Source organism: Poromitra crassiceps (assembly GCF_964638095.1).
Source record: "Poromitra crassiceps genome assembly, chromosome: 16".
Classification (NCBI taxonomy): Eukaryota; Metazoa; Chordata; class Actinopteri; order Beryciformes; family Melamphaidae; genus Poromitra; species Poromitra crassiceps.
In genome coordinates, this window is record NC_139645.1 from 12,250,293 (window position 1) to 12,394,471 (window position 144,179).

Consider the following 144,179-nt stretch of genomic DNA (forward strand, 5'->3'; position numbering starts at 1 on the left):
TTGAGTCCAGCTCCATGCAGGAGAGCGAGGATAGATGTCTAAGTCCAGATGACAGCACCATGAAACTGGCGTCGCCCACGCGCTCTGTAACAACCAGCAGTGGTTACTCTCCGACGGAAGAAAAGCCCTATAAGACAGAGGACAAAGACGACACAGTGAACAAGATGAAGGCCGACACCCAGAAAACAGAAAAATCAGTCAACATTTTAGACAAAGTCGCCTTTATTGGCGGCTTGCCTAGCGACCCGGCACCCATTGAAGGTTCAGAAGAATCTGATGAAGATGACGAGGAAGATGATGACGACTATTATGTCAAAAAGGATCTGGTGCCCACTGTTAATGCTAAGTTTATGGAGGAGAAAGAGGGGAGGTTCCTCGATGAGGACTACAACGGCGAGCCCAAGTCGCAGAAGACAGAAAAAGACAAAGGACCCTCAGAGAAGGAAGACATTGGATCCAAGTTTGTTCAGGAGACTCATGATGCCAAGGCCTCAGACAAGACGCACGTCTCTGGTGGCACGGATGAAAAGCCCAAACCGCAAGTGATGTATTCAGATGAAGACGACGAAGATGAAGATGAAGAAGATGATTTCCCCAGTGCGGTCGGGTCTAAGCCCTTACCAGCGGAGCAAAGCAAAACAGAGCATGTGCCATTGAAAGAGCCTGAGAAAAGTGTTCAATTCAGTCTGTATAACTTCCCAGAAAGAGAGAACAAAGAAAGAGAAATAAGGCAAGACACGCCCTACGTGCACGGCAAAACATTTTCTTATAGTGACATTTATGAGAGCAAAACAAGCCCAGTGGACTCATATCAACACGAGTCCTCAGAGAAGATGGAGAAGGACAGTGCAAAGAGCGAGATGGATACGCAGAAGCAGAAGCCTTCCTCCCCGTCCACTGCTACCGGCAAGATGTCAGAGAAGGAGGGCTTTACCGGCGCCTCTTATGGGAAAGATCTCTCCACTTCCTCATGGCTCGATTCCAAGAGCACTTCTGCTACATCTCCGTTTGGAAGAGACGACCAAGAGAAGGAGACGTTTGGATACAGCAGAGAGACGCGATTCCCTTCCATGGCTGATCGACCCGAGGCTTCATCCACCACCTTATCGTCGGAAAGAGACTTTAAAGACTCCTTTAAAGCCCAAAGCGACAGCACAAAGTCGCCCACGTGTCCCTCGATGGCGGCTTTCGGCGCCGACAAACCCGGTGCCGCGAGCTACCACGACAAGGGAGCGTCTCTGGAGATTGACATGCGCAAGCTAACGGCAAGGGATGAGGAGGACTATGACGACGATGAAGTTGTCGTTGATGACGACGACGACGATGATGATGATGAGGATGAAGATGAAGAAGAGGAGGAGGACTACGAAGGTGCCGGCGATTCGGATATTGAGAAAGGGGCCAAAGAGAAATCTGAGAAGGAAGTAAAAAGTCCCATCAGTGAAATGTTTGGCTCAAATAGGCCCGAATTTATGGTTTCTATGGCCGGCTATGGCTATGACAGCCAGGGGAAGCCGGGTACCAAAGACAGCAGCCCAGGCCCACTCACAAAGGTTGCAGGAGAGGCTAAAGTCGACTCCTCGTCCCTCAGTGGGAAGCCTATGGATATAGGGGCTACAGGTTTCTCTGGCTACTCCTCTGGTTTTGAATACTCATATGGAGGTGAGGAGAAAGACTCGTTCATCTCAAGCCAGACCACAGGCAAAGGCAAAGAGGATTCCTCTCTGAAATCAACAGAGGACAGTTATTTCCAGAGTGAGAGAGCCGACGCCGATTCGGAGAAACAGAAGACGCCAGACCTTCTGAGTAAGAGATCGCTGGACACGAGCTTCCAGTACACCACCACTGCTACTCCTGCTTACTCCTCCTCCTCTGCCTACAGCTACTCCTCCTCCACCTCGGGCTCTCTCTCCACCAGCCGTCAGTTCGGAGAGGAGCTGGAGACGCCCGCCACTGCCGAGCCTCTCTTTGAGTACTCCTCCTTCAAAGACGAACACTCGCTGGTCATGGACTCTCCCTTCTCCAGCGGCGCCGGCGGTGCGAAAGACGAGTATCTGGAAGTCTCTGAGAAGCCGATCACCACCGCCGCCACGGCCGAGTCCACCACCGGCCTAGCTCGCTTCTCGCCCCTCAGCCCCTTCGAGGAGGTCAAGTCCTTCCCCTCGCTCTCGTCTACCGCGTTGACCGAGGACAAGAAGGAGCTTACGACTTCCTTAGGTGGCGTCGCGGATAAAGGCCCTCAGGCGGACTGCTTCTATAAACCCGAGTGGTCCACAGGGTCCAAGCTGGACACGGCCGGTGGGTTCGGGGCCTCCTCAGCGGGACCGTTCTCTCAGCCCTCCGAGGCGTCCAGGCAGAAAGAGTCGGCCAGCGCAGCTCTGTTTGGCATCACCTCCTCGCCGCGCCCGGAGGTGGCGGGCAAACATTACTTCGAGGAGACCGACAGCAGTGAGGAAGAGGAGGATGAGGAAGGTTACATGCGCGAGATGACCAAGCGGTCACCGTCCAGCAACCTGATGGCCGAGAGCCTTTCTTTCTCTGTGAAACCTAGCGCTCCTGCAACCGGTGTCGCGACAGGTGCCGCGCCGCCTGCTGCGGTTGTGAGCTCTTACACGCCTTCACCTCTCCAGACCAGCAAGCCGGACACAGCCAACGGCCCCACCGAGGTCAACGTGATGAACCCCCCTGTCGCTGCTGGAGCGGCGACCACCGGTGCCGCCTCGGGCCCGGCGAAGGCCGAGCCCAGAGAGGGGCCCGGCTACAGGAGCGCGTACGAGTGGGAGATGGCAAAGCCCCAGACGGGCATGGTCCCCGGAGACTCCCCTCCCCATTACCGCCACGAGGACGAATTCGAAGAGGAGCGCGAGACGGAACCCGAGCGCCCGGCCCGCCCCCTCTCGCTCTCCTCAACCGACCAGTCGTTCCGCTCTCCGTTCTACACGGAGGAGTGTAGCCAAGGAGGGAGGGACGACGACGACGACGACGACAACGACAGCGACCGGGACCCCGCCCCCGATGCACACATGGGAGCCGCCTCCTCTTATAAGAGCCGCACCTCCCCGGGGTACTCCTCCTCCGAGTACCGGCTGCGCAAAGGGGACCTCTCGCCCTCCTTCATCAACCCCTGCATGCAGCACCTGTCCAGCGAGGAGGACGAGGAGGAGCAAGGACGCAGGAGCGACCAGTCGCAGGAGGGCGACGAGCACGACCTGTCGGTCAAGAGGAGGGCCCACAAACAGCCCCATCAGCACCAGGCCCAGAGCAAGGAGAGCGGCCCTCTGCACCAGCCTGGCGGGATGCCAGCAGGGCTCGGTCTGGCTACTGAGGACACGCCGCCGACCTCCGTCAGCGAGTCTCTAGGCTCTCAGTCAGACTCGGATGTGCCTCCGGGCACCGAGGAATGCCCCTCCGCCACCGCAGACGGCAACATGGACTCGGATGAAGATGCGGACTACATACCTGTGGATAAGTCCTCCGCTGTGGGAGCAGGCGGCCGTCACTCTGCCGCGAGGAGCCGCGACCCTCTCCCCGCACCCCTCATGGACCCCCACCCTCACCCCCCCCACCCAGACGTTTGCATGGTCGATCCTGAATCTCTGGACAACGACCAGACTCGGCCTCAAGAGGGCTCTGTTAAGAAAGAGCCCAAGCCCAAAGGCTTAAAGAAGGCTTCGGGGAAAACCAAATCCTCGTCTCCAGCCAGGCGCAAGAGGTCTCCCATGCCTGTGAAACAGACATCGTCTCCTCGCAGCGCCTCGCTGAAGAAGAAGGAAGCGGACAAGAGCTCCAGGATGTCTCGTCTGTCAGACGGACAAGGCTCCAGAGACGAGGACCTCTCCAGGTCCAGTTACAACCCAGGCAGGGGCCTGACTAACGGTGTCAAGAGCACTTCTGGTGAGTAGAATTCACGGAAATCCTGAAAGCAGTGACGTTTAACTCTCATTTGCTAACATACGTTTTACGACAAATATTTACAACATACGGACTCTTATTTCCTGTCTTCCAGGTTCTCAGAAGTCCAGCTCAGCGGTCGCCCCTGGCCTTCCTATTTATGTGGATTTGGCCTACATTCCCAACCACTGCAGTGCCAAGAACGTGGACCAGGAGTTCTTCAAACGGATTCGTTCTGCGTACTACGTCGTGAGCGGGAATGACGCGGGGAGCGGTGAACCTAGCCGAGGAGTCCTGGACTCACTGCTGGAGGGCAAGGCTCAGTGGGGATCCAACTTACAGGTAACATTTCAGATCCTACATCATTTTACATATACATTATTTTGCCAGTAAAAATAATTCATTTGCAGGTATTTTTTTTTATTTAAAGACCCTGGAAACCCAACATAAATCATATAAACATCGCATCACAGAAACCTATGTTAATAAGCCACCAGCCTAATTATTTTAGTTATTGAAAATGAACATGAATCCACATGTAGGTGGAACATTATGTGCCTGCCCTTGCACGAAATTGAATAATATCATGGTATTAATTACAGTAGCTATCAATATCTTCTGTCAGTCAATTATTAGGGTTGATTACAAAAAACCTTCCAAAAAACAAAACAGTCTTTATCAATTAACAAGTCTGAGTGAGTCTCCAGCTTCTGAGTCCGATCTGCATGAGTGCTCGAGTCCAAGTCCAAGTCATCAGTGCTCAAGTCCAAGTCGAGTGAGTCACACAAGTCCTAAAAATGAGTCCAGGACTCGGACTTGAGTACTGCAACAGTGTTGCAGTACTCAAGTCCGAGTCCAGTGTTGGGGGTAACTCATTACAAAAGTAACATATTACATGTAATATATTACTTTTAGCAGTAACTCAGTAATATAACTTATTACTCATAGGATTTCAGTAATATTATACCAGTTACTTTGTCAAGTAACTCAAGTTACAAATTGAGTTACATTTTATTCAATCAAAGCACATATTTTAAAAAGATACAATCATTTCCTTATCAAACTGTGTGTTTTTATGCAAATAACCACTATAGATGACAATAACAAAGGAAAAGAATAACATTTTGAATTTTTGATTGTTTACACTGACTTCAAGGCGGTTGGAAAAAAAATCGGGATGGTTCCGGCGCAGCGATGTCATTCTGCTGCTGTTGTTGTTTTGGTAAAAGTAATGCAAAAGTAGTGTAATAAGTAACGAGTTACTCTACACAGAAAGTAATATTGTAAAGTAACTTATTACTTTCAAATGAAAGTAACTAGTAATATGTAGTATATTACATTTTGAAAGTAACTTGCCCAACACTGTGCAACACTGCTTCCAGGTGTATCAGACTTGACATTTCCTGAACTCTTGTCGGCACACTGTCTTTCTCTTTCCCTCCCCCCACCCGCCCTCCAGGTGACGTTGATCCCCACCCATGACACGGAGGTGACCCGTGAGTGGTACCAGCAGACACACGAGAGGCAGCAGGAGCTCAACATCATGGTCCTGGCCTCCAGCAGCACCGTGGTCATGCAGGACGAGTCGTTCCCCGCCTGCAAGATCGAGTTTTAACACCCCCCCCCCCTCTCTCTCTCTCTCTCTATGATGCTACACCCGGCACTCCCCAGTGTACATCTGTTAGATCGAGTTTTAACACCCCCCCCCCCCCCCCTCTCTCTCTCTCTCTCTCTACGATGCTACACCTGGCCTCCCCAGTGTACATCTGTTTTTAATTGATCTTTTCTATAGGCTGATACGCAAATCTGCCTCTGCTTTGGGGCACCTGCTTGTCCGTTTGGCCTAAAGCCGAAGCAGATCTGGCTACCAGTCTACTCTATTTTTTCTAGATTCTTATTTATTCCTAAGCTCGTCTCGGCTATCATCACCATTTTTATTACAAAGGTGCTTTTCTGACAACCATGTCCATGATTACGACTCGATCCTGGGAAAGGGAGAATGCAGTTTTACTGTCCTTTAACACGTTTTTCCTAAACCTTTGAGACGAATGACTTCTCTTATCTACTGGCCGAGACAATACTTGCTCACGGTGTTACAGTTAGTTAACAGAGGTAAACAGCCAGTTGCTGTAAAAAGTCACTTATATGTGGGAAACAATATCAAAAGGTGATGCTTGGTTGCTTGACTTCTAATTGGCGTAAATCAAAGCACAAATTTGCCCTTTGTAACCTTAAAGCCAGCAATATATGGATTTTTCCCCGCTACGGAAGCCCAGGTGTCAAGTTTGTCACAATACAACGGATGAAAATGAAGACCTTTGCTGATTAAAATGATCAGTATCTAGACCCGCTAATTGTGGCCATATTCTTACTTACTTGTCTCCATCTGTCATCTAAAAATAATGATAGTCCTGTTGTTGAACTTTGTGCCTACTATCGACATAGTGACTGACATAGAAAATGTTCCAAGTAGACTCCAGCAGTCTTTTCAATATGTCTTTTGAATATATTGGCTGTAGCATAGGGTGCATCATATTCAAAAGTTGTATTCGTGAATCATGATTATTTCCACGATTTATCTCCAAGTGAAAAAAAAAAATCTATTGTTACAGTACGATCTTCTCAGTGGCTGTTATTTCTTACGGTGAATTCTACTAACGCGTTCTCTCTAATTGTTTCCGTAGTCTTAGCTGTATTCTTTCAGTGTACCTCAACTCACCATATATCATTGCAGTGCATTTTGTTTCGGTGGTGAAGGGCAGGAGGATGCAGGATAAGCATACAAGTTCAGACGAGAAGAGGTGTTGTTGACAGATGTCAGATCTTTTGGATTATCATTTATACCTATTTATATCATTTCCTCCTTGCGTTCAGAGCTCATTGTGAGGAAAGCGGACTGTTGCGAGCCGTTACATGAGACCTCTTCTCGGTTGCTGCGTCAATATGACCTTCATGAAGAATGTATCCCACCACAGCAATAGGGACATGTGGCTGTGAGGAGAATTGACTGAATTTCTGCTTGCCTGATGAACATGATGTGTGGGTTGGTTTGGTGGATGGTAGAGGTTAGATGATCAACACGATGTGAGCTGGTTTTGGTGGATGGTAGAGGTTAGACTGTCACCCACATGTGCCTTTCTGTCCTGGTGTGCTGGAAGGTGATGTCATGTCATGTGTCTTTGTTTGGCAGATCTTTTGCGCCAGAGTCCTAGAAACTTCACGTATATCCATGTGTAGTATATCGGTAGATGCTTTGGCCAGCTGGTCTCCACTGTTGTTGTTAAGATCATCAGTACACACACAAAAAAGCAAAGGTCCAATTTGTACATATCTCGCGGCGGTTCCGCGGCACACAATTGCTCAGCGGCGCATGCGCGAAGCACATGCCAGTTGAGCAGGCGAGGCCACCCAGCGGCCGAGCTGCGTCTGCGACCTCGAGGGCAAACCAACGAGACACCGCACAAATGAGCCAGTTCAGCGGGCGAGCCAGCGAGGGGCGCTAGAAAAGAGCACTCAATTTAATTAAGCATAAAATTACACTTTTTTGGCATCAATTCCGTTACAGCGTCTTCGACTCCCTGGAGTCACTATTCACCAAGAAGCACAAACTATTCCAGACAAAGCAAGCCGTGTGCAATTAGTCTGAATTAGTTGTAATCCTAAAAGTTAAAACTGCTCAAATCTACAGTAGGATCAGTGTTTGCTGTTGGCTAATTTATTTAGTGACCTAAAATTGCACTGAAAAGTTGCGCTATTTTATTCTTTTATCTTTTTTTTTGTAGTGATTCATTTTTAATTACTGGAAAAGATAAGTGTTGTCCTGATTTAACGGTTTGCGGGTGTTTATCTGTGACCTGTGGGACCAGACCCCACCTCAGCTCATTGTCTCATTGTTTGCAATCGGATCATTTAAGTTGGTATTTCCAGTATCATTTTTGATTTCAGTGGTAATTCAGTGGATGATTTTCACTAACAATTTACTCTACTAACTTACTCTTATGTGTAAATGTGTTCTAATTTGATATTGATGATTTTTATATATTTTCTTGGTTTTTGCGTAATTTAATAGATTTTTAACAAGGTTTCAAAATCAACTTTCTAACGAATTACAGGACCAACAAGCCGCAACTCGCTGGCGCACATTGGTGCAATTTTACGATCCGCAAATGGAAATCCAAATATTCTGCTGATAATAATAATAATAATAAAATATGATTGCATTTCTTCAACACAAAATGCATGTAAATAATGGCTCGTTAATAAGACAGCAGCAGATTCCAGTGAATGCTGAGCAGAGGGAGCAGAGGTTCTGCGGGTTCCGGGTGATTTGAATGTGAAGAAGCAGATTACCTTTACGTTCTCCATGGAGGACTTTGATCTCTCAGTTGCCTTGGTTACTGTGCGCATCATAATGGTAGACCTACATCTCGATCCCACTGACTCGTCAGTTACGCACTGGCATTAACAGCATCATCCTTACTGTAGCCTGCAACGTATATTTCAACTCTGTGCCGGGCAGAAAAAAGTCAAAACTTTTCTTCTTCCTTTGCCATCTGTGTCGACGAAGCCACATCTCCTTTATTTGACACATGAAGGACAAGTCATACCACTTCCACACCAAAAACTAGGGCTGGACCAGGGTTACTTGACCCCATGTTCAACCCGTCTTTTGTCAATTCACACCAGGTCAGTCGCGGGTTAATCCTTGGTCATGACCGTTCACACAGGACCTGGGTCACAACCCGTGAGAGATGCATAACTATTAGCATAAATAATAGCAACCTGGGCGGTGCCATTCACACTGAAATAAACCCTGGTCCAATTTAGCTCTCGAGGTGGGTCGCCAACCCGGGTCGGGCAACCCAGATTAACCCTAAAATCAACCTGGGAATAACCCACGTTGGAGCCTTGGTGTGAACGGGGTATCAATGTAATCAGTGCATTCCTATTAAATAGCCTACCGCACCATTCTCAAGGCTAATCATATTAACACATCTCACATATGAGCAGATCACTCCAAAAACCAGACTGCCAGACAGACTCTGCACTCTGTCACTACATTTTTATCTAGAGCATTTCCTATTATTGACACAGACTCCGCCCCCCCCAGATAAAAATAAATACATACAGCGGTTACATTTTCGTATTGTGAGAAAAACAAATTGGCATTCGGACTCCTCTGAAACCTGGTGTAAACAAATCACAAAGACTGTTGGTTTCCACTGAGCCCTGCTTGTATGTGCATGTGTAACTCTGAGTTTTCCTGTATTGTAATGGCTAAAGAAAACCGACTTACATAGAAATGCTATTTTAAAAGATGTCTATTTAAAGCTGTCTGGTACCGAGGAGGAGGCACATGTAACCTGGCGGTGATGATGTGCTGTAAAGAAAGCGTTGTGATATCGTTTTCCTCCTTTTTGCTTCATGGTTCTACTTTCATCTCTTGTTTTAAGTGCAATATTCTTCTCTATCTCTCTTTAAACACTTAAAGGAATAAAAAAATATAGAACTTCAACAGATTTATTGTAAAAGGGAAAAGTGTGGTGAACACCAATAAAACATCGTTTATTGAGGGAAAACGACTCCCTTCTTGTTGTCTTTTTTTTGTATAGCATTAAAATTACATCAGCGTTAGAAAAGAGACAGAAAATGCATTTTATGGCATTTAAAGAGTAAAAAGGGAGAACAGCAGGAAAGCAATTTGATCATGTAGCTGAAATGTTTGCGCCATAGTGCTTTTGTACATGTATTATAATATAGATTCTTTTTTCACTTACACGTTTGTGTAAGCATTTGAGCATTTATTCAATAAATTAAAAAAAAAGGTTCCATCCTTTTATTCACATTATTTCCTGATTTTTCTAGTTTTTATTTGGATTGTTGCACCTGTGTTACCTTCATCTGAGCGCAACAAGAATCTTTTGTTTCGTCTCAGAGTAAAAAGAATAGTAACATAAGATCAATGATTCTTAAAAGATAAAAATATCAGGAAGTGCAAAGGCAACAATACCAGAAACAACCCCCAAAACACACAACCAGGGGGCGTAGTGGAGGGTAAACGCAAGTAAATGCAGTTTACCCCCCGGTTTGAAATGAGACAAAGATTCCATTTACACCTGGCGTTAACATGCATTTTCTGCAATCTGATTGCAGAAATGGTTGTCCTCTCAATCCGCATACAATTGCTGTATCCAGATTGAGAGGACACATTGCATTTACACTTGTGTTCAATGTGTACACAATGCATCCCTGACCACCTCCGGAGGTGGTTTGGCCGATCAGATTGCAATCCTTCCTCAATGCGTTTTGGGGGTGTTTACACCTGGCATTTCAAGTGATAAAACACAATCTGCTTGCAATCTGATCACAGAAAACCCATGTTAGCGCCAGGTGTAAATGGCCTCAAATAGTTGAATCGCCTATTTTCAGATCAACTGTATCAACCAATGAGAAAAAACAAGGTGGGTAGACTACTCACCTTGGCTTGGATAGTTTACCCACCTCTGAATGTACCACTACACCCCATGCACACAACATACAGGTACACATATAAAACTTCAAGTATAATTGTATCAATGTGTCAGTGTGAGAAAAATGATTTAAATCCTTTGTTTTAGTTTCTAGATAATCCCCATCCCATGTGGGTCTTCAGTCTCTCTCACCACTCTACAGACTGCTGTTCCCCTCCAGAACCCTCTGAGGTCATGGCATGCTGATGACGATGATGTCATGCTGTGGGGTTGGAGGGCGTCGGACAGTAGAACAGTGTGTGCTTTTGTTCTGCCGGGTTCTAAACGCTTCCGCAGTTTGAAAGTCCACAGAGTGGAAGCTTCAGAAGTGAAGCATCTATAAAGCCCTGCTGCTGCAGCCATGTCAGATATTGATCACGCAAAACCACAGGAAGAGAGGCGGGGCATCAGTGTCTGTGGTGTCTTTGTAAAGCAGCTAGTGTGCTGGAAGCCGGGGACTGTCCCGAGGCATGCTGGGAGTACAATCCCCGCATTGAGACCGAGGCTGCTGAAGAGCACTGCTGGCACCGACATCACCTCCAGCATCACATGGGTGGAGTAAAGCAACAGATGTTGCCAATGCTACCAACACAGGGCCCGACATAAGGGTTGCCATTGGCAACCATTTTGTCAACCAATTCTCGGCCTTTGGTTGCCATCGGTGGCAACCACCTTCGAACATAAAAACTAGGGATAGCAAACAGCAAAATGTGCCACCTAAAAATAAATATTTTTTTGTTGCATTTACTGAGATTTAAATTGCAACCCACCTCCGCTCCACCCCAGCTCCTCCTTTTCATGCTGTGTCTGACTTCAACAATGCCATTTCTGTTGTCTGTTGGTTGCTTGCTCTGTTCTGTACCTGGGGGTCTTTGCTGCTGCTCTTCCTGCTTCAGGCTCCCAGAAGCTGCTGCTGCTCTCCCTGCCTTAGGCTTTCCATATAAGCAGAGAGCTCCCAGAACAGAGCAATACCACCAAATAAAAATATTGCATATGATAGATACAGTTTATCTTTGACTAATAGTGGTCCTGACAGAAATGCTCTGTATGGATCAAAATCATGAACTCATCTGTCATCTCACGTCTCGAGCTTCCTGTACGCTCAGGTTGACCTTCACAGGAACAGCAGCTCAGCGTGACGATGCTGAGTCCAGGCTGTAAGGGTCACTGGACAGTATAATGTTATCCAGTGCTGGACAAGTTACTTTCAAAATGTAATATACTACATATTACTAGTTACTTTCATTTGAAAGTAATAAGTTACTTTACAATATTACTTTCTGTGTAGAGTAACTCGTTACTTATTACACTACTTTTGCATTACTTTTTACCAAAACAACAGCAGCAGCAGAATGACATCGCCGCCCCGGAACCACCACGAAGAATAATTTCAACCGCCTTGAAGTCAGTGCAAACATTCCAAAATTCTAAAATGTTATTTTTCTTTGTTATTGTCATCTATAGTGGTTATTTGCATAAAAACACACAGTTTGATTAGGAAATGATTGTATCTTTTTTAAATATGTGCTTTGATTTAATCAAATGTAACTCAATTTGTAACTTGTTACTTGACAAAGTAACTGGTATAATATTACTGAAATTCTATAAGTAATACGTTATATTACTGAGTTACTGCTAAAAGTAATATATTACATGTAATATGTTATTTTTGTAATGACAACACTGATGTTATCTGACCTCGGTGAACATGCTTGCTTGTGTACCGTTAGTTATTAACCTGTCGGAGTCTGATGTTTGAGTCATATAATCAGTGGGAAATAAATAAGACACCTTCAGCCTCATGTGCTGTTCGTCACTTTGCTGGATCCTTCTCAGTTGATGTCAAAAATGATCCCTTCAATAATTTCCCCTTTCATGATCTTCGTAAAACCGAAACTAGGGATGTCACAATATATCGTCCCACGATATATCGCGATATCAAAACGTGACAATATGTGTCGTTGAGATGAAATCTCATATAGCGAGAAAAAGAAGCTGAACATGGTGCCACTGATCTGCATCTGATTGCATGCTCGCTCTCCTTTTCATTGCTTTGTTTGAACAGACGAGGGACGTTACAGACACGGAGGAAGAAAATGGTGAAATTACTCAAATTAGCGTGGAGGATGCCCCCCCAACTTCCAAATCGATCGCAAAAAAATATTGTTAAAATATCATATCGTGTATCGTATCGTGAACTGAGTGTATCGTGACACCCCTAACCGAAACCAAAAGATTGATTACACACAGATGATTCTAATGATTCCAGAAGGACATTTTATTCACAACATCGTTATTGTTAGAAAGAAAACTGCATTTGTGGAAATGGCAAAGCCCAGGAGTCGTGGGAAGCTTTTGTTGAGTAGTGCATCTGAACGTGTGTTTTCGGCCAGGTTGAAATATCAGACCTTTCAAATCTAAGTGCATTTACAATTCCCAACTCCAGTTGATTCGTCCTCGCTGATTAAAAGTTGGATCTCCCAAACCAAAATGAAGCAGGTTTTAAAGGATAAGTTCACCCAAAAATGAAAATTCTGTCATTATCTACTCACCCCCCATGCCGATGGAAGGTCGGGTGATGTTTCAATCTCAGTCCACAAAACGTTTGTGGCATTTTCCAGGAAATCAAGTTACAGCATTCTCCTAAATAATAATAATAATACAGTAACAACAAAAACATAAATGCCTCCATACTGCTCGTCTGGCGTAATCCAAGTCTTCAGAAGCCCCGAGATGCAGAGTAAGTTGATGTCATTTACACCCTGTTTTTAGCTGAAATGATAATGACTGAATTTTCATTTTTGGGTGAACTTCTCCTTTAAGCAGAAGCAGTTAATTGCCCACAAAGCAAACCCAAGACGCTACAGACACAGTATCAGACTGACGTTAAGTCTACAGACACAGGATCAGACTGACGTTAAGTCTACAGACACAGGATCAGACTGACGTTAAAGGAACACTCCGCCGATTTTCAACCAGCTTTGTATCATTAGAACATCAGTAGTACAGTATATCAGAAAACTGTAAACGGTTTTGAAGTCTGTCATTTAATTTGACAGTTATTGAGTGTTAAAGTGTGGACCAGTGACATCACTGGTCCACACTAACTCAAATGAATAACTCATTAACTCAAATCAACTCTCAATAACTGTCAAACTATTCATCATTCATCTAGTTTGACAGTTATTGAGAGTTGATTTGACTTAATGAGTTATTAATTTGAGTTAGTGTGGACCAGTGATGTCACTGGTCCACACTTTAACACTCAATAACTGTCAAATTAAATGACAGACTTCAAAACAGTTTACAGTTTTCTGATATACTACTGATGTTCTAATGATACAAAGCTGGTTGAAAATGGGCAGAGTGTTCCTTTAAGTCTACAGACACAGGATCAGACTGACGATAAGTCTACAGACACAGGATCAGACTGACGTTAAGTCTACAGACACAGGTTCAGACTGACTGACGTTAAGTTGGTACACTTTGTCCATCACTACTGTCATGATCGGGTACATCGTGATGAAAACTACAAATCCCAGCAAATTAAATACAGTATCAGACTGACGTTAAGTCTACAGAGTACAGACACAGTATCAGACTGACGTTAAGTCTACAGACACAGGATCAGACTGACGTTAAGTCTACAGACACAGGATCAGACTGACGTTAAGTCTACAGACACAGGATCAGACTGACTGATGTTAAGTCGGTACACTTTGTCCATCACTACTGTCATGATCGGGTACATCGTGATGAAAACTACAAATCCCAGAAACTTGAATACAGAATCTCCTTTCAGCTTAGTCTATCTGTACAGCCTCATCCTAAGCATGTGCCTCCCCCCGCCTTGCCCCGCCCCCCCCCCACACACACACACACCTTGCTACATAATTGCAGTATTGTGGTTGCCACAATAAAAGCACAGAAAACCTTCTTTAAAACACCCCAGCTGTTTTGTTCAGTGATAAAATGACAGATTAAGCTTTCAGATATTCCTACATAATGAGGTGATTTTACAAAAATATACAACAGCTATGGTACAATTTAAACCTGTTTATCTGACGCACCGCCGGCATTAAAAAATACCAAATATTTCCAAGATGCAATTTCAAAATAAATATACTTTTCTCTCTCTCTCTCTCTCTCGTGCTACAATTTCCTAATGATTATATTAAATCTTAGATGAGGCTTAAGGACTTTGGCAGTAAGCATGCACATATGGTTGACCTGGTATTTTAACACTTCTATATTTTACTGGCAGTAATGGAGCTCGGGCTGCTGTCGTTCCAACAGCTGTAACTCTCTGCGTTTCAGCTTCTTAGTTAAAATCAATTCAATTCATTGGTCGGCTTTTTCCATTAAAATCACCACGCAGCTTCTGAACATGCAGCAGCACCACAGAAGCACAGTAGAGGGCGAACGTCGGCATTTCCTAAAAAACAAAAGAACAGAAAAGGGCGATCGGCCTCCGAGCTACCGACTGTCATTTCTCCGACACGTTCAAAATGGGAAGATCTCGGTTCGTACAGCTGGAAGTATTTTAAGACGGAACACCCGATGGACACCAGATGCGTTGCGGCTGCGTTGCGGATCCGGTAACCACTGCCGGATCAGACTCTCGCCCATGTCAATAGATTCAATTAAAGATTAAAATTACGCACCGGTTCTATTTCGGTCGGATCCGGCATGCGTCTGACGGATGACATGAGTGTGGGTCTGTTCGCAGCCGTTACCGGAGCCGTACCGCATCCGTTCCCCGAGCTGGTGGACATTTAGCCCTAAAGGTCCTTACACACCGAGCACGTTTTTTTCGTGCGATTAATTCGCACGTCAATAATATTTTCCGAACCTATATCAGTCAATGCAACCGTGCATACCAACGGCGAAGTTTCGCCCAGCGTTATTGCGGTGTTTATTTTTTCGAACCACGGTCGATTTTTCAGAAATTCGCTTTCCGACGTGTACACATCTGTGGCTGTGATTGACAGGTGGGTCAAAACTCGCATCGCAATTTCGTGCCGTATATTCGCATCGCTCTTGATGTGTAAGGACCTTAAGACTCCATGCCAAAAAAACAAATCCCAACTCTGCCACCTACTTGGTGTCAGTAGATCTGAAAAGAAACTTGATGCAAACAAGGTTTAAGGCGTCACCTACGGTACGGTAGCTTTTCAGGGGGCGTACATCTGTGATTCAAAGAAAGGGACGTGTGCAACAGCGCGGAAGCAACGGCAACACAGAGGCTTTCAAGTTAAACACGACTTTCAAGCTTCACTTTAAAAGTGGCTTTCTACAGCCTAACAGACACACAGACGGTCAAGAGGAGGCTTTAGTGGTGTCACCGGAGTGTCACCAAACATCGGTGACGGTCACCAGTGTTTTTCAGAGGCATTGGACACTATGACTCTGAGCCTTTGTATATAAAGGTGCTCGCACGTAACACACGTGGCTTCAAGCCTCGGGATCAGCTGCCAACATTCAGTCAACAACACCAAGCCAGAGGAAGAGGAGAGGCTCAGTCTGCGGTGCTGTAGCTCACTACGATGCCCCCCGCTGGTCTAACCTCGCAACGCAGGCGGATTCGTAGGATCACGATCGTGCAGGAGATCCATCATGCCGCGCTCCACGCTATTGGTTTAACTCCATCCCGGGCAGAGCGGGGGTCCGACCAATCAGCGTCCAGAGGCAGCTACGGGCGGGATTTAAGTGTCATGACAGCGAGAGGCGAGCCTGTGATAGAAGGTGGTGATAGACAAGATGATTCATCCAATCACCTGCCAGGTTATTTTTTTAACGTGCCTTCCCTTTTCCAAAGTTACCCAAGACACCGAGGTCCCAGACGGTTCTGTGTAACAAACCATCGAGCAGCGTCAGGTTTACCGCTGCTCATGATGGGAAAACGAACGCGCTCTAAAAGATACAGTAGTTGTAAGCAGTCACTTTTCTGAGTTTCTGACAGGCGCGTAGGCCTTGTGAAGCAATGTATGCTTTTATCCTGTAGCTGTCGACGCCACAGGAGACCACCTAAGGCTCTGCTGCTGCTGCTGTGTGAGTGGCGCCGACCTCGCACAGCGGCGTCCCAGGATGGGAGAGGGCGCCCGGGCCGTCCCGCCACAGCTCCACCGACTCCTGGGTGTGGAAGAACTGGCCGGGCCCCTCGGGAGACTGTGGCGTCTGGGAGCTGGAGCCGGCCTCGCTGCCGCTCTCTCTGAGCTCCAGCAGCACCGGGAGAGGACCGGGCAGGCCGCCGCAGTAGCCGTCCATCCGGCCCAGAGAGAGGTCACCGAGCGGGGAGCAGGGCGGTCCGAGCGGCCCGGGGTCCGGAGCCCCGTGGCCGGAGGCTTCCACTGCCGCCTCGTCCGCCTCGTCCTCCCGCGTGTGTTCGGGACTCGAGGGCCGGCGAGTGGTATCGGTATCGGCGCCGCGCTCGGCAGCGCCCTCCGGTGCGTCGCCGGGAGGTGGCGGCTCGTCTGCGGGGCTAGTCGGAGTAGAAAGCTCGGGGGAGGCGGGGTCGAGAGGTCGCGAGCCGACGGCGGCGGGCGCAGCCTGGGAGGAGGAGACGTGCTGAGAGGAGTGAGCTTCCTCACTGCTCTGAGGGGTCAGGGTCACCTTGTCGCTGAAGCTGAAGCGAGGGGAGGTGTCCGCCGTGGTGGGAGAAGACGGCCCCGCACTGGACATGGTGCTGGACGGACCGCTGCTGTCTGCAGGGACAGAAACCAACAGAGCCATAGTGCCAAGAGAAATGAACGAGAAGAGAGAGACCAGACGGAACTACAGAACAAAACTTACACTAACAATCACGTTTGGGCACTGGCATTTGTCTTTGTTCTTTACTACTGTATTTTACACATTTTTAGAATAATAATAAACACATCAAAACTATGAAGTAACACAAATGGAATCATGCAGTGACCAAAACAAGTGTTAAACAAATCAAAACTATCTTATATTTTACATTCTCTAAGGCAGCCGCCCTTTAATAATAATAATAATTATTATTATTATCATTATTATTATATATAGGATCAACTTAACTATTTACATTTGTCAAAGAAACAACACCTAGACGTGTCCAATCGGGGCGTTAATGAGGAGATGTGGTGATAGTGATACTCACACCAAGGAGGTCTGTCAGAACCACGAGACCTGAGGGAGGACGACAGGACTCTCTGGGGCATCATGTACGAGTCCACTGACGGCTGGTTCTGGGTGTCGAACATGGCCGACAGAGCTGCGGGGATAAAGAAAGGACCACGGATCAAGTGTGCTTTTTGGATTTTTCCCCCCCGTTTTCTCCCCAGTTGTACTCGGCCAATTTCCCCTAGCTGTCCCCGGTCGTGGTTACACCCCCTCTGCCGATCTGGGGAGAGTCGTAGACTAGCACCATGCTTCCTCCGATACATGTGAAGTCACAAGCTGCTTCTTCTCACCTGACAGCGAGGAGTTTTACCGGCAGGGCGTAACGCGTGGGAGGATCACGCTATTCCCCCCAGTTCCCCTCTCCCCCGAACAGGTGCCCCCGACTGACAAGAGGAGGCACTAGTGCAGTGACAAGGACACATACTCTTAACCGACTTCCCACCCTGCACACGGCCAATTGTGCCTGTACGGATGCCTGTCCAACACGGGGGAGGGGGCTTGAACCTGTGACCCTCGTCTTGGTCTACCGCTGCACTAGTACCCGGGTGACCCTGAATGACACATTTTGGACATCCGGTGTCGTTTGCTTCTTACCTCTGCTCCTGGACTGCGCGTCCCCTGCGTTCTCACAAGTGGTGGTGAGGAACTCGTTGACCTGTTTGAGGGAGAGCGAGTTGTGCAGCGTCTCCAGGGGATAGATAGAGGGCACCATCGAGCAGCCCTCGAAACCTGCGGGACAGAGAGACGGCGGCCGGGGGCCCACAGGAGCAGGTCAGCCTTGGTTAGCCTGCAGCCAGCAGAGGGGAGAGGGGAGCAGGCAGAACCACTTCCACCCAACCCACCACCCCGATGCCACCCAGAAGCCTCCACACAGCACTCTAAAATCCAGGTCCTGTTGATCTGGACCTTTTTGGCTCCAGTCTAGAATCTCAGCTGATCTCGATCGGTGAAATCAGGGTCGGTTCGGAACCGCTAAGAAGTGCTAGACCTCACTGTGAATCTCTGCCAGCCGCTCTAGTCGGTCCATTTCAAGATGCAAAAAAGCCCATGCTACATGTCCACACACAACAGAACAAAAACTGATAAGTCTATTACCGGTAAGTGTTTTAACGCCTCACTCCCATTTTTACAAAAGCAAGCAGATCTCAAAATAAAAACATACCGTTGTGGTCTTTTGTCAAGCAGTCCTTTTCTAGCCAGTCCAAACACCTGCAGCTCTAACAGCACCGTACAGCAGTCAAAGCTGGCCAAGTCCCACAGGTTTATTGAGAGGCAGTTCATCCGCTGTTAGTTTACAATCAGTGTGGTTTCACATCAATCACAGACACCAAACCAGGCTTCGTCTAGGTTATCTAATCAATCACAGAGAGCCCTTTACAGTCACACAGCACCAAACCAGGCTTCGTCTAGGTTATCTAATGATCAATCACAGAGAGCTCTTTACAGTCACACAGCACCAAACCAGGCCTCGTCGTCTAGGTTATCTAATTAATCACAGACAGTCACAGCACCAAACCAGGCCTTCATCTAGGTTATCTAATCAATCACAGAGAGCCCTTTACAGTCACACAGCACCAAACCAGGCCTCGTCTAGGTTATCTAATCAATCACAGAGAGCTCTTTACAGTCACACAGCACCAAACCAGGCTTCGTCTAGGTTATCTAATCAATCACAGAGAGCTCTTTACAGTCACACAGCACCAAACCAGGCCTCGTCATCTTGGTTATCTAATTAATCACAGACAGTCACAGCACCAAACCAGGCCTTCGTCTAGGTTATCTAATCAATCACAGAGAGCCCTTTACAGTCACACAGCACCAAACCAGGCCTCGTCTAGGTTATCTAATCAATCACAGAGAGCTCTTTACAGTCACACAGCACCAAACCAGGCCTCGTCTAGGTTATCTAATCAATCACAGACAGTCACAGCACCAAACCAGGCCTTGTCTAGGTTATCTAATCAATCACAGAGAGCTCTTTACAGTCACACAGCACCAAACCAGGCCTCGTCTAGGTTATCTAATCAATCACAGACAGTCACAGCACCAAACCAGGCCTTGTCTAGGTTATCTAATCAATCACAGAGAGCTCTTTACAGTCACACAGCACCAAACCAGGCCTCATCTAGGTTATCTAATCAATCACAGAGAGCTCTTTACAGTCACACAGCACCAAACCAGGCCTCGTCGTCTAGGTTATCTAATTAATCACAGACAGTCACAGCACCAAACCAGGCCTTCATCTAGGTTATCTAATCAATCACAGAGAGCCCTTTACAGTCACACAGCACCAAACCAGGCCTCGTCTAGGTTATCTAATCAATCACAGAGAGCTCTTTACAGTCACACAGCACCAAACCAGGCCTCGTCTAGGTTATCTAATCAATCACAGAGAGCTCTTTACAGTCACACAGCACCAAACCAGGCCTCGTCTAGGTTATCTAATCAATCACAGAGAGCTCTTTACAGTCACACAGCACCAAACCAGGCCTCGTCGTCTAGGTTATCTAATCAATCACAGAGAGCTCTTTACAGTCACACAGCACCAAACCAGGCCTCGTCTAGGTTCTAATCAATCACAGAGAGCTCTTTACAGTCACACAGCACCAAACCAGGCCTCGTCGTCTAGGTTATCTAATCAATCACAGAGAGCTCTTTACAGTCACACAGCACCAAACCAGGCCTCGTCTAGGTTCTAATCAATCACAGAGAGCTCTTTACAGTCACACAGCACCAAACCAGGCCTAGGTTATCTAAACCTCTCAAGGTGTTGTTTTACCATGTCCAACCGCAAAGCCACTCAGGGTGCGAGTATAACACAGATGTACAGGCAAACTCACATGCTGGTTAGAGTTCAAATTAAACTCTTAACTGAACTGTTGGGGGCACCGATTACCAGAGTTGGGGGTAACTCCTTAGAAGAGTAACATATTACATGTAATATATTAGCAGTAACTCAGTAATATAACTTAGTATTACCAATAGGATTTCAGTACTATTATTCCAGTTACTTTGTCAAGTAACACAAGTTACAAATTGAGGTACACTTCTTTTTTAATCAAAGCACATTTAAATAAAGATACAATAATTTCCTAATCTAATTGTTCCATTGTTTTTATGCAAATAACCACTATAGGTGACAATAACAAAGGAAAAGGATAACATTTAGAATTGTGGATGGTTTACACGGGCTTCAAGATGGTTTAGATTCTTTTTTGGGATGGTTCCGGGGCGGCGATGTCATTCTGCTGCTGCTGTTGTTTTGGTGAAAGTAATGCAAAAGTAGTGTCATAAGCCTCAGACTTTGAAAAGCCCTGCTTTGCCCTAACTGGGAGGAGGAACGGGCCTCGCTTGAGCATATTCCTCATACCTACTCGGGTTAATTATGGCTTCACTTGACTCAACATAAAATGGAAATATTTTGTTGTTGTCGCTGTCTCGCTTGTGTGCATACATGTAATTACTACCTGCTACTGCGAGGGTGGCAGACTGCCTTCTATTGGAAGAGGTTGCAGTAAACACAGGGGGCAGCAGCGCGTGTTATTCTGAGAAAGCAAAAGACCACTTACACAGGGTCTGAAGTTCACTTTGAAAATACGCTTCAAAATGTTCCCTGACCCCATGTGAACTCTCCCGCACTCCACCGCACTCCACCATGAATTACAAACTTTATTGGTGCTATACTGTGACTGAGCAAGTTCTACATTAACATTCTACTCACAGCATAGTAGTGAAAACAGGCAGGCTGACATATTTCTAATCTGTTTTGGACAGTAAAATGTATTCTTCGCAGGTCATTTTTTGTAGTTTACCATAGGGCTGGGCGATCATTTAATATTATTGTTGATCGTCTTTCAGTGGAATCCTATTGTGATGATATGAAGATTTTCTTTTTTTAATATCGGGACACATTTCTGCCGTCGAAATTGATGAGGACAAGCACATTTTGTGATAAAATGAGGTATGTACATTGGTAGGAATAGTATTTGAATATTTCTGTTTTGTTTGACATCACACCCAACCTTACCATTCGGTTCGATGAAATGAACATTAGTTTTATTATGTAATGTGATTTCACACATGAGCCATATTGTGAAATATATTGATATCGATATATATCCCTGTGATTATTACCAGCCCTTGGGAATGACATCACTTACCAGTAACTTGCTTTCTAGATACATGTAGAAATCGATGAATCGCTGTTAAGAATTGAATCGATCAAACGTAGGCTATATTAACTGATTAATCCACAATGTATGATATTTCTCATATTTTGCTGAAATCATTTACCACAAACGGGGTGCAATTTAACGTTCACTGCGCAGGTGAAAAGTCCAGTGTAGAATTACACCAGAAAAGACAAACAGAATTCATTGTATACAGTACATTGTAATACAATGTTGAAATACAGCACGCCTACAAGCAGTAATGAGGGTTTCCAACTTCCAATCATGGAAGTTGGAAACCCTCATTAGGGTTTTGCTTGCACCTGTGTTTACCCTGCCTTTTCGACACAAAATGGCCCCCGTGAAAAGGGTCTATAACAGGGAACGCAGGAAGGTCTTTTAAGATTTGCTTAGTTTATTAAATTGTTGAGTAGGCCTAACAAACCAGGTGCAAAAACACGTTTTGTATTTTCTATGTCAAAAGCTGTGTTTTTACCGATTACTCGATTAATTGATCGTTAACCTGACTGATGGTAGATTGAGGCAATTGATTGAAATGTGCATCCCTAGTTACAGGAAATCTAAGAGTGGTTTCACATCTCACTAGCTGTGACGAGCTCCATCCGACGAGCCAAAATGACAAACTCTGTGCCGAGGGTTTACAGATTAGTGCAGAGGGAGAAGCTCAGCGGTTGCCGTAGCGACACAAATGCCTCGAAAATCCAACGAGGAAACGACTCGCACACCACTCCACTCCGGCGTTGCAATCTGCGTAACCACAGCATCAGGCAAGCATGCAGAAAACACCAAGGAGGCAAAGCACAAGAGCCAACCGCAGAACAAGCACAGGCCCAACTAAACCGTGAGCGGGCGCCGAGGTAAGGAGGAGGGTGGGGGGACGGGGGGCCAAGGGCTGACCGTAGAGGTACTCTAGGGGGTCCTGGCCGGAGATGAGCCAGTTTCGGAAGAGGCGGAGGTGGTAGGAGCACTGGTGGAGGTGGTGGGCCAGCGCCCCGTCCAGAGGGAGATGCCGGCCCAGGCTGAGGTCGGTGGAGAAACTCCTCAACACCTGGGCCACGTGGTGCTCCTCCAGAGGCTCTGGGGAAGAAGAGGGAGAGCGAGGAAGGACAGAGCAGTGGAGGAGTGGAGGAGTGGGGGGGGGGGAGACAATGCAGAGGAGATGAAACGATAGAATGCAAACTGGGAGGAAGGGACGGACAAGAAGGACAGACGAGAGGACAGAAGGACGAGACGGAGAGGATGAGAAGGTGGGAGGCAAAGTGATGAAAGGAGACGTGAGGAGAGAGGGAGGGGAGGACAGAGCAGGGGGTGTGGTGTATGTGTGTTTGGGGGGGAGGGGGTGAGAGCAGGGGGTGTGGTGTATGTGTGTTTGGGGGGGAGGGGGTGAGAGCAGGGGGTGTGGTGTATGTGTGTTTGGGGGGGAAGGGGGTGAGAGCAGGGGGTGTGGTGGTGTATGTGTGTTTGGGGGGGAGGGGGTGAGAGCAGGGGGTGTGGTGGTGTATGTGTGTTTGGGGGGGGGAGGGGGTGATAGATGCAGCCGATAGGTCATCCTGGCCACAGGACAGAGAGAGAGCAGCAAATCACGTTCAAGCAATATTTCACGCTAAAAACCATCCGACACAACGCTGACACACGACTCCTGCAGAAAACACCTCGACCGTTCCAACAACGCCCCAAGCAGCACCTTGCTCCTCTGCAGAGTCTCTATGAATCCCTTTGAAGGCATTCTATGCAGGAGTTTCCTTAAACAATCTATAGAATTAGACTCATTCAAAAGTAATCTCTCTCAATCATCACTTATGTAAGGGATCTTGCACAGCGAGCGGATAATGTACAGCGGTTTATTTATTTTTTTGCCACCGGGTGTCGCGAATGAGCTAAATTTACCGTTAAATTTACCGGACTTGCTTCTGTGGATTGATATGACTTGATGTGGTCCTAGCCCCGGTTTGTAGAGAGCCAAAGTTGACCTGCTTCAGCATGCGTACCAGAGACCTTTCTTCCACCATTTATTTTCCCATATACATTTCGTAAAATGCTTATAAAAATAGTTTTACTCAGTTAAACCAAATGATTCCAATAAATTTAGAATCAGGAGAGACCATAGAACATTGCACTAGGACCAAAACAAAAAATATACTGTATATATATGAAAAAATAGCGGATTAAAAATAATTTACGATGTTTTTTGTAAGTATGCAGCGACAGTCTCAAGGGGCTTTCCTGAAGGTCACATCGTATATCGCAAACATATATGTGTATTGGAATGATCTGATGAGACGAAGTTGAAAAATGAGCACTGCTTCGCTTAACCAGCCGACCAGCCAATCAGAGCGCTTTCTCTCACCGACGGCCTGACGCTGATCGTCCGGAAAAAAAGCCGCCGACTACTAGTGCCACACCGCAAAGGCTAGGACTAAAGACGCTCACCGACGGCACAGACAATGCCGATGGCCGACCCGGTGTGTTCGGGGCTTTAGAATGTAACCGCTGTGAAACAATAAAAAAGAGATAACGTTTTATTCCTCTGATTCACCGGTTTTGTTGTCCCAGCACCGCTCTCTCTCTCTCCATTCACTCTCTGTTCTCGCTCGACCACAGCTCTCTCTCTCTCGTGGAACAAAGTTGCAAAGTTGGCTCAACTTTGAAAGCTGTGTGTTTACAAAACAGCAAATGACGACAATCCTGCATAGTACGCCTTTAATATCTGTATAAGAAAGCTGCTACTAAGAATAAAAAACAATCCATTTAATGCTGAGTGAGAACCCACGGAGGAGCAACTGTGATGTGACAATCATCTGCTACATTTTACAACAAGCAATAAAGACCCCAAAGTGTTGATCAAAATGACAATTCAAAGTCTTGCAGCCACCCATTCAGTTTTGCTAGCCAAAATTAGAATATAACACCACAATGTGGAAGCTGTTACGCATGCAGAGAAAGATCGTTGCCACATTCAAATCGATGAAGAGAACTGATTTACCGTAAATTCCGGACTATAAGCCGCACCTTTTTTCCCGTTTTTTGGCCTTTTTTGGCCCCTGCGGCTTATATAACGGTGCGGCTTATCTATGGATTTTTTCCCAAAAAAAAAAAAAATCTCTCTTTTTTAGCACTCTTTCTAACTATAAATCCACTTCTGTTTTAATTTCCTCTCTTGCCCTCTTTTCACCACACTGTATGACACTGTATGACACCGTGTGCACTGTAAATAACAACACAGGTGGTGTTGTGTTATGTTGTTTTGTTGAAATGTTAATAAATGGGAGCTTCCTCAAACAGCCATCTCTTTCCCGACAATCCCCTCTGTGCATGAACCCTTACATATGGTAATTAAACATTAAAACACAAAAAAAAAAAAAAAAAAAATACCATTAAAACACCCGCGGCTTATAGTCCGGTGCGGCTTATATAAGAAAAAAATAGTCAACTTTGCAGGTGCGGCTTATACACCGGTGCGGCTTATAGTCCGGAATTTACGGTAGTTAGAGAATCCATGTTCTTTCCATGAAGCTGTTAAACACAGGCAGCTGCAGCACCAGGCTGTCGTACCTGTCGCCGCCCACCACAGAGACGGAAACACGGCTATGGCCGACGTGTCATCCTGCGTCCCTAAAGTGAATGATACATACAGGAAAAAAACATACTGAGCTTAAAGTCGAGCTGAACCCAAAAATGACTTTTCTTTTTCTTTTAGTTCAAATACCTGGGTATGCAGTGCACCTATTTAATAATGTATGCAAAAAAAATCACTTTTTCACATCAAAAGTTCATTTTTCAAGATTTCATTGATAACAGTAATGTACAGTTTGCTGACGTCACCTAGTACTATCAAATTTCTACCCCATTTCAACCAATCATATCACGACATGCAGCTGTCAATCAAATCTTCATTTCTGGATAATTTTCTCTTCCAAATGAAGTAGAAAATGGCGCCTAGTGCCTGTCATATGGCAGAATTCCTATCCCATAAACTAACTACTAACTTGTTAGAAACATGAACAAAAAACTATAATGAATGCAAAGAAATGTAACTGGCTCGTTAAAACGCGCATTCCAGGGATATCGTAGCGATAATGGCGCGCGCATCCGAGAGCTTGGTTGTCAGGGGTCGCACTTCGGAGATTCCAGGCCGACGTGCTGCACTCTCCGCTCGGCAACACGAAGGCAGCTGGTTGCCTGCGGGTCGCTGACATCCACTCCTCCCGTCAAAAGGCTCTTCCCAAGGGGAGCGCTGCAACACACTGAATACCACTCGATTTGGAGGCGGAACACGCCAGGATTGGCCAAAGCCCAATCCAGTCCCCAGAATCGTCAAATAAAATCATCGACATGATACTATGACCCGCTCTCAACCTGTCATCTTAGACAAACTATGTTTTCAGTCTGAAACGGACTCATTATGCACGTGACGAACAGGTTCAGTTCGACTTTAAAGGCACTATATGCATTTTTTTAGCCCACTAGATGTTGCACTAGAGCATCAGCATCAGACATAAACAAATCAGGCGATGAAACACATGGGCACGTCTTCCCAACTAGGGATGTCAACAATTAATGGAAGATCGATTAATGTGTGTCATTTGGCATGATGACAGAATTTTAATTTTTTGGTGAACTATTCCTTTAATACAGTGTAGTGTGTAGAATTCCAATTAGGACTAGACTGAATGAGTTTTTGCATGGTGTTATATTTAAAGAGGAACTAAACCCCAAATCCAAATCAAGGTCAAGCCTGACATCTCACGGTAAAAACTGCCATAGTGAAATGGCCATCTGCTATTGGCTGATCTTCAGTGCCAAATTATGTCACCACCTGTCCTCTGCAGAAGGAGACACCACCTGGAACCAAACATCAGCCAATAGCAGAGGGCAATCTCACGCACTTCACCACTCTCCCTATTAACAGACAGCTTTCACAGCCATTTTCCACCGGGACACTGCATCAACACAACTATAGTATAGTCAGCAGTATTGTAGCAAGTGTAATGCCCATAAGACAGATAACTTTCCATATCTACAGGCAAACCATTGATGTCTTGGTTATGGAATATGGATTGGATTCAACCCAGAGACCGTGACGTGATTCAACACGCAGATTCTTGACTGAGCATCACTTGGAACCATTCAAAGCAGTCTGTTTTCTAGTGAAATAGGGTGTTGCTTTAAGTTCAGAGTCAGACCATAGAGCTGAGTGATTCACACTGACAATGTAAAGACCTGCTGCTATAGTAACTGTTTCCCTCTGATCATCCATACTTGAGTGATCAAACATGTATCAAACTAGGCATCTCGCGCTCTACGTGGTGCGGGCGCTCGATTCCTAGGCTCGCCCACCCTGCAGCTCGCATACGCAGCTCGGCCTCGCCCTGGCTGCTCCTTGATGGCATATGCAGCTCGGCCTCGCCCTGGCTGCTCCTTGATGGCATATGCAGCTCGGCCTCGCCCTGGCTGCTCCTTGATGGCATATGCAGCTCGGCCTCGCCCTGGCTGCTCCTTGATGGCCTACTTCAGCGATGCTGGATCACCTGTCCTGGAGCTGTTGAAGATGGGGGTCTGAAGCCAGACTCTCACTTCTTTCAGTGCCCCTTGATTTTGCTCTTATGACATCACTGATGACATCATCAGTGGGACTCTTATGACATCACTGATGATGTCACAATGCCTCTGACATCACTGATGATGTCACAATTTATGACATCCCTGATGACATCATCACTGCGACTTTGTGTGTGTGTGTGCGCGTGTGCGTGTGTGTGTGTGTCGGTCTCTTGTTCTGTGTGTGTGTGATGTCACAATGCCTCTGAAATCACCGATGTCATAATTTATGACATCACTGATGATGTCATCAGTGGGACAGACAGACAGACTGCTTTATAAACGTCATCTCCGCCTTGTACTGCACCACACTGAGGAAGGCCGTAGGGCCGAAACATGTATGTGCTGTATTCCTGACTGAGGTAAATTAAATATTGAAAAGGACTTTTTGAGTGCTGGCTTTTTCTGCTTGTTTAATCTGTACTTGTGCCGTGCACCGGACCTCTTTGTTCACTCTCCGAGTGTGCTCGCATTTTTCTACTTCTGGACAGACAGACAGACAAACATAGCCCTAGCTCCCTTTTATAGATATAGATAGATAGATGTATAGATAGATAGATAGATATAGATAACCAATGTGCAGAGTAGGAGATACTCAGAGGCAAATAAAAAAACAAGTTGAACATTTGTACTAGTCTTGAACGTGCAACCACCCAACCAACACACCCACCCACACCCACTTGTGCACTGAAAACATTGGGAAGTATTTGAGGCTTCAAAAAAGACAGATCAGTCAAACGTCATGACGGACGTACAGTACATACAGTAGGAGATGGGATGAGCAATCCTTGAACCCTTTCCCAGTTCAATAGTATGGATTCTTCTTACGAATCATTACAGAGTGAGAATCCAGAGGGCTGAGGTCAGAGGTCAGACAAACGGGGGAAGGGTCAAACATCATCGGTGTGCTGTTGGTGGGTTCAATCAATCCCCATCCTCAAAGATGGTCACATGTGCACATTTCAAGTAATTCATTACTTGACACACACACACACAGACACAGACACAGACACACACACACACACACACACACACACACACACACATACGCACACGCACACGCACACACAATCTATCCACTGTCCACTGAAAAAATACTCATCATTGGGTGATGGTGATAAATACTTGATGCAGGATGTTACACAGGGTTCCCACCCTTGGCTCAGTGTCAAATTCTATGGTTTTAGTTCCCGGTATGGTATGCTTATGCTGCCTTATTTATTTATTTATTTATTTATTTAGGTACCGGTATTTATTTATTTATTTATTTAGGTATTTATTTATTTATTTATTTATTTAAATAGTTTGAAAAAGGACCTTTTTCCTAAGAGTTTTTCCTTTCTTTCTTTAAAAAAGGACTGCAACTAATGTTTCTTTTCATTGTCGATTAATCCGTCCATTACTTTCTCGATTAGTTGATTCGTTGTTTCATCTATGAAATGTCAGAAAACGGTGAAAAACGTCAATCCGTGTTTCCCCAAAGCCCAAGGTGACGTCCTCAAATCTCTTGTTTTGTCCACAAAAGATAAGTTTACTAGTAAAGAAAGCAAACACATTTAAGAAGTTGGAATCAGATTTAAGAAAAATAAAAAATAAAACAATTATACAAACTGATTAATCGATTATCAAAATAGATTGCGATTAATTTAATAGTTGAGAACTAATCGATTAATGGTCGCAGCTCTACCTAAAAAGGGACGATGGTCTGGTTGCTAGTACAGGACCAATCAGTTTAATTACCGTAGTAAGGTTATTCAGTTTCTCCACTTACAAAAAAACGGTGCGACGCGTTCAACATCTCGTTACCTACAGAGATTATTTTTCAGACGACCTGCAGCTTTGAATAAGTAAACGGTGTTCTCAATCCAAGATTTTAAACATTTTGAGTGCGCTGTGAACGTGACGTGTTAAGAATGATAAAGGCCAAGCCAATATCCAATGTAACCGTGTGTGAAAGAAGCTGAAGTTTAGTTTCTGGTGTACTCCTATGTTTGGAAAATCCCCCCGCCCCCGATATTCCCTGGCATTCTCTGTCTGGAAAACACAAAAATTCTCAAAATGATATTCCTCATATTCCATGACCAGTGGGAACCCTGGTTAGAAGGAGAATGTGAGGTAGTGTTAGAAAAGTAAGAGTCCAAGCATAATGGGTAGACGAAGAAAAATAAATAAGGTGAACAGAAACAGACTGAAAACCTGGAATGCTGGAGGGCCATGGCCATGTAATAACCATGAGAAATTAAACCAAAAGAAAAAGGGTCAGAAACCAAAGTTTGAAGACATGCAAGACAAAGGGGAGGTGAGGAAGTGGAAATATACTTGAAAGAAGCAGACGTACCATTAGTCGGATGCTTTGCAAACGACACAGAAAATCGTTTTACTGCCGGCATAGACAACAACTCTGAAATAAAAAAAAAAGTTCACTAGTGTTACCATGGGGCCACAGCAACGGACAGCATCATTGCATCATCAATGCCTAACTCTCTTCTCTGATATGAACGCCAACAGTGGGAAGAAGAATCAAATGCTACCAAAAAATGAGGAGAAGAACGAAAATAGCGGTTGCAGTTTATGAGGAAACTCTGACTTAAGCAGCCAGGAGGAAGTTAATGCTGAAATACAGGAGTTTAGGGAAAATATCTTCTGGTGGCAAAATGAGACGAGATGATTTCAATTTAGGAGATGAAGACAAAACGGTGAGACGAAGAGAAGAAAAAAAGATGTTTGATGTCCAGATCTACTCTCCACGTTCCATTTTTTTCTAACTAGTTCTAACTTCTAACCATCCAGCGCAGCGGCAAAGTGCACAATACTATAGTCCCAGTGAATAGGTTCATAAATGCAATTCAGCCCCTCTGCAATGTACTCGTCTGTGACAGAGGCAACAACGAGGAGTCGTTTCAACCCGGTGGACAAGACTAGGTTTTAGACTGGAGCTTCCCTAAGCTTAACAAGAAGACTAGGTTTTAGACTGGAGCTTCCCTAAGCTTAACAAGAAGACTAGGTTTTAGACTGGAGCTTCCCTAAGCTTAACAAGCTCCAGGAAAAGACAGAAGACGACACAGAAAAGACACTCACAGTCACATGTCACCAGACGGGCCTATGGCAGCGGAACATAATGGAATGCTCGACTCTTGCAAAATGAGGTGTGTAACAAGATGGATGACAGAGACCGACAACACGACTACATGTGAGACACACTGCTGGACGGCCAGGAGGAGGATGGTGGGCAGCTGAACGAGGGGGGACGAGGCGTGCATGAAACCACGGTGACACCTAGTGGACAACAGACGTCACGTCGGCTAGAAATCGCCAAACATGAACAAGGTGATGATTCGATGCGTCATTAGGCCCTGAATTTAATACTGACGTTACACTATTTCTCTGGACGTTATCGAGGTTCTCTCACATACAGTGCTGTAGAAAAAAAAAACAGCCTTCCAAATGCAATCCATGTAGACTAATATACACACAGACGTAGATGTATGTGCAAAAATGAATACAGTTGGATGACAGGAATGTGAAATTGCTGTATGACTTCTGCAATTAGGTAGCAGTAAAGTATTGAGCATAAGAGAATGTTTTGTAAGATAATGAGCCTGAAATAAATGTAGTGGGAGGCCAGTGGGGATGGAACTTTCACTAGCCCACTCACCGGTGGCTACTAGTAGTTTTAACTCGCTGTAGTTTGCCTGCAGCTGAACAAAAAACAAACTGAAATATTTGGAGGTCTAAACTGTGGTGCATCATGTCATGCCACCTGACGGTGGTGCTGCTGGTCTCTGATCTACAACCGAGCTGAAATCAACTGCACGTGTACATGTACTGATACCTAACTGACTTGCTGTGTGTAGATAAGCTGTTCAATATGTATTTATGGCAGGAACTGACGCCGACGTGAAATGATGGGGTTGCTCATGACAAAAAACTGTTGGTAACACTTTACAACGAGGGGCAGATTAATTAAGGGTTAGTTCATGCTTAGTAAGTAAGCATTAACTAACAGTTAACTAATGTGGCAGGAAGTCAAGGCTGTTACTTACAGTAAGGGCTGGTTAACCCATTGATACCTGATGCAGCATTTGTGTGTATATCCCTCATTTGTGTGCGTATCCCTTTAAGACCGCGAACCGCGTTAACGCAGTTCGCGGTCTTAAAGGGATACACACACAAATGCTGCATCAGGTATCAATGGGTTAAGGCTTACTGCATTAAGCGTAACTAAAAAAGAACTACTAATAAACAATCATAAACTAACTGTTAATTAATGTACCCTTATTGTCAAGTGTTACCAAACAGTTACTAAATGAGGAAGCCTGCATGGCCGAAAACATTTCTGTGGAGATAAATCAAATAAATAAATCCTCAAAACTGGATGATTTGAGTGATCATGCTGAGCGCAGTGGATAAGTCAGGATTTCATTCTGACCAATTCTAATAGGAAGTCAGTGCAGCCATAGTACAGACATGGACCATGAAAAAACTAAAACTCAACAAAAAACAAACATGGGAACATCAAGATATCAGTGTCAAAGGGGCAGTTAACTGTTGCTCATACATGTACTGCAGTAGCCCTATACCAAAGTCAAAATATGCATTCAAATCCATAGTTTGGTACTTAACATCTCAGGCTAACAAACGCTTTCAAAAGTCACTGTGCTGACTGTTCTTTGCATGTGTCCATAAATAACGTCAAATCTTAGTTATATATTTGTATGGTACAGGCTTGCCAAATTAGAAGCAGAGATATGCAAGTATAGTAGTCGATGAAGATAAATAAAAGAATTTGACTGAAACTGGCGTGGCAAAAAAACGAAATAAAAAAATGCAAATACCCAGCGATTTTGCTGACTAGAACCAAACAAAATCTAAAAATAAATTGCATGACTGAAAGCATGATTACAATACACTGCTTACAATACGACTTGCGTTCTCTTTATAGTCGTATTTTCCTCTCATTGTTAAGTAAGGCACATATATAACGATTTAGAAATTATGATCAAATGTATTCATTCATTCATTCATTAACAATTGTCACTTATGTCAGGCCATTAAGTTCTACTGTTGCTGCTAATCTACACACTTTCACATCTTAATGGTGTAACCCGTACTTTTTCAAACTTCCATCTATGCATTTCTACTGAACGTGTTTTAGTGCTGAAACGGTTAGTTGAGCTATATTATTGTTTATCTTTGTTGGATCCGTTTCCTCCTTTACTTCCTGCGGTCAGATTTCCCCACAGGGATTGGTAAAGATGCATCCTAATCCTAAAACTAATTCATATTTGAGTGAGAAGCCTAGGTTACTACCAAAGGTACTACTGCTGTGCAGCTGCTGTGTGCGGGTTAGTGAAGTGAGCGCGCTCTGAGACACCTACCGTCTTTGTAGGTCAGACTGCCGGAGGAGAATTTTTTGCGGTGTGTGCGTGCGTAGTCCTGCAGGTTGGGGGCGCTAGAGGAACCACCGAGGACGGTGGTGCTGAAGAGGCCGGCGCACTGAGAGCCTGCGGGGGGGTGGGGGGTGGGAAGCGTTACTCACTACTACAGATTATGCATGCTATTCATACAAAAGAGAGAGAGAGAGAGAGAGACAGACAGAGAGAGAGAGAGAGAGAGAGACAGACAGAGAGAGAGAAAGAGAGAGAGAGGGAGATAGACTGGGCCCCTGAGGAAGACCCTGTGACCCATTCCAACCTCTCTCTCTCCGTCTCCAGACTCTTTCTGAGCAGCTGGGTTTCAAACAGCCACTAAGTCAGTCTATGACGCCTGAAGGACCAAATCCACCCTGCTACTCTCACACTGTCAGATCTCCTCAATCTGCAAAGTGCTGTAATTGACTTTTTTTGGCGAACCCACTTTGCCTCAACCTGCCGTGGATTTCCTACGTTTCCCAGAATGCCTTTCGACATCGTCTGGAGGAAGGGCCTGAACTTGTTGCATTTATCTGTGTGGGTTATATGTGCAGGAGGAGAGAGCGATAGCGTGAAGAGAGCGAGTGTTTACTCCAGTAGAGAAAACAGTGACGTGTGTTGTGGCTGGCCTGCATTGGATTTTGCTCTTCTGTCTTCTATTCTACGATCAATCTCTCCCTGTATGATTGTTGAACGTCTCTTGGTGCAAAATTCTGAGGGACCGACACCCAAAACCTGACGCTTAAAGTCGAACTGAACCCGTTCGTCACGTGCATAATGAGTCCGTTTCAGACTGAAAACATAGTTTGTCTAAGATGACAGGTTGAGAGGCGGGTCATAGTATCATGTCGATGATTTTATTTGACAATTCTGGGGACTGGATTGGCCTTTGGCCAATCCTGGCGTGTTCCGCCTCCAAATCGAGTGGGATTTAGTGTGTTGTGGCGCTCCCCTCGGGAAGAGCCTGGTGACGCGAGGTTAGTGGCTGAGTGGAGCTCAGCGAGCCGCAGGCAGCCAGCTGCCTTCGTGTTGCCGAGCGGAGAGTGCAGCACGTCGGCCTGGAATCTCCGAAGTGCAACCCCTGACAACCAAGCTCTCGGATGCGCGCGCCATTATCGCTGCTGTAAATACGATATCCCTGGAATGCGCGTTTTAACGAGCCAGTTACATTTCTTTGCATTCTTAGAGATTATAGTTTTTGTTTTTTGTTCATGTTTCTAACAATTGGCCAAGTTAGTACCGTAGTTTGTTTATGGGATAGGAATTCTGCCAGATGACAGGCACTAGGCGCCATTTTCTACTTCATTTGGAAGAGATTTGATTGACAGCTGCATGTCGTGATATGATTGGTTGAAATGGGGCAGAAATTTGATAGTACTAGGTAGGGGTGTCACGATACACTCAGTTCACGATACGATACGTATCACGATACTGGGTTCACGATAACGATACGATACGATACGATTTTAACAATATTTTTTTAAACTTGAATAATGACAATATATGACTGGAAAAGTAGTATTTTATTTGAAATGCACAAATACAAAACATGCTGTTGTGGGAAATTGTTATTACAATAACAACTAGAAAAAACATGAGATTGGAGATAAGGCTTATCTTGAAATAGAATGAGTTACACCGTCACTTAGATTTACTTTGAACTAAAAGGTTTCTCAGCAGTATAAATTCTCATTATGCATCTTCAGTTTTTCTTCAAACTCAAACAACAAGACTTTTCTTAATCTATTTTTTATGCATCTTCAGTTTTGCCAGAAACTCAATTGAATGGTTTCTCTCCTGTATAACTTCTCATGTGTCTCTTCAGAGACTTGTTCAACTGAACTACTTTCCACACATTGAACTTCAACAAACAAAGACGTTTCTTTGTCTACTTTTGAAAAAAAAAAAAAAAAAAAAAAAAAAAAAAAATCACGATATGAGATTTCATCTCAACGATACATATCGTGACGTTTTACTATCGCGAAATTTCGTGGGACGATATATTGTGACACCCCTAGTACTAGGTGACGTCAGCAAACTGTACATTACTGTTATCAATGAAATCTTGAAAAACGAACTTTTGATGTGAAAAAGTGTGAAAAACTAAAGAAATTAGATTGTTGTGATTTGTTTTGGATACATTATTAAATAGGTGTACTGCATACCCAGGTATTTGAACTAAAAGAAAAGAAAAGTCATTTTTGGGTTCAGCTCGACTTTAAGTAAAAACACCAAGAGCCTATTTCTAACAGTGCTACAGAGTTGCAGGGTGGATTTGTCTTTCAACAGTCAGTCTGCCAGGCTGAGCAGCCAGTAAGTCAGTCTATGAGGCTGAAGTTGGAGGGGGGAGGGATCAGCAGGTTACTGCGATGGAACGAGGAGGCAAGCAGCATGGACCTGCGTAAGGTTAACATTAAGACCTTGACTCCATTATTATGGAGCTTCTAGTCTCAATCCACAATCTGAATATGAACATGTGGCTGCTGCTGCTTTTCAAGAGAGTGAAGAAGAACATCTCACTCAAATTGACTGACTCGTTTCTTGATACAAGAACTCGCACTGTAGGTTTAAGATTTTAGACACATTTTAGGTTTTAAAAGCATTTAAGCTTTGAACAGTAGTTCAGAGTTCCAGTGGGAGCTGAAAGTTGTCGCGGTTACTTTTTTAAATCAGCAACTTTGGAGGAACACCAGTTATTTATACTGTAATTTATGCCAGCAAATTTATTCGCCGCATGTTTGTTAGAAATAGGATGTTATACGCTATCGTATTTAATGTTAGCTAACAAGCAACTCAAATCGAGAAATTCTGAATATAAAAATAACCACCATTTACTTCTAGGTTGGAGAGGATATTATTGCATTTAACTGCATCTTCAACTCTGGAATATTTAAGTTGAAACAAAATGCACACATCTTAACCACAATTATCTTTAATCAAAGCCTAATTGAGGTGGACTAGACTTCTTCCAAAACAAACAAGCAAATAAAAACATTTACTTCACAAACAATTACATTTTGTATTGGCACATTCAGAGCAGCGAGTGTCCCATTTCCATATTTAAAACTCCTCCTCCCAGATCAGAAGACATGAATGAAATCTGTGCCTGGGCCCTCCCACTCTCGATCATTTCATACGGTACTTAGTGTCACCTGCAAACACTGTTGCCGTAGCAACAGAGCAGGGAGGACCTACCTAGTCCACTTTGTTTCATCTCGGGGGACTGACGTGAGCAGGACGAGAACAGCCGGTAACCGCCTGTTCTGGAGGATGACGTCTCCGACAGGACCTGGGGACAAAACATGGCACGCACGCGCGCGCACACACACGCACACACACACACACACACGCACACACACACGCACACACACACACACGCGCACACACACACATACCCTTTAGACAGTGGTAACTGTAATAGGCTAATTCAGAGCGCCTGACACCACCACTCCCCATCGCTGGCTGAAGAATGAAGCATGATCTGGGTCAAGAGGAGAGGGCAGGGTAGTAAGGGAGCTATTGGTCTATAAAACACAATTTAAAATACTGTAGGATCTATAAACAGTCAACAAAGGCTGTATGTTTCCAGAGGAAGATGGATATGAGACTGGCGATTTGATATGATAAGTGTTTTCATGCAGGTCCAGAATGGTTCTGAAAATGATTTGAGCAAGGAGATTCTGGTGGAGTGAGTCTGTTATTTTCCATGGACTAGGCATGGGCAATATATCAGTATTATATACAGGAGATACTGGTATCGTGTTATGAGACTAGATAACGTATTAGATTTTGGATATCGTAATATAGCAGAGGTGTTGTCTTTTCCTGGTTTTAAAGGCTGCATTACAGTAAAGTGATGTCATTTTCTGAACTTACCACACTGTTGTAGCTCTTCTAATATTTGCCTTTAGTCACTATATCCACATTACTGATGATTATTTATCAGAAATCTCATTGTGTCAATATTGTGTGAAAGCACCAAGTTACACAACTGAACATTTAGCTCTCACACACACACACACGCACACGCACACACACACACACACACACACACACACACAGTCCTTCAGCCTAAAAATACTGAGATATGGTTATGATATTGCCCTAGGTGCGTGTGTCTGTGCATCTCACCTCCATAGACCCAGTCTTGCGATTGCGAATGAGTGGAGACCTCCTCTGAATGCTGATCGGCTCGGACAGCGGGACGGCCCGGTCGGTCTCGTCACGCGTCAGGTCCTCCAGGCTGCCGGGGTCGGTGTGTTTCTGCCCGTTCTGACAGGAGCAGAACAACACCACAGAGGAAGAACACGCGTGAGGTTATTTGCAGGCAGATGCACGGAGAGAACACACACACACGCACACACACGCGCGCGCGCACACGCGGGTCCAGCTGTTACCTCTGCAGAAGCCGGTCTGAAGCCGAAGCCCAGCGGAGCGTTCTCCTCCTCCTCCACGCCTTTGACACCCGGACTGAAGTGCAGCTCCACATGGAAGCGCTCCTCTGACGAGAGGTCCTGTAGAGAAACCACACACATGTTGCATTCCAGTAGAACTCGTCAATAAGTCCCACTTGCTACTAGGAAAAAAATCGAATAAAACGGCGCGTCATCTGAGATTTATCAACCCCTACTTGTAGTTGCTCCCAGCTCGTCATTTGACGTCATTTCAACATGGCCACCCACATCGCAGATGGTGAAAGAAATAACCAATAATAATTTAAAAACACATTTTTGGCACATTTCTTTTTTATTTTCAACAATAGTATGCTTTCAGACCAATCAGCATAAAGTACCAATACAGTGGTTGGTTAAACCTAGAGAGAGAGTGGCGTCAGTGGAGGACCAAAATGCGAGACTCATTAGCCAATGAACAGCCAGGAATGGGTCTCGCGCTACTTTTGAATGGTAAAATAAAGCTGATAATGTACAATTTGATTCAAGGGGGGAAAAACCCTTTCAGAGTACAACACAAACTGTCTATTTTTCTGCAACTCAACAGTGCTGCTTAATCCAGGACCTTACTTCCTGGAACTCTTGAGAGTAAAAAACTGGTCCATTGGAGTGAATGGAGATGTCGGGACTCTTCTATCTACAGTATATGGCTCTGGTTAAACCCATACAATTAAACATTAATGTTGTTATTAGCTGTTAGCTGTTTACTAGTTGATGCTGTTAGCATCCATGGTTTTGGGACTTGAAGCTCAAACGCACGTAGGTCGGAGATGACACGTTTCCCACTTCCCACTTCCCACCTCCGACCATAAACGAATGCAGCAACAGTTACATGAACGTTACAAAAACAAGACACCCGAGTTGATTAATGTCCTGTAATGATCACCATAATATATTAATGTTGATGATGCACTAGACTTATCTCACGATACGATACTATATGTAATAGAGTTTGCGATTCAATACAACCACAATACGATGTAAGGAATAAAATGTCAGTGAAGTCTGACTTTGTGCAGAATTGTTTCTTTCTGAGAAACAAATCTTTTTCTAGCGATGGCATTGGCTCATAAAATGTCATAATATCGCAATATATTGTAATATCGCGATATATTATCCCATCCCGATTCGATTATTAACAGTTATGCAAATTTTAGGTCATGATTAATGATGCTAAATAATGCATTCATCAACAAATTAACAAGTCAGCATATTTGTCTACACAACACATGGGTGGTATTAATGTGAAGGGGACTCAGAATCTTATAACATTAAGGAGTTAGAGGTTTTTTTTCTTTCAGATTTTTTAATATGTGCACAGCACAAGGAGCTCCAAAATCTGATCTATGGAAACGGTGGTGCAGTTTCTATCCTGTGTTGTTCTTTAGTTATTGTGTTCCCAAGAATGTGTCCACACACACACACACACACACACACACACACACACACACACACACACACACACACACCATGATAACATAATGTCCTGCACATGCTGATGGTGGCAGGGCATGACGAGCACAAACAATACCTTATTGTTGTCCTCATACAGCATGATCACTAGCTGAGTCATATAGTTGAGTTCGGAGACAGCGCTGAGGTAATCCATGGCCCGCTTCCACTGCTGGTCCTTCTCCTCCTGTCTCACACACACACACGCACACACAGACACACACACACACACGCACACACGCACACGCGTGCACACACACACGGGTTCAGGCGGATGTTAGCCTCAGTTCTCAGTCTCTATCCGTGTCGCTCAACTAGAGACTGAGAACTTTCTCACAGATTTTGATGTTAAAACTGGGTGAAAGCAATTAGAAAGTTAAAAAAAACGGCACTGCAGAACCAATCCAGAGTCTTTAGGGGCGGCCCTTTGTGCAGAAGGGGCGTTGACATGTAGAAGTCGTGCGCTTGCAAACATAAAATAGAAATCACATAATGTAACGTTGCTCGGGACATTCATTTTCAATGTTTCAAGAAGTTCTCTCTGTGTTACAAAGTGATTCACTGTATCTCCAGTTTGTTTCACTATGGAGGATAATGTGAGGAGAGCGTCATTTCAGGTAACTTGACAAAGCGGCGTAGGTTCGTTAGCGGCCGTTCTTCCCGCCGTTCAAACTACTATCTTTGAGAAGAAGTTCCCAGACGAGTGGGAGGCGGAGATCTCCAATCATCTGGGAGCCGAGACTAGGCGGACGTTATCTGTGTGTGACATAGCGGTGGTTGTGTGAGACTGAGGTTGGACTGACTAGGCAGACGTCTATGTGTGACTGAGCGGTGGTTGTGTGAGACTGAGGTTGGACTGACTAGGCAGACGTCTGTGTGTGACTTGGTTGTGTGAGACTGAGGTTGGACTGACTAGGCAGATATTATCTGTGTGTGACATAGCACTGCTTGTGTGGGACTGAGGTTGGACCGCTTACATCGAGCAAACCTCCGTAGCGGAAGACGCTGAGCAGGGAGTGCACGTGACTCTCGCTGGTGAAATATAGACGTGTCCTGACGTGGCGCCCGGGAGACATCACTCCACGAGAGTACCTGCGAACAAAACAACGCCAAATCAGGTCATGCAAAAAAAACTCTGCATTGTGTATTTCTCTGACAAAAATAATTCACCCAAAAAGGTCAATTTGGACATCATCGGCTCATCTTAACACATTCACTGCCAGCCGTTTTTTTTTTTACTGTAGGTAGCTTCTGCCAGAGTTTTTTTTTTGAGGATTCTGGCTCATTTTACAAGAGCCGAGGATTATTTTCTGCTTGGACTTTGTGAACACAAAGTTCACAAAAGTACTAATAGAATGTGTGCTTTCTCTGTCTAAAAGAGTTAGTTTGTAGAGTTAGTAGTTATGTAGATATTAGCCGTTGAGTACAGCATGGTTTCAGCGTCTGAGACTGAAAGCTGAGATAATCGCAGTTTTGTGAAATTCAATCAAACAGGCAGAACAGTCACTTTAACCATTTATTTTTGGCATCAGTGAGAGATCAGACATCTAAACAATATAGTTCTGAACGCCCTCTCCTTCAAACTCCTCCCTCCGTGGGCGTGTCTGGTGGCTTTCAGCAGCGTTTGTCACAAGCAGTTTCTACTGCCTGTCTGAGCAGTGAGCAGCCTCCCTCCCTGGGAGTGTGGATGGGGCTCACTCGTTTCTTGGGTTTGAGAGCTTTGATGAAGCTTTGTGCGATTCTAGGCTTTATGCTGCGTGTTTCAAAGTGTGTTTTCCACCCAGTCTATTTTTGGAACCCCCCACCGTTGTGCGCCCGTGTGCTCCAGCGTGAAAGCGTTTTCGCCTACAGTATGAGAATGAGGCTCGTTCGTTTCTGGGTTTTCGGTTGAGAAACCCCAAGAAACGGGGTTTCTTTTGCGATTCTGGTCTTATTTATGCTGCGTGTTTCAAAGTGTGTTGCACCCATAATCTATTATGCAAATTTGCAATCCCCCACGGCCAGCAATCAGCGCGAAAGCGAAAGCGTTTTCGCCAATCCATTTTACAGTAGGAGAATGGTTTCATCGCGCGTTCCCCTGCAGTTTTGGCTCGACTTTTTCTAGAATGGAGAGCACTGTCGCCACTTAGTGGGTCGGTGGAATGGGTTGTACATGTTCGGTGGCTCCAATATTTTTATAGGAGACGTGGGGGGCGTTGATCCACGTCCCACCGTCAATTTTTTTTTTTTTTTGACGACTCAACTCGTCATTGGCAGTCAACCGTTGGATTTTTTTTGACGACTCAACTCGTCATTGGCAGTGAACGTGTTAATCATGTCAGTACAACACCGGAGACAATGGAGAAGTGGATTTTCATTAAATGATTTGATTGAAAACAAACAAACACTGCAGTCACATGGGGTCAGAAGACTGTTGTTGAAGGCTGGAGGCTACTCAGACTCACAGAGGGTGCAGTTTGTTGACAGACTCGTCCTCATGCGTCCTCTGCAGGTCCAGCTGGATCTTTCTGACCAGTGGGAGGCAGTAGGCGGATGCTATGTCCAGCTTCTCCACTTTGTTAATGCCATATTCCTGATGAAAAAATACATTGGAAACACACACAAAAAAACTAATTGCTGATGGAGTCCGCCGAATTTTTACAGATCATTCGTGTTTTGCACAGTATTGAGATGGTTCTTGGGCCTGAGAGGAGTCTCAAATACTAGGTGAATCTAGAATGAACGGCTTGGTTTTCTGGTATTCACTACACACAATTGGTGAAGGGGAAAACTCACAACATGTTTCACAAGTGTTAGGAAATTAGCTTAAATCATCAACCAAGATTTTTGCTCAAAATTTGAAATATTCCTCAAGCATAGTGGTGGCTGATAATTGAGTGGTGATTAGCAGATTAAGTTTCACCGGTTTTTCCATATCAAGTATCACATGGGGGGGAGGAATTATGGATTTAAGGATTATCCTCAACAGACACAAAGTTGAAGAAACTGCCTGCTATTCCCAGGAAAACGAGCGGATTGTGGAAAAAGGAACCCACAACATCAAAAAACAGAATTTTCACCACAACTAAGATTTATTTTACCATCCTACCACTATTAGATTATAAGTTTAAAAAAAATGTACACAAGTGATCCAAGCAATACATGGTGCTGCGGCCGGCTGGGGTGAGTGGAATATTCAATATCGCAGAGTATATTGCGATATTCACAAAATATCACAAGTTCAAGTTCAAGTTCAGCTTTATTGTCATTTCAGCAGTACACAAGGCACGGCAGAAACAAAATGACGATTGCATCTAGCCCACAAATAGTGCAATTTCAAGAGAAGTACTGACAACCGACAATAAAGGTAGTAAGTTAAAAATAAAGTGCTTTAAGGAGTTTATTGCACATGCTAAGGAGGTTTTAAAACAGCATAGATAAATAAAATAGCCTACCGGTACTCTAATTTAAAAACTAAATTAAAAAACAAACATTAAAAAGTACCAAGGATGGTAGAGAAGGTCATATAAATGATACACGATACTCAACATGAACAAATATGGGCCCACGCCTACCCTCGGCCCTCCTCCTCCTCCTCCCCCCTCTCACCTGTGGGATGACGATATCAGCCAGGGCGCGGGACAGCCTGAACAGCTCCAGCGTGTCGAGCTCCAGGCCCAGCGTGGAGTTGTGGATGACGTCGTACTTGACGCAGTCGTAGATGTCGGGGATCTTGCTGATGTCGTAGCGGCCGCTCTTCATGCGGAAGTCCCTCTCCAGCTTGGACCAGCGCTGCAGCATCAGCTCCAGGGTCTCGCTGTGGTACAGCTGCAGGTCTGAGGAGGACCAGAAGACATGATGATTAGGGCTGGGTGATGGAGATCAAAAATCATAACTCTGTATTTTTCGGCTGAATATATATATCTGTATTTTCTACGAAGTGGGCTAAATTTTCAATTCTAAGTCAAAGCCAGATCTGTCTCCTACATTATACTGTGTAGTAGTGTGTACATTCTCCATTTTGAGACTTTGACTTCAGTATTTTGGTTGGTGTTTAATATATATACATGTACATTATACAGTATGCTGGGCAATATGTCACCTCGTCCTAGGCCATATCATTCTATACAGGAATCTATTATAATAAATCCTAAGAATCATGAAAGCAGGTGTTCATCTACAAAATATGAATGTTATGTGTTGAAGGCAAGCCTAGGAATTGAGCACGCAAGATGCCTAGAATATATATAGTTGAATTTGACGCACCAGCAGACTTTGGGTCCTCCATTCTCTTGCGGATCTGGGAAGTGAGGCTCTGAATGAGAGCGTAGACCTGGTCACATGTGCTCACTGGGTTCCCCACTATCTTCATTGAATTCACCAGAGAGGCGCTACAGGTCGGGGCCAGCTGGCAAGAAAAGCAACAAAAATAAAAAACAATCAACTTTCAATAAAAAAAGACAAATTAAGTGGAACACAGACCAAACAAACACTGACTACTTTCACATCTCAAAGAACTCTGAAGGCCACTAAGTCCGTGCTGGCAGTGAGCTACTTTGTAGTTTTTGTTTCTATTGAAATCAAATGACAAACGGTTAGCTTAGCTTCAGCATTACAACCAATTACCAAGCCTCCAAATGATCAAAGGCGATAATATCACATCAGATTAGGATCCCAGGTCCTAAAGTTCCCACCGGTCTCTACATATCACTCACTCTGTTACTATGGATTTACTATGAGTTTTAACCCTTAATTAACCAGATGGCTGAAAATACATTCATATTTGCAGCAACAGCTTGGGGGAAAGAGTCCTGTTGCTACAGGGGAAAGGACACACAGAGCGCCCAATACAACCACAGAATGGTTAACAGCTCTTGGTCATTATCTTTCTGTGTGGGTATTTAAACGGAACTAAAACATGTATCCATCAGGCTCATATGAGTTCTGATGAAATACTGGATATCCCAAGTATAGACGCTTTTAACTTGACATAAATATTCTAAATGGACCCTAGCTTACTTCCTGTTGCAGTGACCGGAAATAAGTTAGGTTTCAAATTAAGCAATAAGCTCCAAGAGGCCATGAAGGTTTACAGTGATTTTACAAGCTGTTTTTTTTTACAACTCTTAGCGGTTGTAAAATCACTGTAAAACACAGCCTCACACAATTCAGTGAAAACCGTCTATTCCTAGTGTCTGATTTAGATTAAAAAGATGAACATGAACACTCGTCAAGGACAGTTAAAGGAACAGCTCACCCTAAAATCGAAAATGCATATATTCCCTCTCACCTGTAGTGCTATTTATCCATCTATATCGTTTTGTGTTAGTTGCCTGAGTTTTGGGGATATCGGCCGCAGAGTTTCTGCCTTCTCTCCAATACAATGGAACTGGATGGCACTTGGCTTGTGGTGCTCAAAGTACCAAAGAAATATATTTGAAAAACTCAACAGCAATGTCTCTTTCCAGAAATCATGACCCCCGTTACTCAAGATAATCCACAGACCTTGTTCTGAGCAGTTTCATGGAGGAACTATTTTCTTTTGACCGAACTACACCTGCTAGCTAGTTCCTACATGAGACTGCAAAAGAAAATAGTTCCTACATGAAACTGCTCACAACAAAGTCTGTGCATTATCTTGAGTAACCGGGTCATGATTTCTGGAAAGAGACAATGCTGTCGAGTTTTTCCAAGTGTATTTTTTTGGTGCTTCAAGCACGACAAGCCGAGTGCCATCCAGTTCCATTGTATTCAAGAGAAGGCAAACATCTCTGAGGCCGATATCTCCAAAACTCAGGCAACTATCCCAAAACGATATAGATGAATAAATAGCACTACAGGTGAGAGGGAAAATATGTATTTTGGATTTTAGGGTGAGCTGCCCCTTTAACGTCAGAAGCTACACAGATAGACATACAGTACATTTAAATATGCAGATTTAAAGAGGTTTTCAAATGATGCAGATCACAGGACAAGGTGCAAGACCTCACTTCCTGGTTCCAAACAACCACTGAAGGCTGCATGGAAGCTGCTTGTGAGTCTAATCCGTGATTATACAGCAATTCTCTGTGTTATTTTCCTCCCTCCATCAGACACTAAGCCCTCTCAGGACAGACAGGCGTCCGTCCAGCTGAGACTGGGTGGTGAGCAAGCAGTAGACTGTGGAGGTTAGTCACCCTCTCGTAGTCCTCCTCTGTGAACTCCTCGTCTTTCTGCATGATCTCGTGAAGGCGGGCCTTGACGCGGTGCTGGCAGCCGCTCAGCGAGTCGCTGTCTCCGTCCAGCAGCCCGTTCATGTTGGCACTCTTCACCATCTGCACCAGGATGGGTGTCAGCTCGCCCTCCAGCGCCAGCAAACCCTGTCTCGCACAAGCACACAAGTTACACTGGTAAATCTGTGATGTCTCGCACAAGCACACAAGTTACACTGGTAAATCTGTGCTTGCAGTCAAACTGCTTCTGTGCGCTCTTGACACTTCTGCTCTTGGATTTCTTCTCTGCTCTTGGATTTTGTGTGTGCAAAAACACTGTTAGAAATCCCCAACCAATAGAATGCCAGGTAGAGTGTTGACCAATGAATTTATCTGTGAGTCGCTGCAGGTATGTTCGCTCATGGATCATTAGGTATTACTTACTAGTATAACTCTGCACTGTGCTGTTATAATGAAAGGTTTACATGTAGGGCCGGGGCGATATTTCAATGGAATCATATTGTGATGATATGGTGATTTTGACATAATGTGACACACAATTCTGCCGTCTAAACTTCTGATAACAAGCTGATTTTATTTAAAGACTGACTAAATGAGTGAAACATTTTAGAGATATTCGTGATATATGTCGATATCGGGGGGGGGGGTCCTTATGATTATTATGATACAATACTGATTTCAACCATATTTCTCAGCTGGAGCTGTAACTATATTCTTCCTTCTTGAAACAGACAGACGCCCCCCCGTCTACCTTGGCGAAAGCAGCAGCCGTCATCTGCACGCGGCCCTCGTCAGACGCGTAGATCTTCAGGTCGTGTCTGTAGGTGCTGTGCAGCCGCAGCAGCCCGCAGCCGGGGAAACCAGCATAGTCTCCTATAAGGACACAAGACTAGAGGTGTCAGGAACAAATCAACTCACATGAATCACGATTCCTATATGGATCAATTCTGAATTGATTGTCAACTTCCAATTTTTTGTTTATTTTTTAAATGTAAGGGCATTTTAACTTATTGTTTTTGAAGTCACTAAGAATACGAAGAAGTTTTATTTGTGCAAGTTTAGCATGAATACATGTTACCTTTTGTCTTAGGTTTGCCTTTGTGTGTGTACAGTGTTTACATTATTGCAATCAGTTAATGCAACTAAACTACTTGGCACACACCGAGTTGAATGATATTTTTTTAATTTTTTTTAATTTAACCTTTATTTATCTAGGGAGGATCATTGAGAGCATGCTCTCTTTTTCAAGGACGCCCTGATTACAACAAATACCACAAATTAAAACAATACAAATCAGAATAGAAATAGACTGTGGCATATATAAAACAATACAATCACACTCAAACAATACAAACATATGAAATCACAGGAGCAAACAAATAAGAGGGCTATGTAAGTTCAAGTTCAAGTTGCACTTTAAACGATTCTATAGAGACCAGTTGGTCCAGCTTGAGACAGTCCTGAAGCTTATTCCATCTATCAGGAGCATAAAAGATAAAAGCGGTCTTTCCTGATTCACTATGCATACGTGGAGCGACCAGTCTAATGTGTGTCTGTGAACGCAAGTCTGATAACTTAAAGCACTGAAACTTAAAAGCGAAGACAAATAGAGTGGAAGCTTACCACACAAGGCCTTATGAATAAATAAAATACAATGCTGATCTCTACGAACGGTAAGAGAAGGCCAACCCACTTTTTCATATAGAGTACAATGATGAGTGTGAAACCCATCACCAGTGATAAACCTCAAAGCACTATGAAATACTGCATCAAGACGAGGCTTCAGCGTGGAAGGTGAAGCATGCATGTATAGTACATCACCATAATCAAAGACAGACATTATTAGAAATTGCACAATGATTTTTCTGCTAGACAGAGAAAAACATATACACAGGAAGTAGGACAAGAAATGAGGCTATAATATCAAAATATAATAAACTCTACTGTACAAGGATGCTGAACTTTACAGACCAAAGAAGAAGACTTTGCCACAAATGTTTATGGGGATGATGTGCAATAATAAACCATTAAGACAATATTTAGTTGTGGGGATCTCTTTCTGTATATTCCAACCTGCAACAGTCAAAGTATAATGGCTTTTTTGGCCCGTGTCCGCGCCGTCGATTCTCCCTCTTCCTGCCTCTCAGACTGACCTTATATGGCTCAGTGGCTGCAGTGCAGTCAGTCCACAGTATGGTGGCACAAGATGCAATACACACTCTCTCCAACATGAAGCCCAAGCCTCTTAGTCACAAGAGTGAGTCAGTTTGTTTGTCTCTGTGTGTGTGTGTGTGTGTGTGTGTGTGTGTGTGTGTGTGTGTGTGTGTGTGTGTGTGTGTGTGTGTGTGTGTGTGTGTGTGTGTGTGTGTGTGTGTGTGTGTGTGTGTGTGTGTGCACATGTGTACAGTATATTCAGGGACCATGTTGGAAATAAGTGTTCACACTTTCACATATTTTATCCCTTGGATTGTGTTGTCTTTTATCATCCACAATAAATCAAATTAAATCTATGCTTTGGAATGAATAAAAATACTGTATTTGTTTTACACAGTATAACGGTAATGCTTTAACTGGCATCCTCTCCCCCGCCCCTCCCCCCAAACAAAACCCATGATGGATTTTTTCATAAGTCAAATAAGGTACAAGAGTGAACATAAATAATCCTGAGTGGATATGATAGAAGTGAATGGGAGATTTTTCGTAGTAAGAAAACAACACCGTCGTTACAACAAAATACTTCACTATTTTTGTTTCATAAATCAGATTAGAATTTTGTACAAGACAGTCATCAGCTCAATCAGAGCAAATTACGCATCAATCAGTGACCAGCTGACAAAGCTGGGTTTGTGTGTGTGTGTGTGTGTGTGTGTGTGTGTGTGTCTTTCACCCTGTCCTCCAGGGTACATGCAGCGGAAGGCGCGGCCCAGCTCCTCAGCCTGCACTCTGCCAGCAGGAGTCAGCTCTCCACCCCACTTCAGCACCAGCAGCAGAGACGGGCCTTCCTTACGCGTGTCTGACCAGAGAGAGAGAGAGTCCGTCAACAATTTCAACAGTCTGAGCTCGGTCATTTCTGTTGACTTTTGAAGTGTAAATGCGTGTTTTTTTAACGCGATTTTCAGAAAACGCTTCAAAAGTCATAAAAGTGGTGCTCATTTGTGAAGATTATCCTGCTGAACACAAACGTTTCTGTTTCATAAACTTGTGTTAACCACAGACCTTATTTCATGCATTTAACCAAAATCCCCAAACAAAAATCCCATTCACTTTTACATGTACGAGCGATAAGTGCTAGCGTCCATGTCCTTTCTGGTCTCATTCTCGCAGCACTCTATAAACAAGACAAATGAGAGAGGTTGTCTTGGGTTCTTCCTACCTTCCTCCTCACTGGAGGTTTTGGGCTGCCCATGGGGCAGGTAGGTCAGCTGCACTTTCCTGTTGATCCCAGAGAAGTGGCCGTACCTTTAGGAAAATAACACAAATGTTCAATCATTAGTTCAGCCATTAATTAGCCTTTTTCACTTCCCACCCAATTTGTGTCTAAAATGCAGGAAGTAACACAGGTGCAAGCAGAACAGTAACAAGGCCCCCGGCACTGGATCACCAAATGGATTGGAAGTTGGAAACCCTCATTAATCTTTTGCTTGCACCTGTGTTACTTATAACGTATATTCAATCATATCGTGAGATAAGCATAGCGTCCCCTCCCTAGTCATTAACTGATGATTGTACACAGCTTTCTACGTATAAGAACTTTTTTTACTTTTCAGATTTCCCCCCATTTTCTCCACAAATATACTTGGCCAATTTATCCCCCTGCTGCCCTATCGACTGCCCAGGTCGCTGCTCCAGCCTCTGCCGATCTGGGGAGAGCCGGAGACTAGCACCATGCTTCCTCCGACACGTGCGCAGTGGCCAGCCGCTTCTTTTCACCTGACAGTGGGGAGCTTCACCGCTAGGACGTAACACGTGGGAGGATCACGCCATTCCCACCAGTTCCCTTCCACCCCGACCAGGCGCCCCGACCGACCAGAGGAGGCGCTAGTGCACGCATAACAACTTATTGAGGGTTTGCCATCATCAAGTCTAATAAGAAACGACAATGTCGTCTTGATGAATATAGAAACGGTACTACTGTAAGTTATGCAGTTTCATTTTCGTTCAGGACACATTCAGGATAAATATTATAATAATGTCACAGTGACAGTCACATTTCCTTTAATACAAAGTGTGCCGTCCCAATTTCTATGCATATGAATGGGGTCAGAGGTCAGAGAAAGACAGCACCTTAACCCATTGATACCTGATGCAGCATTTGTGTGTGTATCCCTTTAAGCGCGCGGTCTTAAAGGGATACACACACAAATGAGGGATATACACGCAAATGCTGCATCAGGTATGAATGGGTTCATTTCTTTGCAGCTGCTTAATAGCATCTGAGACTTGGACTACAGTACAGCCTCGGTACTTGGAACACTCTAGCTGTGCCAGGCAGATGGTGGCCTTGCAAAAACACATTTGTCATAAGCACAGAGCAGAGCTTGAAGGTCACAGAGAAACTTCGAAAACTTGAACAATGTTCTGGAAACTCACGACGAGGACGGTGAGTCTCTGAAAGTGCACAGTGTGAGACTGTTCATATCATTTCCTCAAATAAAAGAGATTGCATAATTTAGAGTATAATTATCGTATATTTGCCAAACAAGAAACCTTTTGCAATTCCTTTTTTTTTTTTTTTTTTACTTTCTATTATAGTTTAATACACTTTGCTGAAATGACCCAGAAACGAATGAGACCGATAAGACGGGTGGGTGGGGACTTGTGGTTAATGAAGTGACCCAGTTCAGACCCGGTTCACTCATCATCACTCACATCTCCAGAACAGTCTTCAGCTGCTCCAGTTTGGACTTCTTCTCCTCGATCTCACAGTCATTGTCTTGTCCCAGTTCTGCTAGCAGCCGCCGCGTGATGTCCAGCACCTCCTGTGGCAGACGAGGTTACAACGTGTCAAGTAGTAGTCAGGTCACACGGACACACACACAGTTAACCCTACACAGCCTGGATACGATGTGACGTTTAAACTCCTACAACAGGGGTTCCCAAACTTAAGCATGCTGCGGCCCACTTTGAAATGTGAAAATCTTCCGGGGACCACCCAACCCTTTAATCACAACTCTGATCAACACACGAGACTAAGATGATGTATTTCCCTATATATATTTTTTCATATTTTTTATTTCATTAACAGAGCATGTGAACTTGCGCATGAGGGAAATTAATAATCCATCCACACATACAAAAACATTTTGGCAAAATACCCAAAAAGCAGATTGTCAACATTTTCTCCCCCCTTACTCATCAGAAGTATTTGCATGCAGAACACATTTGTTGAGACAAAATGTGATGAGCAACAACAGAAGAAATCAATCCACAAGCTATTAATGCTAGGCTGTGAAAAATGATAGCTTATCTGTAAAGGGGAGACTGGTGGGTGCTGAGAGCTGAGAGGAAATAGAAATAGTTTTCCCTCACCCAAATTTAACCTGATTGGAGCGTTATTTAGCCCCCTTACCGACAAGCTAGCATATAATGCTTGGTATCAATGGATGTCTTAGGTCTTCTAGTTTCTTCTGATAACAGGATCCTCACTGTTACTTTAAAAATGACCCTGCTACAGCCATCTGATTGCCCGCAAAAATCGGGAGTGTTGGCAGAGCACTCGCGGCCCACCTGCACACTTTTGGGAATCTGCGTCTGATTCTTACCTGCAGCTGTTTTGGCTTCTTCAGCTTCAATTTCCCCGTTTTGTAACCTTCATATTTTTCAAATAGGTCGAAAAACCTGGATGCAACAGAGAGAAGATTCAAGCCAATCAAAAGGCTTGACTTGGTCAAAGAGCACAGAAGCAGGAGAGCAACGACAAGAGAGAAAACCTACATGGGGTTGCGAACTTCCATTTTCATCTTCTGCTTGGGCGTTCGGTCTCCGTGTCGGATTATTGCGATGACGCAGCGTAGCTCCATCCTGCAGGGGGCGACAGTGAGTTTGTGGCGAAGCAGTTTCCTTGTTAGGTAGCTTCTAAATGTTTCCTCAAACAATCTAATTGACTCTTCCATCAGATTGATATTGAGGTATTCTGTTTATTTTACTGCACATTTCTGACTACAACTTTGCAAACATTAGAGAAGACAGGTTTTTAGAAATACATGATGGGCTCTGTCTGACCCAAAGAGTCTGGGGACTTTCCTTGATGTTTCCTGCTAAGCCGGAGATAACACAGGTTACAGGGGCGCAGGTTCGCGCCCCCGTGTTGGTAGGCAGGGATATCTACCGCTGCAGTACCCGGACACCCACTGGATGGGCGACTAGACATATCTAGCTTGCTAGGCTACATTATATAACACACAAGATGAAAATTACCGAGCAAAATTACCCGAACACATTTGAAGTACAGGGAATACGCTGTCATAGTTGAACTTGTTTATTGCGTATGGCTCTCATAATGTATGACTCACATGGTCCCAGAAGTGGTGGGGACGATGGGGATGTCCTCTGCCTCAGTAGGTATGGACCAGGGGATCTGAAACTGAGGGGCTAGCTCACGCATCACGATGTTCCTGAAGAACCACAAAGAGACGCAGAGTCAACAAACGCATGTCTGCTGCCTCCCTGGACAAGAGTCAAGCACAGCATCAACCACTGTCTTTAGAGTCAAGCACAGCATCAACCACTGTCTTTCCTTTGCTGAGTGGTGGAGACTGTCAAATATTCTCAGAATATATCCTTGTTTGTTTTTTGCCGGTGGGGGGGTATTTTCTGAGTGAATCTGTATGTGTAGGTGTATGGATTGGTTTTTGTAAATGTTTGTGGTTTATGTTTTTTTATGTTTAGTATGTTGGAAAATTTTAAATCAATAAAAAAATTATCACAAAAAAGAATCAACCACAGCAAGGCAAAGGGGGGAAATCTTCCAGTGAATAGAGAGGATGGCAAAAATAAAGACGGTACCCGAGGATCTTGGCACAGTCATCGTAGTACTTCATGGAGTTCTTCACGAAACTGAAGCCGTTGACGTCACACACGTAGGAGTGTCCGTTGGCTCGGAGGAGGTCAAAGCCACAGACCGTTTGCTGCGGCGAGAGGAGAGGACTTAGCGTGACGAGGTGACTTTCACTGACCATCAATAATGGACTCCGGGACAAAGTAAAAGGGGTCAAAAAGCCATGGTTTTACCTTGAAGGCGAGGCAGACCTTACGGGCGACCAGCTTCTCCATGGCCGACAGCATGACGGGGTAGCGGATCTCCTTGCCCTCGCTGTCCCGCTCCACCTTCCCGTCCAGGGCAGGGGACTTCCGGGCCTCGGCGTGAGCGTAGTCCGGCCCCACGGTGTACACCTGAGCTCACATGGAAAACCGCCACAATCACCAGGCATCCTCACCAGCATTGTCCTTATCAAAAGGTGCAGTACGCTTTTTTTTTTGTCCCGTAGCACAAAATGATATACAGTATATATCCGGGGTTTGATAAGGTTGTTGATCAAGACCAATGACTCAACGATGACTTCGCCTTGATTTAAAAACTCACTTTCCGTTTTGGATCAACCCACATGCCGCATTTTCCATCTGTTCAAAGATGGAGGGCGATGCTACGAGCGAACAGCTGGCATTGCAACATATTTTGTTCTTAAGCCAAATAAGAGTGCCTAAGTCACGCCCTCTTCCGGGTTCTCCTCAAAAACAAAACAACATTTTCCGAAACGTCAACGGAAACATGAATGGGTCATTCACTCCCTAAGGTCCTATGCAGAACCCGGAAGAGGGTGTGACTTAGGCACTCTAGAAACTAATGACAGCAGCACTATTATTACCTCTTCAGTAGGGATTTCTGTTGGATCTCTAGTTAGCTTGCTTACTCATCTCCATTGTGAAAATATGACTTTAATATTTAGTCGATTATAGATTACAGTAAGGTGTGCCAGATTAACAAATTCCTTTTCCCCCCTGATTTCCTCCCCATTTTCTCCGCAATTGTACGTGGCCAATTTTACCCCCTGCTGCCCCAGTCGCGGCTCCACCCTCTGCCGATCTGGGGAGAGTCGTAGACTAGCACCACGCTTCCTATGACACTGCTGCTTCTTTTCACCTGACAGCGGGGAGCTTCACTGGCAGGACATAGCACGTGGGAGGATCACGCTATTCCCACCAGTGCCTTTCCGCCCCGAACAGGCGCCCCGAGGGACCAGAGGAGGCGCTAGTGCAGCGACCAGGACACATACCCCCTAATCTGGCTTCCCACCCGCAGACACAGCCAATCATGCCTGTATGGATGCCCGACCAAGCCGAAGGTAACACGGGGGCGCGAACCTGCGACTCTCGTGTTGATACATGTAGGCAGGGAATCTACTGCTACACTACTTGGATGCCCAGAGTCACAAATGACTTAAAGCACCTTGAAAGTGTCTCTTATTGCATTTCAGATGTGAGTCACCACCGTATGTTCTGTGCCCATAACAATGTAAATATACGCTACCTTAACATCAGTGCCGTCTGTTGGCATGAACTCTTCATAGATGTAGGAGCCCGTCTTCCTCACGCTGCTCTCTGGAGAGTACACGCTGCTCCGGCTCCCAATCTGAACCGGGGAGAGAAAAGCTGCTGTCATGGTGTAGAGTGATTGATTGATTGATTGATTGATTGATTTTATTTATGGATATATAGCAGAACAAAATCCAAGGGATAGACATGTAAAAGTGTGAACACTTATTTCTAACATGGTCCCTGGTCTTATAAAAACAGGACATACACACAACACATAACATCAAATAAACAAAATAGAACAATCAACAATAAAAAGAACAAAAGATATAAAGTTCAAGTTCAATAACCATTTCAATTTGAATGAATTTTTTCAGGTTTTTAAAAACAATTCAGAGAATTTGCAGACTTAATTTCATTAGGGATCTTGTAAAGCAGTGGTTCCCAACCTTTTTTGTCATATGGACTGTACCCCTTGAGTGGTTTTGCCATCCCAATAGTACCCCCCCACTCATGCCTGTTGATGATTCTCCTAAATGTGTTCTATTAAACTCATATTAATTAGTATCTAACACAACTGAGTATTAAATTAACTCATTGAGTGCCAAGGACGAGTATGTTCGTCAATTGGTTTAGTAACGTAGAGTGCCAAGGACGAGTATGTTCGTCAATTGCGTTTTTTGACGGTGGGACGTGGATCAAAGCCAGATCCATCTCCTGTGAAAGTATGGTGGCTGTTGAATGTGTAAAAGCTATTTTAGGGACCCATTAGGTGGCGACAGTGCTCTCCAGATTAGAGAAAGGCGAGGAAAAAAGAGAGAAGTAATGGGGAAACGGAAATCGCATCGATATGCATGAAGCATAACGTTAGCTGTGCCTGTGAACAGCAGTCATCTGCTGCCACAATTGAGCCCCTCCGTGTCCGCTGCGATAGCCCCTCCATATGATTTAGTTGCCGACACCAGCGTCTTTTTGAAAAGTTACATTATTCTCAGCTGGGAGCCGGCGACAGGCTGTGAAAAAGCGGGGTGCAGCGCACTTTTCAGTGCAGAGCAAACGCAGAGCAAACGCACTCGCAGCAGAGCCCCAGAGACACTCCCACGGAGGAGGAGGAGGAGGGGGGTGGGGCATGCAGGGCACTACAGCATACAACCATTGACAGTAAACACAGACCCAGGCAGCAGCAGGCTCGATGCACAGAGACAGGCAAACAAGCTAGAATAGGCTATCTGATGCCCACCAGCAGTAAATCAAGACCAGCAAGGAGGTGTAGGGTCTGCGCACGCAGGGGCCAGCGCTGCTGGTTGCAGCTAAAAAATATTATTTGGCCAAACAAAATTCCTTTGTTTTCACTCTTTTATTGAAGGAAATTATTTTTGAGGTGTCATTACATCAGAAAATATTAGCTTCAGAGTCAATGATGTGCTTGAAATGCTTCCTTTCACAAAAGGCTGAATATCTCAGATTCTAAATTGAAACGTGTCTTTTTGCTCAAAACAACCTATCTTCTCCGGCTCATAACTAAAGAACGGAAAATGGTATCAATAAACTTTTTTTTGCAGATGATAGAAGAGAGTCTCGTCGTTCTTTGTGCGTGTTCGGTGTTTACATAGTAATATCACACAATATTCTGTGGGCCTCGAGAAATCACTGAAAACGCTCTGAAACTCTGGCACTGGGAGCATCCGTTCTCCAAAAGTGGCTGGCACTCAATGAGTTAATGAACAATTCTGACAGGTTGTGATTGAGGCCATTCATCCATGTTTGCTACTGTAGATAGTTGATTTGCGTGCATTTTTGACGTGTGAACGGTGAGCTCTTCACAGAGTAGTGTAACAGTTGACACCTGCCAGGGGGGAATTAAATGCACATACCATTTTAGCAATGGGCTTATGAAATTACTTGGAATAAATAATTTGAGAAATGAATTGTAAACCACAATATTTCCATGCAAGCTGCTCAACTACCCCTAGGGGTACATGTACCCCTAGGTTGGGAAAAACTGGCGTAAAACAGGTTTGGCATCGTCTCGCTTGCCAGACTTCCCTCCATTCCAGGAGAGAAGTCTGGCTGCATGGAAACAGGCTGCTGGTATAAGCTGCTCTGCCATTGGTGGCGACCATTTCAGTCGCCAGCGGGAAAAGAAAATCCCTCCCTGCGAGCTCTGTCATTGGCTCCGAACGGCTCTGACTGACCGGCGTGACCATATATGGATTTCCTTTCCGCTCCCTGTGTGTCGAATCCGTCGACCTCAAATGCCTGCGCCGCTGTGAAACGACGTCAACAACGCTAGCTCGTTGCTACACGCTGACAACGATTGGATCCCCCGTCGTAGGGAGAGAGTCTGGTAAGCGAGACGAGGTTAAACCAAACAGAGCAACCCCCCCTTCCCCCTCCTTCCCCCGCAAGTTCCAGAGTGGAGATCCACGCTGCCAGACTCCTCTCCCGTAAGGGAGGGAAGTCTGGCGAGTGAGACTAGGTTTGGCACGACTCCATTCAGAAATTGACACTGAGCAGCCAGTGCAACTGTGCAGTCCGTGCTGTCTCTACACAATCCGTCACAATCACGACTAAAAGGTTGTGTGATTCATTATGAGAACGCTCTTCCTCTCTGGCAAAGCAACACAGCAACATACCGTCAGCGTGTTTAGGAGAAGCTAGCGAGCGCTGCGGCTTAACATGGGAGAAGCTGGCGAGCGCTGCGGCTTAACATGGGAGAAGCTGGCGAGCGCTGCGGCTTAACATGGGAGAAGCTGGCGAGCGCTGCGGCTTAACACTCAGGCCAGTTCTTTCTATTTCTGTTCAGCTGATGCACCTTCTAATAGCTGCCATTATTACGTGACAGATAAGGGGAAGGGGGTAAATACAAAACCTCCAGACGGGCCCTGCTGGGCCCCCCAAGGCTTTCCAAATATAACACGCTTGCTGTTGGCTCAGGCACAGACACATTGCTGCACTTGGATAAGGAAAGTCTAAGAAGAGTCTTGAGTCTAAGAACAGCATTACTACACAGTGAAACCATTTGTGCACGTTTGCTGCATGAAGTTATGCTGCGTTCAAGAGGGCTCGTGTTTACCGCGAATACGAGAGCGGAAGCTGCGTACACGACACGCATGGCATTCAAGCGGTCACGTCACGTGAACATGCGCAGTTGACTAGAAGCCACTGAGGCTAACAATGTAGCTACCACTACTAGCTAGGGGTGGGGGAAAAAATCGATACACCATAGTATCGCGATATTTTGCCTGACGATATTGTATCGATATTGCACACAAAAAACAAAACAAAAAAATTGCAGGCCATGCCAGGCCACCAGGCTACTATAAACTTTAGTTCCAAGGCCAGCAGTAAACAAACGGTAGCATATTTTCTTTCTTTTTTAACAGTAACAGTTTTGTCATAACAGTAATTTACAAATTCCCCAGTTACTGAATGGACTGCACAAGATGTTTTGTGTAAGTGAAGTTGCATTGTTCAAAAACTACCTAAGTACAGTAGTCCACACACACATCCAGTTAAGGTGGACTGTAAGTAGACTGTAACAAACAGTTCAGTTTGTCAGGTGCATGCAACTATGACATGACTTTATGAAAGTTGTTGGTCTGTCTACTTGACAATGTTGCTGCAATAAAATGGTTGAAGTCAGATGTACAGACTGAAAAATTGTTCTTATATAAACCAGATGTTGACAAAGTATTCCTTTGGTGACATAATTTGCAGTTGAAAAAGTAAGAAATCGTAATATATCGAAATATCGCAATATTCAATATATCGCAATATTCAATATATCGCAATATCGGCGATATCGCAATACTATCGTATCGTGACTCAAGTATCGTTTTAGTATCGTATCGTGGGCATCCGGTGATTCCCACCCCTACTACTAGCTAGCGAGTGGCTAACTACGTTAATGCAGGAAATGCAAGGCATAACAAGACAACAACAAAATGACTATGAAAAGCTCTATACAGCTAAAATGTCAATATATTTACTTTCCATCAATGTGAAAACGTCACAGGCCGTGAGCTTCGAAGCTTTCAGAAAGATTCCACATACAGTACCAAGTCGTGAATACCACATGAGGGGGCCGTTCAAGTGGATTTATATCGTATTCACGGTAAACACGAGCCCACTTGAATGCAGCAATAGTCTGTAGTTAAGATAACGCCAGCTAACGTCCACGGCCAAGTTAATAATATCACAACACTGGATGACAGTGAGTTGTTTTTCTTGGTTGTATGTCACAGTTGTTTTTGTTAGTTACACTGTCAGCTGGTTGTAGTAGAAGTATAACAGGCCTGACTGAAAGTCATGTGACATGATAGAAGCGTTTTGATTGGTTCGTGCATGAACCTAGTTGCAAACATTTCAACAGTTTCAACTCGATGCAACCAGGTTGAACGCAGATTTTCAGTTAACCGCAGGAAGCGATACAAAGTAATGAAACACAATGTTCCCCTAAAGCTGCCGGGGGTGGAGGAAGATGAAGGAGAGGACGACTTTTTCATTGTAGGAGTGAGACCTGTTTGAGCCGATGCCCCCATCTCGGCTTTGCCACACGAAGAAAAAGCTTAGCTAGTTAACGTTAGCTCTGTGTCAGCACCACACCGCACAGTTGCCGGAGAATGACAGTCATGTCATGTCATGATATTATTATTGGTATTGATACATTATGTTATTGGTTGAAATTGGGTAGTACTGTACATGCTGACGTAAGTACACTGTAGATTTCATTTTGAATGAAGAAGTAAACGTGGTTGAATTTTGATGTTAAAAAAAATCCAAAGAATTGGATTTTTGTGAATTGTTTGCATACATTGTTAAATAGGTGCACTGTATAACCAGGGATGTGATCTAAAATCAACAGAGCCACAGTGGCCAATGGGAAGACAGGAAAAGAGCCACGGTGGCCAATGGGAAGACCTTTCTGAAGAGGCGCTGGCTGCCTCCACCGGCAGAAGTGGGGTAGTAGATGTAGACGTTGTGGTCCTCGGCACAGACGGGCTTCTCGACAAAAGGCTTCGGGAAGATCTCTCCGTTCACCTCCACATGGTCCTCTCCTTCCACCAGGTTACACTCTGCGCACAGAGTGTAAAATGTCACATAAATGTCAACGCGCACACACAGACACACACAGACACACACACACACACACACAGCAAATGTTTCTGTTTACCATGTCTTTTTATTGCCCCTGATATTATACACAGCGACTTGACACTTGACACAACTGTGTTTACTCTTGAGCGCTGTAAAGCAGAGTTACCCTCTAAACCATGCGTCTTTTTTTAGTTGCTATAAAAACAGTCATTAGCGTCAAGGATATGGGGGGGGGGGGGTCCGGGGGGACATAAAACATCTGATGAGCCGTCTCTCCAGGGACGGAGTGTCTACCCGTCAAGGGATTAAAATCCAGATTCGAATGCCAGAGCCATCGTGTCACGGCGCTTAGTGTGCGACACTCGCAACTGCTTCACATTTGAAACTATATTTATCCCACGGAGTGATGTGTCGTCTTGAATTAATAGCCGCAGGATGCTGCATGGGACACGGGCTTGAGAACTGCTTTTCCCTGTGGATGAAGAAGTCGTTAAGGCTTTAAAGGGATAGTTCAGATTTGTTTTGAAGTGGGGTCGTACGAGGTACTTATCGATAGTCAGTAGGCACTAGGGATGTTCATCGGTTATCGAAAATCGATAATTGATCGTTAAGGAATGGAATCGATCATGTGGAATTTTTATCGATTTTGTTATTATTTAAAAAAATAAAAAAAAAGATTTGCGGACTAGGTTTGGGTGGAATTCGTTCCTCCTCGCCCCACTCCATTGCACAGCCGACTAACGTGAGGTGGAGCTTCATATAGTCTCTAGTTTTCTGGCTGGGCACGGGCCTTTGTGCCAACAAAACTGTTTTAAACATGGGGAATTCACACCGGCATGCGCCAGGGACAGCAGAGTGTTGGAGAGGAGACACATTGAAATAAAGAGTTCATTGAGGAGAACACGTTGTCTTTCGTATTTTCTGCCATAGGCATTCATTTTGTAAAAAAATATATATATACCGGTATATATATATATATATTAAAAAAATATTATGATCGATAATCGATAATTGATCGTTAATTTTTCCCCGATTTTTGATTATGGAAATTTTTCAAAATGAACATCCCTAGTAGGCACGTTTACATGGAGCATAATAATCAGGTTGAAATACCGTAGGTTTAAAATCACAAACCGATTAAAAGTGCTCCATATAAACACCCCAATCAGCTTAAACATGCCCAAAACCGATTGCAATTTTCAATCAGTTGCAGAGGGGTAGTTTAAACTTTTTCATAAACCGATCAAACGAAAAATGTTATCATGTGAATGATGAAAGTGATTCTGATTCTCCTCTCCTGCCTGCTGCAGCAGGAGAGGAGCTGCTGCCGGAAGACAGAAGAGCTACAGTATTTTCTAACTATGCGTCGGCGCGCGGACAAAGTGGAGATTTTCAACACTCCCGGCAACGTTAGGTCAGGCTATGAAAGCGCCAAACGTTTTCTCGTCAGGACTCCGTAGTGTCTCTCGTTTCCGTGCGACGGTCCACACGTCTGGCATAATTCACGCTTTAGGCTGGCGGTATGATGACAGTATGAATTTATTTTTCACTGCCAGAAAATGTACTTGAAGAAGTGTGTGTGAGGAGTGTCGACTGCGTCTCGCGGTCAATGCGAGAGTTGGCAGACGTGTCGAAGTTGTATTCATGACTTTTGCGCACGTCGCACAGCTGTTCATCGGTGCACGCTCTGGGCGCATGTAAACACCAGATCATATTAAATCCCATCCCGTGTAAACAGTTGACTTAAAAAAATAGGAACCATCCCTTTAAATTATAGATGGAGTGAATGTAATAACTATGGACACTTACTGAGTGTTTTATTAGGAACACTGTGTTTAGTTTATTAGGGACACGGTGTTCGTAATAAAGTGCTCAGTACTAATCCTGGGTAGGTATGGGCCAGCAAAGTGCCATCCGCCTCCAGGCTGGAGGTGTTGTGCATTCTGAAATGCTTTTCTGCTCACCACAGCTGTAAAGAGTGTGAAAGTAAGAAAAAACACAACATGGCTTGCGGCTGCATTGCATTCTGGTCTATTTTCTGCTAGTTACCGTTCGCTGAATCATTTTCTGCGATCAAACTCCATTGCAACGTGGCATCTGATCGTCTCCATTACTTACCCGTAACAATAAGAAAAAAGATACTAACAAACAACAAAATGAGACCAAAATCCAAGATTTTAGTCACAATTAGCTTTTTTTTTTTTTTACGGTGTTAAAGTGTTGGAGGGTGGAGTTTCCATTAAAAGCCTAAGAGTGGATAAATTGCTGGTTGGAAGCGTGTACAAACAAACAGCCCAACCCAAAGTAGACCCAACAAATCAAGAAGGATATATTATTGATTATCACTAATGAGCTGGCAGACTGACCATCTGGTTTATCTGGGTCACGGTTCAACACAGCATAGCGGGGAAGGTCAATGCCCTCTTCCTGCAGGATACGATACACCTCCCTCCTGTTCAAAAAGCAAAACAAAATGACAAATAAAACGCTGTTATTATTAGTCTGTTGTGAAAGGCGGCATCTCAACTAACATTAGAAATACAGCACATGAGTCTATCTATAGTCCAGCTCTGCTCAATTAAGAGCAGACACCAACTGATCCAATGTAAGGTCACTCATCGTCTTCAATATTCCAAGTCCAGGTTGCACAAGATCTACCCTTCTGTCTCACCACTATGTGGTAGGTGTCAGGTGTCAAGAGGGTACACTGTCCCATGCTTTTTGGATTTGTCCTTCACTGTCTGGATTCTGGGCCAAAATATTTGATTGGTACTCTAAGGCTTATCAAATAACCCTTCAGCCGGGGGTGGAACTCGCCATCTTGGGCTGCTCAGAATCCTCTCTGCTCCTCCCTACGGCTGTGCAGCAATCTCTGACGCAGGGAACGACTGTCGTCAAGAGACTCATTCTGAAGGAGTGGAAGTCCCCCTCTCCACCTTCTTTTCAGCTGTGGCTGACGGACATGGTCTCGGTGATACATATGGAGAGACTCCGTTTCCTGAGGACCAATTCATGTAGGAAATTCGCAATGATCTGGGATCCATTTCTAGCCTACTTAGATGAGGTTAAGAGCGACAAGTCACTTGCTCAGCTGACTTCTCATGGACCCCTTGCACGGGATTCCACGCACATTTCTTACAAGCACATGGGCACTTGACACGGCTGGTAGCGCCATGTTGTAACATTAATGTTGGTATATGTATGTGTCGTTTGTTTTTTTGTCTGAGCCTGTTTTTGTTTTCTATGTTCTGAAAATTACAAAATAAAATATGGAAAAAACGTAGAAATACAGCACACGGTCCTGGGTTTTGGACGTACACGGTCCTGGGTTTTTGGACGTACCTGTCCTGTATGAAGTACTGCATGTTCAGGTCGTTGATGTGCAGAGGGTTGCGGAGTTTGGCGTAGCTCACTGCCTTATCCAGCGGGAAGCCTGGTTAGAGAGCACAGGAACAAGGAACAAGCCATTTAATAAAACTGCAGGCTAATCTTGCCTGACACATATCCATATTAACGTCAGAGAGAAAGAAGTGATTTCATTTCAGCTCTCCGAGATTAAGCCCGAGCATATTGTACGTTTATTGCCAATAAACACGGATCAAAATGAGATTACGGTAGATGTTAGCAACAGAGGAGTACAAGCAGGGCTGTGCAATGCTACAGTTTTTCATATGCCATTGACTGGACTAGTGCGTGTGTGTGTGTGTGTGTGTGTGTGTGCATGCGTGCGTGTGCGTGTGTGTGTGTGCGTGTGTGTGTGTGCGTGTGTGCGTGCGTGTGTGCGTTCCACCTTTGGAGTGGAAGGAGATGAGGCAGTCGCACAGAGGCCACTTGTCCACGGGCTCGTTGAGGATGACGTCCTCGGGGAAGATGACCACAGTGATGTACTCGAACTTGCACAGCCTCTCCAGGATCTGGGTCATGGGCTTGGACTTGGACTTCTTCATCATGCAGCAGATCCCCATCACGATCTGTCGCTCCGGGGGCTGAGAGAGGGTGAGGAGGAGGAGGAGGAGGAGGAGGAGGAGGAGGAGGAGGAGGAGGAGGAGGAGGAGGAGGAGGAGGAAGAGGAAGAAGAGAGCATTTCAGTGGCCTGTCTACAATCCAAATACCTGGGCAAGATGGTCGTACAACAGAGGCTTTGTCATTGTGTCACTCACCAATCACCCAGCAAACCTCCTAATGGAGAACTGGCTGTGAATACTGTTAAATACTGTTAGCTAAATACTGTGCATAACAACTGGGCTAGAAGGTCTTATCTCACACCGTGAAGATGACAACAAATGAAACTCAGAGATAATCCATATTGTGACTTCATATTAGGGGTGTCAAAAATAATCGATTATAAGATGCATCGCAATGTGGACGTGCACGATTCTGCATCGATTCACAAATGTCAAAAATCGATTATTGTTATTTTTATTTTGTTTAAATAATCGAATAAAATATAATGGAAGTACACATGCAGTTGTTTATTTGGATTATAATACAATGCAATTCCAAATGCACTTTTATTTTCAAAGTAGCCACACAGTGAGAAAAAAGAAAGTGAGAAAAAATAAATCATGTATTGGGGAAAAAAGTGATGCAACGATTAAAGATGCATCGAGATGCATCGATAATCATAATCGAATCGAATCGTAGCCCTCTGAATCGTAATCGAAACGAATCGTGAGGCCAGTGAAGATTCACAGCCCTACTTCATATGGTTTGGCAGTGCCCGGCCCCGGAGGTTAATACATTTTGAGAACATGTTTCAACTTATGCATCATGGCTAGTATTATGGAGAGAGCTATCCCTCGCTCACAGTGCTAGCTTTTACGTAATGACACCACCTCCTCCTTGGAGCTAACTACAAATGCTAGGCACGTCTCGTTCAGCTGGTCTTACAGCTGCTGAAAGGAGGGTAGCTTGTGGCTGTGAACCACCACAGGGAACATTGCACAGCTGGAGCCTTCTACAGCACGATTCCCCTGTGGCTGTCTGCTGGACAGGCCTACTAGAGAAGGTCAATGCTTTGCTATAAACAACACTGTGGATGTTGGAACGCTGGGCCGTGGGGGTGGGGTGGGAGGCTTGTTGTGATGTGTGATGTAATGTTTGTTGTATTGTATTGTAACTATTTATTTTATTTTGGTCAATTTAAATAAAAAAACTATGAAATATAAAAATAAGACAAAAAAATAAAAAAAGGTACATGCATAGGCTATTCGAGGGATCAGCCGAGCAGCATTTTGGTAAACAAACCGCGTCACTGGGTGGCAACGGCAATGGAACCCTATGGAGCGTGAGCTTTGGGAGGCTGGAGTGTCTGACTCACAGCCTGCTGACTCTGTTTACATTTTAAAAACGGCGACAGTTCACACAACTTTAACACGACATGTATATATTATACATCAAACTCTTGAGCTACTTCTGCTCTCACTCAGAATGTCAAAATATAAGCGATGTCATGTATAGTTTTTGAGATATTAACGTTTGTTTGGCACAACTCGTACTAATAACTGCCACGGGGTTCTGCATTTCTGGGTGGCAAGTGACGTCACACTGATTCTTCCTATACTGGTGTACATACATACTCCAAACATCATATACAACTGAAGAGATAAGTGTGACTGAAAAGGAGTGGGCTGAAGCCAGTTGTAAGTTAATAAAAACAATTGATCACAATAAATAAATAAATAAATAAATAAATAAATAAATAAATAAATAAATAAATAAATAAATAAGTAAATAAAATAAGTTTCAGGAGAGGCGTGGCAGAGGACAGCACCGCGTATGAGAGGGCGACCAATCAAATGAGTTTGGGGCGTGGTTTCGTCTAAACCCTGTTGGGAAAAGTATACACAACCGGTGTAGGACCGAGTAGGACCGGTCCCACACCTCAATCACTCCCCTTCCCGTCGTTCCCTTTATGCCCACCTGCCAAGCATACCTGTTGGCTCTTGTTTAGGTGCCTCACCCTCCCTCCCCTTTCTTCCAATCTCTCTCGCTCCACTTCTCTCTACTACAGCGCCCCCTGGGGGTCTGCAGCCGTGCCCGGGAGCAAGGGCGGATCCGTCACCGAAACCCTCCCTACACCGCAGAGGATTTTCCTACATCTCTCCATCCTACATTCATCGCTGTTCCCTCTTCCTCATTCCTCATTTGTTAAATAAACATGCTTATTTGCATTGAATTGACGGTGTGGTCCTTCCTTGCTAGTGAAAGCGTCCGAGATACCGCTAAAAGCTTGTTGTGTTGTGGCTGTAGGTTGATATAGTAACGCTCTTAAGTAAAAGTGAAGAGACTGATACTGCGAGACAGTAAACCATCCTGCAGTCAAAGTGAAGAGTCAGATACTGTGAGACGGTAAAACCATCCTGCGTTTAGTAGGAATCAAATGAAATGCTTCTCACTCAATAAGCAATATGGGGGGTTCATGATTCAATACAACCATGATGTCACAAATAAAGGTTCAATGAGAACAATGGCTGACTGTCCACGATACGTATTGTCACATTTCTGTTTTGTGATATACTGAATTTTGACATCCTCCCATCCCTACCATGATGCCATATAACAGCCACTGTTGCCCAAGAGCTGAAGACCTCCACTATGGCCGCCAGAGAGGAAGTGACATCACCAAGCCCTCTGATGATACTTTTTGACCACGTCTCTGCCAGCTAGTCTAGCGAACTATGATAATAATAATAATAATAATTACAACAGTAATAATAACTATAAATAATAATAATAATAATAATACATAATAATAACAATACCACTACATAATAATAATAAATATATCAATAATAACAATAATAATACATAATAATAATAAATATATCAATAATAATAATAATAATAATAATAATAATAATAATAATACTAGTACTACATAATAATAATAAGTATATCAATAATAATAATAATAATTATAATAATACATAATAATAATACTAGTACTACATAATAATAATAAATATATCAATAATAATAATAATAATAATAATAATAATAATAATAATAATAATAATAATACATGTTATAATCATAATAATAAGGTTGTACAGTGCGACAGAAGTCTCCTACCGAATCGGTGTCTTCGTCGTCCTCATACAGCTCCATGTCTGTCCTCATGGTGTCCTCCGGTCCTTCGCTCTCATCGTCCTCGCAGCCCACGAAGAATCTGGGAGCGCCGCGCTGGCTCTCGCCCGGGCTGCGGGGCCTCTCTGACATCACAGTCGCCCGCGGCCGCCCTCAGCGTCCCGCCGTGCCATCCTACACCGACACGCCGCCCGGAGCGGGGGCCGCCCCCCCTCCCCCCACACACGGGGAGAGGGCGCGAGGGCCTGGGGAGCGGGGGAGCGGTCCACTCAGCCTGGGCCCGGGGCAGGTCAGCCGGAGGAGCAGGGGGGAGGAGGAGACGTGAGGCGTGAGGCGGGGAGGCGGAGGAGAGAGAGACTGAGGGGAGAGCGGGGTCAAAGGGCGGGCAGAAGTCAAAGATTAGGGGAGGCCAGAGGGACGCGGTGACGGCGCTGGCCGGGCCTCTGGGATGGCGTCGCTGCTGCTCAAGTTGCTCATTCTTCATTCAGCGGGTTTCGCATCTCATGTGACCGGTTTGGGTCATGTGACTGGTTTGGGTTTCCCACGGGGTCGTCAGCCAATTAGAGGCTAATGCTTCAATTATCCCACGATAGCCCATTACTCCATTTGTGGACGAGACTGACGGTCCTAGAAGAGAAGCATGAGATAATTATTCTATTGGCAATTGTGCTCTGGTATTGCCTGAATCTTGACTTTGACAAGTCACGTTTACTTGTAACCTTTAATAATCACAGTTACAGTCTTCACTTTATGCCACATTATGAAATAATCCAAAATTAAAAATGTGTTTTAATCAAATTAAACTTAAGATACAAAATAATACACATAAGACATCTTGGGGGAAAATGCCTCACAGAGGGGGGCATCCCCCTTCCAGGACAGTCAGGCAGGTGCTGCTGAGAGTGGGCAAAGCTTTATGTCTATAACGGTCCCCTTACGATCTAAAAGCTATGTGACTAACTTCAGTCGTAAAACAGGACACCGCGTCGTCTGACACCTCTCTGGCCACACTGGCCAGCCACACAGTGCCATCTCTTTAAAAAGCAGAACGTCGGCGATGTGCTCCACTGATAATGACCTGCCAGCACTTATCGTACTCTAAGGTTACACACCCTTTAGCTCTGACGCTGCAAAAGCCCAGGGCCCCGCCCCCGCCCAGGGCCCCGCCCCTCACGTCTGATCCGTGTCCCGCATGGCTAAGTCACCTCAGTGAGTCACGCACGACAGGCGAGCGGCCCACATGTCACACTGCAGCTTAAGCTAGCTACTCGTTAGCCGGACACGCAAGGCATCCATTTGAACCACAGACCAGTTCATCTCATTAGGCAGGCACAGTCACTGGAGTAGAGGTAGATTATTGACATTTTTGGAGCCGATTAAAAAAAAGACCTGCATGTCTGCTTTTAACTGGCACTGGGAGTAAAAACAAAGAGATGCTACTGTGTGTACTATAATAACACGATTTCTTTGTTCTTTTATTTTTGCAAGTATTTCCGTTCTCTTGGACACAAGGAGATGCTGGTAAATGTCAAGTGCACTAAAACCATTGATTTTACATTCACAATTTATTGTTTTTCACAAAGTTTAGTTGTTGATTACTAGCTACCTGTGGACATAGTTGATAGAAAAAAGTTTTAAGTGCAATTTTGTGTCTCATTTGTTATTATTAAATTGAAATGTATTTGATCAGATGCAAAAACGACGACATGATATCAGCATTATATATCGGCTATCGGCCGCACTGCTCCCTAAATATCGGCATCGCCCATTGAAAAACCCCATATCGGTCGACCCCTACAGTGGAGTGTCAAAAACAGAACAAGAACTACTGCAGAGAGTAAAACCCCTTATTGGAATAACGAGCCTCCAAGGGGGCTCAAACGATCAAACTAACAAATAAATATCCCAAGCCTAGACAGGACATGAAACTGCTCTCCTGTTGGTGCCAATGGCTTCTTCGACGAATATCAAGCTCTCAAAAAGTTGTGGGACTTGTGGGACCGGAAGACCACCATGCAGGACCACCATGCAGGGGGGTGCAGTGTACCATAAGCCAAATGATAATTCAATTCAACAAAATGTGTGGTGAAAAGTAGCAACCGCGTAATGACATCTTATCTAGGCCACATTTAAAGTCGGGGTTAGTTCACAGCACAAGCTCGGTGCGACTGCGACAACAACAACAACAACAAGCCTAATTGCACTAAGTTCCAATAACCAAATGCGCTTGGGAAAAATCATTAAAAAAAGAAAATGTTCTCAGCAGGTCGATTGTCTGCAAGACAAATAGCATAGAAAACGCTGCAGCTGGAAAAACATTGCAAGTGAAAGGACTGTATCTTTATCTTCTAATCAGTTTGTGTGTGCATAACACACACACACACACACACACACACACACACACACACACACACACACACACACACACACACACACACAGAGCTATGTAGTGAGGATTGCTCCTGGCTACACAGACTGACAGACACCTACTTAATGGAGCATGTGTGGCTGATAAGTATTGTGTTATTAACATTCAACTGATGGCTGGTGGTAAACAAGCAAGCAGGGAAATCCCTCCTTGCTCTGCATAACTGGCACAAGAGTTTATTTAAAGTAAACTCTTCCCATATTTAATTGGATTACTGCTGCTTCGGAGCTGGGTTATAATCTCCTCTATTACACCTCTCCACTAGTACTACCATGCATGGATGAAGTGATGGTCCTGTGCTGTAGTACTTTGTCAGTTTGTGCATTGCATTGCATGACCTTCTGTGTACTGTAAAGCCATTACACTGACTGCTACAAGATATACTGTATCGCAAACATCAGGTTACGTTAGATGGTCTGAAAGCAACACATTACACCAACTAAAATATCGCATATCTCACTAACGGTATAGCAAAGCAACTATATGCAAAATAGCTGCACCTGCTTTTGTCTTCCAATGGGGAATGGGCCTGGGAGGTTGAGTTGGAAGCCAATATCTCTGATTGAAATGCGCGGATCAAAAGCGGATAGCTAAAACGTACGGTTAATTAGCTTAGCTGCTCGCTAACTAACTAGCGTTAACATACCGACATACAGTAACGGCAACGTTAGTGTTCATAAAGGATGATGATGGCAATTATGGGAAGACGTTATGTTAAGAGTTCACAAAACCATGCAATGACAATATTAGCAAGTGCCAAATAAATAATCATATTATTATTGTACATTTAAGGTGCTATGCTCATGTCAATTTTCTGAAAATGACTGTGAAAAGACATTAGCTAACGTTAGCTAACGTTAGCATTTAGTCCAGCTGGTTCGGCTATGTAAACAAGTCTTCCAGTGCCATTTTTGTCTGCACTTGAAGCAAATACCAAGTGTCTGTGCTTCAATTTCATGTTACCACGTAACGAACTGAGGTATATCGATTTTCGTTAAATGTGCTTTAGCAGCAAGTGACATCTAATAATCAACTAAATCAGATACTTACAGTGTAGCTGTAAGATCTGTAATGTTCCCATCAGTTCGTCTCCTTTCCTCTGACAGACAGCTTGCCGGTGAAACCAATCTTATCTTCGAAGCAAAGAGGAGCAGGAGAGGCAGCCAATGGGAAAGGACGATTTGTTAAAAAAGGCGTGACCCTAAAGCGATTTAAGCCAATAAGTAACTTCGAAGTCTAACTTGGCGCATGACACTTTCCCAAGAGCGTTACCGCCCTCTACCGTTGAGAATCAGAGCTGCGAGCACTGGACAATTGACTTTATGTATGTCTATGCAATGGACCTTGAAGAGGTGCAAATCGGAAGAATCAGCTTCGTGGTGTGTATCTGTCTGCTGATATTCGATATATTTATATGTTATGATTTTATGTATTGTCTGTTTTCATACTGGACCTTGTGTCTGTTAATAAAGTGATGATATATAATAAAATATTGACATTTACTTTATGTAATATTATGATTTTATACATTCTGTTTATACATGATGTGCAGTTGTGCACAGTGCACAGCAAATACTCAATTTGTACACATATATATGTAATGTACACACATTTGGGGATGGTGGAGTATGGAGACAATTCTTTGATAGTGGCAAAGACAGTGTGCGGGTAGGGGACCAGCTGTAGTGTAACTTAAAGTATTGTGGCACTTTTAAATGTATCAAACCTCCTCATCCTCTGCTGCCTCATCATCATCCTCAAACATCAACCTGAACCTGAACCCACACACGTGTGTGTGTGTGTGTGTGTGTGTGTGTGTGTGTGTGTGTGTGTGATTTTAGTGTTAAAATGTCAACGATCTAGTTTCTCTTTTGCCCCACTTCAAACTGTGTAGGCTAAATGATAGAAAATAATCATTGTGACTGATGTTTCTCACACCTGTTTTCGTCTTATTGAAGAAGTCCCACAGATCTCCTGCCCACCAGCACATTCTAATAGACAAAATAATATCCTCAAGCTGTCATAGCCGTGTTGCAGGTTTTGCTGTGCCATCAACCAATAACAAACAAACAAACAAACAAACAAACAAACAAACAAACATGCAATAATAATTTTCTTGATTAAATGATAGACTATCTTTGTTCCATAAAGAGGAATGGAAGGGGGCTATAAAGGGACTGGTTTTTGACCATTTTTATTTAAAGGGGACTGCATCCCTCCTCAAATGGACTATTAATGTTTAACTAAATAATACTAATAAAACAGTTATACTGCTGCTACTAGCCTACAATACTACTTTTTCCTCTGCCACTGAGGTTGAAACGTTTGGATGATGGCCTTGTATCAATACAAACCCTGTGCAACAGGAAGTGTCGTGGCCGGTTGTTCCACTCGCCGTCAGCATTTTTCAAACATGACTCCGCCTTTTCCAGCAGAAGAGTCAGGTGACTGCAGCAGAAGAGTCAGGTGACTGCAGCAGACGCCTGCTCTGCTGCTGACGTGATGTCAGTGGCCCAGGCTGAGGTCAGGTGGAGCGTCACTGCCTGCCTGCCTGGCCTGCCTGCCTGCCTGCTGGGAACCAGGTGGCGTCATAGTGGGGCCTCTATGCTCATGAAAAGAGCATTTTATAAACAGCATGAGTCAACAAGCAGCAAACAAGGCTCTCCTATAAGCAAGGTGAACACCAGAGAGGAGGAGAGATGGGCGCACCCTCCTCTTGCTCAAATATTGGTGCGACAAAATAAAAACACCGATATACACTCTCTGAATATCCCACTCATGGGTTTCTTTGAATCATAATAAGCTATGATGTACTGTACACCGTGACTCAATTATAGAACATAAACTCGTGTTTGCATAGTGTCACATTGGGCTCATATATATACGCACTTGAAGCAGAGTGGTATAGAGAGCCAAAGTGAATCCTGCTTCAGCACTGTACCAGAGATTTTCATCCGCCATTTATTTTCCCCTAGACATTTTGTAAAATGCTTATAAAAATAGTTGTATTTGTTCAAACCAAACGGTTAGACACAGGAGAGACCACGTAACATTTCCCTCTGACCAAAACGTCAAAAACTGCGGATTTATAGAAAATATTTTTTCAATGTTGTTGTTTTTTTGTTTTAGCCTGAGTTAAATGTTCTATGGTCTCTTCCGATTCAAAATATATCTGAACCGTTTGATTTGAACAAGTAAAACAATTTTTACACGCATTTTACGAAATGTCTATGGGAAAATAAATGGCGGATGAAAATCCCTGGTACAGTGCTGAAGCAGGAAGTAGGCGGTCACTTTGCCTCTCTATCGGATAGTTTTCCTCCTTGTGAAGAGGTAGTAGCCATTTTCCCGGTTCTCAGTCGGCGGCGATCCTTATCTTCTCCCTCTCTCTCTACCTGTCACAATGCCTCTCTGTCAGTGGCCCCCTCTGCTGCCCGCTGCTCTCATATGGCTTCCATTTGCCAAAAAACCAGGGGTGTTACTACACTCCCGGTGACATGCCGGCCCACGGGTCAGACCAGGACAAGGCACCTCATTATGAGTGCCGGGCCCAGTTTAGCCTGGACCCTCTGCTGCTGCTGCATGGCCAGCTTCGGTCTCTGGCTCCCTTTACAGCAGGGGTGGGCAATTATTTTTCATGGGGGGCCACATGAGAAACCCAGATTGTTGCCGGGGGCCGAACAAATATTGTCATGCCGTAACCCATGGATGGGTAACTTTGATGATAGAGAGGGCCACAAAAAATGTCCTCGCTACCAGGTTTTGCTGAGGGCCGAACGGCGCTAGCGCGAAAAATTTGGTGCATTTGAAGCCAGGTTTAGAGGAATAACTCATTTTAAATTAACAGTTGTGATGTCATTATTCAGTCTTAACCACCAATATTTGATCCTTTTCTCACTCACTCCTATGTCACCACCTGCTCTCAGGGCTTGAAATTAACTTTTTTGACCACCTGCCAATATGGCTGCTAGATTTTAAAGTTACCAACCAATTAGAATTTCCACTAGCTGAAATGTTTTTCTTGAAATAAATCAGAATATGAGTGGGTTAATTTAAGCATAAGTATCAGTAAGTGTCCCGGGATGATCAATATAGTGTTGAGGGTCACATGAACAAAAATGCAGTCTTGAAGCTAAATAAATCCAAAACCAATAAGTTATTTGAGTTATTTAAATTTCTACTTCAATGTAGCCTTTTAGTCATAAAGATGATTGAAAGATATTCCATATTCCAGACTGAAATGCTATAACAGAAGTGGAGTATTGGCCAGAATATGACATGAACATTTGGACACTTATTCAGCGGGTATCTTGCATGTTGCGTTCAGGTGCACTGTGTGTGTAAAAAAAAAAAAAAAAAATTTTTTTTGCAATTCCATCGCGGGCGATGGGTGGGGTGGGGCGGGGGTGGCGCCCATGGGCCGCATCCGGCCCGCGGGCCGTATTTTGCCCATGTGTGCTTTACAGGCACCGCTGGGTTTCACACTGTTTCCTATGAAGGGGGCGCTATCGGCGAGTTATCCCGCCGTTGGCTTTCTCAGAAGGTCATTCCCTGGGCTGCTCGTGCCACGCATGGTGAGATGTTCAGAAAGAGAGCTTGTTCCCACCAGACGCTCAACTGCCCAGCTGATGGATGCGGAGAGCATTATGCAACCCACTCCTTAGCTTAAGGTGTGGCGCATGGAAATGTCCACACAATCCATAGGAAAAAGAGCGTTACTATAAATACTGTGAAGTGTTTCAGGTCTCTGTCGTGTCAGAGTGACGCGTAGAACATGCACCAGGTGTGGAGGCCTACGTGCTGCCGTGCAGGGCAGATTCAGACTGTGGTGTTTGGGAGGAGCCGGAGGAACTCTGTGCGTGTTTGTTTGTGTGTCATGCTTTTTCCCATGCACATTGCTTAGCTGAAATACAGTCTGCTGCTGTGACCCAGAGCAGTTTAGAGAGAGAGCGGCGTCAGCGGAGGACCAAAATGCGTGACTCATTAGCCAATGAACAGCCAGGAAGGGGTCTCGCGCTACTTTTGAATGCTAAAATAAAGCTGATACAATTTGATATAAAAAAAAAAAAAAAAAAAAAACTTTCAAAGTACAACACAAACTGTCCATTTTGCTGCAACTCGACAGTGCTGCTTAATCCAGGACCTTACTTCCTGGAACTCTTGAGAGTAAAAAAAAATGGTCCATTGGAGTGAATGGAGATGTCGCGACTCCTCTATATACACGGCTCTGCGGTGACCATAAAACATTTCAGTTGGAGCAAAACCAAAAAAAAACAACTCAAATGTTGTCACTCACGATTCAGTAGGTCACGGGTTAGCTTGGTTCCAGCCTTAAAACTCGTTATATATATAAGGATTTTTTTGACATGTCTATGGAGAAAATGAATGGGGAACTCACTTCCGGGGCAGGAAATGTCACGTGACTGTTCAGCTCTATTGGGTCCCCAAAGTCCGGCCCTGGACCAGACAGAATTTACATATTGAGTTTTTCTAAACTTGTGTTGTGATCCTGTGGCCCCAGAGCCCAGAGGAAGAGGGGATGGGGAGGGGGGGGGGGGGGCCTTGGAGGCGGGGCTTCATTATCCAATCAATCATGCTATCACTGCCACTTCCTGTCCATGGGAATGAATGTGTTTCTCACAGTATTTCTCTGCCAAGTTTTCTGCACAGCGCTGATGGAAAGGATTCTATATCCACCAATCAATCACATTGTGACACAGACAGGAAGGAATGTCTTCTAAAGTTATAATCATAAAATGTTTGTCGGTTGAAGAGTTTGGACAAGCCCTCGGACCCAGCTTAGTGCGCATGGTGTTGGCAGCCATGTTAACATGGCAGCCATGTTAAACATATATATATATAAAATCTAGATCTGTTTATAAAAAGGATCAAATGCAGGTAGCATTTGACTGGAGAAGTTTCGATACCTCTTGGTACAGGGTTATTTATTTTGGTCGCTACCTTAAAGGTATTGACCCAGCCCCGCTCTGACCCAGCTTAGTGCACATGGTGTTGGCAGCATGCCTACAAGACCTCTTTGAGAGGATGAATGCACGTGTGCCGTGCCACACCACCCATGCAGCCATGTTAAACATGCCTACAAGACCTCTTTGAGAGGATGAATGCACGTGTGCCGTGCCACACCACCCATGCAGCTATGCGAGCAATGCAGCGGTTAATGAGCGGGTCTGGCGGGGGTCCGACATGGCTCTTTATCAGCTGTTTTCCAGCTCCGCTCACAGAGAAGAGAGTCTGTTCTGTTCTGTTCGGCGCTCCATAAGGAAACAGTGTTCTGTCAGCAACACCCTGAACTTCATTCAATTCATTTCCACATACAAAAGTAAACGTGCACAGACACACACACACACAGGTCATGCAGTCAAGCATGTCACTGTCGAGTGATTTTCACGTTATAACTTCGATTGAAAGATTACATGCGTCTCTCTTTTTTTTTTTTTACCAAGTTTTTGACTTCTGATTTTTCTACCATTTCCCCCCAATTGTACTTGGCCAATCCCTGCTGTCCCAGTCGTTGCTCCACCTCCTCTGCCGATCTAGGGAGAGCCGTTAGATTAGCAAATGCTTCCTCCGATACAGTTGCCTGCCACCTGACAGCGAGGTGTTTCACCGGCAGGACGTGGCGCATGGGAGGATCACGCACTTCCTCCCAGTTCCCCCCCCACCCCTGAACAGGCGCCCCGACCGACCAGAGGAGGCACTAGTGCGGCGACCAGGACTCATACCCCACTGACTTTCCACCCGCAGACACGGCCAATTGTGTCTTCTGTAGGAACATCTGACCAAGCCGGAAGTAGGCCTACCGCTGCTGGGAATTGAACCCGGGTCTTCGCGGTGGTAGGAGAGTGCTTTTACGTCCACACTACCCAGACACCCCTCACCTACAGTATGTGACCTTGAATTCTGCCTCTTCGAAATGAGAAGTTATTTATCTTGGTTATTGCATAAAGTGTGCTTCATGTTCCTGTAAAACATGCCTTTCCAGTTCCACTTTCCAGCATGTTCCTATAAATACAGGTGAGACAAGACCAACTCTATTCAACTCTTTATTTTTCCTCTTAACCCCGATGCTGTTCAATCCAAGACTCCTCCACGCTAACAACACTCTCCTCTCCAAAATAAACACCACACAGTAACAGACTTGACTCGTTTTATTTTTAGACTCTGTGTGGCCTGATGGGGACTGGACGTGTTGCAGACAGGTCTGAAGACTCTGTGTGACCTGGGGACTGGACGTGTTACAGACAGGTCTGAAGACTCTGTGTGACCTGATGGGGACTGGAGGTGTTGCATACAGGTCTGAAGAGTCTGTGTGACTATGACCTGATAGGGATCTGGACGTGTTGCAGACAGGTCTGAAGACTCTGTGTGTGCTGGGGACTGGATGTGTTGCAGACAGGTCAGACTCTGTGTGACCTGATGGGTACTGGACGTGTTGCAGACAGGTCAGACTCTGTGTGACCTGATGGGTACTGGACGTGTTGCAGACAGGTCTGAAGACTCTGTGTGTGCTGGGGACTGGACGTGTTGCAGACAGGTCTGAAGACTCTGTGTGACCTGATGGGGATGGGACGTGTTGCAGACAGGTCTGAAGACTCTGTTTGACCTGATGGGGACTGGATGTGTTGCAGACAGGTCTGAAGACTCTGTGTGATCTGATGGGGACTGGACGTGTTGCAGACAGGTCTGAAGACTCTGGGTGACCTGATGGGGATGGGACGTATTGCAGACAGGTCTGAAGACTCTGGGTGACCTGATGGGGATGGGACGTGTTGCAGACAGGTCTGAAGACTCTGTTTGACCTGATGGGGACTGGACGTGTTGCAGACAGGTCTGAAGACTCTGTGTGTGACCTGATGGGGACTGGACGTGTTGCAGACAGGTCTGAAGACTCTGTGTGACCTGATGGGGACTGGACGTGTTGCAGACAGGTCTGAAGACTCTGTGTGACCTGATGGGGACTGGAGGTGTTGCAGACAGGTCTGAAGACTTTGTGTGACCTGATGGGGACTGGAGGTGTTGCAGACAGGTCTGAAGACTCTGGGTGACCTGATGGGGACTGGGCGTGTTGCAGACAGGTCTGAAGACTCTGTGTCACCTGATGGGGACTGGACGTGTTGCAGACAGGTCTGAAGACTCTGTGTCACCTGATGGGGACTGGGCGTGTTGCAGACAGGTCTGAAGACTCTGTGTGACCTGATGGGGACTGGAGGTGTTGCAGACAGGTCTGAAGACTCTGTGTGACCTGATGGGGACTGGACATGTTGCAGACAGGTCTGAAGACTCTGTGTCACCTGATGGGGACTGGGCGTGTTGCAGACAGGTCTGAAGACTCTGTGTGACCTGATGGGGACTGGGCGTGTTGCAGACAGGTCTGAAGACTCTGGGTGACCTGATGGGGACTGGGCGTGTTGCAGACAGGTCTGAAGACTCTGTGTGACCTGATGGGGACTGGAGGTGTTGCAGACAAGTATGTTGGTGCCAAACAGGAATGAGGAGCTCCTTCTTGATCTCCAGAACAAGTTGAAGCTGCAGTGCAGTCTGCGGGCTGTGCAGGTACAGAGAGCTGCACACACAGACGCCATTCATCTGCGCCAGGCCAGAAAAAATAAATAGTCTCTGCTCTACACAAAAGTTCTCCTCAATGCTTTCTAACAAAATGCTTTCAGCGGAGAGCTGGCCTCCATGTCCTTAGGGCAAGTTTGTGTAACGTTCATGCCAGTAAAGCACAATGAACTGAATTGACTTCCATTGGATTGGATAGAAACAAACACCCATGACAAGCATGGTTACCACAAGGTCACCATGTTTATTAGCTTTACATCACTCAAGACTGACTGTACATTTCATACTGTCTGATGTTACTGTTTTGTTGTTCATCTTTTTGCATTTTGGTCAGATGTCATAGACCTACATACTGATACAATGTATGAAATGACATGTACTGTATGATTATCCGTACTGCTTTGCAACATTGCATCCTTACAGCCATACCAATAAAGCAGATTTGAATTTGAATTTTGAGAGAGAAAAAGAAAAGAGATAGACAGGAAGAGAGGAGAGTTAGATCAGTGGTTCTCAGATTCTTTCACATGAAGGACAACTGACAAAAATGAGACCACGGACCCCCATTTGATAGGATTTTGGTCCTCCATATGATAATAAGATTGATGCTTTTAGATGTTTTATTACAGAAAGTGTATAAAACCCATGACCAAAATAGTCATTGTTACTTATGAATGGAATTGTAGCGAAAATAAATTACCCCCCTCTTGGCTGGGGCCCCCCTGGAATCCCCTCAAGGAGTGTGTGTGTGTGTGTGTGTGTGTGTGTGTGTGTGTGTGTGTGTGTGTGTGTGTGTGTGTGTGTGTTTGTGTGTGTGTGTGTGTGTGTGTGTGTGTGTGTGTGTGTGTGTGTGTGTGTGTGTGTGTGTGTGTGTGTGTGTGTGTGTGTGTTTGTGTATGTGTGTATGCATGCATGTGTGTTTGAGAGAGAGAGAGAGAGAGAGAGAGATCAGTCTTGACTCCTGCTCTCCATGCCTTGCAGCTCTCTCTCAGATAGCAGTCTGTTCAGAAGGTGGCCTTTGTGGTGAAAAGAGCTGAAATGTCTGCAGATCCCCGGAGGATTCATCTGAAACTATCATCTACTACATCTGAAACTATCATCTACTACAGTGCACCAGCATGAAACTATCATCTACTACAGTGCACCAGCTGCATGAAACTATCATCTACTACAATGCACCAGCTGCATGAAACTATCATCTACTACAGTGCACCAGCATGAAACTATCATCTACTACAGTGCACCAGCATGAAACTATCATCTACTGCAGTGCACCAGCTGCATGAAACTATCATCTACTACAGTGCACCAGCTGCATGAAACTATCATCTACTACAGTGCACCAGCATGAAACTATCATCTACTACAGTGCACCAGCATGAAACTATCATCTACTACAGTACACCAGCTGCATGAAACTATCATCTACTACAGTGCACCAGCATGAAACTATCATCTACTACAGTGCACCAGCATGAAACTATCATCTACTACAGTGCACCAGCTGCATGAAACTATCATCTACTACAGTGCACCAGCATGAAACTATCATCTACTACAGTACACCAGCATGAAACTATCATCTACTACAGTGCACCAGCTGCATGAAACTATCATATACTACAGTGCACCAGCTGCATGAAACTATCATCTACTGCAGTGCACCAGCATGAAACTATCATCTACTACAGTGCACCAGCTGCATGAAACTATCATATACTACAGTACACCAGCATGAAACTATCATCTACTACAGTGCACCAGCTGCATGAAACTATCATCTACTACAGTACACCAGCATGAAACTATCATCTACTACAGTGCACCAGCTGCATGAAACTATCATCTACTACAGTGCACCAGCTGCATGAAACTATCATCTACAGTACTGAAACTATCATCTACTACAGTACACCAGCATGAAACTATCATCTACTACAGTGCACCAGCTGCATGAAACTATCATCTACAGTACTACATCTGAAACTATCATCTACTACAGTACACCAGCATGAAACTATCATCTACTACAGTGCACCAGCTGCATGAAACTATCATCTACAGTACTACATCTGAAACTATCATCTACTACAGTACACCAGCATGAAACTATCATCTACTACAGTGCACCAGCATGAAACTATCATCTACTACAGTGCACCAGCTTGAAACGATCATCTACACCAGCATATCAATCACTCCACTCCACCCTGATATACATTACATGACATGACATGACATGACATTAGGTCATTCAGCAGACGCTGATCCAAAAGCCACTTAGAATAGTACATTTTGCCAACAGTAGTAAAATCAACTGTGCAACACACAGTCTCTACACCAACCACGGCCTTTTAAAAGGAATACTCAGCATCTGTCAATACTTGAAGGAATACGTAGCATTAGTTAGTAAGTTGTTGTTGTTTTTATCATTATATTCACCTCATGTAGAAGAGACAGTCTGGATTGAGAGACTAACCGGACGTGTAAACGCAATTGGAAGTTCTGATTGTGTTTACACTTCCTGTGACTCATAATCCTAGTCTGACTCATATGTGAGTCAAACTAGGTTTGACCAGGTGAGTCAGACTAGTTTTGGCAGGTAAAACAGCCGGGGCGTTTTGAACAAGAAGTCGTGACACAATGGGTCAAGTGGGCGGGGCTACATAAGGTGAATAGAGGCCCACTGTGGGCAGAGCTGGACAGCAACTAACTATATTACTCAAGTACTGTGCTTATTAAGTACAGTTAAGTACTGGCACTTTACACTGTACTTGAATATTTCCATTTTGTGAGAATTTCTACTTCTTATTTCAATGGGGAATATTGTACATTTTCCTCCATTTGCCAGAATAAGCGTTTGCAAAACACAATATAAGTTCATAGAAACATATCCTACATATTGTTAGAGTTTATAGTTTTTGATCCTCAAGTACATTTTACTTCTAAGACGTATTTACCTTTAATTACAGTAAGTAAACTTTTGAATGTGAATATCTTTCCATTTTTCATCATTGTATTTGTAAAGTAAATTTGAATACTTTTTCCATAAAGCCTACTATATGTGGATCAACACTGTCACACCTTTCAAATAGCAAGCTGGCCGGTTTGACTGTTATGTGTGTTAGAGGGATGAATTATATAGTTTAATATTATGCTCCATACTTACATTATGTCATACATTGCAGTGCAAAACAGTTTGTTTTGTTGACAGGTTATAAATACAGTCCTTGTTCAGTTCAGTTAGTCTAACAATCTTGTGACTTTGTCCCACCCAATATAAATAGTCTCTGTACAACCTGTCCTCAAAGTCTCTAGACAAATATTCTAAAAGTGGAATCAAATAAACAGCTTGCAGGGACAATTGCTGACCCGATTTTTTGCTATACTGTGCACAGCCAGCGTGTTCCTTTTGTAGTTTTTTGTAGCCCAGGTAGTTGAGTTACACTATGCAGATTTAAATTCAATGAGGCCACCTGAGCGAAACAGTCCAACCCAAACCTCTCAAATTCATCATTCTCTCCATTCACGAACCCCCACCCACCATTATTAGAACAGCTCATAATATGAAGATGCAGAGGAGCAGAGGAGCACAGCATTCATATAATGGCCATGAACACAATCATAGAATAAATAATAATAATATTAATAATAATAATAATACATCAGATTTATACAGCACTTTTCCTAGTGCTCAAAGATGCTTGAAATAATATCTTCCATACATGGCATGTAACTCAAAGTGCTGTACAAAACATAAAATAGACATGAACAGATATCAAAATGCAATATACTAATAATACTGTTCTAATACAATAATGATATTGTACTAATACAATATACTATGGTTATATTTTGCCAAAAAGGTGTGAACAAAGAGACAGAAAGTGACATAAATACAAATATATACCTGCAATATACTGCTTTTGGAAATAGGGTCTACCGAGTGTTATGTACCTATTATGACCCACTTACGCTCAATCGAGACAGCCATTATCAGTGAAGTGGGGCTCTTTTCACCCACACTTTATACAGCGTGGCTGTGTGTGTACGTTTTGTGTAATTGCTCACGTTGCTGTTTCCTGTTCGGTGGCCGCTGGCTGAAAGAGCAGCTTGTCTCTGCTCCCTCCTGTTTGCCTGCATGGGTTTCCTTCTCCTCTTTAATCACAGGAGGGTAAGATGGGGGGACGGGGTAAAGGGGTAACATACTCTCACCTCTCACATGGTTTTATCATTATGGGGCATGAAAAGTGACTGAAATTGATTATGATTGAAATCAATTGATTGATTACTTCATGGGAATCATTTACTCAACGTAACTCTAGTGTCTAGTGAAAAATTCAGTCACGTCCTTGAAGAAAAAGGCATAGATCAGTGTTTCTCAAACGTCTTTAATATCATGGACCTCTAATTTAGACCACAATAGAGCCACAGACCCCCTTCATTTGATTTGTTTACTGTTAGATATGATTTTGCACAGATTTTTTTTAAGGCTATCTGTAGGTAGAGAGATAACATTGGAAACTATGATCAACATTCAAAAGTCGTTCATCCACATTCTTGTCTCAAATTGTAAATGAAATCTAATTGTCTCAACTTGTAAAATGATAATGCTGAAGTTGAACAACTGAGTTGAGAACCACTGGCATATAGATGATAGGTGATAAAGGATAATACAACTCTTAAAAAACAATAAGGTCTTTGGAATAAATTTGGAAAATACAGCATGTTTTTATACTGCAAAACACGATACAAGACATCTCAAAACACAAGACCTTTCAATATAACAAGACACCAGTAAAATAAGGTTATTACTGAGTGACACACACTTACAGTAAGTGTCTATATACCCTATAGGAATACTGTGGTCATTTTTCGTCAGGGAACCTGGAAGCTGAATTGACCAGGCTGACTACTGTATTACAAACAGTGTGTTGATGGAGTCCCCTCGCCTCTGAGGGGCATTACCTCATTATTGGCATATTCCAGAGGGTGGGATGGACAACACCCCTCCTCCTCCCCTCTCTCTCTGCCCTAACATGCAAACCTACCCAGTGCCTCCCTCCTCTATTTCCCTAAGGTGAGTCAAACCAGCCAGATATAACCAGGAAAAGAGTGGAAATTGCACAATATTTCCTTCAAAATAAAAGCATAAATTCTGTCACTTGAAATATGCTTGAAATACAAAAAGTATTGGTATTAGAGAACACACACACACACACACACACGCATACACAAATGCTTAAAAAATAAATATGAAATGTGCGAGTGTCAGCTATATTTGTCAGGTTTTTATATGACATCTCACAGCCTGTATATGGCTATGAATATATGTTGTGAAATTGTAGATGCTTTTACATTGCTTTTAATTTAGTAGGCTAAATATTCCTCCTTGAATAGGTTCATATTCTATATGCAAAAGCAAAAACACGGTTGGGATTTAGTACAGTTAGGTCTCGACAAAAATATAGACTACTTACTTTCAAAGTTAATACGTTCCTTTACAATATTACTGTTTGTGTAGAGTAACTTGCTACTTACACTACTTTTGCAATACTTTCACCAAAAATAACAGCAGTAGCAGAATGACACTCGCCGCCCCAGAACCATCCTGAAAAAGAATTTACCGTCTTGAAGTCAGTGTACACCGTCCAAAATTCGAAATGTTATCCCTTTCGTTATTGTCATCTATAATGATTATTTGCATAAAAACACACGATTTGATTAGGAAATATATATATTTTTTTATTTAAATATGTGCTTTGATTTAAAAAAAAGTAACTCGATTTGTAACTTGTGTTACATGACAAAGTAACTGGTATAATATTACTGAAATCCTATTGGTAATAAGTTATATTACTGAGTTACTGCTAAAAGTACATGTAATGTTACTGTTGTAATGCGTTACCCCCAACACTGACAGCTATAGCTACTGCTCAGAAACAAAAGTGTGTTGGGGGAACATAAACACAATCAATTAACGAATTACAAAGAGATCAGTGCCTGGGTATAATGCATTGTATTATGAGAGCCTGGGTCCAATAGTAGCCTACAGGGCATAGGCGATTTTGTGTGTGTGTGTGTGTGTGTGTGTGTGTGTGACTGCCTCTGAGAAAGGGTTCTAAGTTAAGTCTGATTTTATTTTGAAGGTTATGACCGGAACTTGTTGGAGGTGATTGTGTGCAGCTTGACAGCTGTGTCCCCCTGCAGCGCGCCTCTGAAGTTTGACAGCTGCAGTTGGTCCCAGCTGAGCGGAGTCTGTCTCTCTCTCTCTCTCTCTCTCTCATCCAGCCAGCGGAGCATCCTGAAGCCTGTCAGTCTGGGATTACACTCACCACCACTGACACACAGACACCACCGCTTCATTCTCTTCCAACAGGTGGACTTTCTGCAACAGGTGAGTTCTGGGCTACTTGTCCTTTAAGACATTAGCCTATATTAGTGGTCTGGGTTTGTTTGGGTATATTTTAAATTTTAGGAAGAAATGTGGACGTTATGAATAGGAAATCGGCCGGTAGCTTCACCAGCACTTGTTGTTTTTAATACAGGAGGCTATTAGTTCGACATTCTCTTATCAGGCTACTATAGACTCATCCTCCCACCTGGCCTAATGTAGCCTAAGTATAGACCCAGTGTGGTTGTAAATATAAAAGAGGGTATAACCAGTGGATGATCATCACAAGGAAGTCAATTATATTTCCATAAACCATAATAAATGCTTAACATGATCATATATCCTCATGTAACCCATGTTGCATATTGCTTACCATGCATCATGCATGTTGGCATAAAGCTCTCTTCTTTTGTCAGAGTAAAAAGATGTGAGTGAACTGAGCTTTATTCTAGGCTAGTAGCCTACTTGTTGAATACAGCCTCATGTCTCTTGTTATTCTGTTAATTTAAGTTTATTTTCTGAAGGGGGAAACATTTTGAATATATATATTTCCCATACGCTACTTTTTTTTATACCATAACTGCACATAATAGGAATTTTATAGCCATGCCATAGGAGATCAAATGTAAAGTAGATATCACTACTCACCAATGAGTATACATGTATGTTACCACACACTATTATAGTCAAGTCAAAGTCAATACATGTATAGAATCACTGCATCAACTAAAACACACACATTTGAATATTGTGATGATTTTTCATCAGGGAGGCGTGTCTGGCAATGGCATTTTTGGATTGTGGATTATACTGTATATGGGGCCAGTACTGTTACATAGCCTAAATTAAGTTTAAAACTCTAGCCTAAGCCAAAAAATGGTCTTAGATTCTCAGGTTGGACTAGTGACTATTCTAATTAAGATGGTCTGTTACTTACATGATATTACACTGACTCATTTTGAGGTATAAAGTTAGCCCGCTGGCTAATCTTGAGTTCAGAATTGTGGTGTTATGGCAACGTATCGGCCTGTCAGAATTGGACAGTTTAAATAGCAACTGAATGAATGAAACTGCCGTGAAAGATGGCAAATCTATGGTTTTGGAAAGAGTCTGAAGAAGAGAGCGAGTCTAGACGGAAACCCATTGGAGATCTACAACAACCAGGATAGTAGGAACAACAGGTACTGTGGGCTCAAGTCTAAAATCAGGTCTATTTTTCTGCAACTGGCCCCAGGAACGTGCACGGTGGCGCAGTGGTAGCGTTCTTGCCTCGTACTCTCGCCTCACACTCAAGAAGGTCCTGGGTTTGATTCTCGCCTGCGGGACGCTGTCGGCATGTCTCCCCATGCCTTCGCTGTCTAGTGCCCAAGTGGACCATCTCATAAAAAGGGCCTTTCTGTGTGGGGTTTGCATGTTCTCCTCATGTTCCCCTGTGGTTTCCTCCATATAACATCAATATGGACACCCACTAATAACATGCAAGAAGATCGTCGTCCGACAAGCGGCGGTTGGAAGAAGTTGGTCCCCGGGCGCTTCACTGAAGCTGCCCACCACTCTTGACAAGCCTGTTGAGGACGAGGATGGGGAAAATGCAAATTTTATGGTGCCTCTAAGCATTGTGTGTGTATAATGCATTGCTTATATGCATTGATGCATTGTCACAAATAACGTCAGAGTTTGTCCATCCTGTAGACCTTATAGGCTAGCAGGTTAAAAACACATAAGCCTCTAGACTCCCTATTGGAGTAGGCCTATTATTTGAACATTGTAGTGATTTTTTTCATGTGTGTCTGGCATCTTTGTACGATTACTATATTTGGAGGGTTGAGGTTTTAAAACCTTAAGTGTGATTCGGACGGCACGGTGGCTTAGTGGTTAGCACCGTTGCCTCACAGCAGGTCCCGGGTTCGAACACCGGTCCGTCCCAGGTCCTTTCTGTGTTGAGTTTGCATGTTCTCCCCATGTTCATGTGGGTTTTCTCCGGGTGCTGCGGTTTCCTCCCACCATCAAAGACATGTATGTTAGGGTTAATATACTCCTGTCAGTGCCCCTGACGAAGGCACTGGCAAGAGAACTGGAGTTGGTCCCCGGGCGCTGCACTGCGGCTGCCCACTGCTCCTAGTTCTAGGAAGGTTCCTAGTAGAGGATGGGTCAAATGCAGAGGATGAATTTCCCCAAGGGGATAAATAAAGGATAACATAACTGAACTATTCATATAGAAATCAAACCAAAACGGTATCAGACACACAGCACGGTCGTGCTGTGATGATAAAACGGACATGTCTTTATCTGTGGATCAAAACCACTCCGGCAACAGCACTCCTCCTCCTCCTCCTCCTCCTCCTCCTCGCCTCGGCCTCTGGGCTGTCTCCACCTCCGCTGGCTGAATGTGCGCAGTGTTGCGGCCCGCTTGGGGAGGGGAGGGCTGGGTGTTGACATAGGGCCCGGGTGTCGTCACGGCTGCCATAATGCCGGCTTCAGGCCGAACAGATCGGGTCTTATGGGCCCACGCTGTGGGCCTCTGTGGGAATAGAGACCCACCGCCCCCGGCTGAATGAGCGCAGTGTGGCCAGACTGCCTAGCTCTGCTCACACATAACGCGGGCCGCTAATGAAGTGCCTGAGTCAAAACAGCACAGTCAGTCCGGCCCACGTTACAGACAGCCACTCCCTCCACCAGTTTATTTGGAGGTATGTGAGTGAGTGAGCCACTCCCTCCACCAGTTTTTTTGGAGGTATGTGAGTGAGTGAGGGGGAAAAGCCACTCCCTCAAGTCATGTTTGAAGATGGATATAGAATAGCCTACTCTAGGCTACTTTGAATCATAATTGGTCTGATATGGTTTTCCCCCCACAAAGTTCAATTCTCTTGTTAACGTCTTTAAAATTACATCTACACCCCCCCCCCCCCCACTAAAGAATTCCATAGCCTATGAATATGCAAATATATATATAATCTTAAAAGTTTTCCTGCTGGACACAGGATGTTTCATTCTCAGTCCATTCTCAGTGTATGCGCACTGGAGGCTTCAAGTTAACACGTTACACTTTTGTAATTTGAATATTGAACAGGGATTGGCTTCCTACTATTAGTGATGTCACAAATCATGCTCGTAGGCCCACCCCCTAAAAATGGGGGTTTCAATTAGCACAGAGAAGCTTTCCACTTTCAGCAAATGAATGTGAAAACAGCCTTCTAGTGTCAAACTGTGCACATACTGTACACACCACAGTGAAGCGCAAACATTCAACTGTCAGAAGAAGAAAAACAATTAGATTTTCGGGTGTCTTTAACTCATTGAGTGCCAATGACGACAATCGTCGTCAATTGCTTTAGTGACGTAGAGTGCCAATGACGACGATTGTCGTCAATTGCGTTTGGGGACGTGGATCAAAGCCTGTAAAATTTTGGGGCATGTTGAATGTGTATAACCTATTTTACCGACCCATTAGGTGGCGACAGTGCTCTCCAGATTAGAGAAAGTTGAGTAAAAACAGCAGAAAAAGCCGTGATGAAACCATTCTCATGTCATGCTTTTCGCTGTCGCGCTGGGAGCCGGCGCACAACGGTGGGGGGCTCCGAAAATAGACTCTGGGTGCAGCACACTTTGAAACGCGCAGCAGAAAGCCCAGAAAGCCCAGAATCGGACGCAGCTTCATCCCAGCTCACAACCGAAACCCCAGAAACGAGCGAGCCTGATCCAGACTGCCCCGACGAGCGGCCGCCATCCAGGCAGCAGAGACTTGCCTGACACAAGCAGCACTCAGAGCGAGCAGAGCCACCAGAGACACACCCACGGAGGAGGAGTTTGCAGTAGAGGGGGGTGGGCCGTGGGGGTGCTGTTATATTGAAGGAAATTACTGTTCAGATGTTTCAGGTCAGAAAATATTAGCTTCAGAGTCAGTGATTTGCTTGAAATGCTATATTTCACAAAAGGCTCAATATCTCAGCTTCTAGATGGAAACGCCTGTATTTGCTGTTTTTGACCTATCTTCTCCGGCTGATAACTAAAGAACGGAAAATGATATCAATAAACTTTTTTTTGCTGCTGATACAATAGAGTCTCATCGTTCTTTGTGCGTGTTCGGTGTTTACATAGTAATATCACACAATATTCTGTGGGCCTCGAGAAATCACTGAAAACGCTCTGAAACTCTGGCACTGGGAGCGTCCGTTCTCCAAAAGTGGCTGGCACTCAATGAGTTAACCAGCATTAAGAAAAATGTTGCTGTTATGGCAACGAGTCGGCCTAACTGTCAGAATGGGAAGTTTAAATAACCTACTGAAGGCCTTGAAGGGATTTCTTCAAATTTGGCACAAATATCCACTTGAACTCACGGATAAACCGATCAGATTTTGGTGGTCAAAGGTCAAAGTTCAAGGTCACGGTGACCTCAAGGAAGGGGGTGGGGCTAGGGCATAAGTGCCGTAGCTAGGGATAGGAAACACCACGCCACGACTAGTTCCCCCCCGACAGGTGTCAACTGTTACATGACTGATAAATGGCTGAAAAACATCTAGTCGCTGTCGCTCCAGATTCAGGTTTAGGGGAGCCTGGTGACAAAAGGAAAAAGAGGTCAAGCCCAAACACCGGCAGCTCAGTGAAAAATATATTTTGTATGGATTTACTTGTACGTCTGCATATGACACTAAAGTTATAGCACAAATTTAGAAGCATCATCAACAGGCATGAGTGAGGGGCTACTATTGGCATGGCAAAACAGGGTACATAAGACAAAAAAGGTTGGGAACCACTGGCTTACACCACTGATATGGTATTCAAAATAGTTGTCCAAGTCTAGATGAGGATAAAAACCCACCTATCTTATCTCCATACTTTAAATCTCTCTTCTCACTCTTTTCCTCGTGATCTCTCTCATGATTAATGTTGTAGATTTATGATGATCACTGCTTTTTTTTTAAATTCTACTCTACTTGAAACGACAGTATTCAAATCAGGCATTATTCCACTAAATTTACAGGGAAGATTAAAGTCCTAAATTCCCACATCGCCCTGCTGTAAATGACCTGTGTTAAATACATTGTGGTGCAAAAGAAAAGGTGGGAGGATGTAGGAATGGAGAGGGTGGTAGCAAAGGTATGAACGGACGGGGGGCAGAGTTTCAAGCAGAAGAGTTGAATTTCAAAAGAGGAAGGGTGGACGAGATGAATTAACAAAGAAAGGAGATCATTTGATAAGTGAGTTGTGACACTTTGGGGGCCTCTTCTCCTTCCTCTACAGGATGAATCAGCATGACATCACAGCCACCCAGAAATGCGGAACCCCGCGGCAGTTCACTAGTATGAGTTGTGCCAAACAAACGTTAAAGTCCCTGGAAACCAAAATCCACAAAAATGTTCTAACTATGTTATTTATGGTCTTATGTGAGTAATTGTGTGGCTCAGAAAGTATGAGCCATTACTTTCAACCCAAAGCCTTAAAATCGCCACTTTTCTACAAGGTCTGTATTTCCATTTCCTCATTGAAGAGAGCGGTGCGCGTGGTGCTAAAATGCATGATCTTATCACGTCATAAGCTTTAATCGAATCACACACATGCATGCACGCACGCACGCGCACACACACACACACTGACACACACAGTAGCGCTGTGCACTCGCAGCGCAGAGATCTCTTCCTCTCTGTAAACCCTCTCTGTCTGTGCTATGCGTCGAGCAACACGCGAACACATGCACACACACTCCATCTCTCTCTCTCTCCATTAACGGAGAGAGAGGTCTCCTCCGAGCAGGTCTCCTCCAGCAGGTCTCCTCTGCTGCAGACGGGACACGCCCACACAGTCCACGGGAGAAAATACACTCTAAAATATAATTGATTCTCATGACTTTTGCCATGACTGTCAAACCTAAATTTATATACTTTGCGACGTTCATCATCGTTCAAATTTGGCTGGTGGCTTATTAACATAGGTTCCTGTGATGTGATGAACTCAAAATGCTAAATAATATAAAATTATTTCTGGTTTCCAGGGACTTTAATATCTCAAAAACAATTCATGACATAGCTGATATTTTGACATTCTGAGTGAGAGCAGAATTAGCTCAAGAGTTTGATGTATAATAGGCCTATAATGCATGTCGTGTTAAAGTTGTGTGAACTGTCATCGTTTTTAAAATGTAAACAGGGTCAGCCGGCTAGAGTCAGACACTCAATAGGCGCTCAAATGAGTGTGTATGTGAGTTGCCATCAATCTACTAAGACTGCTGCAGCTGGAGAAGAGCCTGCTGGTGTGAGGTTAGGTTGCGGTGGACACCTTGGTCTCTAGTGATTGGTTAGGGAAGCCCGAAGCCCGCCCCCTCATAGAAATGGTCTGAAGTGAGGGCAATCTCAGACGAAGAGGCAATGGGTTTATGAATTGACGATGCAGTTTGAATATCAGGCCAGAGATGCTCACAAGTGATTTTTTGCAAGTCTAAGTCAAGTCTCAAGTCTTTGAGGGGCAAGTCTAAGTCAAGTCTCAAGTCTCGTATGGATGAGCGTTCTATCATCTGTTACATGCCATCCGGTCTGCTTAGAACATTGCATAGCTAAAACCAAGGAAATCAAAGCATGTACTGTATTATCCTCACTCCTTATCTATTAGAATACAGTATCAGCATTGATTGGATGACATCAGTATAGATTTCCTTAATGTTAATGCACCAAAAAAAGTTATAAAAAATAAAGATTGCTCACAAGTCCCAAACCTCAAGTCCAAGTCAAGTCTCAAGTCTTTGAGGACGAGTCTCAAATCAAGTCTCAAGTCACTGTGAGTGAGACTTAAGTGCGACTCAAGTCCAAGTCCCAAGTCCAAGTCCCCATCTCTGTATCAGGCTAGGTGAGTGTACTGTATGTCTTAGTTATTATTCTGTTCTTAATTGTGCGTATGTGCGCTGTGAGGGGCCCTTTATGCGTCCAGACCCAGGGGCCCGTCATGTCATAATCCGCCTATGCATAAGTGCAGCGTGGAAGTCTTTTCTGCTGCTTGTGAATTGTCCTCATAAAGATCGAGCGCATCGTGATACAGTTAGGCTATATCAATAAAAATCACTGATCTTGTAATAACACTGTGGTATTGATTTCAACCATACAACCCGGCCCATCTGTAAGTAAATCAGTGGATGAATCTGAGTTCAGGTGGGTTTACCCTGCACTGTGTTGAGGTTGTAGAAGGTGTGTTTTAGCCTACTTCCAGAGGTCTGAGCGGTTTGCAGGAGGTTGTAGAATTTGCAGTGGGAGCCAGAGCTCCCCCTCTGGACAGACAGGTCACCTCAGGACCAGAGCTCCCCGTCCGTCCTGACCGTGGTCCTGACACACAGGTCATATCAGGACAGCCCCCGCAGCAGCAGCAGGGCTTCATGTGCTGCTCGCTGGAAACCGCCGTGCTTTTCAGCTTGTTAATGCATACTGTCGTAAACTGCTGCATACTGTAGTAAACTGCTGTGCTCAATTTCATCTTTCACTTTTCAATGCTCCACAGCAGTGATTCTCACCCTTTTTCATATCAAGGACCCCTAATTTAGTACATATTAGGGCCACAGACAGACAGACAGACAGACAGACAGACAGACAGGCAGGCAGACAGACAGACAGACAGACAGGCAGGCAGACAGACCGACCCCCATTTGGTGAGATTTTGTCTTGAACCAAAATGTGAGAATATTGTTATTGTTCGATATGATTTTGTCCAGATTGCCATGAATATCTGTATTGTAGATACAGAGATAACATTGTAACTATCGTCATTCTTCTCCATTCTCTACTTGTGTTGTCTGAAATAATGGTGACGTTTAACAATAGATACATTTGCTTGGCGCTTGGGGACCCGCTGGAGCCCCCTCAAGGACCCCTGCTGGCCCCCGCACCCCATGTTGAGAACCACTGCTCTACATCATTTGCATTCGATCACACACATTTGGGAGCCGTGAACAATCTTTATTTATTTTATTTTATTTTTTGGGTGCAAAGGTCTACTAATAACAGTGTCAACTAATTTGCGGATAATGTATGCTAAAGGAGTGAGGATCAGTACATGTTTTGAATTCCTTCGTTTTATCTATGCAGTGTTCTATGCAGACCGGATGGCATCCAGCAGATGATAGAACACTCATCCATAAGAGACTTGAGACTTGACTTGGACTTGTGACCAAGGACTTGAGACTTGACTTGGACTTGTCCCTCAAAGACTTGAGACTTGACTTGGACTTGCCCCTCAAAGACTTGAGACTTGACTTGGACTTGCCCCTCAAAGACTTGAGACTTGACTTGGACTTGCCCCTTAAAGACTTGAGACTTGACTTGGACTTGCCCCTCAAATACTTGAGACTTGACTTGGACTTGCCCCTCAAAGACTTGAGACTTGACTTGGACTTGCCCCTCAAAGACTTGAGACTTGACTTGGACTTGCCCCGCAAAGACTTGAGACTTGACTTGGACATGCCCCGCAAAGACTTGAGACTTGACTTGGACTTGCCCCTCAAAGACTTGAGACTTGACTTGGACTTGCCCCGCAAAGACTTGACTTGGACTTGCCCCTCAAAGACTTGAGAACTTGCTCCTCAAAGACTTGAGACTTGACTTGGACTTGCCCCTCAAAGACTTGAGACTTGACTTGGACTTGCTCCTCAAAGACTCAAGACTTGACTTGGACTTGCCCCTCAAAGACTTGAGACTTGCTCCTCAAAGACTCAAGACTTGACTTGGACTTGCTCCTCAAAGACTTGAGACTTGACTTGGACTTGCCCCTCAAAGACTTGAGACTTGACTTGGACATGCCCCTCAAAGAGTTGAGACTTGACTTGGACTTGCCCCTCAACCTCAAAGACTTGAGACTTGACTTGGACTTCCCCCTCAAAGACTTGAGACTTGACTTGGGACTTGTCCCTCAAATACTTGAGACTTGACCTGGGACTTGCCCCTCAAAGACTTGAGACTTGACTTGGGACTTGCCCCTCAAAGACTTGAGACTTGACTTGGACTCTAGCTCAAAGACTTGAGACTTGACTTGGGACTTGCCCCTCAAAGACTTGAGACTTGACTTGGGACTTGCCCCTCAAAGACTTGAGACTTGACTTGGACTCTAGCTCAAAGACTTGAGACTTGACTTGGGACTTGCCCCTCAAAGACTTGAGACTTGACTTGGACTCCCCGCCCCCCCCCCCCCCCCCAAATAAGACTTGTGAGCATCTCTGGAACATGCCCCCTCTACTGCACATGCACAGACACATGGTCACACACACACACACACACACACACACACACACACACACACACACACACACACACACACACACACACACACACACACACACACAAAGACAAAAACACACTTTGAAGCGAGGGAGGAGCAGGAACGGTTACTCAGACTTCCAACTGGAATAACGGCAAACATTGACTTTTGAAATAAGTGGAGCTCCTTGTTTGCTGCGGCGAGCGGATGAGTAATCACATGAATATTATCCACTGTCTATATCCAGCCGTTTGCTCATTTGTGCCACCTCATTTATTCCTCGGAAGAAGAAATGCAGTTGCTATGTAACTTTCCAAAACGTCAAGTCTTACACAAACATGTCGACATCAGAAACTCAATGAATACACGCTCATTCTGCAGGGAGCTGTGTATGGGTCCATAGATGTTACATTCCAGTCATTTTGCTCTCAGGTAGGAACTTCCAGTAGCATCTCATCTCCAAAGAATATTTTCCTAACAGTCTCATATCCTCCACTGGGTCTGCCGTGATGATGCAATAGGCAAGAAGCTACTGGGTGGCTGATCAGTAACTACAGACAGGGGTGGTGTGGCGAGGGGCGTCTGGGTGGTGTTAAGAGGTCAAAGGGCATCTTTATAGGGATAAATATACAGACACAGATACATAAAGTTTGAGTCATAATGTTTTTTCTCTGACTTTTTGCTCTCTTTTTGAACAGGTAAAATATGAGCAGGTGGATTTTATTGCTGTCTGTGTGTCTGAAAGTCATCTCAGCATCGTTTGACTACATGTATGACGAGCACGAGTTTCTGGGTGAGAGAGATCACACTACACCACTCACCTTTTTAAGTGTTTTAAAATAGCATGAATAGACAGGCAAAGTGATCGCCTACTTCCTGCTTCAGCACTGTACCAGAGATTTTCATCCGCCATTTATTTTCCCCATAGACATTTCGTAAAATGCTTATAAAAATAGTTTTACTGGTTCAAACCAAACGTTCAGCTAACGCTATAATCGGAATATACCATAGAACATTTCCCTCAGACCGAAAAAAAATCTAAAAAACATTTTCTTCAAACCCGCATTTTTTTTCACGTTTTGGTCTGAGTGAAATGTTATGCGATCTCTCCTGTTTCTAAATATATCTGTACCGTTTGGTTTGAACCAGTAAAACTCTTTTTATAAGCATTTTACTAAATGTCGATGGGAAAATAAATGGCGGATGAAAATCTCTGGTACAGTGCTGAAGCAGGAAGTGACGTTCCACTTTGGCTCTCAATATGAATAGGGCTGCATGCATATGTCAGTTTTAGAATATTTCCAACTAAAGTGAGCAGTTTATTGATCATGGGTCCTGGGATTACATGCTAATCATGTTTTGTCGTCTTAATTTTGGTATTTTGGTTTATTTTGTCCCTCTCAGACCCGGAGGATGTCCTGAGTGTGAGTATTCCTCTGGAGGAGCCACAGCACCCTCTACTGGGAGCAACGCTGGTACTGCCGTGCTACTTCCAGGTAAGTCTATTTGCTTTTGATCAGTATGCAGTTTGTATTCAATGGGCACTATGCTTTGCACAGTATATTTAATATAAAGAGAAAGCATCGCATGGATGCAACTGGGACGTATCCTCAGTGATGTACCCTGGGGTCATAGGATGTTTCGGGTCTCGCAACATCATACACTCTCGCCCAGGTGACCCAGCCGGGGCTGGCCAAGCCCCAACTTACGTCCCAGTAGCTACCCACGGTCAGCCCTATAGGGAGGGTCGAAGGTGGTCATGTGGTCAGGGCCACTCAATCCGCTGCTCCGGAACTACTCTGCCGGGACCGGGGGTGGGGGGGAAGGGCTCTGGTACGTAGAGGGACTGGGCTCTGTGGGTTGCCACCCGGCCGGGCTCCTCCCTCGTCTCACCAGGTCTACGACCTGTGCGCTGCACCAGACTCCCCCGCTCCAAACATCTCATTCCGACGTGATGGTATCTTGGTGGATACCATGCAGTACCAGTAATTGGTGGCACTGCCGACTCCACTTGCGGCTTGAATGGCCCTCCTAGAAGGCCTCTCGTGGATTGTTGGGCTTCTTCCTCACGGAAGACGCAGGCTGGGGCGCTAACCCATACTGCTCCCGGGTGCCGTCCCTGTTCCGGCTGTCAACTGTCTCTCCAGTGGTCACTAGTCTATTCCTGGTTGTCACGTAGTCTATTCCTATGAGTCACTGGCTAAGCCAGGCTAACTAATACAGTATATTCAGAAACTTCCTTTTGTTCTGTTTATTGGTTTTCATATGGACAAAGAAACGATGTACATAATTTAAACATGAACAGAAAAGAAAAAGAGAGAAAAGAGAAAAAGTAGGAGTTGCTGAGGAGTTTGACCTTAAAAAGTAACTTGTTAGAATAGAAATGATACATGTTATATTATTATTATTAATAATAATCTTAATCCACAAAGGATTAGTCTCTGTGCTAATAAAGGTGGTAAAGTGGTTACTGCCCTAGCAATCTGGGAACCCATTGGTAAGCAATATATAGATATATATATTTTTTGCAAGTCGAAAGTCTGTCTCGAGAGATTACTGCCCTAGTAAACGTTGTGATACCCTGAATCGTTGTCTTTGAGTGTTGTCATGTTGATATTCAGTTGCAGGAATCGATGAAACACTGTTGTTCCCCCGTGCAGGATCACACTGTGCCTGACCCGGGAGCGCCCGCCATCGCCCCCCTTTCTCATCGCATCAAATGGACCCACGTGACTAAAGAGAAGGTCACCAACATCCTGGTGGCCCTGGAAGGACGGATGCGTATCGCAGCCCGCTACCTGGACAGGGTCCATATGGTGGGATACCCCGTGACCCCCACGGACGCCAGCATCAAAATCACGGAGCTGAGCGCCAACGACACGGGGGTGTACCGCTGCGAGGTCCAGCACGGCATCGAGGACGACCACGACACCGTCCACGTGCAGGTTCAAGGTACGTCTTGAGCAGTGTTGGGGGTAACTCATTACAAAAGTAACATTACATGTAATATATTACTTTTAGCAGTAACTCAGTAATATAACTTATTACTTATAGGATTTCAGTAATATTATACCAGTTACTTTGTCAAGTAACTCAAGTTACAAATTTAGTTACATTTTATTAAATCAAAGCACATATTTAAAAAAAGATACAATCATTTCCTAATCAAACTGTTTGTTTTTATGCAAATAACCACTACAGATGACAATAACAAAGGAAAATAATAACATTCAGAATTTTGGATTGTTTACACTGACTTCAAGGTGGTTGAAATAATCTTTCGGGATGGTTCCGGCCGGGGCAGCGATGTCATTCTGCTGCTGCTGTTGTTTTGGTAAAAGTAATGCAAAAGTAGTGTAATAAGTAACACGTTACTCTACACAGAAAGTAATATTGTAAAGTAACTTATTACTTTCAAATGAAAGTAACTAGTAATATGTAGTATATTACATTTTGAAAGTAACTTGCCCAACACTGGTCTTGAGTGGTACAGATCCATGATGGGAACGAGAGTGGAGCTCAGAGAGGATTTAGGGTCACATTAGTGTCAAATAATAAAGACGTGCATACATAATTTTCATAGATATGTATGATGACAAAAGTGCCAGTTGAAAATCACTGCTTGCTGTTAACAGGGCATCTAATTTATGACTTATCAATCTCTACTGGCAAGGCAAGGCATTGCAACGACGTACAGTGGCCTGTAATGAACATAAACAATACAACCACCCTTTTATAATAGGACGAATCAGAATCAGCTTTATCGGCCAAGTATGCACACATACAAGGAATTGGACTCAGGTTTGCTTTGCTCTCATAGTATTCACATACTCTCATAGTACTCACATACTCTCATAGTACTCACATACTCTCATAGTACTCACATACTCTCGTAGTACTCACATACTCTCATAGTACTCACATACTCTCATAGTACTCACATACAAAAAAGACAGAAAGGTAGCTATGCACTAGCCTGGGTAAACCCAGCCCCCAGTGACCTGCTCTCAGGCTCACCCTGCTTGTGTGCTAGTGACTGGGAACTGAGAGAGCAGGTCACGTGGGGGCTGGGTTTACCTAGGCTAGCTATGCACAAGTTAAAAACAGGCAGGGCAAAAAGGTACATTTAGACCTTAGCAAAGTATACAGTAACTACTATAAGTGTGGTGTAAAGTGTCTGCTTTAAATACGTATATATGAAAGAATATGTATAATATGAAAGACGAACTAGGTAATTAAGAGCAGAGATTTAAAGGGGCCATATTATGCATTTCTTAATTTTGTATCATATATATGTTGTTACAATCTTGGATGGTCATATTAAACATGGGCTAAGCTTCAAATAAATATGTGAAAGTGTTTTAATGTTACCCCCATGAACCACCCCTCGCGCCTATGAACTCTCGTAGACGAGATGACATGGATTTATGGCGATTTTGTGCGAGAACCATAATTTTTGTGACGTCAGTAAGGACTTGTTACCCTGGCAACAAAGCGTTGCCGCCGGCCGGCGCGCAGCGCGCGCACGCTAGCTCCCACCCTTCCCCTCTCTTCCCTGTTCTGTGTTTCAGTAACCCGCGGCGGCGTCACCACTCAACAGGCTCTCTCTAGCCTGGCTGTCTGGGACTAACACAACAGTAGTAGTCTCATGGAATAACGGATTCCAGACCGCAAAAACAAGGAGACGACATGGAAGTGAGCCAGGATGTAGGACTGAAGTGGTAAGTTCTGAAAATATGTGTCTCATTCCAGCATCGGTCCAATGTGCTGCTAGGAAGCGCTAACGTTACTTACCGGCTGGGTAACGTTAGCACTTGCTATTTAGCCTAGCAGCACAGCTGCCTTATAGACATGAACAACCGATGAATGACGAAAGGCACATATTTTCAGAACTTGTAACGTTAGTCCAACTTGCTGACTTCTCCAAGTCCTCATTTTGGTTTGGTCCGTGTAGCCTTTGCTAGGAGAGGCACACTATAGTCACAAGCATTTGGGAAGTTAGCTAGCTAGCTACATTAGCTAGTGTGAAGCTCCCGGTGTAACGTTATGGCAGGCCGTGGTAATAGAATCCCTGCTTGGCCAGCCACTGAAGGAAATGTCCGGGTGCAGCGGCCTAGCGGAGCTGTAGATAGCTAGGGGGATGTTGATAAATCAATTGATAGCTTGCTTTATGTCCAAGTCACGTTTTTCATCGATGGTCAAATTCGTTTTGACAATCAGTTGCTCGTTGATATAATTGTTTTACAACTACCAAATTTAGTAGCCATAGCAGAGATCGCCTGTCTGTTTCTGTTATGCATGACTATCTATCTATCTATCTATCTATCTATCTATCTATCTATCTATCTATCTATCTATCTATCTATCTAGATAGATAGATAGATAGATAGATAGATAGATAGATAGATAGATAGTCAGACAGACAGACAGTCTCGCTTCTACAGCGATAGCTCTCTGGGCAGAAGTTTGCAAACGCAAAAACTCCTCGCGCTGCCCACCTGGAGTATTTTCCGGAGGGTGGGGGTTCAGGGACAGGACCTAAAAACAGCGTTTCAGACAGAGGGTGAACTGAAGGGGGCAGTGAGAGCCAGTACAAGATAAACAATGAGTTTTTTAAACTATGACTGATGCAATAAGTTACTCTACTGGAGGCCAACAATAAAATAATAATACATTATATTAGCAAAATATGGGCCCTTTAACATAAATCTCTAGTGAAGAGGTTATATCACCATGCTAAAGAATAGGATGAATCAGCGTGACATCACAACCACCCGGAAATGTGGAACCCCACAGCAGTATGAGTTGTGCCAAACAAATGTTAATATCTCAAAAACTATACATGACATCACTTATATTTTGACATGAGTGAGAGCAGAAGTAGCTCAAGAGTCTGATGTATGCATGTCTTGTTAAAGTTGTGTGAACTGTTGCAGTTTTTAAAATGAAGTGAATTTAGTAAACGGCACAGCCGGCTAGAGTGAGACAATCAAGGCTGGCTCCATAGGGTCCCATTATAAAGTTATCCATTCCCAGTGACGCCGTTTGTTTACCAAAATGCTGATCGGCTGATCCCTCGTATTCATAGCTTTCAAGGGGCGTTACGTGCTGCCGGGAACGCCCACCTGGCGGTAAAAAAAAAAACTTGCCAGCCGTGTCGACTAGTTTCTCACGCTGTGTTTGTTCAGCCAAAGTGCCGGATAGCCTACCTGTTGTGCTATCGGTTGCACTAACGTTACAATAATGATTAATACCCCGTTAACGTTACTTGAGCTTACCTTTGATGAAATGTTGGCCGCAAAGAGCAAAGACGTGTGTACTTTGATGGTAGAAAAAAAAGCTATTTGCATTTCCCCTGCCCAGCGACTGAACCACTCGCACAAATCCACAACCTCCTCCTTTCTTTCTCCGACGGGATTCTGTGAAAGCACAAGCCAGGCGTGTCTCCTCGTCGGTTTAGTGCAACCGATAGCGCAACAGGTAGGCTATCCGGCACTTTGGCTGAACAAACACAGCGTGAGAAACTAGTCGACACGGCTGGCAAGTTTTTTTTTTGACCGCCAGGTGGGCGTTCCCTGCAGCACGTAACGCCCCTTGAAAGCTACGAATAGTCAAAACAGTCAAAAGCTTACTTACAGTACACCTTTACATGAAAGTGCTTGTTTTTCTGTCTAGGTCTTGTGTTCCACTACCGGGCCGACACCCGCTACAGTCTAACGTTTGAAACGGCCAAGGCAGCTTGCATCCAGAACAGTGCGGTCATGGCTTCGCCTGAGCAGCTCCAAGCTGCCTATGATGATGGATTCCACCAGTGTGATGCAGGCTGGCTGTCTGATCAAACAGTCAGGTCAGTTGGTAGCTGAGGTCTGGTGTGATGATTGTGTGTCTGAGGGTGGATTTTCCTTCAAGCTGAACTTTGATATTAAAGCAGAATTTTATAATAACTCCAAGGTACCCGATCCAAGATCCTCGAGTGGAATGCTACGGAGACAAAGAGGAACTCCCTGGAGTCAGGACCTACGGAGTGAGAGATGCCAACGAAACATACGATGTCTACTGTTTTGCTGAGAAGATGACAGGTACTTAAAGCGACGATGTCATGTAATGTCTCCTCATTTGTGATTTCTCGTTCATTGTTGTCAGATTTTTCTTCTGTTTTCAAAATCTATTTATTTGACGCTCCTCTTTTTTGTTTACTTTTTAATGTCATCTTATACAGGCAGGGTTTTCTACACTGGTTCTGCGGCTAAGTTCACCTATGCTGAGGCAGTGGGAGTGTGTTCTGAGCAGGGAGGCCAGTTGGCCACCACCGGCCAGCTGTACCTGGCCTGGCAGGGCGGTATGGACGCCTGTAACGCAGGCTGGCTGGGGGACAGGAGCGTCCGCTACCCCATCAACGTCCGCAGGCCGCAGTGTGGAGGGGGGCAGCTGGGCGTGCGCACTGTTTACCTCCACAACAACCAGACAGGATACCCACTTCCTGAGTCCCGCTATGATGCCTTCTGCTATACAGGTAGGCTGTCTATGATGCCTTCTGCTATACAGGTAGGCTGTCTGCCATTTAGGTCCAGGATGGAGATGCTGAGAGTGCAACGGAGGGGTTTAATTCCAAAATGCGATATCAATTTATGAAAAATATTGCTACCTAAAGAACTTGGACAACTCCAGCTCATTCAGAATGCTGCCACTAGAGTTCTAACAAAGACTAAGAAAGCTGATCATATTACTCCAGTTCTTAAGTCCTTACACTGGTTGCCTGTGTGTCATAGAATAGATTTTAAAATACTGTTACTAGTCTACAAATCACTTAACGGCCTAGGCCCAAAATACATCGCTGAATTGCTCCCACGCTATGAACCGTCTAGACCTCTCAGGTCAGCAGGGTCCGGCTTACTAACTGTCCCTAGGATTAAATCAAATCATGGGAAAGCCGCATTCACCCACTATGCTTCTGCAAGCTGGAACAATCTGCCTGAAGACATCAGATTTGCCCCAACTTTACTTACTTTTAAAAATAGACTAAAGACTTTTATGTTTACCGTCGCTTTTAACTGCTGACAGATTGAAAATTTGTTTTATTCCTCTGTAAGTGTATGAAATGTCTATTTTATCCTCTTTTTTTCTTTTTTTCTTATGTCATCCATTTTATGTGAAGCACTTTGAACTGCATCTGTGTATGAAATGTGCTATACAAATAAATTTGACTTGACTTGACTACCTAAAATTGAAAAAAATTGAAAAGCATAAAATGACTCCCTAACTAACTGTCCATAACTATCAGTGCCAGCAGTCAATATGGAAGAGTGGATGTCTTTTCTTCTTAAAAAAAGATTGTTGTGTTTTTTTACAATATGATTTTAGAACAAAAGTCTTAAAATATGCTTGGGACCATGTCTGCCTACTGGTGAATGAACCACAAAAAAATACAGTAGTTTTTATGAAGTATAAGTAATGAGACTTTTCTATAAAATATGAAAAAGAAAATCTTATGGCATTTATTCTGAATACATAATGATATGGATAATTATAGTTATTAAGGTGAAAAAGTCACTTTTCATTTCATTGTGACATTGTAACTGTGCATTTAAACAGCCTATTCTAAGATATGAGCCATGTATCCAGAGTATTGTGTGAATGCAAACGTAGCCGTCGATATAACATCTAAGCATGTCCTTCCTTACTCATCCAGAGTCCCCTGAGGACGAGGGCTCAGGCCTGGACTCGGTGCTGAGTGTTGCCACGCTGACGCAGAGCCCGGAGGTCTTCTTCAGGAGGACCACACCGGAGAGCGAGGCGGTCGGCGAGCTGTTCACTCAGCGGCCCACCGCTGTGGACTTCACCTACACGGAGAGACCCACTGAGCTGCCCCTGCCTCAGCCCACTGAGCTGCCCCTGCCCCAGCCCACTGAGCTGCCCCTGCCCCAGCCCACTGAGCTGCCCCTGCCTCAGCCCACTGAGCTCCTACCCCAGCCCACTGAGCTGATACCCCAGCCGCCCAGCATCACGGAGCCCATCACAGAGGAGGTGGAGGCAGCCACCGCCCGGCCAGGTGTCGGCTGGGAGCCCAGCAAGCGCTTCATGATCCCTCCGACTGGTCAGTGATGGAAGTTCTTGTGCATATTATGATAACTTACTGTATTGTAACATTACAGTACTTAGAAACTCTGGTGATTCTCTCTGCTCTTGGGATGAAAAAATTGCCTATACCAAAAGAAACCAGAGAATAATTTCCTTGTGTCCATCTCCATCTGTAGGCGTGGTGTTCCACTACCGCTCAGGTTCTGGCCGCTATGCGTTCACCTTCATCGAGGCCCAGCTGGCCTGCCAGAGTGTCGGAGCCTCCATCGCCAGCCCACAGCAGCTGCAGGCTGCGTTCGAGGCGGGCTATCACCAGTGTGACGCAGGGTGGTTACTGGACCAGACCGTCAGGTACACCTGATGTCCCACTCTCTATTCTCAGATACCTGCCCCGTGCAAATAATACCCAAGTAATCGAGTACTCCTCGAGGGTACCCTGCACAATGAATGCTCTTGTTTTGATTGATGTACTTTTACCTCCTATCCTGTTTGTTTTACCTGTTGTCTGTAAACATGCAACTACTGTAAGCGTTCTTATTGTAACAGGGCTCCCTTGAAAATGAGAGTGTACTCTCAAGGCCCTCCCCTGTATAAATAAAGGTTAAATAAATAAAATTAAATAAATAAAAAATGTTAAATAAATTATGTTGTCGACCCTATTCCAGGTATCCTATTGTTTCTCCTCGACATAAGTGTGCGGGAGACCTGGAAGAGCGACCTGGAGTCAGGTCCTATGGCTTGACACCAGCAGATGAGCGCTATGATGTTTACTGCTATGTGGATGGGCTCAAAGGTGAGAAAAATATTTAGTTTAATTTAGTTTGACAAAATATCACATTGCATATTTGTACTCTGGAGATAGTATAAACAGCTTTATTTGATCCACACAACTGATTTTATATTTTTTATTGTTTTATTGTAGAAACATTAAAGAAAGGGCTCCCTTTTCTCACTTTTCCACCATCCTCCTGAAATCTCTGTTCCATCTGCTCCTTAGGTGAGGTTTTCCATCTGGGCTCCAGAGAAGGTTTCACCTACGACGAGGCGCTCTCCCAGTGTCAGGAGCAGAATGCCACCCTGGCCTCCACCGGAGACCTCTACGCGGCCTGGAGACTGGGCTTCGACAAGTGCCGCGCCGGCTGGCTCGTGGATCGTAGCGTCCGTTACGCCGTCAACAAGCCCCGCCCACAATGTGGAGCGGGGAAGCCAGGAGTGCGTACCGTGTATGCCCACTCCAACCAGACGGGCTACCCCGACCCTCGTGCCAGATTTGACGCCTATTGTTTCAGAGGTAAGCACTCAACTGCTATTATTTGCTGGACTCGCATTGAATTCTTACCATATGCACCCATGTGATGTTACTGACAATCATAAATAACCGTGTATTCCTGCAGTGAATATTCTACTTCTCGCCAATGAAACTGGATTTAACATGACGGAAATCCAGGAGTCTCTGTTTAACCTGACATCAATAACTGAACTGTTGAGGACTGGTAAGCTAAATTATATTACTCGGATGATAAAAGGTCATATTTACAGTATATATACCTAGATCATAAACAGTTATTATCATTGTCCACTGAACGTTTTCATCTCGTTTTTTGTTATTGTTGTTCCTCACCCTTTTTTCCACTGTTTCTCTATAGGTTTTCCCTCTATTGTCCATCCCATCGCTGTGGAGTCCTCGGGCTCTGGTTCAGGCTTTGAGTCTGGGTCTGGGGCCGGTAGCGCCTCTGGTGGTCACTCTGGGGACCTGTCCGGTTCTGGAGACCTGTCTATCTCTGGGGATCTCTCTGGGTCTGGGGATTCGTCTGGTTCTGGGGATCCATCTGGTTCTGGACACCTTGCTATCTCTGGAGATCTGTCTGGTTCCGGGGATCTGTCTGGTTCTGGAGACCTTGCTAGCTCTGGAGATCTGTCTGGTTCCGGGGATCTGTCTGGTTCTGGAGACCTTGCTATCTCTGGAGATCTATCTGGTTCCGGGGATCTGTCTGGTTCTGGAGACCTTGCTATCTCTGGGGATCTGTCTGGTTCCGGGGATCTGTCTGGTTCTGGAGACCTTGCTATCTCTGGGGATCTGTCTGGTTCGGGGGATCTGTCTGGTTCTGGAGACCTTGCTATCTCTGGGGATCTGTCGGGATCTGGAGACTTGTCTGGCAGTGGGAGTGCTGAGCTTCCCAGTGGATCCTCAGGCCTTAGCAGTGGAGACATGTCTGGATCAGGTTTCAGCGGAGAAGAACCCGGGTTCACAGTCACCTTCTCAGGCAGCGGCATCGTGGTTCTCTCTGGAGACTCGTCTGCTTCTGGAGGACTACAAGAAGCTGGAGAAGGAAGCGCAGAGATCCTCATCTTCCCCTCTGAAACTAGCTCTGGGATGTTCAGTGGCAGTGGGGACACGTCGGGATCTGGCAGCGGCTCTGGTTTCAGCTCTGCAGAGAGTGGCTCCTCCTCAGACGGCTCCGGGGCAAGTGGACTGTTCTCCGGCATGTCGTCCGGTTCCGGCTTCAGTCAGGAGTTTTCTGGGTTCAGTGGGTTCCCCTCAGGATTCTACCCCTCGGGAAGTGGCAGCGGCATGTCAGGAGAGGAGTCCGGCAGTGGAGGTGCTCAGATCCTACTGATAGACGGTGAACTTGTTGATGTGTCCACCTCACTCACCCACAAAGAGCAGGAGCTGGGCGGAGGCCTGCTGGAATTCAACGGCTCTGGAGACGTTTCAGGATCGGGCCTTGCCAGTGGTGATCTCAGCGGCTCGGCCTCTGGGAGCGGCTCAGGGTTCTTCTCAGGCGTGACCTTTGTTGGGTCAGGGTTCACGGACCTTACGCTGTCATCCTCTGGAGAACAGGAGGCCTCTGGATTTCTACTCTTCAGTTCTGGACAAGGAAGTGGTGGACATTTGTCTGGATTTGGAGCCTCAGGTTTCCTGTCTGGGTCTGGGTCTGGATCGGGAATCTCTGGGTCGGAGTCCTCTACCAGTGGAGAAGAAGGCAGTGTTACATTCTTGACTGGAGATTTTATGACAGAGGTATCAACAGCAACCACTGTCTCTATGGAGCTCGGGCAGGGGTCAGTGGAGTACAGTGGTGAGGCAAGCACCAGCAGTGGCTTCTACTCTGGCAGTGGAGATGTTACCCAGGCTAGTGGAGATGTGCGCTCCCAGACATCCAGTGGCGTCTCTTCGGGGAGTGCCTCCGGAGATCTGCCGCTGGTGGTGCTTTCCACTCCATCCAGTGAGTGGGAACTGACAGTGAGCACTCCAGGGCCAGAGGAGGCCCTGACTGGGGCTGAACTGGTTGGGAGCACTGGTGACTTCTATGGGACCTCGGGTCCTGCACTCGCCCCAGCAGGATTGGCGGCTGATACCACCACAGCTGCAGCCATCTCTCTGCCGACACCAGGCGTTATGGCAGAACCCAACTCAGTGGAAGGTAATTCAATCAATTCATATTTCTATTATCAATGGGAATATAGTACATGTTGCTACTCCAGTCGTCCCCCATGGTATGAAATCAGAGGATGGGTGGACTATGGATCTATCCATCCATCAAACGTGCTCTGATTTTGATTAAACTTGCAGGGATATATCTTCACAATGTTTTCCATTGTGGAAAAAAATACACTGATATTCCTCAAAGTTAATTTATTGTTACTGCAAAGCTCCACAGATGGTCTGCAGAGGGTCCGCACCGAGCTCTGCGCTCCTCTAAAAAAAAAGAAACTCTGTGGAGGTCTCCGCAAACGGCGCGGGTCACTTCCAAGGCTGATTGGCTCATGGTTGCTATGTTATTTGGTTACTAGGGAAGCAGTGTTTCCCACAGGATTTTGAGAATTTGTGATGGGGGACCGCAGACCCCCTAGGGGGGTTCGGGGGCATGCTCCCCCGCAAGATTTTTTTAAACATTTTAAAGTAAAATGCATGAATTTGGTGTACTTTGAGAAAGCTTAAGAGCAAAATGAAAAGGCTAGATCTATGAAGAACATGTCATCATTACTGTGCTGTGGGTTTACAATGACAAACTAAATTTCTCCCTATAGGTCAGGGATACTCAACTTGCTTTGCCACTTTCGTGAAATGATAGAAGGCGAGGGGCCAGTTAATAAACAAACAATATACCTTTTTCTGTAGCGGATTGTAGGTTTTTGGGGTGTCAGCCTGAGTTTAGGCTGACAGTGTTGTGCACACCGGATAGTTAGTTAGGTTAAGTTAGTTAGGTTAAGTACATACATAAGTGCCTGGGTAGCGAGCAGATGGCGGTATTTGACAATTTAGCAGCTAAATCATAGATTATTGAAAGATATTCCATATTCCAGACTGAAATGCTATAACAGAAGTATTGGCCAGAATGACATGAACATTTATTGGACACTTATTCAGCGGATATCTTGCATGTTGCGTTCAGGTGCACTGTAAAAAAATAAAAATAAAAACGTTTTTTTTTTTGGGTCAACATCTTATTGTGGCGGCCCGCCACAAATTCCTTTATGTATGGGAAACACTGAGGGAAGTATTCTCTTCATGCAAACTGACAGCTGATTCAGTGCTCCCTGTGCGGACACCACGTCATCACTGCATTTACCAGACATTAAATGCTGTGCCTCTGCGAAGAGGACAGTCATGCTGTGAAAATTCTGCAGTAACCATACAATTGCCTTAATAGGCTGCTATAAAGATGAAACGTTTTAACTCAAATGTGACATCTGTAGTAAGACACCACTGTTCTGATTTTGACAAAACTTGGAGGGAAGATGCATCTTGGCACTGTGTTCAGGCAGTTAATTAATTATTAATTAATTGTGTTATGAATTGTCCTGATAGGGTTGCTATCGTTAAAGGTAAACATTTAAACTTTCTAAAGACCACAATGGCAACCCCACCGGTCTGATTTTGATGAAACTTGAATCGATGGTGCATCCCTATACTGACTGGTCCGCATCATTCAAGAACGACAACATGTTTCACTTGTTCCTATAGGTGGCTCGAACCCATGTGAACCCAACCCATGCGGTGCTGGTTCATGCACGGTAGAGGACGGGGTCGCTCTGTGCCATTGCCCCCCTGGATTAACAGGAGAGGCATGCCAGTACGGTGAGTCCCACGACTGTGGAAGGTTTACAATACACTGTTACTCTGACAATGATCATTACAGATTAATTTGACACTTCTCTGATAGACAATTAATTCAATACTAAATGTTCAGTCTAACAAACCTTCTCCAGGAACATTTCTCTGTACTTCTCTGTAACTGTTGAACAGTTTGCATGTTGTTGGTCTGCCTTCTATTAGGTTAATCTGCCTGGTATCTTAAGATATATTTTCAGATAACTACCATTATATTTATGGATTATGACATGGAATTACTAGACTAACGCTAATCTTATTTTTGTCTCCTTTCTGTTCTGTCCTGATGTGTTTTGGATCATATTTTTGTTATGTGTTGTGTTGCTGCATCATTTTTGTCTGCATCTGGCTATGGGTTTCTTGTTTTTCGTGAGTCAGTTTGAATGTCAGGGTGTTTGTCGTATACGTTTTGGCCTTGCTCTGAAGGATCTCTTGTGTCATGTGTTTATCACAACTGTCTTCAGCCTATGTTGTTTTTGGTCTGCTGTGCCAGTGCGCCGCCATCGTCCTGCTGTGTGCATGCTATGCTAACCCCTAAGCAGCACATATGTGCTTTCTGGCAACATATGTGCAATTTGAATAGAGAAGCAAAGTGACCGCCTGCTTCCTGCTTCAGCGCTGTACCAGATGTTTTCATCCGCCATTTATTTTCTCATAGACATTTCGTAAAATGCTTATAAAAATAGTCTTACTTGGTCAAACCAAACGGTTCAGAACTTTTAACGTTTAAAAACAACAACACAAAAAAAGTATTTTCTTTAAACCCACATTTTTTTTAACGTTTTGGTGTGAAATGTTATGCGATCTCTCCTGTTTCTAAATATATCTGAACCATTTGGTTTGAACAAGTAAAGCTATTTTTATAAGCATTTTACGAAATGTCTATGGGAAAATAAATGGCGGATGAAAATCTCTGGTACAGTGCTGAAGCAGGACGTGACGTTCCACTTTGGCTCTCTATACCAATCTTCTGCTGCAACTAGCCACTGATTCAAACATAAACATATTGCAAATATTACAATTCTTCTTTTGGCTTTACCAAGATAAAACAAATATTATTATTATTATTATTTTTAGTAGGAGATAAACCTGGCCCACCTTAAACAGTAAGATTAAGACAAGCAATGTGGTAATAATGATAATTTCAGTTTGCCACACTGGAATGATTGGTGCAGTAAGTTTAATTTGGATCAAAAGTTGCAGCAGCTCTGATCAGTCCTGAGGTGTGTGCTCTCACAGCTCCACCCCCTCGCCTCGCTGGCCCCACCCCCTACCTACCTACCCCACCCCCTACCTACCTACCCCCCCCCCCCCCCCCCACCCCCCGCTGAGACAAGAGTCTCACCCCCACCCCTTTTTTGCAGAGCTAGACGTGTGCCATTCCAACCCTTGTGCCAATGGAGCCACCTGTGTGGAAACGGCGGACTCTTACAAATGCTTATGCCTGCCGAGCTACGGAGGGCAACGCTGTGAGATCGGTACGACGTCGGCTTCAGCTAATAAATACTAACAACCACAGCCTCTCAAAAACAACGGAAAGAGGTGCTCAAAACGCCGAGAGCAGATATCACATCATTGTGGCTTTGTGAGAATACTGGGTCAGCCATTTTATACTTATTAAAAAAGTCACTTAGGCGGGGCAAGAGAATGAATGAAGCCTTTGAATGTTACAGTAGAAGGAAAAAAAGTGGAAATTCACAAGGCTTACATGTACTATTCTCGCCACATTTAAAACCATCACATTATACTGTTGGAAGGACCCTCCTACGTAAGGTGAAGTATTATGTAAACATTTCCATTTCGTCTTGGGAAATTTGTTGCCCACTTTAGAATGGAAATATTGTCCATCTTCAGATTCTTTTCTGGATGCCAGTCTGACAGAGAACATTGCAGTTGGGAAAATTGGTTCCACACTGACTGGCAAGATAAGTACAGAGTATGCCAAGGTAAAAAAAAAAAACACATAAACCTGCACTGAAACACTACATGGGTTGTGAAGGATACGAAGCACTGTATCAGCTGCTACTAAATACTAATACCCTAAAGATAGCAGAAGGAATGAGAAGAAGGCAGAAAGACTTCTCATCACGCAGATACTGTGCTTTGCTCATCTATTTCTAACCCATCCGTAGTTGTGGATGAAAAGGGGTTTTTGAAAGTCAGTGAAAACCAACGACTCGTACAAGCTCTGAAAGCCATGGTGAAGGAAGAATAGGAGTTTTATGTGATTAGGTGCGTTAAAACGATCAAGGAAACTATTGGCTTTTCTTGTGTGAGATCAAGCTGCATGCGGTGACCTCCCTCACAATGTCCCCCTGCTTGGTGTTGCGGCTGCAGATGAGCAGCTGTGTGAGGAGGGTTGGACTAAGTTTCAGGGGAACTGTTACCTGCACTTCACCGAGAGGGAGACCTGGCTGGACGCAGAGCAGCACTGCCGCGACCTGACCGCTCATCTGGTCAGCATCGTCACGCCAGAGGAGCAGCACTTTGTCAACTGTGAGTGACGACCACCTGAGGGCTGTGCTGCGCGGTGTGTGTGAGAGAGAGAGAGAAAGATTGAAGAAAGTCAATTCACCACATCCCCCCCTTCCCCCACTCACAGCTAACGCACAGGACTACCAGTGGATCGGGCTGAACGACAAGACGGTAGAGAACGACTTCCGCTGGACAGATGGCACTCCAAGGGTGAGTGAGACCAGAGACTTTAATATAGAGCGAGACAACACCCCATCTTCCAAGTCACTTCCTGTATCTGGGTTCGCCATTGCCATGCCCACTTAGGAGGACTGGTCAGCCAATGAAGCTTCATACCGTTGACAGACAGCCAATCACAAGCTGATGACCACGCCCATTTAGGAGACCGGAAGAGTACCATTTGTTATTATTGGCGGAGCCTGCGGTGGGGTGTCTCTCTATAGTAAAGGTCTCTGGTGATACTATTACACTGGTTTGTTACTCAAGCTACAGCAAACACGTACAGTATAGTTATTGCATAGCATAGCATAGTACAGTACAGTAGTACATAGTACAGTACAGTAGTACATAGTACAGTACAGTAGGCTGCAGTATAATATTGGGTAACTATTTATTTTACGGTCCCTAACAACGTATGAACTATTTCTAATCATGACTAATTACAAATAGTTCAGACGTTGTTAGGGACCTGTAAAATGAAGCGTTACCTAATATTGCATAGTATAGTGTATAGTATAGTATTTCATAGTGTAGTACAATATAATACAGTACACTATAGTATTGGATAATGTAGTATAGTGTAGTATTGCATAGTATTGCAGTATATAGTGTAGTGCAGCATACTAATGAATGGTGAATATTAAACCAAATTACAAGCTAAAGCTGTGAGCTCCCACTCGTTTCTTCTCCGAGTGTAGATTTATCTTGTGGGAAAAGTAACTTGTCGTTTCTCCTTCTCCCTCCTCAGCAATTTTTGAACTGGAGGCCGAACCAGCCCGACAATTACTTCAACTCTGAAGAAGACTGTGTGGTGATGATCTGGCACGAGAACGGCCAGTGGAACGACGTGCCCTGCAACTACCACCTGCCCTTCACCTGCAAGAAAGGCCCAGGTACTGCGAGTCAGCATGTGCTGCTGCTGCTACACAGCAGAGACTTTAAATACTGTACTACTGCAACAGCAATCCACTGCTAGTTTCACTGGATATGGCAATTGTACTATTTGTATTTGTATACGTGTAATTGGACCTTTTTTTAAACGATTCCAACTCAACTCTGTCTCGGTCCTCAGTTTCATGTGGCGCCCCGCCAGAGGTGCAGAACGCCATCATGTATGGCAACAGGAAGGAGCAGTATCCGGTCAACTCCATCATCCGGTATCAGTGTAACCCCGGTTTTAGACAGCGCCACCCGCCGGTGGTGCGCTGTAAAGCAGATGGACTGTGGGAGAAACCCCAGGTGGAATGTACTGACTGTGAGTATATACACTGTAGACGCCATATTGCCCATCTTAGGGCATCTTGTAGAGAAACCTAATTTTCATGAGTTTCATGAAATGCAATAGCGATGGGACAATCTGCTTACCTCATGATACAATTCAATAGATGATATGGGGTTCATAACCATGGTATGATGCTATAAATAAAAGTTCAGTGACAACAAAGTCTGAGTGTGCAGGATTGTTTATTTCTGTGTAATTTTTAGTAATGGCACTGGTTTGCTAGAATGTAAGCAACAATTTAAAAATGTTATTACAAAGTGCAAATAACATTTCAGTGGAGATTGTGAAATTGTGACGTCAAGCTGTGTTATTCAGCAGAATAAAATGGAGCTAATATTGCAATAAATCTTTCTGCCCCACAACACATATTATATTGCGATATATTGAGTTCCAATATATTGTCCCTAATAATGCAATATAATAATTTGTGCTATATTTCCCCCAGGAAGTATAAAGTTGTGTTATTTTGAATTGACCCTGGTTGTGTTTACCTCGCTGCAGTGAAACCCAGTAGAAGAAGACAGCGGAGGAGCAGCAGGAGTCCAGCAGAGCCGGCCAGCAGCAAGCATCACTAAGAAGGGAAAGTTAGTTATTTAAAAAGAACATTTACAGCAGCACACGCAATCCATTTTCCATTTGAGTGAAGAGGACTGAAGGATTAAAAGATTGAAAGACCAAACATGATGGGTGCTGCATCATGGTAATCTGTTTGTTTTTATTTTCTTCCCTGTCCCTTAAAAAATATATTTTAATTATATATAATAATAATAATAATAATTGTATTGCCGGGAGTTTATTGTCATCGTGTGTATTGTAATGTACCTAATGTGTTTTGGTGAAGTCATTGCTGGGATACTTGGATCTATGTGAGTTATTATGGAACTGCCTTGTTCACTCCAGCCTTCTGCAGACCCAAACAAGACAGAGCCAGAGGGGAAATGGCTGCATTTAGATCGACACTGGCAGTTTAGTATGAGCCATCAGTACAACTGGTTTATTCAGTAAGGTACTGGACAGTCCAATCGTCATTATGTCATGTGTCCTCATAGCATAACTCACACTGTTATTTTTATGGAAGAAATAGAAAGGCAGGAAGATAGAATAAAGGGATTCTCATTTGGCTAAATTATATATATTTACGGTATATATATATATATATATATATATATATATATCATAATTTTTTTCTGACCAATTAACTTGGCCAATTTCCCCCCCTGCTGCCCGGGTCGCTGATCCACCCTCTGCCGATCTGGGGAGAGCCGTAGACTAGCACCATGCTTCCTCCGATACATGCATAGGGAGCTTCACTGGCAGGACGTAGCACATGGGAGGATCACGCTATTCCCACTAGTTCCCTTCCACCCCGAACAGGCCACCCCGACTGACCCGAGGAGGCACTAGTGCAGCGACCAGGACACATACCCCTAATCCGGCTTCCCACCCACAGACACGGCCAATTGTGCGTGTATGGACGCCCCTACCAAGCCGGAGGTAACACGGGGGCTCGAACCTGCGACCCTCGTGTTGGTACATGTAGGCAGGGAATCTACCTCTGCACTACCCAGATGCCCATAAATCATATAATTCCATGCACTGCATGTCCACCAAGCATGTATGAGTTACCAATAACTTATACCCAAACAACTTGTCGAGTTTAAAGGGCCTGTTGGACGTTTTCAGCTGTCTAAAGTGGCTACTTAGATGTGTGGAAACGTCAAACTGATTGTGACAAAAATATGTTAATAAGATAAAGAAATGTTATTAATTTAATCTAAGCTAAGGCCATAGAGAGAAAGCAAGCAACAAACCAACAAACTACCGTACAGTCTGTAGCATCTGCTATAAATCAGAGGTTAAAAGCAGAGTGCTTTGCTCAATGTGAATACACAACCATTTATTTATTGATTCCACACACAGTGGCAGCGCTCTCTGCTGGATACACTGAGGCATCGCGCCTGCACTGTGCTGCTGAGCCAACCAACAATACAGGTGCAGTAGAGCAAGAGGTGAGGAGGGCTACGAACACAACCGGGCGGATCGTCATTCATTGTGACTTGTGACAGTTCGTCACGTCAGGTTGGTTTGAGTCCTTTCGTTTGTCTTTGTGTTCAGTCGAGTTGCATCGTCTTCCACACAGCTGTGCAGTGCATAGTGTCTCTGTGGAACACGCGTCAATCGAATGAAAAGCTGTTCTCTATTTCATGTATGTAACCTCAGAGGAAGTCATCTCTGCTAGATCGCCATTGTAACCGTTGCAGTGTGAATCGCTTGATGTTGTTTTTTTTCCAACGTTGACCGCTTTAATTTGTGCCTTTTGTTTCGCATCGCTGTTGCTGTTTTGCTGTATGTATATGAGAGGCTGTGCCTCCCACACGACACAAACTGCTCACCTGCTGGAGGAGAAACTAGTCAGGATTCACTTGCTACATGTTTCTACTGTTGTTGGCACTGATTTCAAGGTTGTCAGTTCAAATCACAAGAATCACATGTCTTATTTCAAAAAAGCATCACAGTTAGCTCCCGTTGCTGATTGTTCTCGGGGGCATGGGGCAGATCCATCTTTCCATGATTTGGACTTGTTTTATGTCTTGTGTTCTATTATTCGATAACACCAGTTCTGGTGTGTGATGAAGCTCTGCAGATAATGTTCCCACATGTGCCTCATGTCCGAATGTTTGTATTCTGAAAAACATATCAAGGAATGCCAAATAAAAAATACTTTTGATTGTTTCTCTGGATTCAACTGCCTTCGTACATCATCATCGGTAATATCATCAGTGACCCCATCAGTGACATCATTGATGATGTCACATGTAACAGTATGCCGACTTTTTCCCTCAGAATTCTGACTTTAATCTGAGAATTCAAACTTTTTTCTCAGAATTCTGACATTAAAATCAGAATGTTGATTTTATTCTCACAATCATGACATTGAACTCAGAATTCTGACTCTGATCTCAGAATTCCGACTTTTTGTTGCAGAATTCTTAAACTCAGACTTGTCACTTTTTTCCAGGTCTGACTTTATTCTCAGAATCCTGACTTTAAACTCAGAACTCAAATACATCTTCACATGATGTGGCTCTAATCGCCTTCAGTAGTTTTAAATTGTGTGTGGTGTATTTTTCTTCTTCTTCAGGGCAGCGACCCTGTTTGAATTCCGGGCGACCCCACTTAGAGCCGCGACCCTAAGGTTGGGGAACCACTGGTCATACAAGCATGACCCCACGAATCTGTTGCTCTTACAAAGTGAGTCAAACTTACCTAATTAATAAACGGTGGAGATCAATCAGGCCCGCCTCTCATTCCAGGAGCGTCGCCGCCCAAAAGCTCCAGGAAAAGACAACAACAGCTTCTTTCACCTTCCGCCGCCTTCTCAGTGAGCTCAGTGTGTCTGTGGTGTAAATAGGATCGAGCTGTGAGTCATAGGAATAATAAAATTACGGTAAATCTCTATTTGCCCAGCAGGGCGGGTCGTTGCGCATGGCGTCACTTTTGCCCCGTGACTGAAAGGAGTCTTTTTCAGGATCCTGTGCACCCCGCCCCCGACTCACTCAGACCAACCACTGTTCACCTCTCTCACCCGGGCCGGCCCGGAGGACAAGTTATCTCTCTCTGGCTCTCGGGACATTTCGCAATAAATGAGTGTGGGGGAGGGCGGGGGGTATGTTTGTCACAAAATACATGCATATTCTTTTGTCCTCATACATATAGTTTGTTTCAAACATGAATTGAAGCATGGTCGATTAGTCTTATATCAAAATTGTGAGAATACCACTGCTCATCCGGCATCAGACTTGGCTGAGGTGCTGGAGCTTGAGAGTATCAAAATGAGTGTACAGTAGCGTCCATACACTCAAATCTGTGCAAAAATCTAATTTTTTCGGCCTGAAGGAGGTCTATGACCGAAAGCTTGCAATAAATTAGATTTTTGCACAGATTTGAGAGTGCAGATGCTGCTTTTTTCACTCAGATTAGTCTTATATAAAAAGCAGTTGGTGACTGACTATCTTATGAACTGTCGGATAGCACTGTTGGATGGCTATGAGGATGAATTTCCCCATGGGGATAAATAAAGGATAACTTAATTAACTAAAAGGGAGCTAGGGCTGTTTGTTTCTCTGTCTGTCTGTCTGTCTGTCCCACTGATGACATCATCAGTGATGTCATAAATTCACACACACACACACACACACACACACACACACACACACAGTCCCAGTGATGTCATAAATTGTGACATCATCAGTGATGTCATAAGAGGTTGTGATGTCATCCGTGATGTCATAAACACACACACACACACACACACACACACACACACACACACACACACACACACACATGAGACCCTAACCCCTTCCAGGTTACTTTTCAGTGACTACATCTCAGGTGAACTCTCATGCTCATACACACAAAGTTATAGAAGCGGTTGCACAGCTTTAAAAATATATATATATTGCTTTTTTTCTTGGAGAGGAGAGGACATTAAAGGGTTAAAGATGTTCTTGTACTTCCAGCTACCCCAACATCTGGCCAATGTTCTAGTTTGGTTACAAATAGCATAGCTTCTATAGACTTTTGATAATGTTGTCAATGTAAATGAAAATGGTTTCATCTGTGCACAGAATATGAGACTCGAGGAGGAAGTTACAAAGCCATTGCCATGGTAACAACACATCAGCTTTCTGAGTCTCGTGCACAGTGCACCAAATCAACACTGATTTCCATTACATTATCAAACATTCTATGGCAGCCATTGTAACTTTTCAAAAGTGTAAACTAGATAGATTTGAATGGGAATGGCTGTTCAGTAACAGTGTGGTCTGGACTGCAGGACCAAAAATATCACAACTCCTTTTTCCCACCGGACTGTAAACAACGACGCAGCTCTCAATCATATATTACATAAAATAGGCAAGCACCCTGATGGGAAATGTATACACTGTAGCGAACCAGAAACTGTTGAACATATACTTTTACACTGTAGGAAATACGATACAGAAAGGAATACTATGTTTCAGGCATTGAGAATGGCAAAACATCAAGATTTTTCATTGCCAGGTTTATTAGGGAAAACAGCAGGTAGCATTTATATGCATGTTATTAAGTTTCTTAAAGAAATTGGGGTAGACACAAGAATTTAAGAGTAGTAGTTTTGTTTTTGTTTGTTTTGTTTTGAATCCCCTGTTCCACAATCCAGTCCAGTTGGTGGCGGTAATGCACCTTTAAGTTCGTTGCCAACCGCCATAAAACACTAAAGAAGAAGAAGAAGAAGTAAACAACAACGACTTCCGCTGGTGTGATTTCTCGCTGGAGAACGATGGCTTTCCCAGAGTTTGTAGCCTAATAAATAATATTACTTGATTTAGTTCGGGGTATAAACAAAACTGCCCCAAGGCACTGAGTACATCACAAGTTAGTACACAGCGACTTTCACTGTTCTACGGATAGGAATAGCTGTATATACGTCATAGAAACCTTCTAACGTTAGCCAGTGAGCTAACGGTATCAGGCTATCAACAGCATTCACTGCTACCGTTAGCTTCAACTTTAGCAGGTCAAAAACGCACGCTAACGATACATTTCGCGTTAGTTACTTTGTGAGTTAACGCTAGCTGGCGTATATCTCCACAACACATTTGCTGTCCTTTGGTGTGAAACATCTTGTGTAAAGAGCTAGAGAGCGAACTAACGTGAATGCTTAGCGTTATAGCGCGGCTCTGATGATTGTTGTTGGCCAGAAATGCGTTTGCCCTGCGTTGTGTTGTATGACGAGCAGCTGCCAACTAGCCATACCAGGCCAGCTAGCATCGTTTTGTGAGGACAGCTTGTCTAGACAGTAAAAAAGAGGGGGACAGAGAGAGAGACTGCTCACCTTATCTGTCAAAAACATCACGAACTGAAGTGTCTGTGGAAAGGTTTACAGTTGTGCTGCTGTCATTGTCCAATTTAAACTGTCATTGCTGCAGCGGTTCCCAACGTGGGGACCGGTGTCATGCCGAGTTTTGCACCCCCGCCGCCAAATGCATCCCCACCTCACGGGAGCGTATTGTAATGATTTATACGGAAACTTAACTCTTTACAAATGATATAATTGACTGGGTAGACGTGATCTCCAGGCCAGGGGGTCTGTCCTGGCTCATGGATACCGACTTTGATGTATAAAATCCGCATCGAGGTGACTTCCATGCTTGGGGCTCTCTTCTGGCTAATGGAGGCCGACTTTGGTGCTTAAAATCCAGCTATAGGTGACCTCGAGGCCTGGGGTCTCTCCTAGCTTTATGGAGGGGGGTGCAAGTCTCGGCGGTTTGTACCTGCCGAGATTTGCATCCCTGTTTTTAAGTTAAAACAGCCCCAAAATGTGGTGGGGATGCAATTCTCGGCGGGGGTGCAAAACTCGGCATGACACCTGTCACCGGGGACCACCACCAGGGGTCTTTGGGGAAGGGGGGGGGGGGGGGGGGTTAAAAAACAAGAAACAGTGTACCCCTAATTATCGAGGGCATTTCAATCAATCACAAACCCCCTTTACCAATACAGTTGCAAAATATATATATATATATATATAAATCATTTTTTGTGTGTTTGTATATAGGGTGATGGCCACTAGTCTCCCGCCCCCCGGCACGTCTCCTCTCGTCTCCCTGCTGTCCTCCTTGCTCCCCCAGGGCTTCGCTGTGGGACCGTCCCGGCTCTGCGAGGGCCGCCTGGGGCTGTGGTGGGTGGGCCGCTCACTGGGGGCCGGGTCCCTGCTGGGGAGGGGGGAAGACACTGAGCGGGCCTGGGTCAACCACGCTGACCCTGACTGTCACTCTGCCATGATCACCTCTGACCCCGAGTCCAACACAGGTCAGACTGACAGCAGGCAGACAGAAAAGGTAAATATTTTCATTTTTAAATCGCCCTGATTTTATGTATTTTTTATTTATTTAACCAGTGTAGTCCCATTGGTAGTCCCATCTCAATTAACGAGAGACCTTGGCACAAATGCAGCATTGCTATAAAGATAACGGTAATAAACAACATTACATGCAACATGATAGAAATAAAAAATCGCATAATCGACAAGTGCAAAGAGAAAATTCACTGTTGGAAGAGAGGCTCTGTATAAGTGGTGTATATAGAAACCTTTCTATATACACTTAGCTTACACACACACTTAGCACTTGTATATGCTACATATAGCATATACACTTGATCCATGTGCTACAGTACTTTTATCCAAAGCCTCTCTTCCAAGACTTGCCCTCTCCGGAGAGCACCGGCTCAGCCTGCTGGGCTGCTTGGGTCGATGCGCGCCTAGAACTTCATCCAGAAGATTCACTGTGTTCAGAAGGATCAGAAGGCAGCAAGCGGTCCAGCAGGATCAAGTCCCAAACCTCCGTAACATCTTGGCTGAATGGAGTACAGACAGCTCTTTGTAGAGCCATCCTTTTAAATTCACCAAGAGCGAGAGAATCCCTCTCATCCTTTCCAGACAGTAATTCCCATACCGACCTTTCTACAGACAGAAGAGCAGAAGGAGACACACTCTGATTAGCCTTACATATAAAAATGGACCAACGAATAAAGGCCACAGCAATCAAATGGCAACTTTACCTATCAATCTATTTGTACTTTTTACTCAATTCGGTGCCTTTGGAGATGTGGTTATTTATGCGGCGTTAAGGGCAACTCTGTAAAGGTATCTGTTGTGTTGTGTTGTGGTGTGTTGTGTTGTTGTTGTGGTGTGTTGTGTAGGTAATGATGGAGGTAGCAGCAGATAAGGAGGGCCTGTTACACAAAGCTTTCTGGATCAGGTGAGTTCACAGCCCCACACACTGCTTCACACTGCTACACACTGCTTCACACTGCTACACACTGCTTCACACACTGCTTCACACTGGGGGAAGACACTTTTTTTTTCACAGGCCATTTTTGGATTTTTAGGGGCGGATACTTGTCCTTTTTGGGGCCAATTTTATTGAACTACTGTTGTACTGTATGTAACATTGCTGCTAGTACTAAATGGCTATTAGCCAAATGCAAGTCACATTTTTACCACATTTTCATTCAGTGTGTGTGTGTGTGTGTGTGTGTGTGCGTGCGCGTGTGCGTGTGTGTGTGTGTGTGTGTGCGTGTGTGTGTGTGTGTGTGTGTGTGCGTGCCTGTGTGTGTGTGTGTGTGTGTTCCCTGCAGCTTTGCCTGCCAGGCTCGGGGCAGAGCGCAGCAGAATGTGGCGGTGCAGTGTGTGTGTGGGGAGAAGTGCAGGTGTGTGTGTGTGGATGTGTGTCTGCGTGTGTGTCGGGACGTCCTGCCTGGGACGGAGCTGCTGGTGTGCGACGAACCAACACCCGACACACAGCAAGAGCCTGCTGGACAGCACACAGGTAACAGCGCAGATTCTATCCTGTATATACACCAGGGGGGAAATCATAGGTTTCAAATTATTTATAGAAAGTTACACTTAAAAAAGAAAAAAACATCTGTTTATTAGGGTTATATCGCCTTTTACCAAAATAAATCCTGATTCTCCGTCACTTTTGGTATGGAAATGACCAAATTGAAACACACAACATATCTGCTATCAGCAACTTCAGTCTGAAAATATTTTTTTGTCTCTTTGAAAGCAAGCTTCTTTCAAAAATTGACGGTCAAATAAACCGAGTTATCTGGTGCTGATAGATCTGTTCACTCAGGTTATATTCACTCATAACATCCACCAGGTGGAGTCAGAGATACATTAGACATGTGGCGTTCAATAGACTCCGTTTTGGCACATTTCCAATAACACATTCACCTCAGAAAAGCTTGTTTGGATCTGAAGGTCTGGACCCAGGCAAACATCAGTCAAATGTTTGCAGTTGAATGAGAACTACTTTCTCCAAGAAGACCTATGACAAAAAAGGTAACTTAGGGCTTAGAGAATGGAAGGGTCAAGATTTTTCTTTTTGATAAGAGGCTGCACTACAGCATGTTTAAAGATGGTGAGATAAGAGAAGAGTTGACCAAAGCAAAGTTACTTGGCCCAACAGTATCAAAAACGTCTCTAAGCAGACGAGAGGGAACACTGTGTAGGGGACAGCGCGTAGGTCGCAGATGATGCGCCACCTCTGGCAGTGAGGCGAGACAGGTTCAAAGTGATCAAGGACAGCTGAGCACATAGGAGGAACAGAGTGGTCTAGGAGTAGTGGAAGTGAGTGCAGACCTAAGAGCAGACATCTTTAAAAAAAAAAAAAAAAAAAAAAAGAAAGTGTGGGTGACAACACACTACGAGTTGTATCACAGGGATTTATTTATAAGCCAAATTTTAGCGGTTAAAAATGTCACCAAGGTAGCGGTAGATTCCCTGCCTACCAACACGAGGGTCGCAGGTTCGTATCCACGTGTCACCTCCGGCTTGGTCGGGTGTCCATACAGGCACGATTGGCTGTGCCTGAGGGTGGGAAGCCGGATTGGGGGGTATGTGTCCTGGTCGCAGCACTAGCGCCTCCTCTGGTCAGTCGGGGCGCCTGGTCGGAGTGGACGGGAACTGGTGGGAATAGCGTGATCCTCCCACGTGCTACGTCTTACCGGTGAAGCTCCCCCTCTCAGGTGAAAAGAAGCGCCTGGCCACTGCACGTGTCGGAGGAAGCATGGTGCTAGTCTCGGCTCTCCCCAGATCGGCAGAGGGTGGAGCAGCGACCGGGGCAGCCAATATGGCAGCGTGGGGATAAATTGTCCAAGTATAATTGCGGAGAAAATGGGGGAAAATCAGGGGGGGGGGGGGGGGTGTCACCAAGGATATAAAATTAGGTTTTGAAATCATGAAAAAATAAGCAGTACTCTCTGCTCTGGAACTGTGGGGGCATGTCTGCTGAAGTGCCCCCCCCCCCCCCCCCAGCAACTTGATACATTTTGAATGCCTTTTTTGTGTGTGTGATTCCAGGTTAGAGGCACTTCAGTCTTTATAGTGTTCTGGGAGAGGCCGTGCTAAGTCTCTCCATCGCATCATCGAGAGACCTCTTAAGGCCCACCCAAAAAAAATCCTGATCACAGAAAAGGTGGAAAAACGGTCAAACTCCACAATTCAGTATTTAGATGTGCTAAGACTTTTTCCACACGTTTTCAGCAACTCATTTCTAACATGGGGGAATGTGTTTAGAAACAAATCTCCGAATTTGGTTTCCAGGGACTTTAATGAGTACATTTAAAGTTTATTTTTCACCAAATTATATTTCTCTCTCTGACAGGTCACAAGTCCAAATGTCCAGAACACAAAAAAGACTCCAGAAGCAGGCAGGGAGAGGAGGAGGAGGAGGAGCAGATGGAAGATGATGATGAGGAGGAGGAGGGAACACAGGAGCAGGAAGAGGAGGACTGGATCCCCCGCAGAGGCATCAAGAGGAGTCAGCCGGCCGCACGCAGGAGGAGGAGGAGGAGGAGGAGAGCCGCCCAAAACTCATTTGACTCAGGCAGACGAGCGGAGTCACGGCCGAGTCAAAACACACACACACAGCCTGGCAGGACGTCTGACACACACACACAGCCGCACACTAGGGACGCGAAGAGGGACACGGCCAGAGACACAAAGAGGGACACGACCAGGGGCAGAGACACGACTAGGGACCCATCAGATGTCAGGACTGACACAGCACTGACTGACAGAGCAGCGGCAGTGGCGCCCGGTAGAGCTACAGACACTACAGACAGTGGCCCACAGCAGCAGAGGAGGGAGGCGGAGCTTGTGGCTGTGGTCAGACAGTCAGACAGTGACCCTCCAGGCGGAGAGAGAGGCCCCCTGACCCCACCCGTCAGGTGCAGCTCGCGCCTGGCCGCCAAACCCCGTCGACGTCACTGTTCCGTCGGACGCCCGAAGCAGTGGGAGACGCGCCCGCCCCCCCGACAGAGCCCCGACGAGGGCACCGCCCGGCCCGCCGCCGCCGAGGAGGCAGTTTCCATGGAGACGGTTTCCACGGAGACAGCCAGCGCCGCCGATGCGGCGGGGCACGTTGCCGGGGAGACTGTTGCCAGGCAACGGGCACAGGCATTGGAGGTGGTTCCTAGGAAGGAAAGGCGGTACAAGTGTTCCACCTGCGGCAAAGGTTTCTACCAGCTGTGTCACCTGAAGAAACACCAGTTCACTCACACAGACACAAAGCCCTATAGCTGCCAGGACTGTGGCAAGAACTACAGCTCTGCAGAGAACTACAAGGCCCATCAGGTGGGAGAGTGACTGAGTGACAATTGAGACGGGTTCTTTCTTTCTTTCTTTCTTTCTTTCTTTCTTTCTTTCTTTCTTTCTTTCTTTCTTTCTTTCTTTCTTTCTTTCTTTCTTTCATTACTTTTGATGCTACACTCCTACAATTTTCCTTTTATTTTATTACACTAGCCCCAGCTCCCATTTATATACCGATGATAAATATATAGATAGATAGATTGAAATATTGAATTAATTACCAAAACCTGGCATTCACCGCTGAGGTGTTAGATCAGTGGTTCTCAAATGGGGGTCCCAGGACCCCCAGGGGTCCTTGAGGGGGTTCCAGGGGGTCCCCAGCCAAAAGGGGGGTAATTTATTTTTGCTATAATTCCATTCATAAGTAACACAATGACTATTTTGGTCATGGGTTTTATACACTTTCTGTAATACAACATCAATCTTATTATCATATGGGGGACAAAATCCTATCAAATGGGGGTCCGTGGTCTAATTTTTGTCAGTTTAGGGGTCCCAAAAATTTGAGAACCACTGTGTTAGATGACTGAAACATCTCCTGCCATCACACTTGTTGTCTCATTTGGCTAATTACCCACGAGAATAAGAAAAATGCACCACCAGGCCTGCGCAGGTCTGGAAAGTCTGGAAAAGTATTAAAAATGAATGTGATCATTTCCAGGTCTTGAATAGTTTGGGAATTTTGAAGTATGGAAAATGTTGTGGTTCAGGTCCGATACGCACACACACAATTATAGCTTTTATCTTGTTGCTTATGTTGATGCTTTTATTACCCAGCTGCTGTCAGCATGCATTATATCAAAATAGCCTGCACCAAAATCACATCCAGTCAAGAGCATAATGGTCTGCCTGGAAAAATGTGGAGTTTTAAAATGGAAAAGGTGTAGAAACCCTGCCAATCATCTCACATATTGTGAATACTGTAGTTGTGGCTGTGAAGAACAGTCTTCATCTATACAGTGATATGGCCTAGTTAGCAGGGGCGAGATGTCCAGTGTTGCCGCTGCTGATTGGCTGCAGACACCGTCAGTGTGTGAATGTGAGCATGAATGGGCAAATGTACTGTAGACGTAATGTAAAAGTGCTTTGAGCGGTCGTCACACTGGCTTAAAGCACTATTCAAAAAAAAATCCAGTCCAGTCCATCAATAGCTGTTATTATCAGCGTGTTGCAGGGTGAATTATTATTTTAAATGTTATCCCTGACGGAAAGCAGCTTTATATATCATGGAGATTGGCAATTTTCCTGTCAAATACTAATAATGATGTGAATTATTCTCCTCTAACAGAAACTAGTCATCATGGAGATTGGCAATTTTCCTGTCGCACTGAATAAGGGTAATAGTGATAATGAGAGAAAAAAATATCCCCAACATAAATGGGAGCTCGGGCTCTGTCTGTCCCACTGTGACATCATCCGTGATGTCATAAATCCCACTGTGACATCATCAGTGATGTCATGAATCCCACTGAATGGAGCGCGCGGTAGGGCACGAGATTCCTAGTTAATAATAATAATGCCAATATTATTTGCAGCTGAGCCACCGCGGGGAGCGGCCCTTCCCCTGCCCCCACTGTGAGAAGAGCTACGGGCTGAAGCGGGACCTCAGGGAGCACATGGTGCTGCACACCGGAGAGAAGCCGTACGCCTGCGACCTGTGCGGCAAGGCGTTCGCGCGCCGCCCCTCCCTGCGCATCCACCGCCTCAACCACTGCAGCAGGGAGTCGCACACGCAGCCTCCTAAGGTACACAGTGTTGATTTGCATAGCCCTAATTCACAAGCATTGTCTCAGAGGGCTTCGCCGAGAATATGTCTTAGCTAAATCTAGCTGACACAACAATGACAATTACAGTAATAATAGTAATAACATGGTTGAACAATCTTATGATAGATAGAAACAGAGGAAAGGGGGAGAGGAGGTGGCGAGGGGCGGAAGAGGAGAGAGAGCAGAACAGACAGGATATACTGGGGCTGGGCACTATGGTCACGAATAGTCACGAGGGACAGTCAAATTTAGCAATCGAGTTATGTATTATATTTACCAGGCGATATGAGCCACTGAATAGACAACAAACGATTGACATTTATTGCCGAGCCCTAGGGCATACAGCAGCTCCGCCTGGCAATCCCACTGCAGCGGCCGAGGTAGCAGCGGCACACTAGAACTGGCAGCAGAGCGGCCAGGTCAAACGAGCAACAGCTCAGACAATCTGACTACTCAAGCCATTAACCAGAACTAACTAGCCCACAAGGAATCTAACTAATCTAGTTTGCCCTGTCCTACTCTACTCTAATCTAATCTTAGCCTGGACACTATAACAATGCTCAGAGGTTTCCAAAGTGGGAGGTGTGGGCCTCCCCAGGGGGGCTCAAGCAGTTTGAGGGGAGGCTCAGTGAATTTGAGTTATTTCAATTATAGTTATTTTAGTCATTTCTATAAGGGTGAAAGCAGCTTTTTCATTGAGCTTTTCCATGCGGTCTCAGACTTTGTAATCCTCTGGTCTAGCTAATCTACAGCCTACCCTACACTAAATGGAGAGTTTGAATTGGGGGAGGGTTTGCGACAGTGTCGAATAGAAATTTCGGATTATCTAGTGTTAATAAGATCTGATAGATAAGAGTGAAGCACTTCTTCAATCATAACGACATTTCAAAATTGTAATGTGTCACTGCCTGGGAGATGACTCAAATCTGTAATTACCCAGGTGTACAGGTGTCATATATTTATTAGTCGTTTGATTCTGCTGCTTCACCTTGCCCCTAGCTTTTTCTTACTTGAGAAAATGCTTCTAAATGGTAATGGGTTGTATTTCTCTCCCTGTGCTGCCGAGCCACTTCACGTCACACCTTTAGATGGAGCTGAACAGTGACGTGACATCTCTTACCCCAGAGTGACTTTCCCATTCATTTTCTCCATAGACATTTAGAAAAATCCTTATAATATAATGAGTTTTAAGGCTGGAACCAAGCCAACCCATCACCTACTGAATTGTGAGTGACCATAAAACATTTCATATTCAAGGATTTTACAAAATGTCCCCAAGATGAAAATGAATGGGAAACTCACTTCCGGGCAGGCCCGGCTCCAGACCCAAGTTACAGAGGGGGCCTGCCCCTAGCTTGGGGGGGGGGGGGGGGGGGGGGGGGGGGCAAGCTACCCAAGGGGGGTCCGGGAGGATTCTCCCCCGGAAGAAGATTTTGTACATTTTAAAGTAAGATTCGTCAACCTGGTGCATTTGAGAGCAAAATGAAGAGGCTAAATCTATGAAGAACTACACACATATCTAATGTGTTGTGACTTTACAAATAATTAGGCCCAAACAATTAATATTAAATGTATTTACACATTGTGCACAAATTGCATTCATTGTGACAAATTTACAATAGTTAATATCCAGCCAGAATCATTGCAAATGGATGTTCAAAGTAACAGTTAGCAATAGCATTCAGTTAATCAATGCCTAATGACAGCCAGATTCCGTTTTAAACTTTAAAACTTTAAAACGGAAAAACGTTTTTAGCCATTTTTTTTTTTTTTTTGTAGGGGTGGGGCAGTTTGGGGAATGGGGGGGCCCGGCCCGGTCCGCCCCCCCCCCTAACTCCGGGCCTGCTTCCGGGGCAAGGGATGTCACGTGACTGTTCAGCTCTACTGGGATGCTCTCTCTGGAGCTCTCTCAGCAGGTCTGACACGCTCTTCTTCTCCTCTCTTAGTTACAGTGTACAGTGTGCTCCAAGCTGCTGGCCAACTCAGGCTCTCTGAGGAACCACATGAAGCTCCACACCGGGGAGAAACCCTACATGTGTCAGCACTGTGGGAAGGCCTTCAGACAGAGAGGTAAATCATGTCAATACGAGGGATCAGCAGGCTAATTTTTTTCTTATTTTCTTTTCTTATATTTTATTCTGAACAATGCACGGACAAGACAAACAAACACGCTCAGACACAGGAAAATCAAAGCACATTTTTGTGGTGGCAAAAATAATCTTTGGTATTATTTAGACTTCTCTAGACTAGCTTTTTAGTTTTTAGTTTTCTTTTTCTTTTTCTCTTGAGGTATTTAAAATGCAATCTTTTATTTTTATTATTATTATTATTATTATTAATAAATAATAATAATAGTCACCTGCATATTTCTAACCGCACTTCTAAACCCAAGGTTTGTCCCACATTTATTTGCTTGTGAAAGAGAGAGGAAACTTTTGTAATAGTGTTGGAACATTAACATCTAACAAATGTTCAAGAAGACAGAGTCGTGTGATGAAATGTAACGAAATGTCTCCAGCTGTGATTCATCTCCAATCTGTGTTGCCGTCTCTCAAAGCGATTGCATCAGTTTTGTGACAGAACGTTACCACATCTCTTACTAGGATCGCCATCATATTCACGCTAGCTGCTCCTGCTCTGATCAGAGTTTCCCCCGTCAACACACCTCAAACCTCTCCGGCTGACCCTCTGTTTCCAATGTGTGTGTGTGTGTGTGTCTCTGTGTCCCAGGAAACCTCCACGGCCACCTGCGGACGCACAGCGGGGAAAAACCCTACCCTTGCCCCCAGTGTGAGCAGAGCTTCTCCCAGAAGCCGGAGCTGCGGCGCCACCTGCTGTCCCACACCGGCGAGGCTTTCCTCTGCAGCTTCTGTGGGAAAGCCCTGAGGGACCCGCACACCCTGAGGGCCCACGAGAGGCTGCACAGCGGAGAGAGACCACACCGCTGCAACATCTGTGGTAAAGGTTAGTTAGAACATTACTGATACTTTTTTTTTATTACAGATTTCCCCTCTTCCCCCGTTTTCTCCTCAATAGACCCTTTTCACGGGGGCCATTTTGTGTCGAAAAGGCAGGGTAAACACTGTTGCAAGCAAACACTAATGAGGGTTTCTAACTTCCATGATTGGAATTTGGAAACCCTCATTAGTGTTTTGCTTGCGCCTGTGTTTCCCCTGCCTTTTCGACACAAAATGGCCTCTGTGAAAAGGGTCTATTGTACTTTTGCCAGTTTCCCCCGCTGTCTCGGTCGTGACACGGTGGCGCAGTGGTAGTAGCGCTGTCACCTCACCGCAAGAAGGTCCTGGGTTCGATTCCCGCCTGGGCGCAGAGGGCGTGTCCCCACCATGTCTTCGGTGCCTGGTGCCCAGGTGGGCTATCTCGTCAAAAGGGCCTTTCTGTGTGGAGTTAGCATGTTCTCCCCGTGCTCCCCTGGGGTTTCCTCCATATGTGAACCCCCCCCCCATATAAATAATTCAAATAAAAATGCAAAGAACGTATAAAAGGATTGCTGCCTGCAGCAACAACGGCAGAAGATGGTCCCCGGACGCTGTACTCTGAACGCTGCCCCCTGCTGCTGGTGGAAAGGACATGTCTTGTCTGGGTTAACAAGTAGACTGTATTTCACCAGCCACCGTCAGTGTGTGTGTGTGCGTGTGTGTGTGTGTGCGTGTGTGCGTGTGTGTGTGTGTGTGTGTGTGTGTGTGTGTGTCTGCATGCATGTGTTTTGCGTGTCCTGCGTGCCTGATGTGGGGAGAATTGTACTGTAGACATGTGCAGTTGCCAGCCGCCTCTTTTCACCTGACAGCGAGGAGTTTCACCGGCAGGATGTAGCACGTGGGAGGATCACGCTATTCCCCCCAGTTCCCCCCCCCCCCCCAAATAGGCGCCCTGACTGAACAGAGGAGGCACTAGTGCCACCGCCACGACACATACCCTTAATCCGCCGTCCCACCCGCAGACACGGCCAATTGCGCCTGTATGGACCACCCGACCAAGCCGGAGGCAACACGAGGAGCGAACCTGCAACCCTGGTGTTGGGAGGCAGGGAATCTACCGCTGTATCACCCGGACATACATTACTGAAATTTAAGTCAATTCAAATTGTTTAAATTGATTGATTAAAGGCTGCACAATAGAGACCGTTCCGGCCATTGCCATTGCCTGGAACCTATCTCCCTGATCTGGATCGTGCCAGCTTTGGAAAAGGTTAGACATCAATAACTCATTACCACATTAATTTTGAGACAATAGTATTAATTAGCATAAACAAATGAGTGCAGCAGCATCCACTTTGTGATAGGAAGCACGAAGCAATGGGCTTTCTGGGAAATGTGATCTTCAAATGTTATGACTCACAAGCTCTGACGAAGGTAGGGCTGGGTATTGGCAAGGACCTCACGATACGATATGTATCACGATACATGGGTCCCGATACGATTGTATCACGATACATTGCGATACAATACATATTGCGATATATTGCAATACTCTACACAATTTTCCCCCCAATTAAATAATGGAGCTAAAGATACAACACACTGTGTACCACCCAGGTAGTGTAATAATATGTACGTCACTTTATATTGATAACTTAGTGGACAGATTTAGTCAAATCTACTGAGTGTTGAGTGTGTTACTGAACGCACTGACATAAAAAGTATTCTTATTGTGTCACTGACCACACGGCTGTGCAAAAACATCGAGGGAAATATCGATACAGTATCGATTAGTAGGGGTGGGAATCACCAGATGCAGATGCCCGGTGGCCTGGTTTTGCATGGCCCGCAATTTTTCTTTAAATTATTATTATTATTTTTTGAATATCGATACTTGGTGTCCAAATATCGCAATATATTGCCGTATTGATTTTATTGCACAGCCCTAGACGAAGGCACGAGGCCCGAATGCATCAGCGTTGCTTTTAATGTTTAATAGAAGCATGGCATATTCATAAAGACATTTTTAATCACAGGGAAAGAGAGCCTTGGTTGACCGCACCAAACAGCCTTTTTCTATAATTGATTTTGAATCATGCTTTCTTTCTTTCTTTTGTAATTATTGTGTTGCCTTTCCAGCACTTATAGGTGGAAGGCTGTTTACAATGATGGCTTGCACAAATGTTCATTCATTTACTCCACTCTTGCATAACTGGATTTGCGCAACAAAAAATCATCTTGCTGCACTACAAGCTATTATTGCTTCAACTCCGTCCCAGCGGCGGGCCGGCCCAATCCAGAGGCAGCTACGGGGGGGGGGGGGGGAGGATATAGGTGTGATGACGACAGCGAGAAGCGAGTCCGTGATAGACAGATGGTTCATCCAATCACCTGAGAAGTTCAAATGTGCACACGGCACACGCAAATCTCTTTTCCAGGTGCTGATTCAAAAAAAGTTACTTCATGAGATTCAGGAAGACTCGCCTGTTGGTAGCTCCCAATATTTTTTCTGATTTATTTTACATAACCTGACCTGACGAAGAGCCTTTATACTCATTTATCCTCATTGTTAGCAGCAATGTACCACTATAGTACTATCAACTTACGGGTATCTAAGGTGTGTGTGTTTTTCTCAAAATTGTCCGTCTCTGTTGCCTCAGGCTACATCCTGGCCACCAAGCTGAGGAGACACATGCAGTCGTCTCACGTGACGGAGAAACCGTTCAGCTGCCACTGTGGGGCGTCCTACACCCTGAGACACAGTCTGCTGCGGCACCAAGCGCAGCACAGGAGAGAGGCCGAGGAAGAGGAGGGAGGGAGGGACGAGGAGGCCAAGGAAGAGCAGGAGGCGGAGGGGCAGGGAGGCGAGAAGAGGAGGCGCGAGGTTCTGGAGGCGTTGGCGGCTCTAGAGCGCACTCACCCGAGGCCGGTGATCGGCCGACCCAGGAAGAGCCCACAGGAGAGGCGAAGAGAAGTCCCCGGTCCAGTCGGACACACGGTGGTCTACGTCCAAACCGTGGGCGACCAAACGGAGAGCCTCCTCGCCTCGGAGGCCCCGCTCCCGCAAGTGGCGGGGCAGGACCTGGAAATGGTGGTGATATCGGAGGGCGGAGAGCAGTGCATTGTGGTCCGTGGACAGCAGACGGTCGGAGAGCTGGTGATCGTACAGGATGAGGGCGGACTCTGTTCCGTGGCTCACACGGTTGAGATAGAGACCGGGTAGTCGGGTCTAGAACCTGGTTTTTCTCGCGTTCCCAACATGTCAGATGTTTCAGTCCAAAGGTGAGAAATGTTCAATGCATTCCAGGAGTTATTTTGTGGTGTTATTTACTTTTTTTGGGGGCGAACCCACTTTCCCCTCAACCTACCTCATCTAATTCGACTTCAGTGAGTGATTTCCTACATTTCCCAGAATGCCTTTTGACAACCTCCAGAGAAGGGGAGTGGACTTGTTGCATTTGGCTGTGGATTTTACTGTACGTTAACGACGGCTGCCCAATTAATCGAATATTAATCATGATCAAGATTTTGGCTTCCCATAATCATGAAAACGGGAAAATCAGGATAAAATGTGACACATTCCATTTAGTAGTGTTGCTCTCGTTTTGTCTTGTGTTGTTTAATCCAGCGCACCCCTTTCCCTCGTAGTGGTACGCTCCGCCCCTCCTCCCAAGCCCAAACACGCTGTGGTGCGTGTAGCAGCGACCGGGGCAGCAGGGGGAAAATTGGCCAAGTACAATTGAGGAGAAAATGTGTTATTGGGGATCAGAAAAAAACAGTTTAAACCTTCCTTGGTAGAAGATGACAGTTCAAAGAAATCCAGTGTTTGTCTTTATTAAGTTCAATAAATGCATAATGTTCCAAAGTCAAAGAGTAATCGTGTTAAATAATCGTGATCATCATTTTGACCATAATCGTGCAGCAGCCCTAGTGTTAACATAACACGGCATTGGTTTCACTTGTTCTGCCATTATGGAAATATAAAACATTGTAAACATTACGAAAGGAGCAGAATTGTGAAGCCAACATAGCTGCCACTGAAATGTATTGTTCAGTCAGTGTCTGACTGTCTGTCGCTCTGATGGCATTTACATGGAGATTTTGCAAATAGTCACATTGTTGAAAATGGAGAAAAACACATTAGTATTGTGTGTGCCACATGCTGATGGTAATCAGAAATTATCTTTAAAAAGCTCTACAGAGAGCTGACAATCAGATTTCTGAAAGCCGCGAGACAATTGACGCAACAATACAACCCGTTATCATGAGAAAACACAATGTTTCCTCTTTATTAGGTTTATCGGAGATCAAGAGAGTGCCATGCCAGCATGCAGAGATGGCGTCTTGACAACTGTAGCAACTCTTGAGCTGAGAATGTCAGATCAAGGAGCACCCATTCTTGATCAACGCATCAGACTGTAGGCTACTTCAATCAAGCTCTAACACAGGCAGAAATTGCATTTTTCATTCGCATTTTGTTTTCTTGAGATAATGAGATCAATGAAGGCGTTATCTCGAGAAAACAAGCGTTGTTATCTTGAGATCACGAAATAATTAACTCGTGATCCTGAGATAACGGCATTCAAAAGAAATATCGCAAGGAAAAATCGACCCTTGGATACTTTTACACCAAATATCATCAATGTCTGACATTTAAAAAAAAAGTTATTTTGTGATGAAGGGTATTTTTTTGCTAGTGATTTCAAACTGGTGGCGCACTGGGTTTTCATTTAGATTTCGGGATCACATGCACACCAAAGGAAAGGGTCACTGTCGATCCCTGTCTGTCTGAACCGGTCACCTCTGATTGGTGGATTGAAGCCAAGTGATCTGTTACGACATCAAAGTCAAAGCCACTCCTCCTCTGGGATCTCCCGACTCAACGGTTGTCACTTCTTGTCCCTCACTTGCTCAGACTGTTCAGACGCTGTCAGGGAAGCGACTGACCCGGCACGAGATACAGCTTTTCTCTTTGTATTTGAAGCATCCCATCCAGAGCAGAAATAAGGTTGTAAATTAAACACAAACGTTGTTGAAGATGACCCGGCGTTTCATTTTGTCCTTGCAATTCGAAGAGTTTGCTTCTTCATTATTCTAAGATTGTATTCCTCCTGAAGTGTTTTTAATTAGCTTTGTTCCCTCGGTAGCAGAAGTTTACCCAGTTTGAATTTGAAGGGAGGGGGGGGGAGACTTATCTGACATTTTGTTTACCCATTTAATAAGTTGATAGCCGGAGAGAAACTGTGTTGGTCCATACGTCAGCTCTCTCTTCCCCCCCCCCCCCCTCTCTCTCTGCCTGCGTCTCTGTTTGTGTTGATCGTCTTTCCTCTTTCTGTCTCCCTCTCTTTCCATGGTCGATGTCAGAGGCAGAAATATGACTCATCCAGAGGGTCCACACACATTTCACACCTCTCTACCCCAAATCATCATAACAACAGCATGGAGAAAGTGTGTGTGTGTGTGTGTTTTTCTCCACCTGCTTCTCAGCTCCATGTTGAAGTAATTGGCGCAGCGCTGTCAGGCAGGATTCAGGTTGCTGCAGCAGTTGAGTGGAACAGAGTGGGTTTTAGCGGCTATGGGCTTCTAACCTAATGCATTGTGACTGAGTGGGATTTCTTCATCTGAAACATGTTTGAATTGAAGCGACTGCTTCATCAGGAGAGCTGCAGAGAGGCTCCTGCATGTATTTCATTCTTGCCTTGGAGGATGTTACTGCCTCAATCCGTTTCTGTGTGCTTTTCCCATTAGTGAGACGCGCTTTGGGAGCAGCTAAAGGACAATATCATTGTTTTTGACAGGAGCCTCCTGTCCTATGTCATCTGTATCTCTTCCAACTTTTAGGGTATATTTGGAGGACTCATTGCAGGCTGTTCAGTTTAGACTGAAGGTCTCCACTATTCAGCAGGCTGTTCAGTTTAGACTGAAGGTCTCCACTATTCAGCAGGCTGTTCAGTTTAGACTGAAGGTCTCCACTATTCAGCAGGCTGTTCAGATTAGAGAAGATCTCCACTATTCAGCAGGCTGTTCAGTTTAGACTGAAGGTCTCCACTATTCAGCAGGCTGTTCAGTTTAGACTGAAGGTCTCCACTATTCAGCAGGCTGTTCAGTTTAGACTGAAGGTCTCCACTATTCAGCAGGCTGTTCAGTTTAAAGAAGGTCTCCACTATTCAGCAGGCTGTTCAGTTTAGACTGAAGGTCTCCACTATTCAGCAGGCTGTTCAGTTTAGACTGAATGTCTCCACTATTCAACAGGCTGTTCAGTTTAGACTGAAGGTCTCCACTATTCAGCAGGCTGTTCAGTTTAGACTGAAGGTCTCCACTATTCAGCAGGCTGTTCAGTTTAGAGAAGATCTCCACTATTCAGCAGGCTGTTCAGTTTAGACTGAAGGTCTCCACTATTCAGCAGGCTGTTCAGTTTAGACTGAAGGTCTCCACTATTCAGCAGGCTGTTCAGTTTAAAGAAGGTCTCCACTATTCAGCAGGCTGTTCAGTTTAGACTGAAGGTCTCCACTATTCAACAGGCTGTTCAGTTTAGACTGAAGGTCTCCACTATTCAGCAGGCTGTTCAGTTTAGACTGAAGGTCTCCACTATTCAGCAGGCTGTTCAGTTTAGACTGAAGGTCTCCACTATTCAGCAGGCTTTTCAGTTTAGAGAATATCTCCACTATTCAGTAGGCTGTTCAGTTTAGAGAAGATCTCCACTATTCAACAGGCTGTTCAGTTTAGAGAAGGTCTCCACTATTCAGCAGGCTGTTCAGTTTAGAGAAGATCTCCGCTATTCAGCAGGCTGTTCAGTTTAGACTGAAGGTCTCCACTATTCAGCAGGCTGTTCAGTTTAGACTGAAGGTCTCCACTATTCAGCAGGCTGTTCAGTTTAGAGAAGATCTCCACTATTCAGCAGGCTGTTCAGTTTAGAGAAGATCTCCACTGTTCAGCAGGCTGTTCAGTTTAGAGAAGATCTCCACTATTCAGCAGGCTGTTCAGTTTAGACTGAAGGTCTCCACTATTCAGCAGGCTGTTCAGTTTAGAGAAGATCTCCACTATTCAGCAGGCTGTTCAGTTTAGAGAAGATCTCCACTATTCAGCAGGCTGTTCAGTTTAGAGAAGATCTCCACTATTCAGCAGGCTGTTCAGTTGAGAGCATCAGCTGGTGGTTAAATAAGGCCTTTTCACTTTCTCATCTAATCTCCAAATAGATGGGAATTGATTGAGCACGTGTGTTGTAAGCAAACAGGTTACAGCTCCGCTCTCTCTCTTCTCACTCACAGCTTCCTCCTCGTCTCTCTCTGATCCCCCCTGTTGTCTCTCGCTCCTAACACCCTCCTCTTCCCTCACTCCTAACACCCTCCTCTTCCCTGTATCCTTTTCTCTTCTCCTTTCTTTTTCTCCAGCTCTCTTTTGTAGTGCCTCTTCTCCTCGTACCATCCGCGCCCTCCTCTTCTTCTCTCTCAACTCACACTCCTCCTCTTCTCCTCACACCATCCACTTATCTCTCTCTCCCTCTCCACTCACACTTTCTTTTCATCTCTTTCTGCTCTCTACTGTCTCTCTCCCTGCTCTCTACTGTCTCTCTCCCTGCTCTCTCTCTCCCTGCTATCTACTCTCTCTCCCTGCTCTCTCTCCCTGCTCTCTACTCTCTCCCTGTTCTCTCTCTCCCTGCTCTCTACTCTCTCTCTCCCTGCTCTCTACTCTCTTTCCCTGCTCTCTCTCTCCTTGCTCTCTACTCTCTCCCTGCTCTCTATTCTCTCTTCCTGCTCTCTACTCTCCCTGCTCTCTACTCTCTCTCTCTCCCTGCTCTCTCTCTCCCTGCTATCTACTCTCTCCCTGCTCTCTCTCTCCCTGCTATCTACTCTCTCTCCCTGTTCTCTTTCTCCCTGCTCTCTCCCTGCTCTCTATTCTCTCTCCCTGCTCTCTATTCTCTCTCCCTGCTCTCTATTCTCTCTCCCTGCTCTCTATTCTCTCTCCCTGCTCTCTACTCTCTCTCTCCCTGCTCTCTCTCTCCCTGCTCTCTACTCTCTCTCCCTGCTCTCTACTCTCTCTCCCTGCTCTCTCTCTCCCTGCTCTCTACTCTCTCTCTCCCTGCTCTCTCTCTCCCTGCTATCTACTCTCTCTCCCTGTTCTCTTTCTCCCTGCTCTCTACTCTCTCTCTCCCTGCTCTCTCTCTCCCTGCTCTCTACTCTCTCTCCCTGCTCTCTACTCTCTCTCCCTGCTCTCTCTCTCCCTGCTCTCTACTCTCTCTCTCCCTGCTATCTACTCTCTCTCCCTGCTCTCTCTCTCCCTGCTATCTACTCTCTCTCCCTGTTCTCTCTCTCCCTGCTCTCTATTCTCTCTCCCTGCTCTCTATTCTCTCTCCCTGCTCTCTACTCTCTCTCTCCCTGCTCTCTCTCTCCCTGCTCTCTACTCTCTCTCTCCCTGCTCTCTCTCTCCCTGCTATCTACTCTCTCTCCCTGCTCTCTACTCTCTCTCCCTGCTCTCTACTCTCTCTCTCCCTGCTCTCTACTCTCTCTCTCCCTGTTCTCTCTCTCCCTGCTATCTACTCTCTCTCCCTGCTCTCTCTCTCCCTGCTATCTACTCTCTCTCCCTGTTCTCTTTCTCCCTGCTCTCTATTCTCTCTCCCTGCTCTCTATTCTCTCTCCCTGCTCTCTACTCTCTCTCTCCCTGCTCTCTACTCTCTCTCTCTCCCTGCTCTCTACTCTCTCTCCCTCTCCTCTCTCTCCCTGCTCTCTACTCTCTCTCCCTGCTCTCTACTCTCTCTCTCTCTCTCTATCCAGCAGTAGAAAACCAGTGAACAGCAGCAGCGGCAGCATCAGCAGTGTCACTCAGCCACGGAGCGACTCACATGAAAGTGAGGACCTCTTTTCTTGTCTTTGGTTTTCTTCCACTCTCCTCCCATCTTCTCTCCTTTTCTCCTCTCTCTTCTCCTCTCATCTCTTCTTACCCTCCACTCTCCTCCCATCTTCTCTCTCTTCTCCTCCTCTCATCTCTTCTTACCCTCCACTCTCCTCCCATCTTCTCTCCTTTTCTCCTCTCTCTTCTCCTCCTCTCATCTCTTCTTACCCTCCACTCTCCTCCCATCTTCTCTCCTTTTCTCCTCTCTCTTCTCCTCCTCTCATCTCTTCTTACCCTCCACTCTCCTCCCATCTTCTCTCCTTTTCTCCTCTCTCTTCTCCTCCTCTCATCTCTTCTTACCCTCCACTCTCCTCCCATCTTCTCTCCTTCTCTCCTCTCCTCCTCCTCTCATCTCTTCTTACCCTCCACTCTCCTCTCATTCTTCTCATTTCTTTCTCTACTTTTTGCCATATCCATCCTTTTTCCCCCCCTGCCACATTTCTCCTCCTTCAGACACCGGCGTTCAGCAGTTAGCCTATAGGGTACCATGCATTCCACATAGGTTTTCTTGTCTTGCTCTGACTAGAGAATATGGCTGTGCATGCTTTTCCCCCCCTTGGAAAACAAGTATCAACTGCTTCCCGGGTTCAGATATGCATGTGAATGGATTATTTAACAGGTATGATTTTGTTTTAATCCCAGAATTTAATCTTTGCTTTAATAACGGAGTGTCTTGTGGCTTGCACACTGAAACGTGATGTTGTGGTTATGTAGGCTAATGTGAAATATTCACCACGGGAGTAGAGCTGTGAGAATTTGGGATAATGTGTAATTATTCTGACAGAGACTTCATTTGTTTTTATAGTTTGTTCAGATAGCACACATTTATTTTGTTGGTGGGGGTGATTTCTCAGTGGTGAGGGAAATATTTAGTTTTCCTGGAGAGTAAATAAAGAAAGACCCCTTTTCATTATTTTTTCAATTTCCTTCATTCTGTCGACCTTTCGTGTCTTTTCTTAATTTCATCATTCATTTTTGTCATGTTTTTGGTCTTTCTTCTGGTGTTTTTTCCACTGCCCTGCGTGAAGAGACTCCCTCTGCTTTGAATGAGCGAGAGGTGCAAAATGGGGATTGTAACGTCAATCGTTTAACCGGGATGGATTTAACGGAGGTCTCGACGCCTTTCATGGCCACGTCGCCGCCCAACTCTTCTTTGGAGAACATCAGTCAAACGTCTCCCCTGTGGAGATCTCCCCCGGGGCTCCCTCACTCGCAGGTGGCGTCGGTGTTCATCGTGCTCGTGGTCACGGTCGTCATCCTGGGGACCGTGGTGGGCAACGTGATGGTCGTGGTGGCGGTGTTCACCAGCCGCGCGCTGCGGGCGCCGCAGAACCTCTTCCTGGTGTCTCTGGCGTCGGCTGACATCCTAGTGGCCACACTGGTCATCCCCTTCTCCCTGGCTAATGAGGTGAGGATTTTCTTTTATTATTATTATTTTTTTTTAGATCTACATAACCTATTGGGTTGGGGGTCGTTACTCAAAAAAGTAATATATTACACATTACACATTACTTATAATAATAAAATACTTAATAAAATATGTAATGCCTTACTTTACTTAATTACTCCATGGAGAAAGTAGTTCATTACACTACTCGTTACATTACTTTTGCATTACTCCGCAAGATCGCCTGAGATGTGAGGTAGTGAGCAAATCTGCACCCCTCAAAAGTTGTAGACCACACTGCCATTACCCCCCCATATGGTAAATGGCCTGCGTTTATATAGCGCTTTTATCCAAAGCGCCTTACAGTCAGTAGGTACATTCACCCATTCACACACCGATGGCGGCAGGCTACCACGCAGGGTGCTGGCACACCAACGGGAGCAATTTGGGGTTCAGTATCTTGCCCAAGGACACTTCGACATGCAGACCGGAGGAGCCGGGAATCGACCCACCGACCTCTTTTATCCAAAGCGATTAGTGGACGACCCGCTCTACCTCCTGAGCTACAGCCGCCCCATATGCCTTGAACTCCTATGAAAGTTGGTGCTACAATGGATCGGCTGGAGCGATCACTGCCTCTGATCAGCCTGAACCAACCAATCGTCACTCCTCATGCCTAAACCTAACCAATCACTGCTCCCCGTCCCACCAACCAGCCCATCTATTCTAGAAATGAGCGGCTTTTACAGTCAGCTGTGGTTGTGTTGCGCAATCGTGCACGTTTGATGTTTTTTTCCATAATCCTGCAGATTCAACTCCGATCCTGCCGATCATTGAAGAACTTATGTAATGCAAGTAATGACATAGAGTTTGATTTAGTAACTGTTCAATTCCATTCTATAACAGTAACTGTAATGTGAGTACTGGATTTAGGAGCAGTAATGCCTTACACTACTCGTCACAGACAAAAGTAATGTGATTACAGTAATGCCTTACTTTGTACTGTGTTACCCCCAACACTGAACCTACGTGACTATATAGACGGTTTTCACGGAATTGCGACGTGCCGTGGACACCTCTTAGCCGTTGTAAAATCACTGTAAACCGTGGCCTCATGGGGCTTATGCTTAATTTTAAACCTAGCTTACTTCCTGTCAGCAATTGTATTAGCAAACACTGCAACAGGAAGTAAAGCTATAGGGACAATTTAAAATGTTTATGTTGTCAAGTTAAAACCGTCCCCAACCTACTGTACGTCACGTTGTGGTGGAGGCTTCCTGTATTGGAAGTTTGATTGATCAAGTGGCAGTGGGAGATCATTTGAATTTGTGAAAGTATTATATCATGTGAATGTGAATTATGCTGCATTCATGTGCTCCTTGGAAATACCGTAGTTACGAGTTACAAGCACACAAACGACCCTCCAATGTCATATTTACAAGTGGGAAACTGGGAAATTTCCAGGGGATATTAGGGTGAGATGCAGGTCAATAGTATATGCCACATGGAAGTGGTGCACATCATCTGAAAGCTGGGAACCTGAAGATTAATTTGAGATGTAGCTCAGCACTGTTGTTTTTTATAGTCGTAGTTTTCTTCTTCTAGTCTAGTTTTTATAGTCATGTAATAAACATTGTGTTTTGGTTTTTCCCTCGCTAAATTTAGCCTAAATTTTAGGTGTTATTTAGCCCGACAAGCTAGCATGATGACATGGTTGGTGCCAATGAATGCCTAGGTCTTCTAGTTTCATATGATACCAGTACTGTCATTCCTGAAAGAAAGGAATTTTTAAAGTCTCCTGATTGGATGGGCCTAGGCAGGAAGTGAGTGGGCCTCGGCCCTGCCAGGCCCACCCCATAGCTACGCCCCTGAATTCGGGGCTGAATGATTACTCTCCCCTACACGTGAAGGGTGACTGGCATACAGTATTATCATTATCAAGTTTAACGATTTCAAATCTGAGATCCTTCACCCCAACCCTTCAGTCCAGTCACGCTTCGTCCAGCTCAGGGTCGTTGGCAAAGTTAAGTGCTTTTTATCCACCGCCGACCTTGGAAAAAGTAATTTGGGCCTTCATTCCATCTCGTTCTCTATATCCAGGGCTGAGACACAAGACAATCTCCCATCGCCAATTAATTCTAAACGCTGTTGGCCAGGCTCTTGAATAATTCTAGGAGAATATATGGCCTATACATACAATGGTTATCCAACCAGCTCACTAACAACACCAAGCTATGCATCGTCAATACCAATGTGAAGACTGTCCTGCTCTATGTTTCTTCTGAGATGTGGGAAAACCACCAAGGCACCATGCAAAGCAAGATATAGTCAACAAATCCGCGCTACATCCTAAAGCTATGGTGGGGCCATGGAAACCACAAGAGGAACTGTGGTGGGAATACCAACCAGGAAGACATAGCTAACAGTCAAAAGAAGAAGGTGGAAATGGATAGATCACACCCTTAGGAACTTAGAAAGGATGCAAATAACAGCACAAGCCCTGGACTACAATCCGCAGAGAAAGAGGGAACAGGGTAGGCAGAGAAACACCTGAAGACATTCAGCTTAAGACGGAGAACATCTAAGTAAGTCCAGTGAGTTTCAAAGTGGGGGCTGCCAAGGGACGCTAGGGGGGCCGCAGGCGCAAATTAATGGAAAATGCTAACGATGTTTTCCTTTTCTCTTTGCAAATACAATTTTTATATGCTGAGGGAAAGGATTCAATTATATGTGTTAATACTGCAGTATAATAAAAGCAAAATAATATATCCTTCTAATTGCCTGCCAGTCAAAACGTTGTCACATTCATTGTCATTGCTGACCTGCCAACGGTTCGCAGCACAATGTTGCTGCTGCTGTGCTCTGGAGATTTGTCCCTAACTGGTTGGGGTGATAGTCGAGATATGTTTATAATGGAAAATAGAAATATTGAATATGAAGAAATGAGAAAAGGTTTGTGATAGAAATGTCATTATTAGGCTACTTGCAGGCATTTTTTTTTTATTTCATGATTAAATAATTACCTTTGCTTGATGGACGTTGATACTTTCTAACATGAGGGGAGCAACAAACCAACTCTGAGGTAGGCAAAAAAATTTTTTTATATAAAATTATTTAATTTTTTTCATTCACATTCATGGTCGGTTACTGACTGTGGCATGGAATTTGTGGGTGAGCGAGTGCTCGCCCACGGTGCAGACGGGTTGGGTCAGCTGGAGCTCAGGGCACAGTGGTGACAGGAGAGCGAGTGGGGAGGGGCTCCGGGCTGGACTCACTCGCAGCAGAGCAGGGCGAGTAGTAACGAGGGGGCTCAAGGCAGCGAGGGGCGGGGCCTCTGCTGGCGCTGGGCTCTGCTCACTCTGGGCTCTGCTCACTCCGGGCTCTGCTCACTCCGGGCTCTGCTCACTCCGGTCGCCCTTCAGCTCAGGGCAGGGAGGGGATTTTGCCTCTGGGTAATTCAGAGATGCTCACAAGTCAAGTCTCAAGTCTTTGTTCACAAGTCCAAGTCAAGTCTCAAGTCTCTTATGGATGAGCGTTCTATCATCTGCTGCATGCCATCCGGTCTGCTTAGAACACTGCATAGATAAAACTAAGGAATTCAAAGCATAAGCTGTATTATCCCCACTCCTTTATTAACATACAGTATCATCATTGATTGTTGACATTATCATTAGTAGACGTTTCCTTAATGTTAATTAAGGGGACTACAGGGGACTACAGATGCAAATGAGCTTTTAGCTATTTCTGGTGCAATATATTTATTGTGTACTGTCCCTGCTCAAATAAACAATAAAGATCAAAAATAAAGATTCTTCACAAGTCCCAAACCTTCAAGTCCAAGTCAAGTCTCAAGTCTTTTAGGACAAGTCTCAAGTCACTGTGTGTGTGACTTAAGTGCGACTCAAGTCCAAGTCCCCATCTCTGGCGAGTATTGAGTTGAAACAAGCGCCAAAGTGGTTGTTTTCTCACAGGGTTGATACAGGACTCGAGTCGAATCAGACGATGACTCGCGACTCCCGAGTCAGTAAGAAGAGTCTCGAGTTTCGGACGATTCATTCAAACTCGCCCACCACTAACTGTCAATAGTTGTTTAAGGAGAAGACAGCATTATTCCATTTACTGACCCAGACCTAGACGTAGATCATAATTCAAACCTCTGTAACCTTTTGGGCTACCTACAACCAAATGATTTTATCCTCTCTTTTCTCCAGAAGACTGGGTTTTATCTTATGCAGGTACAAGACACAAAGAATAAGATGACTGGTACTCTAATGAGGCCCACGATTGATGGGGGAATTTGGGAATGAACTATGAACGGTGGCGCAGTGGTAGCGCTGTCGCCTCACAGCAAGAAGGTCCTGGGTTCGATTCCCACCTGGGACGCTGTGGGCGCTGAGGGTGTGTCCCCACCCCCATGTCCTCAGTGCCTAGTGCCCAGGTGGGTTTGTCAAAAAAAGGGCCTTTCTGTGTGGAGTTTGCATGTTCTCCCCGTGCTCCCCTGGGGTTTCCTCCACATAGGAACCCCCCCCCCCCAAAAAAAAAAAAAAAATGAACTAAAAGGTTTGTTTTCTCTTTTGTATTGTAGGTTGTAGGCTGCTGCTGCCTGAACTAGTAATTAACACGTCTTCAATGGTTTCTCCTCTGTCCAGGTCATGGGTTACTGGTACTTTGGTCCCAACTGGTGCTCCTTCTACCTGGCTCTGGACGTCCTCTTTTGCACGTCGTCCATCGTCCACCTATGCGCCATCAGCCTCGACCGCTACTGGTCCGTCACCAAAGCCGTCAGCTACAACCGCAAGCGGACGCCGAAGCGGATTAAGAGCATGATCAGCGTCGTGTGGCTGATCTCCATCGTCATCTCCTCGCCGCCGCTCCTCCTGACGCCGAAGGAGGAGGAGCCCTGGGTCTTGGAGGACGACGCCCCCAGGCGGGAGTGTCTTCTCAACAATCAGACCTGGTACATCCTCTCCTCCTGCCTGGTGTCCTTCTTCGCCCCGGGGATCATCATGATCCTCGTCTACTGCAAGATCTACCGCGTGGCCAAGCAGCGCGCCTCCACCGTGTTCGTGGCGAAGAACGTGATCGAGCGGCAGCCGTCGCAGTCGGAGACGTGCTTCGCGGGCAGCGTCGCCGGCACCTGCCAGGGAACGGGACCGAGCAGCGGGACGTCCCGGTACGAGCCGGGCAGCCCGCGCCCCGCCTACCAACGCTGCTCGTGCGCCGCCGACGACAACAGCAACAGCCACAGGCGAGGAGAGCTGGAGGGTATCGACTTAGAAGAGAGGTGCTGCCAATCCGAGACGAAAAGCTCCTCCTCGTCCTCCTCCTTCCTGCGCTTCCCCGGGAGAGCCGGGGGGAGGGTGAAGGGGGAGGAGGGAGCGGACGCCGAGGGAACGGGGACCAGGTTGAAGCCTCCCGCTCCGCCTCCCAGCTGCGCCTCCATATCCTGGGCTTCGTCCGGCGACCACTGCTCCCACCACCTCCTCCTCCCGTCTCCTCTGCCTCGCCGCCACAGGCAGGTGTCGCAGTCCAAAGCGAAAGTGGCGCAGATGAGGGAGAAGCGCTTCACGTTCGTCCTGGCGGTGGTGATGGGCGTTTTCGTCCTCTGTTGGTTCCCGTTCTTCTTCACCTACAGCCTCCACGCCGTTTGCAGAGAGAACTGCACCATCCCGGACACGCTCTTCGACCTTTTCTTCTGGATCGGATACTGCAACAGCTCCCTGAATCCCATCATATACACTATCTTCAACAGAGACTTCAGGCGGGCCTTCAAGAAGATCTTATTCCAGCCTCATAAATGTACATAAGGTTGTTGTTTTTTTAGGTCTGAGTGAATGTACAATGTGTGTATGTGTTCAGTTGTGTGTGTGGCTTCCATACACACACACACACACACACACACACACACACACACACACACACACACACACACGCACACACACACAGGTTTCCCACAGAGTTGCAGTGCCACCTGCTGTCATCCATGATCGGCGAGCTGCGCCATCACTGGACAGGCGACCTGTCAATCACACCCCAAAACATAGTCTGCTTTATCGTCTATTTACAGTAACTCTAAATGGGGTTTTTTTGCATTTGGATCTGTGTGCCTTTTTTTCCGTTTGACCTTTTTGCAAGTATGGTCATTTTCCCATTGCCTTCTACAATCTGACTTCTTTTTGCAGCCGGTGGATTCGCCCCCCTGCTGGCCCTGAGAAATAATGCAGGTTTTAAGGCACTTCCGCATTGGCTTCATTCTTCAGCCGCGGAGGTTGCCCCTTGGCTGTCATACATACAGACACAGTGCCTCTCTGCCTCACAGCTCACGTCTCTATTGTCTTTTGAAAACATGAAGGATGAACTGTCACGGATTCAAACAACTCCTGTCTTTTACCGTATATTGTGGAATAGTTTGCACCAGAAAATTGGGCAGCACTTGAGGTCATTACTGTGTAATTACATAGAAACAAGTAATTAATGGCATCATAACAATACTACATTAATGTAGTAAATGTGCAAGCATTGCTGAATGATTACTATGTAATAACCTACTTTGGAAACATTTGCTTACCAGCCTTTCCATTTCAATTATGAAAGTAGCCTATTATTACATGGGATACCATGGGAGCCCTAGTGCCAAGTAAAGTCAGGCTCGTGTTTGGGAGTAGAAAGGGCCATTATCGGATATGATGCTTTTTTTTTCTCGTCTTCAGTTGGACAAAATCTAGCAAGTTGTTTAATGACATGTGTCGACAGTTAAAATGGAAAAGAGAAAATTAGTTTTATCATCAGCATTTTAGTTTTATCTGCTTGTCCAAAAGTTCCATCCTGTATTCATTCCTCTTTTCACACTTGTGTCGAGTGAGAGTTTGGACATATTTTTTAATCTCGTTTTTCTCGTCTTTATTTTTCCGATACACGTGCAGTTGCCGTGCCGCTTCTTTTCACCTTACAGCGACAAGTTTCATTTCCCTTTCGGGTTCCTCTCCCCTCCGAACAGGTGCCCCCCGCCCAGACCAGAGGAGGCACTAGTGCAGTGTGACCAGGAGGACACATACCCTTAATCCGGCTTCCCACCCATCATCAGACACGGCAAATTTGTCTGACCAAGCCGGAGGAGTTTGGACACGTTGAACTTGGAGCGCCTTGGGGCAGCTCCCAAACCAGGGTTTGAAGGAGATTTTCACTAACTTGCCGTGCCTGCACCGCTGAAAATTGCTCGTTATAAAGTGTCCCATGTGACCTTGGTCTTGACGATGAACCTGGAAATTGCCCTTTTTGTCTGACTGTGTGCAAGAGGTGCTCGTTATCTCTCAATCCTGCTGTTCTTTGGCAAGCTGGGGAGACAAATCAAACCATAGCAGGCAATGGTTCAAACAGGGATGCGGGAGACCACACATTAGATGTTCACAGGTTCATATTGTGTCCTGCTGGACCATCGCACGCCTCCAGAATACATAAAGCAAGCAAACAAAGCGAAATCATCGATTGTATGGGTGCCTGTGGGAATACCCACGGGCAGCCGCGAGCGAAAGGAACAATAGTTTCATTTCACTGCTCCTTGAAGTGAAAAGCTGTATTGACTGATGAAGTGGTGGGGAAAAATCATTTATACTGGACGTCTAATCCTACACGTTTCTG

At 44.9% G+C, this 144,179-nt stretch overlaps 5 protein-coding genes across 5 annotated transcripts in view; 4 read left to right on the forward strand and 1 right to left on the reverse strand.

The window, feature by feature from the left end:
- Nucleotides 1-5,506, forward strand: part of map1aa (microtubule-associated protein 1Aa) — a gene marked incomplete at its 3' end in the record, with an annotated part of 8,528 nt that extends 3,022 nt beyond the window's left edge. Inside the window, exons 1-3 of the mRNA XM_083652906.1 lie at nt 1-3,894; nt 4,007-4,233; nt 5,351-5,506. The exon at nt 1-3,894 is cut by the window's left edge and continues 3,022 nt beyond it. Coding sequence (XP_083509032.1) covers nt 1-3,894; nt 4,007-4,233; nt 5,351-5,506 — 4,277 coding nt within the window. The remainder of the gene's footprint in view (nt 3,895-4,006; nt 4,234-5,350) is intronic.
- Nucleotides 5,507-16,302: 10,796 nt separating this feature from the next.
- On the reverse strand, nt 16,303-65,689 carry ppip5k1a (diphosphoinositol pentakisphosphate kinase 1a; the record flags this gene model as incomplete). The annotated part of the gene is made up of 28 exons (XM_083652908.1): nt 16,303-17,104; nt 17,521-17,634; nt 18,138-18,272; nt 32,710-32,835; nt 35,938-36,031; nt 36,874-37,014; nt 37,140-37,256; nt 38,725-38,832; nt 39,623-39,737; nt 41,090-41,217; nt 42,234-42,460; nt 42,891-43,032; nt 44,801-44,983; nt 45,588-45,709; nt 47,724-47,849; nt 48,210-48,295; nt 49,706-49,815; nt 50,599-50,674; nt 50,771-50,857; nt 51,349-51,450; nt 51,842-51,963; nt 52,067-52,228; nt 53,364-53,465; nt 58,292-58,446; nt 60,835-60,920; nt 61,811-61,901; nt 62,259-62,454; nt 65,543-65,689. 28 exons carry the CDS (start codon nt 65,687-65,689, stop codon nt 16,428-16,430), a joined length of 4,077 nt encoding a protein of 1,358 aa, XP_083509034.1. The 3' UTR covers nt 16,303-16,427.
- A 17,203-nt stretch (nt 65,690-82,892) lies between these two features.
- On the forward strand, nt 82,893-113,063 carry LOC310791229 (aggrecan core protein-like). Its single transcript, XM_083652907.1, has 20 exons — nt 82,893-82,965; nt 92,889-92,983; nt 93,595-93,686; nt 94,851-95,142; nt 98,866-99,037; nt 99,142-99,269; nt 99,410-99,703; nt 100,880-101,284; nt 101,445-101,619; nt 101,934-102,061; nt 102,266-102,559; nt 102,663-102,761; nt 102,915-104,693; nt 106,238-106,351; nt 107,749-107,862; nt 108,722-108,880; nt 108,987-109,069; nt 109,827-109,971; nt 110,151-110,333; nt 110,862-113,063. The coding sequence occupies exons 2-20, from the start codon at nt 92,896-92,898 to the stop codon at nt 110,933-110,935; spliced, it is 4,818 nt and encodes a 1,605-aa protein (XP_083509033.1). The 5' UTR covers nt 82,893-82,965; nt 92,889-92,895; the 3' UTR covers nt 110,936-113,063.
- Nucleotides 113,064-116,965: 3,902 nt separating this feature from the next.
- On the forward strand, nt 116,966-129,488 carry znf408 (zinc finger protein 408; the record flags this gene model as incomplete). The annotated part of the gene is made up of 7 exons (XM_083653140.1): nt 116,966-117,244; nt 118,107-118,165; nt 120,885-121,548; nt 123,099-123,308; nt 125,276-125,399; nt 126,060-126,293; nt 128,926-129,488. 7 exons carry the CDS (start codon nt 116,966-116,968, stop codon nt 129,486-129,488), a joined length of 2,133 nt encoding a protein of 710 aa, XP_083509266.1.
- Nucleotides 129,489-136,280: 6,792 nt separating this feature from the next.
- Nucleotides 136,281-142,348, forward strand: LOC310791234 (alpha-2Db adrenergic receptor-like; the record flags this gene model as incomplete). Its single annotated transcript, XM_083652912.1, has 2 exons — nt 136,281-136,562; nt 141,191-142,348. 2 exons carry the CDS (start codon nt 136,281-136,283, stop codon nt 142,346-142,348), a joined length of 1,440 nt encoding a protein of 479 aa, XP_083509038.1.
- Nucleotides 142,349-144,179: the final 1,831 nt, after the last annotated feature.

Excerpts from the sequence above, each read along its gene's own strand:
- LOC310791229 (XM_083652907.1), top strand. The coding sequence starts at position 92,896 with ATGAGCAGGTGGATTTTATTGCTGTCTGTGTGTCTGAAAGTCATCTCA. Across the intron at positions 101,620-101,933 it reads TTACTGGACCAGACCGTCAG|GTATCCTATTGTTTCTCCTC; the intron begins GTACACCTGATG and ends ACCCTATTCCAG. Across the intron at positions 104,694-106,237 it reads AGAACCCAACTCAGTGGAAG|GTGGCTCGAACCCATGTGAA; the intron begins GTAATTCAATCA and ends TTGTTCCTATAG.